The sequence below is a fragment of the Loxodonta africana genome, chromosome 4, assembly GCF_030014295.1.
Source record: "Loxodonta africana isolate mLoxAfr1 chromosome 4, mLoxAfr1.hap2, whole genome shotgun sequence".
Taxonomy (NCBI): domain Eukaryota; kingdom Metazoa; phylum Chordata; class Mammalia; order Proboscidea; family Elephantidae; genus Loxodonta; species Loxodonta africana.
The window spans coordinates 182142940-182287118 of NC_087345.1; positions in this window are offsets into that span (position 1 = coordinate 182142940).

Consider the following 144179-nt stretch of genomic DNA (forward strand, 5'->3'; position numbering starts at 1 on the left):
AAAGAGCTAAAATATAGTACTTCTGAGATTTTTATATATGACTTAAAGTTATGAGTGTTTTTGCCTAAAATAACACAGAATCTGGGGGTAGTTACTTTCAACCATATACCTCAACACTTCACCTCAGCTCCTTCTCGCTTGCCTGCCTCTACCATGTTGTTGTTAGTTGCCATCGAGTCAATTCTGACTTATTGCGACCCCAGGTATGCAGAGTAGAGCTGATCCATAGGGCTTTCAAGGCTGTGACCTTCAGAAACAGATCATCAGGGCTGTCTTCTGAGATGCTTCAAACCACCAACCTTCCAGCTAGTTACTGAGCACTTAACCATTTGCACCACCCAGGGACTCCTGCCTGTAGCATAGAGGCTGAGAAAGTTAACGCTCCTCTTCCCAGCCCTCCTTACATCTAGAGGTGACCATAAGACACATTTCTTGCCAATGAGACATAAGTGAAAGTCATTTGGTGGGTTCTAGGAAACTGCATTTTCTGATGAACTTTAGAGTGACTTGCACTCGCTTTCTGGCTTGAACACTGATGGGAAGCCTGGAGAAAGACACAGCAGTGATATGAACCACAGACCTAGCATGGAGAGCAATAGAAAGAGAAGGGGCAGTGAAGGCTGAGGGAGGCACCCATGTGAGGTAAAGTTGGAAAGGGTTAAAACCAAAAAAACCAAACCCAGTGCTGTCGAGTTGATTCTGACTCATAACGACCCTATGGGACAGAGTAGAACTGCCTCATGGAGTTTCCAAGGAGCGCCTGGTGGATTTGAACTTCCAGCCGTTAGGTTAACAGCCGTAGCACTTAACCACTACGCCACCAGGGTTTCCCTGAATTAGGAACAGCAAAAAACAGGAAAGCCTCCCTCTAGGGCTTCAATTACATTCCCAGTAGGTATAAGTCCATGGTAATGAACTGAGTGTGTAAACATTCTGAGCCACAGAAGGACAAAATGGCACGCATATATATGCTATAGCTGCAAAACAAAAGGTCAGCAGTTTGAATCCACCAGGTGCTCCTTAGAAACCCTGTGAGGCAGTTCTAGTCTGTCCTATAGTGTCTCTGAGTTAGAATCGACTCGAAGGCAACAGGTTTCAATGGGTATATATGCTAGCTCTTTAGTGCCTTCATGGAAGCTGCCTGTGAACCGTGGACCTTTGCAAGAGAAAACACTACTCTTATTGAGAAACAGAGTAGAAAGGAGAGTGAAACTGAGCCACTTACTTAGATCCCCTTATACCACAAAGATGCAGTTACTAATAATAAATTCCCGATGAAAAATTTTAAAACAGGTGAAACGAAAGTTTACCAAAAATGTGTATCAGCAGCATATCTCTATATTATTTTTTGTTGTTACCTTTTAACTTATAAAAATATCACATGCTTTAGTCTAATCGATATTGATTAAAAAAAAGGAAAGCTTAAACCCCAGAGATGAAATACATACTGACATTAGTAATTGCATAAAAAAATATGCATGTCATAATTTCTTAACAGAAAGATATTTGCAAGGAAAAATGTTAATAATTTTAGAAGAAAAATGATTATATTTTAATAAGATCCCAGAATGTGATGTATAAATTATAAAATTCCAAGCCATAAGACCCAGTTTAATAAACTGAATTTTCTAATTTATGGGTATTTTTTTAAACAAAGAAACAAAATATTAACTCTCTTTCCCTTTCCTATGGGTTAGAAGGTAAACTACTGAGAGGCCAGGAAGCCTGGAGGTATCCTTAGCCATTCTAGAAGGAAAGGTGCAAAAGGTGAAGAGGCTGAGGGTCCAAAACATAAGTGAACATCGTTTAATATTGTTGCGGCTGTCAATATAACTGGGGCTTGTTTATAGGGATTTGCCTGTGTGGAGTAACTATTCCTGTTTAAAATGCAGGAAATAATAATCAGGCTTATAATCACATATTCAGTCTTCCATTCCTATATGTACACCATCACTCACTTACATATAGTCATTATCTTACTGATTTCACAGAGAGAATGCAACTTCATTCACCCGGAAGTCAATTGATTTGGCTCATTTTCGAGCTACACTGAGTTTCACCTGTCTTAGCAAGACCTTTGTTATACATGTAGTCTAAATGCATGGTGAAATTTCATCAAGGTAATGTTTTTAAATACTTTTAGAGAAAAAGTTTTTCAAGTCTCTTCTTGTATCATAGAGGAATTGATTCCTACAGATACCTTTGATATCTTTGTAAAAAATAGTCTTCTCAACTTATCAAAACAGATCCCTCAAACTCCTTCATTGCTGAACCACAAAGTGTAAACTTCCTTTCAGTTGTGACATGCATTTGAAAATAATAAACTTAGTAAAAAAATAGACTCTACTAACTCAGACTAGTCTTCTCTCACATTACTTCACAGTAGAAAATCCTGCTGTGCAAGGTTTTTTAAGAAGAAGGTCCTCTTTATTCCTTCAATATTAACTATTATTAGGAAACCCTAGTGGCGTAGTGGTTATGTGCTACTGCTCCTAACCAAAAGGTAGGCGTTCAAACCCACCAGGCACTCCTTGGAAACTCTATGGGGCAGTTCTACTCTGTCCTATAGGGTCCCTATGAGTTGGAATTGACTCAACAGCAGTGGGTTTGGTTTTGGTATTAACTATTATTGGATGCCTATGTACAGCATAGGAGCCCTGGCTGCACAGTGGTTAAAGCACTTGGCTGCTTATCAAAAGTACGGTCCCAGGTTCAAACCTACCAGCCCCTCCTCAGGAGATAAATGTGGCAATCTGCTTCCATAAAGATTAGAGCTTTGGCAAGGTCATGGAAGCTCCATAGACACATCCAAACTCACTGAGGGACTGAATTACTGGGATGAGGGCAGTGGGCACCATGACCTCTGAGGAACATCTGGCTCAATTGGCATAACATAGTTTATAAAGAAAATGTTCTACATTCGACTTTGATGAGTAGCGTCTGGGGTCTTAAAAGCTCGTGAGTGGCCATCTAAGATACTCCACTGGTCTCACCCCATTGGGAGCAAGGGAGGATGAAGAAAACCAAAGACACGGGGAAGCATTAGTCCAAAGGACTAATGGAACACAACTACCACAGCCTCCACCAGATGTAGTCCAGCACAATTAGATGGTGTCTGACTACCACCACTGACTGCTCTGGCAGAGATCCCAATACGGGTCCCCAGACATAGCTGGAGAAAAACGTAGAACAAAATTCTAACTCAAAAAAAGACGAGACTTACTGTCCTGACAGACTAGAGAAACCCCGAGAGTATGGCCGCTGGATACCCTTTTAGCTCAGTAATAAAGCCACTCCTGAGGTTCATTCTTCAGCCAAAGATTAGACAGGCCCATAAAACAAAATGAGACTAAAGGGGAACACCAGCCCTGGGACAACAACTAGAAGGCAGGAAGGGAAAGGAAAGCTGGTAATAGGGAACCCAAGGTTGAGAAAGAAGAGTGCTGGCCTCGTAGGGTTGGTAACCAATGTCACAAAACAATATGTGTGCTAATTGTTTAATGAGAAGCTAGTTTGCTCTGTAAACCTTCATCCAAAGTACAATTAAAAAAAAAGAATACGGGCAAGAAAAACCTATGGACCAGTTCTACTCTAACACATGGTGTCGTCATGAGTTGGAACTGACTCGATGGGCAATAAGTTTGGTTGTTTTTCGTGTTGTTTTATTTTTTAATGTTGCTCTTGATATGCAGCCCTATTCACTGAAGCTCAGAGAAAACAACTCATATATGAGTTTGGCAAAAAATAACACTAAAAAAAAAGTTAACAGCCTTGGAAACCCTATGGTGCAATTCTACCCTGTCCTGTAGGATCACTATGAGTCAGAATCGACTGATTGCAATGGGTTTTTTGTTGTTGTTGTTGTTGTTTTTTATGTACAACATTTTGGAAAGAACAGAGGAACCGGTATTTCAAAATAAAAATTAAACACCACTCTGTTGGGTAAATGACTATTTCCTTATCAGTACAAAGAGAATAATAATGACAATAGATGCCTACCTGTCTAATTAGGAGCTCTGGTCATGCAGAGCTCTTGGCTCTTGGCTGCTAACTGAAAGTTCATAGGTTCAAACGCACCAGCCACTCAGAAGGAGAAAGATGTGGCAGTCTGCCTCCTTAAAGATTACAGCCTTGGAAACTCAATGTGGCAGTTCTACTCTGTCCTATAGGATCACTATGGATTGGAATTGACTCAACAGCAAGGGGTTTTTTATGGAACCTACCTAATTAATTGTTTTGAAGGATCAAAGGTGATAATAAATATTAAACTATAACAGATGATACAAAGGCTAGTTGTTATTAATGGAAAATGTTATACTGTATCTTTGTATATTTCTGCCTCACACAAGCAGGATAATCTTTCAAGACACCAGTCTAGGAAGAGCACTTCAGAAAACAGACAAGAATTCTCGAGATCACTCCATTTCCTGTGTTCCCTCACCAGGCCATCTTTCATTTCTATAAATAAATAAAGCAAAGTTGAATTTTCTTGAAAAGGTGGAAAAGAACCAAGGAATCTAACTGCTGATGTTCTGAGGCCAAAGCACTCTTTCCAGAAAAAAAATCAAGCTCAAGGGTAGAAATACCGTGCTGCTGTCCCCCTTGTTGCCTGCCTCTATGAACACTCTCCTTTCAGTGTTTATTGGTGGGTCAGTCTATTCAGTCACTGCCCATTTGTGTGTTAGGAGGTCCCAACATAACTAGTGAACATGGCTAAGGAACCCACCTACTGGTTAAGATCACATGTTGGAGACAATGTCACCAAAGTATAAAATTGGGTACTACATTTAATAGCTCTGTGGCCTCGGTGGCTAACTTAGCTATTCAGAGCCTCTGTTCCATTCCTGACTCTCCAGCCTCTTCTCACATGCCTCTTCCTCTCATTCTCTGGGCTCTTTCAATTTCCTAATGTCATACTCTCTCCAGTAGAGTTGTCATTTCTTTTAACAAATGTCCATTTAGTATTCACTATTTGCTTCGTTCTGGGGATAAACTGGAGTCTCTGGGTGGTGCAAAAGGTTAACACACTCTGCTGTTAACAGAAAGTTTTGAAGTTCAAGTCTACCCAGAGGCAACTCAGAAGAATGGTCTGGAGATCTACTTAAGAAAGATCAGCTATTGAAAACCATATGGAGCACAGCTCTACTCAGAGACACATGGGGTCTCCACGAGTCCCATGAGCCAGAACTGACTCTACAGCAACTGGTGGAGAGATCAAATAGTGAGCAAAACGGGCATATTTCCTACCCTCGTGTTGCTTTATTATCTTTACACATGCTAGGTCTTCTGCCAGGTAATTAAAACCCACCCTTCGGCTCTTAGTTCAACCATGTCCTCAAGGAAGCCTTTCATGGCTGCCCTGCTACTGCAGCTTCCCCTATGATTTATTTCCAGGGCATTTTTGTACCTTTTCTTCTTATTGCTTCTTTCCACTTCTGGTTGGTCGTTCATTTGATTAATTGATTTACGTCTGCTCCATGATGGTAAGAACCATGAAGGCAGGGTCACTGTTACATTTTTTTTTTTTTTTTTTTGTCTAAAAGAGTATTTGAAGGTAGTACGGGGCATGGTAAATATTTGCAGAATTACTGAAGCTGAATTTTTGTGATTTCTTAAGGTCCATATTCTTTTTTTTTTTTTTTTGCAAGTTTTTGTTTATTCATTATATTTAATTTCTCCTGTTTCTCTTATTTATTTATTTTATTGTACCTTAGATGTAGGTTTACAGGACAAACTAGGTTCTCATTAAACAATTAGTACACATATTGTTTTGTGACATTAGTTGTCAACCCCACGACCAGTCAGCACTGTCCCTTCTCAAACTTGGGTTCCCTATTACCAGCTTTCCTGTCCCCTCCTGCCTTCTAGTCCTTGCCTTGGGGCTGGTGTGCCCCTTTAGTCTCATTTTGTTTTATGGCCCTGTCTAATCTTTGGCTAAAGGGTGAACCTCAGGAGTGACTTCATTACTGAGCTCAAACGGTATCCCGGGACCATACTCTCAGGGTTTCTCCAGTCTCTATCAGGCCAGTAGAAACCCTGGTGGCATAGTGGTTAAGTGCTACAGCTTTTAACAAGGAGGTCAGCAGTTCAAATCCACCAGGTGCTCCTTGGAAACTCTATGGGGCAGTTCTATTCTGTCCTATAGGGTCACTATGAGTCAGAATCGACTCGACTGCAATGGATTTGGTTTTTTGTTTTTTGTTTTTTTGTCAGACCAGTAAGTCTAGTATTTTTTTTGTGTGTGTGTGAGTTAGAATTTTGTTCCTCCAGCTCTGTTTGGGACCCTCTATTGTGATTCCTGTCAGAGCAGTAAGTGGACTCAGTCTGGTGGAGGCCATGGTGGTTGTGGTCCATTAGTCTTTGGACTAACCTTTCCCTGTATCTTTGGTTTCCTTCATTTTCTTTTGCTCCTGAAGGGGTGAGATCAGTGGAGTATCTTAGATGGCTGCTCACAAGCTTTTAAGACCCAGACACTACTCACCAAAGTACAAAGTAGAACATTTTCTTTATATTATGTTATAGCTAGATGTCCCCCAAGCCATGGTCCCCACAGCCCTCATCCCAGTATTTTGGTCCCTCAGGGAATTTGGATGTGTCTATGGAACTTCTATGACCTTGCCTTGGACAAGCTGTGCTGGATTCCCCAGTACTGTGTACTGCCTTACCCTTCACCAATGTTACCCCTTACCTATGTCTCTTCAGTGTTTTTCCATCCCCACCTCTTCCAGCCCTCGTAACCATCAAAGATTGTTTCTTTTTGTGTGTAAACCTTTTCATGACTTTTTATAATAGAGGTCTCATACAATATTTGTCCTTTTGTGATTGACTTATTTCACTCAGCATAATGCCCTTCAGATTCATCCATGTTGTGAGATGCTTCGCAGGCTCATCATTGCTCTTTATTGTTAAGTAGTATTACCCAAGGTACATGTTCTACCTCTGAAATAGGTGACATATTAATCTTTTTCTAGTACATAAAAATAAGAATATATATATTTGCATCAAATAACCTTAGCTAATGTTATGAGTTTCTTGATGTCATTGAGAAAGACTTTTGTGCACAGCCAAACAATTTGCTTTTCCTTTGTGTTAATTTTCTTATTAATTTTCAGCCATCAAAACACCAACTATAAAAGCACTTTTCCTTAAATCTTTAGATTTATGCATTTTATTATATATAAAAAAAAAATTTTTTTTTTTTTTTTATACATATAGTAAGAATTAGCAGTCATTACTATGGAGACTTTCAGAACTCAATTAACAAAATACTCAAATATTTTAAACTGTATTTATGAATTTAATTCATTTTGTTTTCCTTATATTCACTTCACTGGTCTCAGTTATAAACAAAAACTCCCCACATATTTTACCGTGGAGTCAGTTCCAACCGTAGGGACCCTATGTATAACAGAATGAAATACTGCCTGGTCCTATGGCATCCTCACAATCATTGTCATGTTTAAGCCCATTGTTGCAGCCATTGTGTCAATCCATCTCGTTGAGGGTCTTCCTCTTTTTCACTGACCCTCTACTTTACCAAGCATGATGCCTTTCCAGGGAATGGTCCCTCCTGATAACATGTCCAAAGTACATGACACAAAGTCTTACCATTTTCGATTCCCAGGAGCACTCTGGCTGTACTTCCAAGACAGACTTGTTCATTTTTCTGGCATTCCATGGTATATTCAATATTCTTCACCAACACCATAATTCAAAGGCATCAATTCTTCTTCAGTATTCCTTATTCATTGTCCAGCTTTTGTAAACATATGAGATGACTGAAAATACCATGTTTGGGTCAGATGCACCTTAGTCTTCAAAGTGACATCTTTGTTTTTCAAAACTTTAAAGAGGTCTTTTGTAGCAGATTTGTTTGATGCAGTATGTCTTTTGATTTCTTGACTGCGTCTTTCATGGGTGTTGATTGCGGATCCAAGTAAAATGAAATCCTTGATAATTTTAATATTTTCTTCGTTAATCACATTAATCATGATGTTGCTTATTGGTCCAGTTACAAGGATTTTTTTTTTCTTTATCTTGAGGTGCAATCCATACTGAAGGCTCTGGTCTTTGATCTTCATCTGTAAGTGCTTCAAGTCTTCTTCACTTTCAGCAAGTAAGGTTGTGTCATCTGCATATCACAGGTTCTTAATGAGTCATCCACCAATACTGATGCCTCATTCTTCTTCATATAGTCCAGCTTCTCAGATTATTTGCTCAGCATACAGATTGAATAAGTATGGTGGAAGGATACAACTCTACACATACCTCTTCTGACTTTAAACCACGCAGTATCCACTTGTTCTGATTGAATGACAGGTTCCTCATAAGCACAATTAAGTGTTCTGGAATTCCCATTCTTCGCAATGTTATCCATAACTTGTTATGATCCACACAGTCAAATGCCTTTGAATAGTCAATAAAACACAGATAAACATCCTTCTGGTATTCTCTGCTTTCATCCAGAATCCATCTGACATCAGCAATGATATCCCTGGTTCCATGTCCTCTTCTGAATCCAGCCTAAATTTCTAGTAGACCCCTGTCAATGTACTGCTGCAACCACTTTTGAATGATCTTCAGCAAAATTTTACTTGTGTGTGATATTAATGATATTGTTCAGTTATTTCCACTGTCTGTTGGATCACCTTTCTTTGCAATGGGCACAAATATGGATCTCATCTAGTCAGTTGGCATAGATGAGTGAGCACCTTCAGTACCTTAAGTGCTGCATCAGTTCATTGAAACATCTCACTTTGTATTATCAGTTGTTATTAACAACTTTAGGTAATGTAATAAACTAAATTTATAAATATTCTGATACTCAAGTTCTCTCAAACATTCCAGTCCTTTGTACAAGTGTTACTAAATTAGCATATGCCTTTCAGTTTAAAAATAACAAGTCTAAATTTAACTATGAAATTGCACAATTTAATTTGGATTCATGAGTCTAATCTCTTAGTCTACGTGTCATATTCTTCTAAATGTTACAATTGCTTAAAAACACTAATATAAACATAGTTTACAAATATGAACTAAAAAATGTGGATATTATGGGTTTATTTATTGTATGCTGTCTATCCTTAATTCCAGAAACCCTGGTAGTATAGTGGTTTTGTTTTGTTTTGTTTTTTGTTCTTAATTCCAACCTGCCCGAAGCTAAAGACAATTAAACCAGTTGCCATCAAGTTAACCTTGACTTATGACCAGCCCATATGTGTCAGAGTAAAACTGTGTTCTGTAGGGTTTTCAATGACTGATTTTTCTGAAATATATAGCCAGGCCTTTCTTCCAAGTTATCTTCGTGTACTCAAGCCTCCATCCTTTCAGTTAGCAGCCACGGGTGTTAACTGTTTGTGCCAACCACAGACTTCATGCTCTCTAATAAAGAAATTCGACCAGCCCAAACAAACCAAGTCACCTACTCAGCCAGCTGAAGCCTCTTCTCAGCTGGAGATTTAGGGCAGAAACATGAGACCTGGCATATGAGATCACTGGAGAATTTTCTTGTAACCCTATCACAGTGAGCCTTTTTAAAAAATAGTTGCTATGTCAAAGGAACTCTCAGACTTAGTTCCTCAAATTGGTTGATTTTGCAACCCTTTCGCTCTTGATCCAGTTGCTTCTGGACTAATTCTTTTCAAACTGCTTGCAACATTATTGCCTGATTCTGTGTCTGAAATTCTGAGCTTTCGCGCAGGTAGGGTCAGTAATGCACTAGATTCAGCTCAGCTATTTTTAGTCTAATTTTAAAGACTCTGCCCATAAGTCACAGCTTCTTAGGTCATTTTAACGATGTTTTGATTAGTTTTATTTTTCTTTCAGGTCAACGCACTTGATACCAAAATTCAAATTGTGCAGCTAACTTCGCCGTCACCTGCCTCTTCCTGATAATTCCCAGAACGCAGAAGAAAGATGGGCATTTCTCCCTCTCATTCCCAAATGATTTCGTCACTTGGAATTAATTAGTTTCAGAAAAAGAAAATATTCTTTCTTCATCTACAAAAGAATTCACTGCAGCGAAGCACTGAATAACCTCTTCAAATAATCTCCACAGACTCTCAGTACTTAGTGACTTTCAGAATTTCCTGGTATGGCCTTTTTTTTAAGTGTTATCAACAGATAGTGCTCAAAGTACTTAGACTTAACTCTAAAATTTATAACACTGATATTTCATAAATGTCCCAGGATGAGTACCTTATAGTTTTCTCTTTCTTAGTCCTAAAGGAATAATCCTTGTTTTGAGTAAAACCCAAACCCAAACCCGTTGCCGTTGAGTCGATCCTGACACATAGCATTCTGAGTAGTGAGGAAAAAATTAAAATGGAATTTGAGGTCTGAGGCCCCAAATTTAAAGTTTGGTTCTACTACACCTAGCTGAGTGACACTGAATACAGCACTAAATCTCTCTGGGCCTCAGTTTTCTCACCTGTAAATAAACCAGAACCAAACCTGTTGTTGCCAAGTCAATTCCGACTCATAGCAAGGCTGCAATCCTTGTGGACGCAGACTGCCATATCTTTCTCCCACAGAGTAGCTGGTGGGTTCGAACCACCGACCAAAGGTTAGCAGCAGAGCACTTAACCAGTGTGCCACCAAAGTCTCTTCCAATTCTAAAATACCACAAGCCAACGGGTTGGCCAGAAAAGGAAAGAGCACCTAGTACCAATTATTTTTATCATGACCGTTGTAAGTGGAAAGTCAACAAGGTTAGAATTTTCTCTTCCAAATCATTTACTCTAGCAAATGTTTTCATAATCTGACCTGAACTTCCTGAGATAAGAAAAAATATGAACTTTCAGATGGCCAAAATGGAATACTGCAAGGGAAATATGCTGTAAAAATTATGCTGAGATTGTTATCCTGATGGAAATTTGGTAAAGTTCTCCTTATCCCAGGCAAACCATTTAAGGTCAGACAATAACAAATAGTTGAGAATATTTTTTAAAGGATGCAGCACTGCATTTCCTAAGCTTGCTTATACAATCAAAGGTTTAAAAGTAAATCACCGTGGTAGCCTGCTACTACAATGGATATTCAAATAAGACCTATTTCTCACTGGACTCTTAAGGGAAAGAAAAGTTGAGTTAGTCAGTAACAATTGAAAACACATGTCTAGGGCTACTGTGCTCTAAATACTGTTCTAAATATATCACAGATACTAAATCATAAAATTAGTTTGAAGGAGGTATTATTTTTATTCATATTTTAAAAATGAGGAAACAGCCCAGAGATGTTAACTAACTTTCCCAGAGTCAGCAAGCTAGTAACTGGTAAATTCAAGCTTTGGCCTAAGATTTCAGAGCCTGTCTTCTTAAACAATATACTCTACTGCTATTGGAGCATTCCTCAAAAGCCCTGATCAATCGAATTTTCTTCCCTATCACAAAATGCAAGTGATTTTTTGGAGGTCGATGCTATTTAATATTGTGAAAACAGTTTAATCCTAGCAAGCAGTCTACATTTCTGTTACAAAGTTTTGTTTCAATCTGGGCTAAGGGGTTATTGGGAGGAAAATACTTCAAATTCTTTGACAGGCCATCTAGGCCAAAAGAGTAGCGAGGAAACATGGAAAGAAAGTTCACAGAATGGAAATCCTCGCCGTTGAGTCTATTCCAACACATAGCGACTCTACAGGACAGACTAGAACTGCCTCCATAGTGTTTCCAAGACTTTATGGAAGCAGATTGCCAGGTCTTTTCTTTTGCAGAGTAGCTGGTGAGTTTGAACCGCTGACCTTTCGGTAACAGGCAGGCACTTAACCACTGTGCCACCAAGACTCCTTAAATAAAGAAATAGCTTCTAACAAATTATCCAGCAATACATAAACTGGGAGAAAATAAGTAAATAAAATTAATATTTCAAGCATAATTAAGGCAGAGCCCTTTGATGTGTTTCTACCACTGGAGACTATACAGGGAGGCCTTTGCCCAAATTTCCTAGACTAGATACTTGCCAAACCTACATAGCTCTCCCTTACTGTTGATAGCAGGAAGGCTGTATTTTGAAGGAAAATAATTGTGATGACACATAAATTAAAGGAAGAGAAGAGGTGTCACCATAACACACCCCCACAGTGGCCCGTCTGAAATCACCCTCGAAAGACAAGTTGGAGTGTGGTAGGCGGACACATGGCCTTCAGGTCTGTGTTTAGGAGCTCTGTGAAGAGTGAAAATCTCTTGCAGCTGTCAGCGAATTAAGCTGTTCTTTGTTTTGGTTTATAATACAAGATTCTGATCTTATGTTATTTAGAAGAAAACAGGTAAGAGCAAAACAACTCTAAAATTTAAAATTTAAAGTGATTGATCAACACAGTGCTTTTCCTCCATAAATTCTGAGTATTTTCTGCGTTTCCCAGGAGAGAGCTACCTATTTCTTCAGATTGGAGGGAAAGCACTTACATAATGCAAATAGCCTCCATTCTGCAAATCTAGCTTCCTAAAAATTTACATAACCGTATTATATACTACCCAAGGCCATGGGGAAATGGTAAAAAAAATAAAAATAAAATTTGTTTTTTTTTTTAGAGGGTGCTAATTCATCTCTAATTGCCTCAGATAGTCTTGCCTTTGGTTGTGTTGCTCCCTACTTACAGATCGCCCCCCATCCTGCTCATCTTCATATCCTGCTACATCCACACACGTTGATTCCCCCAACCATGTATTGGTGTGAGAATTGGGAACACACATTTTATCTCTTAATCAGGTCACAAGAATTGTGTGAAAAAGACTAGCAACAGTACGGGAAGCACTGGATCATGAGACACCTGGAGGCCAGGCTCATGGTTACCACATTGTGCCTGTTACCACTATAAACACATAATAAAAAAAAAAAAAAAAATTTTTTTTTTTTCCCACTTAAATTTTAACTCTTATTCTACCCCGGGTTGTTGTTGTTGTTGATGTTAGGTGTCGACAAGTTGGTTCATAGTAACCCTATGTCCTTCGCCACCCCCTCAGTATGTTTGTTGCTATGTTTGAATCCATTGTTGCAGCCACTGTGTCAGTCCATCTCCTTGAGGGTCTTCCTCTTTTTCATTGACCATCTACTTCACCAAGTATCTTAGTCATCTAGTGCTGTCATAACAGATATACCACAAGTATATGGCTTTAACAAAAGAAATTTATTTCCTCACAGTAAAGTAGGCTAAAAGTACAAGTTCAGGGCATCGCCTTTCTCTCTGTCTCCTCTGGAGGAAGGTCCTTGTCCTCAATCTTCCCCTGGTCGAGGAGCTTCTCAGGTACAGGGGCCCTGGGTCCCAAAGATGCGCTTTGCTCCTAGTGCCCCTGTCTCTCTGCTCGTTTCTTTCTTTTATATCTCAAGAGATTACCTCAAGACACAATCCAACCTTGTAGGTTGAGTCCTGCCTCAAAAATACAATTGCTGCCCATCCTGCCTCATTAACATCATAGAGGCAGGATTTACAACACACAGGAAAATCACACAATACCAGGAATCATGGCCCAGCCAAATTGATACACACATTTTTGAGGGAACATAATTCAATCCATGACACCAGGCATAATGTTCTTCCTCAGGGACTGGTCTCTCCCGATAACATGTCCAAAGTACGTGAGATGAAGTCTCACCATACTCCATTCTAGGGGGATTCTGGCTGTACTTCTTCCGAGACAGATTTGTTCACTCTTCAGGCAGTCCATAGTATATTCAATATTCTTCACCAATGCCATAATAAAAAGGCATCAATTCTTTTTCTCTGGTCTTCCTAATTCATTGCCCAATTTTTTAGAGTATATAAGGCAATTGAAAAGACCATGGCTTGGGTCTGGTGAACCTTAGTCCTCAAAGTGACTTCTTTATTTTTTAACACTTTAAAGAGGTCTTTTGCAGCAGATTTGCCCAATGCAATGTGCCATTTGATTTTTTGACTGTTGCCTCCATGAGCATTGATTGTGGATCCAAGTAATTTGAAATCTTTGACACCTTCAATATTTTCTCCATTTATCATCATGCTGCTTATTGGTCCAGTTGTGAGGATTTTTGTTTTCTTTATGTTGAGGTGTAACCCATATTGAAGGCTGTAGTCTTTGATCTTCATCAGTAAGTGCTTCAAGTCTTTACTCTCTGCAGGCAAGGTTGTGTCATCTGCATATTACAGGTTGTTAATGACTCTTCCACCAATCCTGATGCCTTGTTCTTCTTCATATAGTCCAGCTTCTCGGATTATTTGCTCAGCATACATATTGAATAAGTGTATGGTGAAGATACAACCCTGACCCACTTCTTTCCTGACTTGAACCCACGCAGTATCCTCTGGTTCTTTTCAAAGGACTGTCTCTTGGTTTGTGTACAGGTTCCTCATGAGCACAATTAAATGTTCTGGAATACCCATTCTTTGCAATGTTATCTATTATTTGTTTTGATCCACGTGGTCAAATGCCTTTGCATAGTCGGTAAAATATAAGTGAACATCTTTCTAGTGTTCTCTGCTTTCAGCCAAGATCTACCTGACATCAGCTCTATATCTCTCATTCCACATCCTGTTCTGAATCTAGCTTCAATTTCTGGCAGTTCCCTGTCAATGTACTGCTGCAATTGCTTTTGAATTATCTTCAGCAAAATTTTACTTGTGTATGATATTAATGATATTGTTCAATAATTTCTGCATTTTGTTGGATCACCTTTCTTTGGAATGGGCACAAATATGGATCTCTCCCAGTCTGTTGACCAGGAGCTGTCCTCCAAACTTCTTGGCAAGATGCATGAGCACTTCCAGCGCTGCATTGTTTGTTGAAACATCTCAGATGACCTTGTTTTTTTCTCCAGAGCCTTCAGTGCAGCTTGGAATTCTTCCTTCAATACCATTGGTTCTTGACCATATGCTACCTCCCATAATGATTAAAAGTCAACATATTCTCTTCGGTACAGTGACTCTGTATATTCCTTCCATCTTCTTTTGATGTTTCCTACGTCATTAATTATTTTGCCCATAGAATTCTTCAGTATTGCAATTCGAGGCTTGAATTTTTTTCTTCAGTTCTTTCAGCTTGAGAAATGCCAAGCATATTGGTTTTCTAACTCCAGCTCACTGCACATTTCATTATAATACTCTGTCTTTCTTGTGCTGCCCTTTGGAAGTTTCTTTTAGCTCATTTAGTTCATCATTTCTTCCATTTGCTTTAGCTACACTATGTTCAAGACTCTCCTCTGACACCCATTTTAGTCTTTTCTTTCTTTCCTGTCTTTTTAATGACCTTTTGCTTTCTTCATGTATAATGTCCTTGATGACATCCCACAACTCGTCTGGTCTTCGGTTATTAGTGTTCGATGTGTGAGTTCTATTCTCGAGATGGTCTCTAGGTGGGGTATACTCAAGGTTGCACTTTAGCTCTTGTGGACTTGTTTTAATTTTCTTTAGCTTCAACTTGAACTTGCATATGAGCAATCGATGGTGTGTTCTCCAGTCAGCCCCTGGACTTGTTCTGACTGATGATATTGAGCTTCTCTGTGGTCTCCTTCCACAGATGGAGTCGATGATTCCTGTGTATTCCATCCAGTGAGGTTCACTTGTATAGTTGCTGTTTATGTTATTGAAAAAGGTATTTGCAATGAAGAAGTCATTGGTCTTACAAAATTCCATCAGGTGATCTGTGATGTCATTTCTATCACCAAGGCCATATTTTCCATCTACAGATCCTTCCTCTTTGTTTCCAACTTTTGCATTCTAATCACCAGTAATTACCAATGAATCCTGATTGCATGTTTGATTTATTTCAGATTGCAGAAGTTGGTAAAATCTTCGATTTTATCATCTTTCACATTAGTGGTTGGTGAGTAATTTTGAATATAAGTCATATTAACTTTTCTTCCTTGTAGGCGTATGAGTATTATCCTATCTTTGACAGTGTTGTACTTCAGGATAGATCTTGAGATATTCCTTTTGATGATGAATGTGATACTATCACTCTTCAATTTGTCATTCCCGTCATAGTAGACTTCATGATTGTTCTATTCAAAATGGCCTATACCAGTCCATTTCAGTTCACTAATGCCTAGGATATCAATCTTTGTGTGTTCCATTTTATTTTTGAGGACTTCCACCAAAAATGATTCTGGATTCATACTTTATACATTCCGTGTTCCAATTACTAATGGATGTTTGCATCTTGTTTCTTTTCTTTTTGAGTCATACCACATCAGCAAATGAAGGTCACCAAAGCTTTACTCCATCCACATCATTAAGGTTTACTCTACTTTAAGGAGACAGCTGTTCTCCAGTCATATTTTGAATGCTTTCCAACCTGAGAGGCTCATCTGACACAATATAAGACAATATTCTTGCTGCTATCCATAAAGTTTTCACTGGCCAATCTTTTCAGTAGTAGACCACCAGGTCCTTCTTCCTAGTATGTCTTAGCCTGAAAGTTCTGCTGAAGCCTGTTCACTATGGGTGATCCTGCTATTATTTGAAATAGCAGTGGCATAGCTTCCAGCATCACAGCAATACGCAAGCCACCACAGTACAATGAACTGACAGATGAGTGGTGGCAGTTCTGGGTAAGAATCACGTTTCTCAAAAGGAACTCGTTGTGGCATTATTTGAGAACTACTCAGGACGTTCTTATAGTTTTACCTAAGCTATCAGTATCCAAAGCATTACAATGTACTATAGGAAAAAAAAAAAAAAAAAAAAACTCTTCTTTCTGTGCTTCAACAGTGCTGAAGAAGAGAGAAAGAAATACTCTTAGGGGAAAATTTATCTTTGCTTTACAACAAAACCATTAAGTAAAACTGTCCCACTCTCATGGGAACACCACTCTAGAATAAGGGCTATCAATATATCAAGTAGAATGTCTTCCAAAAAGAGATGATACGTAAAATTATGTGTATAGATGAGCTTCTCCAGCGAATATGAGTAGTGTTGAATAAAATAAAGAGAAGTGCTCTAATCTTGAGAACGGAGGGAATGGGTGATACCAGCAAAGTAAAAACAGACGCTACAAGCATGATCCTGGGCAAACAGGAAGAAATGATGGGATTTCCCCCCACATGCTGTAAGAATATTTGAACTGGATCCTGGTTGCTTCCACACAGTTTCTGTGTAGTCATCACTGGGATGCCCATGGGATAATGAACTTGATAATAAGAATGATATTAAGGTCTAAAAAAAAAAAAAATTAAGGTCTAGCCTTATTTTAATCTTCACCTGCAGTAGCGTAGAATGAGCCAAAACCAACTGTCATCAAGTCGATTTCAACTCATAGGAATGCTGTAGGACAAAGTAGAACTGCCCCATAGGGTTTCTAAGGCTGTAAATCTTCACAGAAGCAGACTGCCACATCTTTCTTCTGTAGAGCTAGTTGGTGGGTTTGAACCACCCACCTTTTAGTTAGCAGCTGAGCACTTTAACCACTGTGATACCAGGGCTTGTGTTTTCAAAACTAAATGCACATCAATATCTCCTAAGAAACTTAAGTGTGTATGTGTGTGTGTGTTGTGTGTCTCCAAAACTTACCATATACCCATTAAAACTGAACTCCAAGGTAATACCTGGTCATCGCTATTCATAAAGCTCCATAGGCAATTCTAATGCATAGTTAGGATCAAGAACCAATGCCACATACTGCCTTGGAGATCTAGGTATACACATGGTAGGGTTTAAAGATATCCAACACTCTGAAGGAGCAAGAGTACAATTATCCAGAGGAGGAAACTCACAGGTAATACAGAGAAGATAAAGGGCAAGTGTGGCATAAAACGAGAAGCAAGAGCAAGTGGCAGGCACTAGTCTGCAGGCAGAGCCCATTTGCTCCTGAGTGGGAACCCTCAGGACAAACCCCTCTTCTGCCCCGTAGGCGACCACTTGCTTCTGAGTTTCCCACTGACCATGTGTGGCATTACTCAGGGCTGAATCGCTGTCCAAACAAGAAACCCTAAGCTCTGTCGGCTCCCTATTGACTTCTGAGTCTTGCATTGCATCAACAACCACAACAACAGCAGCACTCTCCTAGACAACTGCCGGTCAGTTTACCTGTATCAAAGCACACATGGGATGTTTTTCTTTAAGAGGGGAAAATTTTAGGTAATAATGAGCCTTACCTGGTAATTATGAAAGAAAAATAGTAGCCTGAAGCTAAAATGTTTTTCCGCCAAGGTTTTAGGACTACTTACTTTAGAAGCTGAGGCTTTGGTTCTTGACTATGCTCTGTGCACCCTCTTCTGGAAGTAGTAAGTATCACCTAAGGAAATTTTCAGAAAAGAGGCAGGTTCCGGCTGCACAGCTGAGGGGACCGGCTTTCCATTCCTGATTGGCTTCGTCCTAACACCAGGGCTGTTTTGGAACAGGAAGGGAGCCTAGGCCTGCCTAAAGAGTTGGGAAACGTACACAGCAGAACAAAGAACCATCTGCTTAAAAAAGCTGTTCTCAATTAGGCAATTTTGCAGGAAAATTGAGCAAATTATCAATTTGACATTGCAATTACCAAAAATAACTAAATTCTGTCTTCTCTTATCCCTAAGTCAAATCATTCTGATTTATGAGGAAAAGGAAAGGGAACATTAGCAACTTTTAATTATCAAAACTGCTGATTTGTTTGTTCAATGAGAAACTGAAACATTAAAACTCAAGATACAGCACGGGTCAAAATTATAGCATCTCAAGTGGTTTCCTTGAGAGTGTCTCAGATGAACTTTAATCATCTGAACTCCCACCATTTAAATGCATAGCTAGTGGGAATGGATCAGCCCCCACTTATTACTTCTCCTTCTTAAGAGAGGTACTACCACCACCAAGTGCCATCACATCAACCCATGTGTGTCACAATAGAACTGTACTCCACAGGGCTTGCAGTGGCTGATTTTTCAGAAGTAGGTTGCCAAATCTTCCCTCTGACGTGCCTCTGGATAAACTCAAATGTCCAGTCTCTCAGTAAGCAGTCAAACACTTCACTGTTTTTACCACCTACCCAGTCAATACTTAGGAATTCAGACTCTAACCAGCACCCAGGGATCTCAGGTAACGGAAAGGGTTTTTCTTTAAAACAAGTGTCACGGTTGCTGTTTGTTTTATATTTCAGAAATTCTACTAGCTGAAGCAAGCAAGCTTGGCCACAAAATCTCACTGGTTCCTTTCAAGCTGTCTGATCTTCTGACATCCTAAAGAATGAAATCATACTTATTTAATAACCCAGGATGTGGAAGGTGCCATGGCTCCCAAAGAATTGGTTTCAAAAACTCCCTTGTAGAATGCTTGAAGTATTTGTGGAAGACCTGGGCCCTGCTAGACAAATAATCTCTTAAAACAATTATCATACCCTCAATATGATACAGTCAGTGTGCTAAGCTTTTAATAAAAAAATATAGATAGATAATTAGATAGATAGGTGATAGGTAGTGATGATAGATAGATAGATGATAGATAGATGATAGATAGGTAGATAGATGATAGATAGATAGACAGACAGACAGATAGATAATGATGATGATGATGATGATGATGGACGGATGGATGGATGGATGGATGGATGGATGGATGGATGGATGGTTGGATGGATGGATGATGGACGGACGGACGGAGGGACAGGGTGACAGATCGACAGATAGGTAGGTAGATAGGTGGATAGATGATAGATAGATAGACAGACAGACAGATAGATAGATGATAGCCATCAAGTTGACTCTGACTTATGGCAATCTTAGGTACAACAGAAGGAAACTTTGCCAGTCTTTGTCATCCTCACAATCACTGGCGTGTTCAAGTTCACTATTGCAGCTACAGTGCCAGTCCATCTCACTGAGGGTCTCCCTAATCCTTGATGGTGCTCTACTTCATGAAACATAATGTTTTCCTCCAGTGATTGATCCCTCCCAATGATGTGCCCAAAGCAAACGAGTCAGAAAATATTTTGTAGTGATCCATAGGGTTTTTATTGCCTAATTTTTGAAAGTAGATCACCAGGCCTGTCTTCTTAGTCTGTCTTAGTCTGGGCACTCTGCTGAAAGTTGTCTCATGGGTGTCCCTTTTGGTATCTGAAACACTGGTGGCTTTTAATATTATCACAGATCATCTCCACCACAATATAAGGTTATTTCCTATAATCTCTATTTTATAGTTGAATATATAGAGCTATTGATGAACTTATGTCTGTCTTAATCCACATCCTAAAGTTTTCTAGGTTAGTAATCTGTCTTTTATAACTCTTTCAAAGTCATAACACTAGGAAGTAGATCTGCCTGACTCAAATATCCATACCTCTAGCCAGTACATTTTTTTGTTTTGCACTAGACCATCCTACAAAATTGTTACATGTTTTACCTAATGGTTGCCATCTGTATGTTATCCAAGTTTCCAATAAAAGTGAATCTGAGAAAGGAACATCACATGAAGTCCCAAACTTTGCTGGTGATATTTCAAACATAAATAAATGTGTATCTATCCAGCTTCCCAAGTTGTTAAACCATATAGTTCATTGAATGGGAGATAGTTGGTCCAACTAACTTGATTTTTTTCTAAAGTGAGGAAGTACAGTTGAAACGCTTGTGAGGCTGCTACTTAGGTGTTCTATATGAGCTGATTAAATGCACTGTTTTGCTTGGAAGTGAAACTGAATCCCTAAACATTCCTAGGAGCCCTGGTGGTGGTTAAGGGCTCAGCTGCTAACCAAAGGGTTGACAGTTCAAATCCACCAGCAGCTTTTTGGAAACCCTATGGGGCAGTTCTACTCTGTCCTGTAGGGTCGCTATGAGTCAGAACCAACTCGATGGCACCTAACAACAACAACAACACAACAAGCATTCCTAACAGAGAGCCTTTCTCCAATTCCTCTTTTTGCAACTATAGCACTACGTGGCACTCTGGCTTACAGCCTTGATGAAATGGAGGACGTTCAGAGGAAAGACCTCAATTCTCTCTTGTGCTATTCTGTTCCTGTAGTAATTTGCACTGTCTGTGTTTAAAAGCTTTTCTAATTGAACAGGTGCAAGAAACAAAAGTAGTTGGTAGCTATATTTGCACTAACTGTCACAGCACAGTCATTATTTATAAACAATTGTTGAATTATATTTATTCCATTTAATACTGTGGCATGACGTGGACTGTATGTGTACATGTGTGTCTGTAAGTGATTAATATCCAAGGTGATCATTATCACATCACAATTATGGTGTGTCTGAGTAGGAACAGGAGTGTGCTGGGTGACAAAACACTTAGGACAATCATTCTCTAATTGAAGCCACTCTTAGTATTTGTATAACTCCATCAGTTTTAAGACTAAGACCAAGTTACTATTTGTGCTTCTGAAAAATATAAATCAGTTTTGAGAAATTCTTGAGGTTTCCTATCAGAAACTTATTGGTGCAATTCTCTTTTGTAAATGGCAGCTTCTGACACAGCTACACATTGGGGGAAATATAATTTAGGAGTACTGAGACTTCCTAAACAGAAAGCTTTCCATAAAGACTGTCAGCCAAAATCGCCAGCAGCAAGTACAAAGGATACTTAAGTGGCTAATAACAAGGAGTTGATGTCTTCTCTTTGAATATTTTCTGCTGGTAGGTTTTACACTTTTAAAACTGAAAGAAGCTAAAAAAAAAATCTTTATTTTACAAAAAAAGTTTTTGATATTCAACAACCAAAGTAAAAAAAAAATTGTCATAGAGTTGATTCCAACTCATGGTGACCACCCCCATGTATTATAGAGCACAGCTGTCCATAGGGTTTTCTTGGTCGTAATCTTTATGGAAGCAGTTCACCCGGACTTTCTTCCATGGAGCAGCTAGATGCATCTGAACCACCAACCTTTAGTTTGGCAGCCAACCATAAACCACTTGTGCCACCCAGGCTCCTTTACCAACGTCATACAGAGCTAATGTCAGGGCTAGAAGCCATGTCTCCTGGCTCATTATCCTAGCTCATAAAAACAAAGAATCTCTCTCTGCTGCAAGGAGTCTTAGAAGTTAATAGTGCATTTTATAAATGAGAAACCCGAAGCTACAGTCCAGAAAGGCTAAATAACTTGTCAAAATTTACTCAACTTGCTTTTAATAATACCTAAAATAAGAAACACATCCCCCAAATCCCAAACCAGTGTTTTTCTCCTCGACTACATTAGCACTAGAACACTAGCTTTAGGCAGCAACATTTATATCCAACAAAATAGTCTGCTACTAATCCATACAGGTCCACCTCCTAGCTCTTGGCAATGGAAAGATCTTCTTGAAGATGTGTAGTTCAAACCTCTGAGTACTAGATGTAAAGTGGATAAACAGTTTATACATCAAGGTAAATAGTAATAATAATGAACTTTAAAAATGTTGAAAGTCCATGCTACTTTAGTGCCCTTTTAAGAAGATATGGCATGTTCAGGGTTCTGAGTCCCCTCTCTGCTGCTTACCATCCGGTAGACCTGAGTCATCGCTTCAAAAGTTCAGATTCCTTATTTGTAGATGGCAAATTATAACTCAATAAAGTTGTGTAATTGAATGTGGAGACATAATTAAAAGTAATTTACACTGGATCTGCTAATCCAGAAGTTCACTGCTTCTAGTATAGGATCAACGGTTATGCTCTTTAGCCTTTTCAGTTTCACCCGAACTCCAAGGTGGATTCATAAACAACCGCAATGAGTTTCCCTCTGGGAGAAACCAAAGGAAAATAACCTTGAACTAATCCTCTATGTTCATCGAGAACTTCATGAGAAGTCAAGATGTGCAAGTGAGGAAGGAACCAAGAGAATGAGAATCTTGTCCTGGCTCTGCCACTAACTCCCTGGACGAATGTATCGCAGATTATCGGAGCCTCAGTTTCCTTGTCTGCACCGGGCTTTGAACTGGTTCTTTTTTGTTTGAGCCCTCTGCTAAGAATTTGCATTTCTGCGCCCTGAAGAGATGAGTCTAGATGATCTGTAATCCGCTTCAGTGCTACGGAGTTGTGTTCTCTTGAATGGAGGGGGAAATCTACGTGATTCTATTGATAGTTTGCCTCCCTGGAGCCCTGGGATCACTGAAGCAGAACCTGAACTGGGGCATACCTTCCATATTTCACAATACTTTTGGATATCGAACCCATTTTCATCAAGTCGATTCTGACTCATAGAGACCCTACAGGACAGAGTAGAGCTGCCCCACAGGGTTTCCAAGGAGCAGCTGGTGGATTCCAACTGCTGAACTTTTGGTTAGCAGCCAAGCTATTAACCACTGCACCACCAGGTAACTGAAATAAACATGCTTCTATTCCAGTCTACAGGTACCACATAACCTAAGAGTCATAAAAAAAAAAAAAAAGAGTCATAGCCACATAAAATTGTTTCTCAGGGTGCCCTCCAGATTGGGAGTGCCCTGCCACAGTTTAAACTTGAGTGTGTTTGTTCTTCTGTGCCTTAGAAACAAAGTGACAACGATTTCACTGTTTTATCCTCAATGGAAAGATCACCTTAGAATCAGCACAGTGGGGAATGTAAAGAATTGATAGAGATAGATAATCAGTAATGCTGAATGAATTTGCTCGTGTATGCAAAACTGTTTACTATCCTATGTTGTTGTTAGCTACTGTCAAGTCGGCCCCAGCTCATGACGACCCCAGATTCATGACGATCCTATGTGCAATGGAATGAAACGTGCCTGGTCCTGCACCATTCTCATGATATGTTGCTGATTGAACTGCTGTGATCCATAGGGTTTTCATTGGCTGATTTTTGGAAGTAAATCCCCAGGCCTTTCTTTCTAGTCTGTCTTAGCCTGGAAGCTCCAAAGAAACGTGTTCAGTACCATGTTGTTGTTGTATGCCTTATAGAGACCCCATGGCAGAGTACAATTGCCCCCCACAGTTTCCTACGCTATAATCTTTATGGGAGGAGATGGACCAGCAGAACTGCAATTGGAACCATCAACTTTTCATTTAGCAGCCAAGAGCTGAACCATTGAGGCAACATGCAATTCTTCACTGACAGTCAGATGGTGGCTTCACATGAGGTACCTTGGCCAGAGATCAAAACTGGCTCTCTCACATGAAGGGTGAGATTTGTACCACTGAACCACCATTGTCTTCTAATATCCTATAAAACCTGTTGCCACTGAGTTGATTCCAACTCATAGCGACCCTATAGGACAGAGTAGAACTGGGTTTCTCAGGTTCAGCTGGTGGGTTACCAACTGCCGAGCTTTGGATTAGCAGCCACGCTCTTAACCACTGCACCACCAAGGCTCCCTAATATCCTATAAAAAAAACTTATAGGTCAATAAAAAGTAATATTTATGGTTATTGTTTCTGTCAAAGGAGATCAATTGTATCTATAAGAGACAAAATTTATTTGTATTGCTATAGACAAAAATCATTTGCATTACCGTCAGTTTTCTGTAAATTAACTTTAGTCCCTACGGAGTTGTTAAACAGCCTAGTCAATAGCCAGTCAGTCAAAAGAGCCCAACACTACTGGATCAGATAAATCCCTGCCGAGATCCATCAGACCACACCCAGTACGCCACTGAAAGGCCACCCAGTAAACTCTTTCACTCATTACTAAATCTTAGGCAGTATTTCCCGACAGGAGTAGTTCATAGTAGTCACAAGCAAAAAATCTAAATGACTAAATACTGGAGTCCAGCTGTCAAGTGAGAGACATGTGGTCACCTGGAGTTTGTGACTGGTATTGGCACGCAAACTTGAATTTGTAAATTGAAGTTATGAAATTCTTGAGAACCAAAATCCTTGGAAGAAAGCACCACACAGTAGGGAAATAAAAGAGAATTTGGCAGTGGCTTGGGTGATGTGGGAGGGTGGGAAGGCTATTGCATAAAGTAAAGAAATTGCACAATAAGAAGGAAAATAAGGGTGCATTCTTTTGGGGGGGTAAGAAGAAACGGGGAGGGACAGGTAGCACCTTCAGCTAAGTAGGCTCCAAGGGGGCAATACAAGCAGTAACATCTAAGCCGCCAAAATTCACATCTCATCAGAACTGATGACCACTGAATAAGTCTAAAAGCCCTTCCAAGTTGTGAAGTTCTGAAAGGAGGCAAAACAGAAATTTTATTCAATCATCACTTAGGCATTTATTTCAGATTTGAATCAGCCACCTCAGAATTCACATGTAGAAACATTAAATCGAAACAAAATATTTCTTCCCTATGTAACCGAACATGGGTTCTTGTCCTGCCTTATGGTTGTTGTTAGATGCCGTCGAGTCGGTTCCAACTCGTAGCGCCCCTGTGCACAACAGAATGAAACACTGCCCGGTCCTGTGCCATCCTTTTCAATCATTGTTAATGCTTGAGCCCATTGTTGCAATCATTCATTGAGGGTCTTCCTCTTTTTCGCTGACCCTGTACTTTACCAAGCATGATGTGCTTCTCCAGGGACTGATCCCTCCTGACAACATGTCCAAAGTATGTAAGATGCAGTCTCGCCATCCTTGCTTCTAAGGAGCATTCTGGTTGTACTTCCTCCAAGATAGATTTGTTTGTTCTTTTGGCAGTCCATGGTATATTCAATATTCTTCGCCAACACCACAATTATTCATTGTCCAGCTTTCATATGCATATGATGTGATTGTAAATACAATGGCTTGGGTCCGGCACACCTTAGTCTTCAAGGTGACATCTTTGCTTTTCAACACTTTAAAGAGGTCCTTTCAAGCAGATTTGCCCGGTGCAGTGAGTCTTTTGATTTCTTGACTGTTGCTTCCATTCCTGTTGATTGCGGATCCAGGTAAAATGAAATCCTTGACAACTTCAATCTTTTCTCTGTTTATCATGATGTTGTTTATTGCTCCAGTTGTGAGGATTTTTGTTTTCTTTATGTTGAGGTGCAATCCATACTGAAGGCTCTGGTCTTTGATCTTCATTAGTAAGTGCTTCAAGTCCTCTTTACTTTCAGCAAGGAAGGTTATGTCATCTGCATAATGCAGGTTGTTAACGAGTCTCCCTCCAATCTTGATGCCTCCTTCTTCATATAGTCCAGCTTCTCGTATTATTTGTTCAGCATACACATTAAATAGGTATGGTGAAAGAATACAACCCTGAAGCACACCTTTCCTGACTTTAAACCACGGAGTATCCCCTTGCTCTGTCCAAACAACTGCCTCTTGATCTATGTACAGGTTCTTCATGAGCACAATTAAGTATTCTGGAATTCCCATTCTTCACAATGCTATTCATAATTTGTTATGATCCATGCAGTTGAATGCCTTTGCATAATTCAATAAAACACAAGTAAACATCTTTCTGGTATTCTCTGCTTTCAGCCAGGATCCATCTGACATCAGCAAGGATATTCCTGGTTCCATGTTCTCTTCTGAATTGGCCTGAATTTCTGGCAGTTCCTTGTCAATATACTGCTCCAGCCACTTTTGAATGATCTTCAGTGAAATTTTGCTTGGGTGTGATATTAATGATATTGTTCTATAATTTCCACATTCGGTTGGATCACCTTTCTTGAGAATAGGCATAAATATGGATCTCTTCCAGTCAGTTGGCTAGGAAGCTGTCTTTCATATTTCTTGGCATAGAAGAGTGAACACTTCCAGCGCTGTGTCTGTTTGTTGAAAAATCTCAATTGATATTCCATCAATTCCTGGAGCCTTGTTTTTTGCCAATGCCCTCAGTGCAGCTTGGGCTTCTTCCTTCAGCACCATTGGTTCCCAATCATATGCTACCTCTTGAAATGGTTGAACATTGACCAATTCTTTTTAGTATAATGAATTTGTGTATTCCTTCCATCTTCTTTTGATGCTTCCTACATCATTTAATATTTTCCCCGTAGAATCCTTCACTATTACAACTCGAGGCTTGAATTTTTTCTTCATTCTTTCAGCTTGAGAAACACCGTGTGTTCTTCTCTTTTGGTCTTCTATCTCCAGCCCTTTGTGCATGTCATTATAATATTTTACTTTGTCTCCTGGAGCTGCCCTTTGAAATTTTCTGTTCAGTTCTTTTACTTCATCGTTTCTTCCTTGTGCTTTAGCTGTCCAATTTTTGAGAGCAAGTTTCAGGGCCTCCTCTGACATCCATCTTGGTCTTTTCTGTTTTTTCAATGACCTCTTGCTTTCTTCATGGATGATGCCCTCAATGTCATCCCACAACTCGTCTGGTCTTCAGTCACTAGTGTTCAATGCATCAAATCTATTTTTGCAATGGTCTCTAAATTCAAGTGGGATATACTCAAGGTCATACTTTGGCTCTCGTGGACTTGCTCTGATTTTCTTCAGTTTCAGCTTGAACTTGCATATGAGCAATTGATGGTCTGTTCCACAGTGGGCCCCTGGCCTTGTTCTGACTGATGATATTGAGCTTTTCCATCATCTCTTTCCACCACAGATGTAGTCAATTTGATTTCTGTGTGTTCCATCTGGTGAGGTCCATGTGCATAGTCACTGTTTATGTTGGTGAAAAAAGGTATTTGCATGAAGAAATCGTTGGTCTTGCAAAATTCTATCATTCAATCTCTGGCATTGTTTCTATCACCAAGGCCATATTTTCCAACTACTGATCCTTCTTCTTTGTCTCTGACTTTCGCATTCCAATTGCCAGTAATTATCAATGCATCCTGATTGCATGTTTGATCAATTTCAGACTGCAGAAGCTGATAAAACCTCCAATGTCTTCATCGTTGGCCTTAGTTTTCGGTGTGTAAATTCGAATAATATTCGTATTAACCGGTCTTCCTTGTAGGCATATGGATATTATCGTATCACTGACAGCATTTTACTTCAGGATAGATCTTGAAATGTTCTTTTTGATGATGAATGCAGCACCAATCCTTTTCAAGTTGTCGTTCCCTGCATAGTACACTATATGATTGTCCAATTCAAAATGGCCAATGCCAGTCCATTTCAGCTGACTAATGCCTAAGATATCGATGTTATGCCTTCCATTTCATTTTTGACAATTTCCAATTTTCCTAGGTTCACACTTTGTATATCCCAGGTGTCAATTATTAATGGGTGTTTGCAGCTGTTTCTTCTCATATCAAGTCAAGCCACATCAGCAATGAAGGTCCTGAAAGCTTGACTCCATCCATGTCATTAAGGTCGACTCTACTTTGAAGGAGGCAGCTCTTCCCCAGCCTGAGTGCCTTCCAACCTGGGGGACTCATCTTCCAGCACTATATCAGACAATATTCCGGAATAGTGTTCATAAGGTTTTCACTGGCTAATTCTTTTCAGAAGTAGACCACTGGGTCCTTCTTCCTAGTCTTAGTCTGGAATCTCAGCTGAAAACTGTCCTCCATGGGTGACCCTGCTGGTACCTGAATACCAGTGACATAGCTTCCAGCATCACAGCAACACGCAAGCCCCCACAGTAGGACAAACTGACAGACATGTGGGAGCCTGTCTTATTAGCTGATAGAAAGGGAGAGAGAAAATTGAAATTTATTGTTTGCACAAACAAGGAGCAATGTGGGGCCTCATGTCCAAATGACCACAGGCTCCTGGCCCTAAGGGAGCTGGGAGCTTTTATGTCCTCGAGTCATCAGGGGACAGGGATTGGGGCTCAAAATCCGAAAACCCGAGCCCCCCCCCATACCCATATCTGGAGATCCAGGTGCTGAGTCATGTTACAAAGGAAGGGACATTTTGCTTTGTAAATGGGTTCAGGCATCATGTTGTGCTGGCAAATATCTTCCTCTCCAGGGATGCTCAGGTCCAGGGTCAGGTTGAGGACACAGCTCTTAAGGTCCTGTGCACGTGAGGAAATCCTGGTTGGTGCATGCATGGAATTCTGGGGCCAAATTCAAACTGCGGTTAGGGCCGCAGGGTGGTCAGGCAAAAGGGCAGTTAGAAACCAGGGCTTCATGGGCTTTGACGCGGAGGAAACCTTAGCACAGTGGAAGAAACCTCGGCAGAGGCTTCACCTGGACTTGGCTAAATTCATATGCCCCAGACTGACTCCCTGGTGGCGCAGTCCTTAAGAGCTTGGCTGCTAAGCAAAATGTCAGCAGTTCGAATCTACCAGCCACTTCTTGGAAACCATTTGGGGCAGTTCTCTTCTGTCCTATAGGGTCACTATGAGTCAGAATCAACTCAGGCAACGGTTTTGGTTAGACTGGGGACTCAGCCATGGATTTCCGGAAGTCTTGCTTCTCAGGGCAAGAGTTTTCCTTAGATATCCTTAGATGAAAAAGATGTTCTAGGAAAGCAACTAGCATCTAGCTCTGTGAAAAATACTTTTTAAGACAACTATCTGCACTTCTCTTTTTGTTCAATTTTTGTTTGGCTTTGATTAGAAAATAAGTATGTTCTTTGCAAAAGAAAAAAGGAGGGAAGGAAGGAGAGACGAAGGGAGGGAGAGAAGAAGAAACATTTTAAATCTCCTGGAATCCAGATTTTTAGGGTCCATGGAGTTGGGGAAAAGCCTTTGAGATATTTTGAACCTTAAGCCTTGAGAAAACTTCTTTCCTAAAGTCACCTTTAAGTCAAACAATAGATTTAAGCCGCTTAGTGGAGACCCTTTTGCCCTAGGCTGGGCTTTTTTGAAAAATTATCTATGTGCAGTCAGTTTCGAGAGAATTCTGGGGTTGGACTAGAAGCTGTGCTTCCGGTAATTGTTATTATGTAAACACTATATTCTCAGACCTTCTCCATGACAATGCTGATAAGATGGGGCATAAGAATCTTTAGAGGATCACTCATTTTGGGAAGGATTTTTGGCTCTTTAGTTGAAATGTTACCCCGATTTTCAAATCATACACAGATAGTCCCCGACGTACAATGGGGTTCCATTCCATTGTAAGTCAGTTCTGATATAAGTAGAATACCTCCTTTTTTTTTTTTAGTTTTCAGTATCTTCATAAATCCGATCTTTGAACAGCTGTGAGTGAATATCTAAGAATGATAACATCAGCAAATTACACACTGCAACATTATTTGTAGTACATGTTACTAACAATAAGATGTATGAACAAAAAGAAACAGTCATAAATGCAATTTGTTGACTATGTCATAAGTCAGGGACTACCTGTATTAAATAAATGTTAATCAATTTCTAATATTGGCTTACTATGATTTTTGTTTTCACAGAAGGAAGAAAGGAAGGACAGATGTGAATTTTAAATTAATAATTCTTTTTTTTTTTTTACTGTGGTAACAAAACATTTGGCATTTTTACAACCTTCACATGTATAATTCAAGGACATTAATTATGTTCAACCATCACCATTAACCGTTCCCTAATGATTTCACAGTCTTGTTAGAGAAACCATTAATAGTTTGGTCTAGGCACTTGTTTGATTCAGTTTTGCAGAAAAAAAAAAAAAAAAGAAAAATGGTGTTCCAAATTAGTAATGTTCATTACACCTGAATAAACACTGAAATTTCTATCAAATTAAATTCATTGTGCAAGACCGTAATTGTTTCTTCACTGTCTACAGTTCAAAAATTGAGGCATTACGGTGAATAAGATCAGGACATAAAATCGGCCACTTACATAACCCTGCCATTCTCTCAACTGGGGGGTGGTGGGGGGTGGGAATAATCACAAGGAAATTTGATTTCAAAAATCTTCTTCAGGTTGGCTATTATTAACTATTTATTGTTCATGTAGGCCAGTTTAATGTGTTGTGTGATTTTTAGGACAGGCGAGAGAAGAGCAGAGTGAGGGGGCTGAGGTAGGGAGGAGAGGAGAAACAACACAGACCAGCCTAAGGCATATACCAGACAAATATGTTTCCTCCTTTTGGAAGTACGGAATTAAATATGATTCACAAGCCTGATGTCCTTTCCAAGTGGCTTTAAAATGGGATTAGCCTAAAGCAATTATGTTAGAGAGACTAACCAGAAATTTTGAAATGCACCCCACCTGCCCACTTAATGGAACTGTTTGCCAGAGAAAAGTCATTCAGATCCATTTCAATAACATTGAACAATGGCTTAATTACATGTGTAGATGTGCAATGTCCATTTGAAAGGTAGGCAGTGTTCTCAGAGGCAGTAGTCAGCAGTTTAGGGATCTAAGTTGGTATTTACCTGCAGAAATTTCCAAGTGCACCATGCTTTCATTGACACTACTTTCTTTTTCCGTCCAGAGAGCTCAATGACTGAAAACTATCCTCTTGTGTTTCACATCTTTGAAGTACAAACTATTTTATATAGCATCCAATTTTAAGGGGCTCCAACCAAAGGGTCAGCAGTTCGAATCCACCAGGCACTCCTTGGAAACTCTGTGGGGCAGTTCTGCTCTGTCCTATAGGGTCGACTGGGTTTTTGGGTTATTGAACATAAGCGTGTTGGTAGATTTTATGTATATTTTGTATACAAAACTTATCTGCCCACATAAATATAGAAACATATATGTATATCACAAATGCAAAATCCATCAATAGAAATGCACATTTTTAAATGCATTAAAGGGATACTAGATAAAGGAGAAACTTCTCAAAATTGGTATGCTGCTGAAAAGAATCTTGAATAGATGGGATAAAATGCCTTCCCGTCAAGCATAAATGGAGATATCACAAATTATCCAGTGAAAATCATCCCTGCTCTGTGTGAGACCTAATTTGGAGCACGAGCTCCGTTTAAGGCTACCTGATTATACAAGAGGCTGTAGACATGAGAAAGCACCATCTGAACAAGGATGGGGCTCAGGCAGAGTCAGTGCTTTCAAACTCAGAAAAAGATGTTAACTCCTCACACTTCTGTGGAATAATGGAAATTACATTATCTTACCCCCCCCAAAAAATCTGGGGAAAAAAAAAAGGAAGGGCTCAATTATTTTAAATAAATACCTTTAAAAAAGAGGTTAATGTGCATTGGACAAAATATAGTAGCTATATGACATACTGAGCATAACAAGGGTATCTACGGAATCATCTATTGTGGAGAATCTTGTCACTGACTATTATTACTTAGTTGTCCCATTCCAGGACATGTTTTGAGGATATCAACTAGTTTCCTCTTGTATTCAGTAATTTGAAATGAACTGGTATTGACATTAATTGAAACACAAAGGAAGAAAACTCTAGAATTATATGTTGATTCATCATTATTGCAGGCACTACCTACCAATGTGTGTTTCTGACACACATGTGAATATACAGAACAATTTTGAAAAATATTTCAAAAAAGAAAAGACAGAAGTAAAGAATAGAAGGAAAGGAGAGATAAAAGCAAAAAAGAATGCAAGGAAGAATTTCTAAATATAGAAAAATAGTGCCTATATTTAAAGAGTGTGTATTATATATCTTCATCAAGGCTACATTATTTTACCTACTTAAATTATGTGGGTTTATAGATGGCTAAAAATTAATTCTTTCAACTATCTAGCCAGATAGTGCAGTAAAATTCCCCCTATTTTTCTATCTAAATTTCCTTTCATTATCATGATATTTGCAATGATCAAAATTCAATGAATAGCGTTCTCTCCAATGTATTTGTATGTTTCCACTTTATTAACGTACAAATTCTCTGGTTTGTGCTTCTGTATTTTTACACTGATACTAAAAACTGGGTAAGAACATGGGTAATGTTTATATTGAATGCTTAATAAATACTACCTGAGAAGCAAATATCCAAATCCATATTGGCCTGTATCCCCAACATCTGATTATTTCACTCAGCCTCTCAACTAGAAATGTTCAAAGATCTTCATCTAGAACTGATCATTTTTCCACAAACCTGGCCCCACCTGCTGTCTTGAGTCTTTGTTTCAGTAGTGGACATTGTCTTTTTCACAATCCCCTACACCTGGAAACCACGAGAGTGAGGCAGCCAGCCTCCCAGGTGTCCCCAAGTGATCGCTGACCCCTGGTATTCACACCCTTGTTCTGTCCCCTCCCACAGTGTACCATTGCTGGCCTCTGTGATCAGTGTCATGGAACAGACAGGATGGTGTGTCACTTCCAATATTAGGTTATTAAAGACTTCTTTCTTTCTTGGGCATTCTCTCTGTCTCTCTATATCTCTCTCTCTCATCATTCATTCTGGGAGAAGCCATGCTTTGGGCAGTCCTATGGAGAGGTCCGCATGATAAGGAACAGAAGTCTACTGCCCACAGACAGGAGAGTGAGCTTGAATCTTTGAGTCCCAGTCAAGGCTTCAGACACTGCTGCCCCAGCTGAAAGCTTGAGTGCAATCTCATGCTGAACCAGAACCACACAGCTTAAGTCACTTGTACCTCTTGCTAACCCTCAGAAATTTTGTGAGGCATCTAAGAGTAAGAACACTCACCACCGCTAAAGTGAAAGCAAAGAGATTTATTAAGGGTAATAAAATTTGCAAATTTCAGAAACGCAGGGCAATGAGGAACCTACCAAGTTCTCCCCCTTCTGAGGGAAAGATAAGATGGGGAGGGCAAACACATGACAGCACAACACATGACTAATAGTAAAATGGGGGGAGCAGCGAGAGACCACCAACATCATAAACTCTCTTATGATCAGTAAACCAGAGAGGGGCAGCTAGAGATCATAAATATCGTCATCAACAAATTTCCCAGAACAGCCACGTCTCAACCCTGCCCTTATTTCCTAAGAGCAGTTAAAGTTTAGGGAAGTCAGAGGCTACATCCTCAAGAGAGAAGATGCAGAGGCTTTGGGCAAACTGAAGTCTGATTCAAAATGGAGTCTAGTGAACAATATGGAGTTTGATTCAAACCAGGGTTAGCTATCATGTTCCAGCCAGGCATCTCAATTTGGAGTATTCCTACACATCTCTCCCCTCCCCTCCTCCGCCCGTTATAATCATGAATCTCTGTAGAGATTCCTTGATCATTATATTAAAAGTGCTTTCTTCTGTGTAGACTTCCCATTGCAAACTTTGAATGGCTGTTCACTGAGCTTTTAAAATCCCAGACACTGCTCATCCTTATAAGTGGCAGCCAGGCACCATCTGGTTAAGTGGATTTCTTCACTATGCCATAGCTTAGACACTCTGCTTCTGTAATCTGTTGACAGGGGTTCGTGTGGGAAAAAGGCTACATTGAGAGGAGCAACTTGGCAAGGACAAGGAGAGCCTAGGGCGTGAAAATACATAATTCTCTGCAGAGCAAGAGAGCTTTCACGAATATAGATCATAAAAGATAAAGGCTACCAAAAATTAAATCTAAGTTGGTAGAATAAGGCTATTTCAGCTGTAATAAGTTTTTTTAAGTATTATACGAGGTACAATGATTTTACCAAGTAATAAGACCAGCTTTGTGAAGAGCGGCTGACAACATAAGAATAGTTATAATGATAAAGCAAAGTCTAAAAATTTCAACAGCTTGCGTGGAGTCTTGTTCTGTGATCTTGGGATTAGCTGTCCACTTCCTAAGTCATGTGCTTCTGGCCACACTGGGGCATTTCACCTTCCATTTTAAGTCTCCAGATGATTGGCAATTCCAAACAAATACTTTAGCTCTTTTAAGCTGTGACAAACGTATCTAAGGTTTAACACCTTCCAATTTGGCTGCACAGGGATTGGTGAGGAGGGCAAGGTTCAGTCCCTTCCAGCGGGGCTCTAATAAGTCTTTAACTGATGTCTCTTCCAATAACAGGCCTGGAGAGTTTAGTTTTAACTCATCAAAGATCTCCCTCATCTGTGAAAAATACCCTTTAGAATATTGACAATACTTATTGGTACAGTAGTAAGGATGTCGAAGACCATTCAGTTTGAAGAACTACTTCTCTCATCATAGTCATTTCAGTATTCACTTCATCATTTAAAATACTCTGCTGATTTCACTCCTATGTAGCTAATTTTGTTTCCATGTAATTCTGGATTAGCAACAGTCTAAAAACCCTATCAGCTTCTACATAAAAGTTCTGGAAACCTTGACTTAGTCCAATGGTAATCAGTAAAGTGAAGCTTATCTGCAGGTGACAAACTTAAAAAATGGTTATTGTTAGCTTAGAACTCTTTAAAGTAAAAGAGATTCTGGGAATTAGTTACCAAAGTAATGCAAAGCCAAATAAAAGTTTTAGACAAAAATATCTCTAAACACAATGATTAACCTTATTTTCAGATATAACACATAATCTTCAGACACAGTACCATATAGTCAAGGTGTATCAAGGATATACTAAGATTATTAAGTCTTTAAACATCTGAATAGTAAAAAAGCTCTATGGGTAAATAATGTGAATTCCCTAGTTGTCTCAGAGTTATCAGGAGTTTATCATAGGTCACCGAGAAACAATAATTGAGTTATTTTACCAAATATCTTAAAGGTAAAAAAAGTAGGGTTTTTGTTTTGTTTTGTTCATTTTTTTCCAAAGCCATGTGGCTTGATTTTTGACTCAGGAACCTTATTCTAATGAAAGGTCAAACCCTTGTTTTCAATGCAGATTACACAAAGAATAAATTAACTTTTTAACCCAGTAATAAAAGAAAATTTATGTTAACAGTGAGAAAACCAATTCTTTGCTTGATAGGTTATTTGATATGAAAAGTTCTTTAAAATCTCATAAATTAACCCGTCAAACTTTAGCCAAAACCAAACCAAACCCAATGTTGTAAAGTCAGTTCCGCCTTATAGCAAACATATAGGACGAGTAGAACTGCCCCATAGGGTTTCCAAGGCTGTAAATCTTCATGGAAACAGACTGCCATATCTTTCTCCTGCAGAACAGCTAGTGGGTTTGAACTGCCAACCTTTTGGTTAGCAGGCAAAAAACTCTGAACATATCAAATAAATTCCTTGTTAATAAACCTTTTAAACATTGTCTCTGTTGCATATCTCTTATAAAGCCCTTTTAAGTGCCAAAAATGAACACACTCATTAGCAGACCCAAATATATATATATATATATATATATATATATATATATATATATATATACATATACATATACATATATGCCCTTTCTTTGTGGCATAAAAATCAAAATGAATATCTATTAGCTCAATTTGATATCCTAAAGGTCTTGGAAATTATTTTAAGCTAATATACCATAAAATATAATTACTGTTGAAATAAAGTTTGTTTTCATTCAAACTTTTGTTCCCTAATCTAACTTTAGCCCTTTAAGATTTTATCAACTGTTTTGGAAATCACACTCTCTGCTTATTCTGGCCAATTCATTAATATGGATATAACCTTAAGTCTCTGGCTATGGATGGAACATTTCACCAGGCATTTCAATTGTGTCTCACTGTGATTTTATCTTTGGGCTTCTTAGAATTCCTCAACTGAGAGGACATTTTATATGGGTTCGCCCAATTTCTGATAACTATAGTAAGAAAACATTTTTCTTATTTCCTTTTGTCTTAAAAGGTCTTTATCTAGTTGGGAGGGGTCCCTGAAATGCTTCCTTGGATCATCATGGCCTCAGAGGCTGGAAACAAGGAGATCTAATCCTGCCACATCCTCCCTATTTTATAGCTCAAGTTCAAAGACAAGAATTAGTCATCCCAATTCATTTACATATGTTTAAGTTTGCCTAGGTATTTGAAAGATAAAAGATAGCCAAATTCTTTCCCTTTTACTATTCTGTTTATAAGCAGTTTCGCCTTCTCTTTATCACGATTTTTTATCTATCTAGTAAATACCAAAGCTCTTTAGCAGTTTTGTAAACGAATCCACCAATTCTTGGCTAGCCATTTTTTTTCTAGGCTCATCCTGTGCTTTTCTTTAAATAAAAACACTTTTCATATAATATCTAGCTTAAGTTACTTAAAAATGTTTTCTTTTAAGACTGACATTACAGAATATAAAAATCTTTGTCAGAATTAATTCACTTCATTAATTCCTGGAAATATTCAGACTATTAAAGTTGTAAAAGTGTCCTTAAACCAATTCTAATTTAATAATATCATCTGGAGAAAGAAAATTATTAAATCTTCATAACCCTACTCTTGCATGTTTTATAGGATCATTTAGAGAAGGAATTTAAAATGATTAATCTTTTTGAGGCCTCATTATATACCAATCATAGCAAACAATCCATCCTTTTTGTTTTGTTTTCAGTGCACTTTTCATGAAATAATTTGTATCAAAGTTTCTCAGAATAGTTACTGAAAGCCCAGGCACAAGAAGCAGTTTTTCCTGGAAGAGAAAAGAACTGAGATTTTAGACAGCCCTAAGAAAAGTACCAGCTATGGCCTTCAACCTGATATAAACAGAAACTCAGACACTATTCTCTATACCAGAGGCAAAATGTCAGAACAAAATGAGACAGAAAACCACATAAATTCACTGATCTATGTGGCCAGCTCAAAGACTAGGCTTTCTCAATGCCACATAACATAAATAACCCAGTTCTTAAAATATATACAATTTTTTGTAAGATCAATTCAATTCAACAGAACACAGGTTCTAAATAAAACATTAATTTCCCAGTGTCTCAAGTGGAGTGGAGGGATATCAGACCCTCTCACTACCCTGAGCACCAAACAAAAGTCCCACAAAGAGGAAAGAAAAGACAACACAAATGAGAGCTCATTTTCCCAAAGTAGAAAGAAAAAGACAAGAGTATATGAGAGCTCATTTTCCCAAAGTGATCATTGAAATTCCAAATTATTTCACCTTATATTGTTTTTGAACATGAACCCCAAACCAGCATCCTTGTAGGGGGGAAATCCAGGCTTATTTATCAAGGGTGTTTAGAAGAGATTGAAACTTTGGTCTCTCCGAGTCAAACAAAATTCCTAGCAGGATTGGGAACAGTTTCCCAGTCCAGTCTGTGGTGTTCGACTTAACTCAGATAATTGACGGTGAAATTCTTTTAGGAATATGGAGTTGAAACCTATTTCAGCTCCAGGCTTTGTTTGCTCAAGTGGTCCCTATAATTACAAATGTTTTCATCTGTCTCTAGCTTATTGCCTTGAACTTTTGCTCAGTCTATTTTCCTGGGGAAAACTTTTGGAATAGAGTTTTTGAGTAATTTAATGATGGTTTTGTTTTGGTCTAATAGTTCTATACCCCAGCAACATTAGGTTTTATACTTAAATATATTTCTAGATTTTTCCAATCGGCCTCCTACACCCTTGAGCTTCCCTTGGTTCTACCAACATATTTAGTAACTGATATGGATTGTATGGGCCATGTTCATAAGTTTCTACTAAAATTCTAAATTCCTGGGTGAATTTTTGGGGATCATCATGAAGATTAGGAAAGTCCTTCACAATTAGACAAAGTTCTGCTTTTGTCCAAGGGGCAAAGGTAAACTGGGGAGGTTTATTTGCTCTTTCTGAATATCTTATCTCAAAAGACATCTCAGGGGCTGTAACAGAAACTGGATTTTCTAATGGTTCTTTAGTAGGTTCCACAGAATAGAAAGGAAGTTAAGAGAAGGTATTAGGGGAATAAGAATACAGAGAGGGATACAAAGAGGAAATAGCCAGTGGAGGAGCAGAAGGAATGAGGGCAGGTGCCTGACATTGCATTTCTTTTTGTTGCCTAGTTATTTTAGAAATACTGTCTTGCATGGAAGCTATTTTGCTTTCCTGACATCTTTTGGAGGCTTCCAAGTACTAATTGAAGTAGGTGTATCACTGTAATTGCTGAATTCAGGAGCCTTTCTTTTCTAATTTACTGTACAGAAAAACTAGCTTATCTAGCTCAAAGAACCCCATCGTAGTCACTGATTTTCTAAACTGTCTATAGGAAAAGCATGGTAGCAATCTAAAAAGCAAGTAAAAGGAATAGGTGGCTGGGGCACCTGAAGGCAGCCCTGCCAAGTCCCTGGATTTTCATTACCCATTTTACCAAAACAGTGAACAGCATGTGCTATGAGACTTAATGTGCACCCAAAACCTAATGGTGCACTGAAGCCTAAATAACCCGTTGCTGTTCAGTTGATTCTGACTCACAGCAACCCTATAGGACAGAGTAGAACTGCACTATAGAGCTTTCAAGGAGCTCCTGATGGATTCAAACTGCCAACCTTTTGGTTAGCAGCCGTACTTCTTAACCACCAAGCCACCAGGGTTTCTGAAACCTGAATGCACACCTTAAAAAAAAAGAGTTCAAACTTAATGGGCTGAAGCCTCAGTTCTCCCACAGTTACCTAAAATCGTACCAAAGGTTCTTGCTGCAGAATTGGGACTGGGTTTTACTTAAACCATGTGTCCTTTCTGTTGTGCAAGAAATTGATTGTGGCTGTAGGGCAGCCTAGAGCGATGAACCATCTTGCAACCCTGCTTATCCTGTCATGGGAGACTTTAACTGCCCCACAACAAAACAACTCAGTGCAGGTGACTGCCCTATTGGCTTTTTCAGCTTATTAGACCTGGGAAAGCCACAGTGACAGCTTCACCAAACTTAACTTGGCAATGAACTCATCAAAACATCTAGAACATAAACTGAAATCAAAAGTAAAGAAGAAGACCAACAATAAATCTCAAAGAGCATCATGCAAAGAGAGCAGAGCTTGGATTCAAGAGACTATTTACCTGGCATGACTCCCAGGAATCCAGGGAGGTGGCGAGCCCAAGCAGCTCTGCTGGTACAAGAAGCCTGCGTCCTCGATGCCCTGGGGGCCACCGAAAACTATGCATCTTTGAAATTCCATGTATCTGACACCAAGAAATGTCCTAGAATAAGAATAATTATTTCTGTTAAAGTAAAAACAAAGACATTTATTGAGCATGATAAAATTCACAAATTGGGGAAACATAAGGCAGAAAGGAATTTACCAAGTGTCCTCCCTTCCAAGGGAGAGGTGAGCCTTTTTTATATGGTAAGATGGGGAGGGTAAACTCATGACAGCACGTGACTAATAGTAAAATGGGATGGAGTAGCAAGAGACTATCAACACCATAATCTTCTCTTAACATGAGCAAACCAAGGATGAGCAGCGGGAGACCACCAACAACCAAATCAACTAACAACCACATTCTCACCCCTATCCTTATTTACTAAGAGCGGTTGAAGTTTAGGAAAATCCCAAGCTACATTCTCAGGAATGCAGAAGCAAAGGCTTTGGTCAAGCTAAAGTCTAATTCAAAATGGAGTCTAGCTAACAATATAGAGTTTCATACAAACTGGAATAGCTATCCTGTTCCAGCCAGGCATCTCATTTTGGAGTATTCCTACAGCGATAATAAATGGCTGCTGTTTGCACAGTCAATTAATGTAATTGCTGTCTATAAGTTGTACAATTGTGTAAAGCTGAATTATCAAAAATTGTGTAATAGATATATTTATGACAATGACACAAAAAGAAAAGAGTAGCTGCTAAGGTTCTAAGACTAACATGCAAATGCAAATACGAAGAACAATTTTCAAAAATACTTAAAAAAGGACAGACAGAAGAAAGAAAAAAGAGAGAGAGAAAGAAAGAAAGAAAAAACAAAGGGATGGAAGAAAGAAAGAAATGGAAGAAAAGAAGGACAGACATAAGGGACAAAAGAAGAATGGAAAAAAGAGAATTTCTAAAAACAGAAGAATGATGCTTCATTGGATTTGGTTCCATGGTTTGGAGATCAGGCTTTTATGGGATAACCCAGTTAATTGGCCCAATAATGTGTTTAGCACTTCTGTTCTACCTCCTAGTTTGTTGTGTAGTGCCTGGAGTCTTAAAAGCTTACAAGAAGCGATCCAAGGTACAACAATTGGCTTCTGTTCACCTGGAGAAACAATGGAAGGAGAATCAGGAATACCAAACCCCAACAAAATCCACTGCCTCTGAGTCAAATCTGACTCATAGAGACTGTATAGTACAGAGTAGAACTGCCTCATAGGTTTTTCAAGGCTTTACAGAAGCAGACTGCCACATCTTTCTCCCATGAAGTGGCTGGTGGGTTAGAGCTACTCTGCCACTAGGGCTTCTAAATCATGAATAGGAGGAAGTGGAATGTGTGGCTAATTGCCTCCATGAACAACTGCCTTCTTTGCCATGAGACCAGAAGAACTGGATGGTGCCCTGCTGTCATTACCATTTTAGTTCAAAGATTCTATAGAAGAATCCTGATCAAAAAGGGAAAAATGCAGAACAGAATTTCAAATTCTTACGGACTCCATACTTTCAGACCATGAAGGCAGAATGAACCCCTGACATTAATGCCCTGAGATAATCTTTAAACCTTAAACCTTAGAGCAAAAATATCCCTTGAATTCTTCTTACAACCAAATAATAGTTTAGCTTAACTAGTAAAAAATGCCTGCATTCAGCATTGTGCCCCTTTAAGATCTATCTACATGGGATCGAACTGACGACAGAAACTTGAAAGATTCAACAGAAAACTTAGGAGGGACAGCAAGTTTAAGTTAATGGAGGAGGAACAACTCAGAAAGTAGGATTGAATGGTTGCACAACTTGAAGAATGCAATTAATTTCACTGCATTGTGCATGTAGAATTTGTTGAATTGGTATATGTTTTGTTGGTGTATTCTCAACAACAATAAAAATAAGATAAACTATAAAAAAATGCCTGTTGTGTTGAACCTCTAAAACTGAGGGTAATTTGTTACATAGTAATAGAGAACTTGGACATTTGTGTATTCAAACCCTCACATTTTTTTCACATTGAGTGTTTCATGTATTCTCCTTTCTTAACCATAAACACCATCCTTGTTCTGGTCTTTTTTCATCACTTCACCAGCTTTCTAAGCAGCCTCCTGTATTCCATCTCTTTCTCTTTCAGTTTAACCCTGTAGACTTGAGCTAGATTAAGAACTTTTACACAGATTTTCAAATTTTTTATTTTTTCTCAAAAATCTTCCTTTTTCTCAATAAATTAAATCTAAGTCTATCTTCCAGCTTTTTTATACCAAATGACTTTCCCACTGGCCCTATAAAACAAAGATATGGTTATTGGTTAATAATTATTGTTAATAATAATGACTTTTAAAATAATAACAAGTATTTATATGTATCATTCAGAAAACAAATGCATTGATTCTATTTGCTCTTTAACTCAACCCAGGATCAAAGCTGTTCCAAAAATGTCAAAGGTCATCAACTGGAGCCTGATTTTTAGATAAAACTATTTCAGTCGTAAATGACACAAATACAGCTCAAACTAGCTTAAAAAAGCAGAGAATATATTTGTGTATTTGTGTTCCTCTCTCTCTTCATTTCTTTGCCCCTAGCCCTATATAAATTGATTTAATTGCCAAATAGGCTATCTCTAAAAGATGGGGAAGAGGCAATGAAGAACCGATCATGAGGCTCCAATGACTATTATAAAGAACCCTGGACCTTGGAGCCTCCTTGGAGCCTTGGGATTAATGATGCATGTGAGAGAACCAAGTGTCCCTGGGGACATAAAACTCCTGTGAGGAGACCTCACCCTTTTTGTGCTTGTACCCGTTTCCTTCTGAATTAAAGACAATGCTTTTCATTTGTGAGTCATTGTAACAACTTATCAGACCTAAGGGAATAATGGAAACCCTGGTGGCATAGTGGTTAAGAGTTTGGCTGCTAACCAAAAAATCAGTGGTTCAAATCCACCAGGTGCTCCTTGAAAACCCTATGGGGCAGTTCTACTCTTTCCTATAGGGTCGCTATGAGTCAGAATCAACTCAAAAGTAATGAGTTTTAATTGGTCTTAAGGGAGTAACGGATTGAAGTAGAGAGAGTCATGTGGACTCCTTTGCTTGCAGCCAGCACCTGCTGACCTAGCCCTGGGCGAGAAAAAGGGCTGGGTGGAGCAGATGGGGTCTGGACTAACCAGGGAAGGAAAGCTGAGATATCCCTGGACTGCTTTGATAGAACAAATTGATGTCAGTATAAATGAGATCCAATGCAATCACTCCTGACGGAGGGAAGCATGAGATTTGGGAGTAGAAAGAATAAATGGGTGAGATATTCTGGAAGTTTACTTTAGTGTTAGATCTCTGGATGAATATTTTGGTCGACGTTATCTGTAAAAGAAAAGTAAGCTGCCTTCTATAAGTAGTAAACAGCTTTCCGTATTACCAACATGTGTGTCTCATGTGTTCAGCTCGATCAGACCAGATAGATGTAGCACCCATGAAGGAATTACTGCTATTGGTTGGGGTTCTCACCCCAGTACTCTTATGACTGCTTGAGATCTTAGGGCCACTTTTTAGGCAATGTGTGTGCAGCACACTATGCAATGTTTGGTATTAGATCATCAATACAACATCTTAGTGTACATTTAAAATTCATTGAAAAAAATTCATTAACTTAGAAGTGTTGAATTCTAGTGTCTACCTCTAAATCAGAGATATAGAACTAGCATCAACAATTTTCCCAATAGTATTATTGCAAGTATTTATGTGTTTAAGTTTTATTCTAAGTTATAAACACTATAACAGCCCAACTCTTAAATGTCCACATTTTCTTTCCAGAAAATCATTATTTTATTTTTGTTTCTGTTTCGTTTTTTCTTCTTTTTTTGCTACAGTATTTGATAAGCTTAAAGATGAATATTTATATAATAATTTTCTAGATGAATTTTTTCTTTCTATTTTTATGCAAAAAGAAAGTATACAACTATTGTCCAATGGTGTTGCACAAACTGGGCTAAGTACAATAAGACAGAGACAGCAAGGAGGCCAAAACAAAGGATTTAGCCAAGCTCATTTTACCCTCGGACTTGTTTTGAAATCTTTTACCCTTAACCAACACAGACCATTCCTGGCTAATTCCTTATCCTGCTTAGCTTTGGCCTTAGGGCCCAGCATAACTCACTTCATTCCATATTAGCAGTTGCCCTATATAAGCAAGCAGGTCAAACCTCTAACATAAGCATGTAGACCCTCCTGAATGCTAAAGAACTTGCCTGTCCATAGCAACCAGCCCTTCCCAGACCCTCTCTCCATCAGCATAGACCTTGTTTTCATTGGAAATTCCTTCCAATGGGCAATCAGATACCCAGCAATCTTGTGGTCACAGTAGGATGCTTAACATAGAGTTAAAAGGACAAGCAGATAAAAGTTACCCAGTAACATACATGAATAAGAAAATAAGTAACAGCATCAGTCTCTGAGTCTATGAAGACATATATGAAAAATTTTAACAGAATATTTTTGGCAAAGAGGTTTAAAGTAAACTAAAAAAAATTAGTCTGAATCGCATTTATATATTGAGCACAAAAATGTAAAAGGATACGAAAGGAAAGAAAAAAAAAAGCGATAATGCAAAATTTATTATTACCTAAAATATATGGGAATTTCCCAACAGTTAAAGAGAGGAAATGTTGTTAGAACTTTGAAATGCAGAACTAAACCTAAATAATAATAATAATAAAAGTAAAGGGACAAGTCGTCTCATATCCATGCAGAGAAAGAAAGTGGACCCCCTCCAAAAAGTGAAAGTGTTGAGTTGTTTTTCAAAGCATAATTGATCAAAAAAAATGCAAGTTTTGGGAGGAGGCAGGGCCAAGATGCAGAGTAGTCAGTTGCTTCTGGTGGTCCCTCTTACAACAAAGACCAAAAAAAATGAGTGAAATGATGATATTTATGACAAACTAGGAGCCCCGAACATCAAAGGCAAAGTTAAAAAATGGACTGAGCGGCAGAGGGAGGCAGAGATGGTTCAGAAGTGGAGAGGAGTTGCTGGACCTGAATTGCCGAGAACCCTCAGGCACCAATTCTGGGAATGACTGTGGCAGGCTGGTGGTAGCATTTGGCTGCAGTTTCCTCAGGGAGAAACAGCCAGCCGCACAGCCTACTCAAAGCTCCAGAACCAGAAAAGAACGACACTCTTGGTAAAAGCTAAATACTTGCAAATATTTTACCACGTCCCCAGCCCCCAAGCCAGCTTCAGTGGCTGTCTATTTCCCTGGGCCTGACATAAGTTCTGGTGAGCCTTTTGAGCCATTCTCCAGGTCTTGGGGAAGAACTAAATTCACAATTGGGGGAAAAGATAATCTGTCAGCTCCACTAACCTAGGGAGCTAAGGACAGAAGCAGCTCCTGTCCAGGCATAAATAGTCCATGGACTTTGAATACCTTTCCCCACTGCATGGACCTGTGTGGGACTATTTCAGGAGAATAGGCCTTGTTGGAAGACTACAACAGTTTCAACTGTGTGGTGGAGAGATGGACGTTTGATATTTGACATCAGGTTGCCTATTAAACAGAGTCCTCACCTACCCACATCAGGGGCCTAAGGAATGGTGACTCTACTCTCATCACCCAGCTACCTGTGACCAGGGTCCAAAGATAACTGGTACCTCCCAGTCCTTACAACCAAAAGCATTGGGTGTCCATGGTCTGTCTGCAGAACCCACCCACATGTGCGCTCCAGGGAACAGGGACACGTTTTCCTCACAGACACTCAGGGGATGGTTGTCAGCCCTGTGCCTTGTTCAGAGTGGGACCCCCTGCTGCAACCAGATACCTCTACCTACACCAATCACCACTACCCCTCTAATACTGTAGGACAGAGCCTGTACCACACACTTGATGACCGTCTACGTGGACATCTGAGCTGAATCTGTACAAGAAAATTGAATGGACTCTTAGGCTGATTATACCTGAAAAAAGCTCTAGGATTCTGGTGACAAGACATTAGAGCTTCAAAGGTGAAAATAATCAAGCTAGCTCACTCAAGCAACCTATTTGGGCATATCAAAACAAAACAAAGCAAGAAGCTAGGATACGGTAATCAAATATAAAATAAACTAATAGAATAACTTATAGATGGCTCGGAGACAAGAGTCAATATCAAATCACATAAAGTAGCAGACCATGATTACTTCAACAAGTTATCAAACAAAGCATCAAGGGATCTTCTGGATGAAGGTGCATTCCTAGAATTACCAGATGCAGAATATACAAGATTAATATACAGAACTTTTCAAGACATCAGGAAAGAGATCAGACAATATGCAGCACAATCCAAAGAACACACTTCATAAGCTGCAAGAATCCATAGAGAGACAGCAATTGGAAATTCAGAAGATTAACAATAATATTACAGAATTAGATAACCCAATAGGAAGTCAGAGGGGCAGAACTGAGCACGTAGAAGGCAGAATTGGTGAGACTGAAGATAAAGCAATTGGCACCAATATATCTGAAGAAAAACCAGATAAAAGAATTAAAAATAAATAAAGAAAGAAACCCTAAGAGTCATGTGGAACTCTAACAAGAGAAATAACCTACAAGTGATTGGAGCACCAGAGCAGGGAAGGATAACAGAAAATACAGAGAGAATTGTTGAGGATTTGTTGGCAGAAAACTTCCCTGAAATCGTGAAAGATGAGAAGATATTTATGCAAGATCTTCATCCAGCTCCACATAAGGTAGATCTTAAAATAAAGCCACCGAGACATATTATAATCAAACTTTCCAAAACCAAAGATAAAGAGGGAATTTTAAGAGCAGCTGGGAATAAACGAAAAGTCACCTAAAAAGAAGAGTCAATACACATAAACTCGGACTACTCAGCAGAAAACATGCAGGCAAGAAGGCAGTGGGATGACTTATATAAAGCATTGAAGAAAAAAAATTGCCAGCCAAAACTGTCTCTTAAATATGAAGGTGAAATTAGGACATTTCCAGATAAACAGAAGTTTAGGGTATTCATAAAAAAAAAAAAAATCAAAAATACAAGAAATACTAAAAGGAGTTCTTTGTTTAGAAAATCAATAACATATCAACCCAAGACTAAAACACGGGAGACAGTAACCAGATGTCAACCCAGATAGGGAAATCACAGAAATAAATCAAGATAAAAAAACACCCAAAACAGGGAAACAGCAATGTCATTATGTAAAACAAGACAACATTAAAATAATAAAGAGGGACTAAGAAATGTAGTCACAGATGTTTCACATGGAGAGGAAGATATGGTCATATGAATAAAAGTTAGGTTTAAACTTAGAAAAATAGGCATAAATATTAAGGAAATCACAAAGGGGACTAACAATCCTATTCATCAAACTAAAATATGCGAAAAAAGTACTCAGCAGAAACAAAATGAACAGCAACAAATAAGAGGAAAAGACAATATATAAAGATTAACTACTCAGCACAAAAAATTAAGTGGGAAAAAGAAACTGTCAACAACACACAAAAAAAGACATCAAAATGACAGCAATAAACTCATACCTATCTTTTTTTTTTTTATCCATAATTAGGTTGAATGTAAATGGATTCATGCACCAATAAAGAGACAGAGAGTGGCAGAAAGTATAAAAAAAATGACCCATCAATATGCTGCCTACAGGAGACACACCTTAGACTTAGAGACACAAACGAAAACTCAAAAGATGGGAAAAATGTATCAAGCAAACAACAATCAAAAAAGAACAGGAGTGGCAACATTAATTTCTGACAAAATAGACTTTAAAGTTAAATCCACCACAAAGGATAAGGAAGGACACTATATAATGATTAAAGGGACAATATACCAGGAGGATATAACCATATTAAATATTTATGCACCCCGTGACAGAGCTCCAAGATACATTAAAAAATCTCTAACAGCATTGAAATGTGAGATGGACAGCTCCACAATCATAGTAGGAGACTTCAACACACCACTTTCCGTGAAGGACAAGACATCCAGGAAGAAGCTCAATAAATACAGGGAAGATCTAAATGCCACAATCAACCAACTTGACCTCATAGACATATACAGAACACTCCATCCAATAGCAACCAAGTATACTTTCTTTTCTAGTGCACATGGAACATTCTCAAGAGTAGACCACATATTAGGTCATAAAGCAAGCCTTAGCAGAATCCAAACGCTGAAATATTATAAAGCACCTTCTCTGACCATAAGGCCATAAAAGTGGAAATCAATAACAGAAAAAGCAGGGAAAAGAAATCAAACACTTGGAAACTGAACAATACTCTGTTCAAAAAGACTGGGTTATAGAAGACATTAAGGATGGAATAAAGAAATTCATAGAATCCAGTGAAAATGAAAACACTTCCTATCAGAACCTTTGGAACACAGCGAAAGCAGTGCTCAGAGGTCAATTTATATCAATAAATGCACACATCCAAAAAGAAGAAAGGGCCAAAATCAAAAAACTGTACCTATACCGTGAAAAAATACAAAGAGAGCAATAAAAGAAACACTTGGACACCAGAAGAGAGCAAAAAATAAAAATTAGAGAAGAATTAAATGAAATAAAGAACAGAAAAACAACTGAAAGAATTAACAAGACCAAAAGCTAATTCTTTGAAAAAATTAACAAAATTGATAAACCATTGGCCAAACTGACAAAAGAAACACAGGAGAGGAAGCAAATAACCCAAATAAGAATTGAGATGGGTGGTATTACAACAGACCCAACTGAAATTAAAAGAATCATATCAGATTACTACAAAACATTGTACTCTAACAAATTTGAAAACCTAGAAGAAATGGATGAATTTCTGGAAAAAAACACTACCTACCTAAACTAACACAAACAGGTAGAACAAGGAAATAAACCCATAACAAAAAAAGGGATTGAAACAGTAATTTAAAAACTCCCAACAACAACAAAAAGCCCTGGCCTGGGCCCCTTCACTACAGAGTTCTACCAAACTTTCAGAGAAGAGTTAAAACCACTATTACTAAAGGTATTTCAGAGCATAGAAAAGGATGGAATACTCCCATACTCATTCTATGAAGCCAGCATATCCCTGATACCAAAAACAGGTAAAGACACCACAAAAAAAGAACATTACAGATCAATATCCCTCAGGAACTTAGATGCAAAAATCCTCAACAAAATTCTAGCCAATACAGTTCAACAACATATCAAAAAATAATAATAATAATTCACCATGACCAGGTGGGATTCATGCCAGGTATGCAGGGATGGTTCAGCACTAGAAAAATAATTAATGCACTCCATCATATAAATAAAAGACAAGAAACACATGATCAATTGATGCAGAAAAGGTATTCGACAAAGTTCAACACCTATGCATGATAAAAACTCTCAGCAAAATAGGAATAGAAGGAAAATTCCTCAGCATAATAAAGGCCATTTATACAAAGCCAATAGCCAATACCATCGTAAATGGAGAGAGTCTGAAAGCATCACCCTTGAGGTCGGGAACCAGACAAGGATGCCCTTTATCACCGCTCTTATTCACCATTGTGCTGAAGGTCCTAGCCAGAGCAAATAGGCTAGATAAATAAAGTGCATTCAGGTTGGTAAGGAAGAAGTAAAAGTATCTCTATTTGCAGATGACATGACCTTATACACAGGAAACCCTAAAGAATCCTCAAGAAAACTACTGAAACTAATAGAAGAGTTCAGCAGAGTATCAGGATAGAAGACAAACCTACAAAAATCATTTGGATTCCTCTACACCAACAAAAAAGAACATTGAAGAGGAAATCACCAAATCAATACCATCTACAGTATCCCCCAAAAAGATAAAATAATTAGGAATAACTCTTACCAGAGACATAAAAGACCTATACAAAGAAAACTACAAGGCACTACTGCAAAAAACCAAAAAAGGTCTACATAAGTGGAAAAACATACCTCGCTCATGGATAGGAAGACTTAATATTGTAAAAATGTCTATTCTACCAAAAGCCATCTATAGCTACAATGCAATTCCGATCCAAATTCCAACAACATTTTTTAATGTGGTGGAGAAACAAATCACCAACTTTATATGAAAGGGAATGAGGCCCCAGGTAAGTAAAGCATTACTGAAAAAGAAGAACAAAGTGGGAGGCCTCACTCCACCTGATTTTAGCACTTATTATACTGCCACAGTAGTCAAAATAGCCTGGTACTTGTACAACAACAGAGACATAGATCAACGGAAGCGAATTGAGAATCCGGACATAAATCCATGCACATATGAGCAGCTGATATTTTACAAAGGCCCAAAGTCAGTTGAACAGGTAAAAGACACTCTGCTTAACAACTGGTGCTGGCATAACTGGATATTCATCTGCAAAAAAATGAAACAAGACCAATACCTCATAAAAAAAAAAAAATACCTCATACCATGTGCAAAAACTTACTCGAAATGAAGCAAAGACCTAAATATAAAATCTAAAATGATAAAGATCTTGGAAGAAAAATAGGGACAATGCTAGGAGCCCTAATACATGGCATAAACAGTATACAAAACATTACTGACAATACCCAAGCACCAGAAGATAAACTAGATAACTAAAAACTGGGAGCTCCTAAAAATCAAACACCTATGCTCATCCAAAGACATCACCAAAAGGGTAAAAAGATTACCTACAGGCTGGGAAAAAGTTTTTAGCTATGACATTTCCGATCAACATCTGATCTCTAAAATCTATATGATGCTGAAAAAATTCAACTATGAAAGATGAATAAACCAATTAAAAAATGGGCAAAGGATATGACCAGGCACTTCCTCAAAGAAGACATTCGGATGGCTAACATACATAAGGAAATGCTCACAATCATTAGCCATCCCCTACCCCAAAAACCCCAGTTCCGTCGAGTCAATTCCGGCTCATTAGCCATTAGAGAAATGCAAATCAAACTACAATGAGATTCCATCTCACTCCAACAAGTCTGGCCTTGATCCAAAAAACAGAAAATAATAAATGTTGGAGAGGTTGTGGAGAGACTGGAACAATTATACACTGCTGGTGGGAGTGTAAAATGGTACAACCACTTTGGAAATTGATTTGGTGCTTCCTTAAAAAGCTAGAAATAGAACTACCATTGGATCCAGGAATCCCACTCTTGGAATATATCCTAGAGAAATAAGAGCCTTTACACAAACAGATATATGCACACCCATGTTTATTGCAGCACTGTTTACAATAGCAAAAAGACGGAAGCAACCAAGGTACCCATCAGTGGGTGAATGGATAAATAAATTTTGGTATATTCACACAACAGAATACTATGCATTGATAAAGAACAGTGATGAATCCGTGAAACATTTCATAACATGGAGGAATCTGGAAGGCACTATGCTGAGTGAAATTAGCCAACTGCAAAAGGAAAAATATTGTATGCTGTTATAAGAACTCAAGAAATAGTTTAAACAAAGAAGAAAGTATTATTTGATGGTTACGAGAGTGGGGAGGGAGGGAGGCGTAGAGGTATTCAATAATTAGTAGACAAGAACTATTTTAGGTGAAGGGAAAGACAACACACAATACAGGAGAGGTCAGCACAACTGGTCTAAACCAAAAGCAATTAAGTTTCCTGAATAAACTGAACGCTTCAAAGGCCAGCGTAGCAGGGGTGGGGGTTTGGGGACCATGGTTTCAGGGGACATCTAAGTCAATTGGCATAATAAAATCCATTAAGAAAACATTTTGCATCCCACCTGGGGAGAGGTGTCTGAGGTCTTAAAAGCTAGCAAGCGGCCATCTAAGATGCATCAATTGGTCTCAACCCCCCTGGATCAAAGGAGAATGAAGAACACCAAGGACACAAGGTAATTATAAGCCCAAGTGACAGAAAGGGCCACATGAACCAGAGACTACATCATCCTGAGACCAGAAGAGCTAGACGGTGCCCAGCTACAACCGATGACTGCCCTGACAGGGAGCACAACAGAGAACCCCTGACGGAGCAGGAGAGCAGTGGGATGCAGACCCCAAATTCTCATAAAAAGGCCAGACTTAATGGTCTGACTGAGACTTAAAGGGCCCCAGTGGTCATGGCCCCCAGAACTTCTGTTGGCCCAGCACAAGAACCATTTCCAAAGCCAACTCTTCAGACAGGGAATGGACTGGACAATGGGTTGGAGAGGGATGCTAGTGAGGAGTGAGCTTCTTGGATCAGGTGGACACTTGAGACTCTGTTGGCATCTCCTCCCTGAAGGGGCGATAAGAAGGAAGAGGGGGTTAGAAGCTGGTGAAATGGACACGAAAAGAGAGTGGAGGGAGGGAGTGGACTGTCTCATTAGGGGGAGAGCAACTGGGAGTATGTAGCAAGGTGTATATAAGTTTTTGCGTGAGAGACTGACTTAATGTGTAAACTTTCACTTAAAGCACAATAAAAATTTTAAAAAAAAAGTACAACCAGAATGTTCCTTAGAAGCAAGGATGGCAAGACTACATCTCATACACTTTGGACATGTTATCAGGAGGAATCTGTCCCTGGAGAAGGACATCATGCTTGGTTAAGTAGAGGATCAATGAAGAAGAGGAAGACCCTAAACAAGATGGATTGACACAGTGGCTGCAACAGTGGGCTGAAGTATAAGAATTGTGAAGATGGCAAAAGACTAAGCAGTGTTTCGTTCTGTTGTACGTACGGTTGCTATGATTCAGAACTGACTTGACTGCGCCTTACAACAACAACAACCACAGCCTGTACCAGACTGATCCCAGCACAACTAGGTGGTGCCCAGCCACCACCATTGACTGCTCTGACAGGGATCATAATAGAAGGTCCCGGACAGAGCTGGAGAAAAATGTAGAATGAAATTCTAACTCACACAAAAAGACCAGATTTACTGGCCTGACAGAAACTAGAGAAACCCCAAGAGTACTAAAGTCACTTCTGAGGCTCATCCTTGAGCCAAAGATCAGATAGTCCCATAAAACAAAACAAGACTAAGGGAGCACACCAGCCCATAGGCAAGGACTAGAAGGCAGGAGGAGACAGGAAAGCTGGTAATAGGGATCCCAGGGTCAAGAAGGAGAGAGTGTTGACATGTCGTGTGGTTGGTAACCAAAGTCACAAAACAATATGTGTACTAATTGTTCAATGAGAAGCTAGTTTGTTCCATAAACCTTCATCTAAAGTACAATTAAAAGAAACTGTCTATTACCAAAAAAAATAAAACATTCTGCATCCAACTTTGGAGAATTGCATCTGGGGTCGTAAATGTTAGCAAGCAGCCATCTAAGATGCATCAATTGGTCTCAACCCACCTGGAGCAAAGAAGAATAAAGAATACCAAAGGCACAAGGTAATTTTGAGCCCAAGAGAAGGAAAAGGGTCACATAAACCAGAGACTACATCAGCCTGAGATCAGAAGAACTAGGTGGTGCTCAGCTTCAATGGATGACTGCCCTGACAGAGAACACAACAGAGAACCCCTGAGGGAACAGGAGAGCAGTGGGATGCAGACCCCAAATTCTCATAAAAAGGCCAGACTTAATGGTCTGACTGAGACTAGAAGGACCATGGAGGTCATGGTCCCCAGACCTTCTGTTAGTCCAAGACAGGAACCATTCCCAAAGCCAACTCTTCAGACAGGGATTGGACTGGACTATGGGAGAGAAAATGATACTGGTGAGGAGTGAGCTTCTTGGATCAAGTAGACCCATGAGGCCATGTTGGCATGTCCTGTCTGGAGGGCAGATGAGAGGGCAGAGGGGGTCAGAATCTGGCTGAACGGACATGAAAATAGAGAGTGGAGGGAAGGGGTGTGCTGTCTCATTAAGGAGAAAGCAACTAGGAGTATATAGCAAGGTATACATAAATTTTTGTATGAGTCTGACTTGATTTGTAAACTTTCACTTAAAGCACAATAAAAATTTAAAAGAAAAAAATGCAAGTTTTGGGTGCAACAGACACTCTTACAGAAATAGAAAATAGGTGAAACTCTTAAAGAAAAACATTCCTGAAATAGACAGGTGTACCCAAGTATTTTATAAAGAACTTTTAGGCTCTTAGAGACGTGTGCAAGCCTTCTTCTTAGGTTGGGAAAACAAGAAATAAAAATGATCACAATTCCATGATCACTAACCACTTACTTAAGAAAAGATGGACATCAAAAAGTTTCCTTGATGCTATTAAATTTAGTTTATAGGCTACTTAAACGATTTTATTTAAGAGACTAATGGGAATAAGTGACGAAATGACATACTTGTCTGAAAACCTGCAGCAAAAGCAGAAAAGCATGGCAGACTACTTATTCATTCCAAGAGAAATACTTTCACGTGTTGTAAGGGGTACAATGGAATAGCCCTGTTCCTACCTGGAGCATTAAAAACAATGACTAATGTTAATATAGAAATTTAAGGTTTAACAACAAGAAATATTTTTTAACAATATTTTCATACTTAGAAGAAAATGCCACATATAACTGCCCAATTGAATTTATGCTCCTGAAAGTTTTTTATAAGGAGACTGTTATGGATTGAATTGTGAGTGTGCGTATGAGGTGCCTTCAGGTCGGCTCTTACTCATAGCGACCCTACACAGAGCAGAACGATGCCCAGTCCTGTGCCATCCTCACAATCGTTGCTATGTTTGAGCCCATGCTTGTAGCCAATGTGCCAGTCCATCTCGTTGAGGGACTTCCTCTTTTTCACTGAACCTATACTTTACCAAGCATGATCTACTTCTCCCGGGACTGATCCCTCCTGACAACATGTCTAAAGTAAGTGAGATGAAGTCTCGCTTCCCTTGCTTCTAAAGAGCTGTTACGGATTGAATTGTGTCCCTCCCCCCCACCAAAAAAAAAAAAATGTATGTCAACTTGGCTAGGCCAAGTTTTCCGGTATTGTGTGATTTTCCACAATTTTGTCATTGGTTATGGTTTTCCTATGTGTTGTAAATCACATCTCTATGATGTTAATGAGGTAGGATTAGCAGCAGTTAGGTTAATGAGAAAGGACCCAATCTATAAGATTAAATTGTGTCTTAAGTCAATCTCTTTCGAGATATAAAAGAGAGAAGCAAGCAGAGGGACATGGGGGTCTCACACCACCAAGAAAGCAGCGCGTGGAGCAGAGTGCACCATTGGACCCAGGGTCCCTGGCCAAAGAAGCACCTAGACCAAGGGAAGATTGATGACAAGGACCTTACTCCAGAGCTGACAGACACAGAAAGCCTTCCCCTGGAGCTGGCACCCTGAATTCGCACTTCTAGCCTACGAGACTGTGATAGAATACTTTTCTCTTTGTTAAAGCCACCCACTTGTGGTATTTCTGTTACAGCAGCACTAGATAACTAAGACAGAAACCTTGGTGGCATAGTGGTTAAGAGCCATGGCTGCTAACCAAAAGGTGGGCTGTTTGAATCCATCAAGCACTCCTTGGAAACCCTATGGGGCAGTTCTACTCTGTCCTATAGGGTCACTATGAGTCAGAAGTGACTCGATAGCAACAGGGTTTAGAAAACGAAGACAGGAGAATTCCGGCTGTACTTCTGCTAGAAGAAGATTTGTTCATTCTTCTAGCATCCCTGATATAAATATTGAATAATATTCTTTACCAACATCATAATTTGAAGGTATCAATTCTTCTTCAATCTTCCTTATTCATTATCCAGCTTTCGCATGCAAAAAGATGATTGAAAACACCACCGCTCAGTGTCAGGCTCACCTTAGTCCTTGATATGACATCTTAGCTTTTTTTTTTTTTTTTAATACTTTAAAGAGGTCTTTTGCAGCAGATTTGCCCAAAGCAATGCATCGTTTGATTTCTTGACTACTGCTTCCATGGGCATTGATTGTGGATTCAAGTAAAATGGAATCCTTGACAACTTCAGTCTTTTCTCTATTTATCATGATGTTGTTTATTGGTCCAGTTGGGAGGATTCTTGTCTTCTTAATTTTTTTTTTTTTATGTTGAGGTGTAATCCATACTGAAGGGTATCGTCTTTGATCTTCATCAGTAAGTGCTTCAAGTCCTCCTCACTTTCGGCAAGCAAGGTTGTGTCATCCGTATAACACAGGTTGTTAATGAGTCTTCCTCCAATCCTGATGCCCCATTCTTCTTTATATAGTCCATCTTCTTGGATTATTTGCTCAGCATACAGATTGAATATGGTGAAAGGATACAACCCTTATGCACATCTTTCTTGACTTTAAACTCTGCAGTATGCCCTTGTTTTGTTCAAATGACTGCCTCTTGGTCTAGGTACAGGTTCCTCATGAGCATAATTAAATGTTCTGGAATTCTCATTCTCCCCAAAGTTATCCATAATTTGTTATGATCCACACAGTTAAATGCCTTTGCATAATCAATAAAACACAGGTCAACATCTTTCTGGTATTCTCTGCTTTCAGCCAAGAGTCATCTGACATCAGCAATGATGTCCCTTCTTTTTGAATGTCCCTTCTTTTTGAATGTCCCTTCTTTCTGAATGTTCCTTTTGTGAATGCAGCTTGAAATTCTGGCAGTTCCCTGTCCATGTACTGCTGCAACCACTTTTGAATGATCTTCAGCAAAATTTTACTTGCCTGTGATATTAATAATATTTTTTGATAATTTCCTCATTCTGTTGGATCACCTTTCTTTGGAATGGGTACAAATATGGATCTCTTCCAGTCACTTGGCTAGGTAGCTGTCTTCCAAATTTCTTGGCATAGACAAGTAAGCACCTCCAGTGCTTTATTCATTTGTTGAAACATCTCATTTGGTATCCCATCAATTGCTGGAGTCTTGTTTTTCACCAATGCCTTCAGTGCAGATTGAACTTCTTCCTTCAATACTGTCGGTTCTTGATCATATACTACTTCCTGAAATGGTCGAATGTCAACCAATTCTTTTTGTTACAGTGATTCTGTATTCCTGCCATCTTCTTTCGATGCTTCTTGTGTCGTTTAATATTTTCCCTGTAGAATCCTTTAATATTGCAACTTGAGGCTTGAATTTTTTCTTCATGTATTTAGCTTGAGAAATGCCAAGCATGTTCTTCCCTTTTCATTTTCTGACTCCAGGTCTTTGTACATTTCATTAAAATAACTTTATTTTTTTCTTCTCCAGCTGCCCTTTGAATTCTTCTCTTAAGCTCTTTTACTTTATCTTTTCTTCCTTTTTTTTTTTTAGGTATTCTATTTCAAGAGTAAGTTTTATAGAGTCTCTTCTGACACTCATTTTGGTCTTTTCTTTCTTTTGTGTCCTTTTAACGACCTTTCTTCATGGATAATGTCTTTGATATCATCCCACAACTCATCTTGTCTTCGGTCATTAGTGTTAAATGTGTCAAATCTATTCTTGAGATGGCCTCTAAATTAAGGTGGCATACGCTCAAGTCATACTTTGGCACTTGTGGACTTGTTCTAATTTTCTTCAACTTCAACTTGAGCTTGCATATGAGCAATTGATCATCTGTTCCACAGTCGGTCCCCGGCCTTGTTCTTACTGATGATATTGAGCTTTTCATTGTCTTTTTCCACAGGTGTAGTTGATTTGATTCCTATATATTCCATCTGGCAAGGTCCACAAGTATAGTAACCATTTATGTTGTTGAAAAAAGGTATCTGCAATGAAGAAGTCATTGGTCTTGCAAAAGTCTATCATATGATTATTGGCATCATTTCTATCACCAAGGACATATTATCCAACTGCCAGTACTTCTTTGTTTCCAACTTTCAAATTCCAATTACCAATAGTAATCAATCTATCTTGATTGCATGTTTGATCAATTTCAAACTGCTGAAGTTGGTAAAAATCAATTTCATCTTTGGCCTTAGTGGCTGGATAGATAAATTTGAATAAAAGTCATATTAACTGGTCTTCCTTGTAAGGGTATGGATATCACCCTGTCGCTGATGTCCCACGCATACTGTGGCAGCTTGCATGTTGCTGTGATGCTGGAAGCTATGCCACTAGCAATTGAAATACCAGCGGGGTCACCCATGGTGGACAGGTTTCAGCTGACCTTCCAGACTAAGACAGGCTAGGAAGGAGGATCTGGTGGTCTACTTCTGGAAAAAATGGCCAGTGAAAACCTTATGAATAGCAATGGAACATTGTCTGATATAGCGTCGGGAGATGAGGCTAGATGGCACTCAAAACATGACTGGGGAAGAGCTGCCCCCTCAAAGCAGAGTTCACCTTAATGATGTTGATGGAGTCAAGCTTTTGGGGCCTTCATTTGCTGATGTGGCACTACTTAAAATGAGAAAAAACAGTTGCAAACATCCATTAATAATCGGAACATGGAATGTATGAAATATGAATCTACAAAAACTGGAAGTCATCAAAAATGAAATGAGCCACATAAAGATCAATATCCTAGGCATTAGTGAGGTCAAACGGACTGGTATTGGCCATTTTGAATCTGGAAATCATATGGCCTACTATGCAGGGAATGACAAATTGAAAAGGAATGACATTTCCTTCATTGTCAAAAAGAGCATGGATTGGATTGTGTCCCCCAAAAAGATATGTTGAAGTCCTAACCCTTATGCCTGTGAATGTGACCCTGTTTGGAAATAGGCTTTTCTTTTTGTTATGTTAATAAAGCTGTATCTGAGTAGATTGGTTCCTAAATCTAATCCCTTCTGCTTGGCATCTTAAAAAAGAAAAAATAGACACAGAGACTCGCAAGGGGAAGACACCTCGCATCTACAGGCCCAGGAACACCAAGGATTGCCAGCAGCTACTAGATGCTGAAAGAGACGAAGAAAGACCTTCCTCTAGAGCCAAACCCCTGAACTCAGACTTTTAACCTCCAGAACTGTGAGAAAAAAAACTTCTGCTCTTTAAAGCCACCTACTTGTGCTATTTTTCTTATAGCAGGACCAGGAAACTAAGACAAAGGCATGTTGTTGTTGTAGTGGCCTTTGAATCAATTGTTTGGTGTGGCAAATAGTTAAGTGCTCAACTACTAGCCGAAAGATTGGTGGCTGAAATTCACCAGAGGTGTCTTGGAAGACAGGCCTAGAGATCTGCTTCTAAAAGGTCACAGTCTTGAAAACCCTATGGAACAGTTCTGCTCTCACACACATCTGGTGTTCATAAGACAGAAAAATAGAAGCAAAGGAACCATGCACTTCACGAGTCAAGCATCTTACCCCAAAAGCTGTCCCCTACCTTAATGCCAATCAGATGGAAATGGCACCATTACAGATGCATATTTTTGAGTTCCTGTCTTTTCTCTACGTTTTTGAATGAAAATATCCCTGCGAGAAATAACAATGTTGTCTTTTGCAAAGTCCCTTGTGACTTTAAGATCATAGTCCCCTGTGACTTAAGGCCAACAGGCTGAAGAAAATATAGAGAAAGAAAAACTCAAAAATGGAGTTGAGATTAAAATGGAAAAAAACCTTTTCTCATTCCAAGGTCTTCCTAGGTCTTTATACTTTCACAAATTGAAAGAATTAGAGAGTGCTATACCACCACCCATGTGACTTTATGTTCTACTGTGGTGGCTTGCATGTTGCTGTGATGCAGGAAGATAGTTCAAATACCAGCAGGGTCATCCATGGTAGATGGGTTTCAGCAGAGCTTCCAGAATAAAAGAGACTAGAAAGAAAGGCCTGGTGATCTACTTCCAAAAATTAGCTAGCGAAAACCTTATGGATCACAACAGAACATTGTCTCACTCACTTGCTTTGGACACGTTATCAGGAAAGGTCAATCACTAGAGAAGGACATCATGTTTGATGATGTAGAGGGCCAGCAAAGGCAAGGGAGACACTTGGTGAAACGGACTGGCACAGTAGCCACAACAATGACCTCAAACATGCCAACAGTTATGGGATGAATCGGAAAGAAGCATTCCATTCTGTTGTACATAAAGTCACCATGAAACAGAGTTGACGTGACAACAGCTATCAATCTTTATCTGAAGTGCATATTATGGTAGACTTCAAGATGTGGACTTCTATACCACCTATCCTTACAGCCACAAAAATTGCTTTAACTTGTTTCTTCCCTGTAATAACTAGAGTTCTTTTCCCTGTCCCCTTCCCCCAGTCAATCCTGCATTCTATCACCAGGATAATGTTCTAATTTTGCAGCTAGAGGTCTTCAGATTGGCGAGGCAAAGTTGTATGGTCTTTCACTTAATTTCCTGCCCCCACCCCTACTCTTCTTCTCAGCAAAATAACTACAGTTTAGAGCATCAAAAGTCACAGAAACTGGTGTAGAGCATTAATATAGTTTATCAACCTATACTATGTTTCTTGTTGTTGTTAGGTATTGTTGAGATGGTTCTGACTCATAGTGACCCTGCGTACAACAGAACAAAACACTGTCCAGTCCTGTGCCATCCTCACAATTATTGTTATGATTGAGCCCATTGTTGCAGCCACTGTGTCAATCCAACTCGTTAAGGGTTTTCTTCTTTTTCACTGACTCTCTACTTTACCAAGCATGATAACCTTCTCCAGGGACTGGTCCCTCCTGATAACATGTCCAAAGTACATAAGACGAAGTCTCATCATCCCTGCTTCTAGAAAGCATTCTGACTGTACTTCTCCCAAGACAGATTTAGCCGTCATTCTGGCAGGCCATGGCATAGTCAATATTCTTCACCAATATCATAACTCAAAGGCGTTGATTCATCTCCCATCTTCTTTATTCATTGTCCAGCTTTTGCATACATATGACTGAAAATACCATGGCATAGGTCAGGTGTACCTTAGTCCTCAAAGTGACATCTTTGCTTGTTAACACTTTAAAGAGGTCTTTTGCAGCAGATTTGCTCAATGCAATGCACTGTTTGATTTCTTGACTGCTGCTTCCACAGATGTTGATCCTGGATCCAAGTGAAATGAAATCCTTGACATCATCAATCTTTTCTCCATTTATCATGATGTTGCTTATTGGTCCAGTTGTGAAGATTTTTGTTTTCTTTATGTTGAAGTGTAATCCATACTAGAGGCTGTAATCTTTGGTTTTCTTCAGTAAGTGCTTCATGTCCTCTTCACTTTCAACAAGCAAGGTTTTGTCGTCTGCATGTCGCAGGTTGTTAACCAGTCTTCCTCCAATCCTAATGCCCCGTTCTTCTTTATATAGTCCATCTTCTTGGATTATTTGCTCAGCATACCGATTGAAGAGGTATAGTGAAAGATACAATTCTGACGCACACCTTTCCTGACTTTAAACCACATAGTATCCCCCTTATTCTGTTCGAACTATCTCTTGGTCTAGGTACAGATTCCTCGTGAGCACAGTTAAGAGCTCTGGAATTCCTGTTCTTCCCAATGTTATCCATAATTTGTTATGATCCACACAGTCTAATGCCTTCCATAGTCAATAAAGCACAGGTAAATATCTTTCTGGTATTTTCTGCTTTCAGCCAAAATCTATCTGACATCAACAATGATATTCCTCATTCCACATCCTCTTTTGAATCCGGCTTCAATTTCTGGCACTTTCTTGTCAATGTACTGCTACAACTACTTTTGAATGATCTTCAGCAAAATTTTACTTGTGTGTGATATTAATGATATTTTTCGATAATTTCAGCATCCTGTTGGATCACCTTTCTTTGGAATGGGCACATATATGTCTCTCTTCCAATCAGTTGGCCAGGTAGCTGTCTTCCAAATTTCTTAGTGTGGACAACCAAAAACCTCCAGCACTGCATCCGTTTGTTGAAACATCTCATGAATTCTACCCCCACATTCTCAGTGACATCTTACGTGCACCCTTGCTGCTCCTCCACTCTACGCACAGTCCCACTATCCAACTTTTGATATGACAATACCATACCTGTAGTGCCTTTGAACCAGAGTGTAGTTAAGAGTATGAAGATTCAGGTATAATGTTGATAAAAGTGTAAAAGAAGGCAGCATCTTTGAAGGGCAATTGACTAGTAACTATTAAAATTTTAAAGGCACATTTGTTTTTCATAATCCTTCTACTTTTAGGAGTGCATCCCAAGAGAAGGGCAAAAGATGTGACAAAAACATTTGAAAAAATATGTGCTTTTCAGTAATTACAAAGTAGGAAGGGAAAGAAGGGGAAATGAGGTAGGGATTAGAGGGAAGAGAAGGGAGGCGGACAGAGTTAGCAGAGGAGAGGGATGGATGAAAAAAGGTAGAAAAGAGAGTAAAAGAGAGAAAGAAAAAGAGAGAGATCCTAGCTTCTTCTCAAATTTTCCTCCTGGAAGATTCTAGCAGGATGGTAAAATCTCCAAAAATGGTGGTACTGGGACATATAAATTTTAAGGATAATTGTCCTAAAGTAAATTGTAAGGTTAAATAAGTAATAGATGTTTTTTTCCTGATTCCTTTTTGCAGCAGTCAGCACAATGGAAAATATTGTTGAATTCACCCAACAAATTCATAGTGCACAGCTACTCTGTGCCAGGCACTGTTCTAGGCACAGGGGCTACAGTGATGAACCAGGGAGATGAGCCCTCACTGAGCTTACATTCTAGTGGGGGCCAGCATCTAACCCTACCTTGACATGCTTCATTACAGACAGACATTAGTCTGAAAAAATGAAAAACATTGACCTCTGCCCAAAGGCCTACTTCTGAGTTGCAGCTTTGTCATCAGCTCAGATATCTTTTGCAAGCCCCTCACTGCTCATCTACTAATCTAGAGTCAAACCTTTGTCCTCTGAGCTCCATCACAGTCAATGTCTCTGCCAAACTTTGGCCAACTAAATTTCAAGAAAGAGCATGTTGCGCCACTGCTCAGCCACTGCTACGACATTCAAAATAGGAATTGTGGTGATAAATCTTTCGATAACAAAGCCCCAGAAAGTCAGCATAATTCTCTTATAAAGCAGGCAGAGGGAAAGTCCAACCAAGCATAGCCATCGGTCTGCGGAGAAAGCACTAGATGCAGAGCTTGCTCTGGGGTTCAGAACTGTGACACTGTCTGGCACCAGCTGATTAGGGACCCAGCGTTAGGCTGTGACTGAGGTCTTTTCAAGGAAAAGTAATAAGGAGTGACTTGAGGTTCACTCAAGTCCAACTGCTTAGAAACCTCAGTCAATCACTCTCTGCCATTACCTGGATTCACTGTTAGAAATACTGTGTCCTTCCGCTGAATGGAGAGTTGGCAGGAAAGTGGGGCCAAACCCACAAATCATAAATACAAAATGTGCTGGCTTTTGACTGTGTTCTCTGGGTCATACACATGTGCGGTAATAAAATTAGAGTCCTAATGAAGCTGAAGGGAGCCCTGGTGGCACAGTAGTTAAGTGCTCAGCTGCTAACCAGAAGATCAGCGGTTGGAACCCACCAGCTCTCCCTGGGAGAAAGATGTTGCCGTCAGCTTCCATAAATATTACAGCTTTGGGAACCCTGTGGGGCTGCTCTACTTTGTCCTATAGAGTCACTATGAGTCAGGATCTACTTGACAGCAATGGGACCCTAAATTTACCTCTTCATTTAGAAAATCACTGGTTTTCCATCTCCAAGTGTCATCTTCTTTTTCTGATAAATTCTAATTCTAGTGACTGGCAAATTATCCTTCCTGAAGCACCTCTCTGTTCATGTAACATTCACACTCACAAAATTTTTTTTGATTGATCCATGTGGCGTGCAGATTAAAATCTAACAACTTTAAACTCATCATCCCAATATTATTCTCTACTACTCTCTGGTTCAAACTGTTCAATCGAATTCATCCTTATACAGTGTCCATTTTTCTTTTTTTTTTTCCTGCTTCCATTCATTTGCTTCTATTGCTTTTTCTATTTGAAGGGCCCTTTTTTTTATATAAGCACCCTTATATCAAAATCTTCTCTGATCATCCCTCCCATCAATCTCCACTCACACCCCAAATTGCAAAATAATGCAAGAATGAGAGTTGAGAGAATTATTTATCTGTATCTCTCTCGTAATGATTTATGAATATCTTGCATTACTGCTTCTTGAATACAATTCTTAAAAACCAGATTTCTCTGATATAACTTTGCATTCCCTATAAGATTTGACACAGACCTGTATACACAGTAAATACTCAAAAACTGTGTGCTGATTGAAAGAATCCTTGTTTTCCCAGGATGTGTAGACACATTCCTAATTTCCAACGTAAGCTAATGCTTTGGGTCCTTGAATTTTTTTTTTTTAGAAAAAAGGATTCCTGTGGGTGACATTATCAAAGTATTTTTTATGTTTATTGTAACCATAATATTATGTTTTCTAGTCAGTCAAAATGTACTTGCCATAAATATGAAGCTACGTTTATTAATATTCTATATTGGCAGACAAACATCAGATTCCTTAGGATCAGAAATTTGAAACCTGATCAACTAGTATTATACTGGTTGTGTAATCTTAAGGATTTATTGTTAATGGGCAATTACTCTACAAAAATAGAAACAGTCTGAAGGATTTTGGAAAGTGTGGACTCAGCTGCAATCCTCCCTCCCAAGGCCATTGGTCAACAACAAATGCAACCATGTGGAAAGAAAGAATCAGTAAAGAAAATGTCAAACAAGTATTCAAGATATTTATACATTTCTCCCAGGAATGCTAAATACTTTGCATGATTCAGCTAATAATTCATTAAAATGGATTGTTCTGAGCATTTTATAATCTATTTCACTGCTCTCCTGTCTGTCTAAATCCACTCCTTTGTGATAACCAAATTTTTTACACTTTGGTCATTTTATAAAATTGTGTTCGGTGCTTTACTCCCTAAGTAAAGAATAAAAGTGAGTATTAACATTAATTTGGTTGATACAGGTGACACTGAATCTATGCCCCATGAATATTTACTTTTGATAGTGGGGTTTAAAGTCTTTTACTTTCTTTCACCTCAAGTCAACGAAACAGTCAGCATTACTTTGAGCAATGCGTGCTGACTGGTGGTGGAGGATACGAAAATGAAGGAGATAATGTTCTTGTCTGCAGAGAGACTCCAATTCAGTAAGCAATATGACAACACATCAAGGAAGTCAGCTAAGTATACAGCTTTTAAAACAGGTTTGAATCCTTGCTCTGTCATTTAGTAATTATGACACCTTCAGCAAATAATTTCCATAAACAGCAGGTTTTGGGTTTTTTTTTTTTTTTTTTTTTGTACTTTAGGTGAAGTTTTACAGAACAAACTAGCTGCTCATTAAACAGTTAGTACATGTATTATTTTATGACATTGTTTTATGACATTGTTTAGCAGCCCCAAAACATGTCAACACTCTCCCTTCTCAACCTTGGGTTCCTTATTACCAGCTTTCCTGTCCCCTCCTGCCTTCTAGTCCTTGCACCTGAGCTGGTGTGCCCCTTTAGTCTCATTTTGTTTTATAGGCCTGTCCAATCTTTGGCTGAAGGGTGAACCTCAGGAGTGACTTCATTACTGAGCTGAAAGTGTGTCTGGGGGTCATACTGTCAGGGATTCTCTAGTCTCTGTCAGCCCAGCAAGTCTGGTCTTTCTTTTTGAGTTAAAACTTTGTTCTACATTTTCTCCAGCTCTGTCCGGGACTCCCTATTTTGATCCCTGTCAGAGCAGTCAGTGGTGGTAGCTAGGCACCATCTAGTTGTACTGGGCTCAGTCTGAGGGAGGCTGTGGTAGTTGTGGTCCGTTAGTCCCTTGGGCTAATCTTTCCCTTTTATCTTTAGTTTTCTTCATTCTTCCTTGCTCCCAAAGGGGCGAGACAGTGGTTTATCCTAGATGGCTGCTCACAAGCTTTTAAGACCCCAGAAACTACTTAGCAAAGTAGAATGCAGAACATTTTTTTTAAAAACTAAGTTATGCCAATTGAGCTAGATGTTCCCCGAGACCATGGTCCCCACAGCCCTCAGCTCATCAAGTTGGTCCCTCAGGGAGTTTGGATGTGTCTATGGAGCTTTCATGACCTTGCCTTGTACAAGCTGTGCTGGATCCCCCAGTATTGTGTATTGTCTTACCCGTCATCAAAGTTACCACTTTATTGTCTATTTAGTGTTTTTCCATCCGCACGCTTCCCCTCCTGGTAACCATCAAAAATTGTTTCTTTCCTGTGTAAACCTTTTGAGTTTTTACAGTAGTGGTCTCATACAATATTTGTCCTTTTGTGATTGACTTTTTCACTCAGATAAGGCTCTCCAGATTCATCCATGTTATGAGAAAACATCAGGATTTTTATCTATGAGTTGGACATAAAAATATCGACCTTGGCAGAATTGCTATGGCTAGTGACAGTATGTGTAAATGACCTTTAAATTACTCCCAAGGGCCACCAAAAAGGGAAACATTATAATTTATCTCATTTGAGAGCTGGAGGTCACCCTGTTCTTGAGATTTGAATAAAATGCTGGAAAACCCCATCCCATCTCATAATGTCTTTTGGAAATTGAATTTCGTTTGAGTGTAGGATTCTTCCAAGATCTTGTTTTCACAGATTTCTCTTCCCATTTATGCTTGGGATTGTTTCCCTTCTTTGAATCCACATTAACCAAATGTGGAATTCAGTTTTGTTTCCTAGATTTCCCCTAAAAACTACTGCTACCAGGCTTGAGCATAGAAGATTGGCGGGGGTGGCGGGGGCCCTGGTGATTAAGTCACATTAAAGCATCACAGAGGAAGAAACTAGAGATCACTATTTCTTTTTTTTAATTGTTCTTTAAATGAAAGTTTACAATTCAAGTCAGTTTCTCATATAAAAACCTAAACATATATTGTTATGTGACCCTAGTTGCTCTCCCTATTTTGTGACAGCACACTCCTCCTCTCCACCCCGTATTTCCCATGCCCATTCAACCAGCTCCTGTCCACCTCTACCTTCTCATCTCGCCTCCGAACAGGAGCTGCCGTTTTAGTCTCATGTATCTACTTGAGCTAAGAAGCACGTTCCTCGCCAGTATCATTTTATGTCTTATGTTCCGGTCTAATCTTTGTCTGAGAAGTTGGGTTCGGGAATGGTTTTAGTTCTGGGTCAACGGAGAGTCCCAGGGCCAAGTCTTCTGGGGTCCCTCCAGTGTCAGTCAGACAACCAGGTCTGGTCTTTTTACTAGAATTTGAGTTCTGCATCCCACTTTTCCCCTGCTCCATCAGGGACTTTCTGCTGTATTCCCTGTTAGGGTGGTCATCGGTAGTAGCCAGGCACCATCTAGTTCTTCCAGTCTCAGGCTGATGGAGTCTCTGGTTTATGTGGCCTTTTTATCTCCTGGGCTCATATTTTCCTTGTGTCTTTGGTGTTCTTCATTTTCCTTTGCTTCAGGTGGTTTGGAACAAACTGATGCATCTTAGGTGGTCACTTGCCAGCCCCTAGGACCCCAGACGCCACTCACCAAAGTGGGACCCAGAACATTTTCTTAATAAACTTTGTTAGCCAATTGACCTAGATTGCCCCTTAAATCATGGTCCCCAGAACTCCGCCCCTGCTACATTGTTTCTCAGAGTTTTTGGTTGTATTCAGGAAACTTCTTAGCTTTTGGTTTATTCCAGTTGTGCTGACTTCCCCTGTATTATGTGTTGTCCTTCCCTTCACCTAAAATAATTCTTGTCTACTATTTTTATTACTATCTAGTTAGTGAATACCCCCTCTCCCTCCCTGCCCACCCTTGTAACCATCAAAGAATGTTTTCTTCTGTGATTAAACCTTTTCTTGAATTCTTACAGTAGCCTCATACAGTATTTGTCCTTTTGCAACTGACTAATTCCACTCAGCATAATGTCTTCCAGATTCCTCCATGTTATGTTTCATGAATTCATCATCGTTCTTTATCATTTTACATAGTATTCCGTTGTGTGAATATGCCATAATTTGTTTATCCATTTATCCATTGATGGGCTTCTAGGTTGTTTCCATATTTTTGCTATTGTAAATAGTGCTGCAAAGAACACAGGTGTGCATATATCTATTCATGAGAAATCACTATTTTTAAAATTGTCTCAGGCCTTCCCACCTTGGAGAAGTAACAAATCACCTCTACTCAAATTCTACCTTATTGTTCTGCTGTTACTTTTTGTCTCTGACCTTCATCCTCCAGTCTTCTCCCTAGAGGACTCATCTCTCAACCACCTAAGTGACTGTACATTCATATGCAATGCAATTTAAATTTTCTTCTTTTCCTTCCCAACCATGCCCTAAGAGTTCTACTTCAACCAAAATGGACATGTTATCATGAGGGTGCAGTCCCTGGGGAAGGACTTCAGGCTTGGTAAAGTAGAGGGTCAGCAAAAAAGAAGACTCTCAGTGAGATGGATTGACACAGTGGCTGCAGGATGGGCTTAAGCATAACAATGAATGTGAGGATGGCACAGGACCAGTCAGTGTTCTGTTCTGTTGTACGCAGGGCTGTTATGAGTTGGAACCAACTTGATGGCAACTAACAACACAACATTTTGTATATATAGAGCAGAATGTATATATATATATATATATATATATATATATATACTGTTCTTTTAGTTTTTTCTAATGCAAAGATAAATGTAATCCTTGTTCCTCAACTTTGGCTAGAAGTGCCCTCACCTTAACCCCATTTTAGAGGTTTCAGCAGCATCTCATGGCTATTAGGATAAAGAATAAAATACCTAATATAGCCTTCCAGCCCCTGCCTATCTTCCATCTATTTCTCATTTAGAACTCAATTGAATCATCTTTTCCAAAAAGCATTTTTTTCTGACCCTTTACCACAGGATAGATCAGGTTCTCTTATAACATGAAATTATAGGATTTATGTTTCCTTTATTTGATGTGCTTTTCTCAGTTTGTAATTATAAATCCATTAGGGTGATTATTTGATTACTACCTGTTTTTCTCATCAGACCACAAGCATATGAATGTAGGGACTGTGTTCATTTTGGCTAACCACAGTATTCTCAATTGCTATCAAGGTGATAAGGAAAATATTTGTTGAATGAATTAAGGGGTCTTCAGTATAGGGTTGATATGAGTCAGAATCGACTCAACGGCACTGGGTTTGGTTTTTTTGGTGTTTTTAGTTCCAACCAAAGCTACATACATGAATTTCAAAACTACTTTTGTCATTGGGAGAATGAATGTTAGATATCATTTCTAAATCCAACCGTGTAATATGAGAAAAAGAAGGAAAAAAGAAAGGAGAGGGTGCTGAAGGCTAAATATTGACGCAGTGATTCCAGAAACATGGGATTTTCAAATACTTTTCATTTACTTCCAGAGAATTGTTTTTACCTTTGGTTATGCTTTATTTCTATCTCTGTGTAAGTGTAATATTTTCTGGTTCTTCTGTGTTGCCACATTTCTATATATTGACAAAACCAGAGGCAGTGCATTTTAACATGTTATTAACCAATAATATTCTCTTGGACATGCAAGAAAGTGCAGAGGAAATAAACTAGAAATAAATATCTTAGTAGGAAAAATAATCCAAAGAAAAAGAATACATGTGGGAATAACATCAATGTTCAAATACTTTTCCCATGAGTTTGTGTTTTTGTGTGGAAAAAAAAAGCTATGATCCAAAAGTTTATCAGGATTCTCCATACCATATTATATTGTTGTATTATATACTATATTATATATAGTATATCATATCACATTGTATAACATATATTGTTATATTGCTGTGTGTGGTGGGTGTGTGTGTTCAACGGGTACCCACAAAACAGAACTTTATGTTAGAACGGTGGAGTTCTTACTCAGGTATTTCTAAAAACATATCAGTTATAGCACCAGCTTTACTTGTAGAACTAGAATCAAATGTACGATTCAGCCACGTGGAGCCTCTGAGCCACAGGACAGAAATGTGTGCCTGTGAGTCAATGCAGATGACTGAGCAGTTGACATTTTAAGAGGCTCCCTTCTGCTGATCAGCAAGTGAGCTCTATTTCTTTACACAGATTTGCCTGCATCTCTTTTGTGAAAGAAGATAGCCTTTTAGCTAAAATGTGAACTTCATAGTGCACAAAAAGCAACATCTGGAGTCTTAGCTGGAAGCAACACAGGCCTAGGCAGTTCGGTGGTGTCCAGTGGGGATCGACCAAAGAGATCTGGCAAGTGGTCCTGCGTGCCACCACCAACAACATATGCTTACATGGTAATGAATGTTAGGCTCATTTAGAATAAATCTGCATCCATCAGCGTCAAACAGATAGCAGAATACATTTGGTGTGTAAATGACCCTCGGGATAACAGAGAAACTTGAATTACATTTCTCATCCAACTTACAAAGCATTATAATAGAGGGGAAAATATGAACAATACAAAAAAGGCTGAGCTGAAAATCATTCTGTTCTTATGGGTGCCTAAAGTAGCCATGTGATTTATCCAAAAACTCACTACAAGGGTGATATTGAAGGGTGGGGGGAAGCCAAGAGAGGTAGGAGGATGTGGAATAGTGAGGGAAGGATCTTCCTTCTAAGGAAGGGTAGGACGTGCTCTAGTACAAACCTGGATTTAGTCTCTGCATTTCCACCAGTTACATGGAGTGAGGCACTTCACTTCTGTAACCTCGGTGTCCTCAGCTGTAAATTATTGGGTTCCATTAGGTGAGTTTTAAGCCACCTGCAACTATGAAGTTTGATGTTTGAGCATAGAAATGACTCGTGCACATACTGTCAATGGAAATTAACTATTTCATTTATATAAATTGCACAGATAACCAGGCTTATCCCTTGTATTAGTGAAGGACCTCCAGAAAACATTGTCACGCTCAAAGGGGTAGTTAAAAGGAGTCAGAAAAGGGATTCTTTAGAGAGAGGCAGGCAAGGTTATAGGAAACTGATAAGGCTGTGAGATATCTCCTCTCACCATCACTAGTAACAGAAGGCAGGAAGGAGCTGGGGAGAGAGCATCCACTAACAAACAAACATGTGAGTAGGAAAAAGAGATGGAGGTGGTGGGGGAAAGCTTAACCTCTCCCTTCTCTGCCCTCTTCAATGTCAAATTTTCCATGAAACTTGTGGCCCTGGCAAACAGTGAAGGATAAGAAATCCCCTCATCCTTTGTGTCCAGAAAATGATTTGCTGCAAATAACCACCCTTCCCCACTTGACTTAGGTAAGACTGATGGATGCTCTGTGTTTACCTATGACAAGAACAGACAGAGACCCTCCAATATCCTGTTCTTTGCTTCCTGAATGATTACTTGAAGTACATATCCCCACTGATCAATCAGGAAAAAAATGTCTGCCAAACAAACATTGGTTAAGCTTCTCTTCTATTCCCATTTTCTTTAACTTTGGCTACCCTCTCCGCCTGAACCAGCATACAGCCCCTCATTAAGCATCCCTCCTGAAAATTGGCTGTCCTCAGCATAAAAATCTTTGATTAACTATTTGGGCATGCCACCCCTTCACCCCACTTTCCCACATGTGGTTCTTTCTAGCCTTATTTACTCTCATCTCTAAATGGAAAACCATTTCTGCCTAACTCTTGAGATGCTTGCCAATATTATGGTCAGAGTGTTTTTCCTGTTGCAATAGTATTCCTCCTCCTATTGCAGTAGTCCCTTCCCATCCTTGAAATAATCCTCTCTGAATAAGGCCCCTTCCTATCTATGTCTGGTGTCCCTGGGTGGTACAAATGGTTAACACGTCTGGCTGCTAACAGAAAGGTTGAAGGTTCAAGTCCACACAGAGGCAACTCCGAAGAAAGGCTTGGTGATCTACTTCTGAAAAACAAGCCATTGAAACATTATGGGACAAAGTTCTACTCTGATACACATGGGGTCACCATGAGTTGAAGATGACTCAACGGCAACTGGTATCTAAGTCAGGATTAAAAAAAAAAAACTCAGCCTCCTCTTCTGATAGATCTAACCACTAGCCATAGGACAAGACATCACAGGAGATGCCTCCAGTAGAGATCAGCCACAACCAGAGCGTAGAGGCTGTTGTAATTGTTGTTAGGTGTTGTCAAGTCAGTGCCAACTCATAGCTACCCTATGTACCACAGAATGAAACACTGTCCAGTCCACCATCACATTCAAAATCATTGTTATGCTTGGGCCTATTGTTCCAGCACTGTGTCAATCCACCTCATCAAGGGTCTTCCTCTTTTCCACTGACCGTGTACTTTACCAAGCATAATGTCCTTCTCCAGGGACTCATTTCTGCTGACAACATGTCCAAAGTGTGTAAGATGCAGTCTTACCATCCTTGCTTCTAAGGAGCGTTCTGGTTGTATTTCTTCCAAGAAAGATTTGTTCATTCTTTTGCAGTCTGTGGTATATTCAATATTCTTAACCAACACCACAATTCAAAGGCATCAATTATTCTTTGGTCTTCCTCATTGATTGTCCAGCTTTTTCATGCGTATGATGTGATTGAAAATACCATGGCTTGGGTCAGGCACATCTTAGTCTTCAAGATGACGTTTTTGTTTTTCAACCTTTAAAGAAGTCCTTTGCAGAAGATTTGCCCAATGCAATATGTCTATTGATTTCTTGACTGCTGTTTCCACGGATGTTGATTTTGGATTCAAGTAAAACGAAATCCTTCACCCTCTCATTCAATTCTTAAAGTAAAATATGTATTAGAGCTGAAAGGGTGACATACTTCTTCTTTTGTTCTACTCTGTCCTATAGGTTCACTATGAGATGAAATAGGCTTGAAGGCAACAGTTTTTTTTAATACTCCACCAGCCTCTGTGTTACCCTTAATATCACACTCAAGCAAAATTTTGCTGAAGATCGTTCAAAAGTGGCTGCAGCAGTAGAGCAATGAAAACTGCCAGAAATTCAAACTGGACTCAGAAGAGAACATGGAACCAGGAAAATCACTGCAGATGCCACATGGACCCTGGTCGAAAGCAGAGAATACCAGAAAGATGTTTGCCTATGTTATTGACTATGCAAAGGCATCCAACTGTGTGGATCATAACAAATTATGAATAACATTGGGAAGAATGGGAACTCCAGAACACTTAATTGTGCTCATAAGGAACGTGTACATAGATCAAGAGGCGTTTGTTCAAACAGAACAAGGGTATACTGCGTGGTTTAAAGTCAGGAAAGCTGTGTCAGGGTTGTATACTTTCACCATAACTATTCAGTCTGTATGTTGAGCAAATAATCAGAGAAGTTGGACTATATGAAGCAGAACTTGGCATCAGGATTGGAGGAAACTCATTAACAACCTGCATTATGCAGATAACACAACCTTGCTTGCTGAAAGTGAACAGGACTTGAAGCAGTTACTGATAAAGATCAAAGACCACAGCCTTTAGTATGGATTGCACCTTAACCAAAACCAAAATCCTCACAACTGGACCAATAAGCAACATCATGATAAATGGAGAGAGATTGAAGTTGTCACGGATTTCATTTTACTTGAATCCACAACCAACACCCATAGAAACAGCAGTCAAGAAATCAAAAGGCAGGTTGCACTGAGCGAAGCTTCTGCAAAGGACTCCTTTAAAATGTTGAAAAGAAGAGGTGTCACCTTGACGACTAAGATGTGCCTGACCCAAGCCATGGTATTTTCAATCCATCGCATGTGTGTGAAAGCTGGACAATCAATAAGGAAGATTGAGGAAGAATTGACGCCTTTGAATTGTGATGTTGGCGAAGAATATTGAATATACCATGGACTGCCAAAAGAATGAACAAATCTGTCAAGGAAGAAGTGCAGCCAGAATGCTTCTTAGAAGCAAGGATGGGCAGACTGCGTTTTACATATTTTGGACATGTTGTCAGGAGAGATGAGTCCCTGGAGAAGGACATCATGTTTGGCAAAGTACAAGGTCGGGGGAAAAGATGAAGACCCTCAGTGAGACAGGTTGACACAGTGGCTGCAACAATGGGCTCAAGCATAACAAGGATTGTGAGCATGGTATAGGATCAGGCAGTGTTTCATTCTGTGGTTAATAGGGTAGCTATGAGTTGGAACCGCCTCGACAGCACCTAACAACAACAACAACAACACCGTCAGCTAAAACCCCCCATGCATATATATCAAACTTCAGAAGGCAAATACCCAAAGTCCTGAATGCCCACTGGAAAGAAAAAAAAAAAGCCTAAGGATAACAGTGCCCTCTAGGGTTCTTTGGAGAATATAGCAGAACTAAATCAAGTATAACTAGAAAATTTTCCCATAAAAATCAGACAACAGAGTTTAAACCAATTTTTAAAAAAGATATCAAAATGGCCCAAGTTCAATGGAAAATAGTATAACTCAACAGAATCATAAAAGAAGAAAGACCATTCAAAATGAAAACATGAAAAAGAGGAAATCTCTTCTATGGAGACCAGATTAATGCAAAAAATAGAAAATATTCAGACAATTGTGCTAAATATGTTTAAAGAAAACCAAAGTACATAGAAAACAAAGCAACTAAGGTCAGGAAACGAATGGAGGAACAAAATGAAAGACTGAGAAGGAAATTGCAAACACCAAAACATTAAAAAAAAAAAAAAAACCCAAAGAGAACTACTGGAACTGAAGAATAAAGCAATTAATTAGAAATATCAAGTCAAACACTCAACAAGAGTCGAGCAGACAGAAGATAAATTAAGTGAACTAGAAGGCAGAATAACTGAATTTATCACGTCTCAAGAAAAACAATGGAAATTAACAAAGAAAAGTGAAAAAAAGGCAAATGAAAATATAGGATTGAATTAAGAAGTCTAACATTAGAATTCTTGGAATTCCAGAGCACCATGAAATTTTCCTAGATCTGGACAGAGAACCATGCCTAGAAATACAGGAAGCTACATGAACCTCAATTAGAAGAAACAGAAAAATCAACTCCCTGCTTCATCCTAACCAAAGATAAAGAGAGAACTCTGAAAGCAGTGAGAGAAAAACACAATATAACATACCAAGTGTCTTTCATAAGAATCAGTGCAGATTTCTCCCCCAGAAACTCTAGAGGCCTGAGGACAATGGAGCAACATATATAAAATATTGAATAAAAACAACTGTTAACCAAAAATTCTTTACCCAGCAAAGTTGTTCAAAAATGAGGGGGAAATCAAGACATTCTGAAATAAACAGAAGCTCTGGAAGTTTTCCACCACCTGATAAGCTCTGCAATTATTACTCAAAGGAGTTCCTCAAATGGAAAGGCAAGAACATTAAACAAATATTTGAATCCATACACAGAGGGAAAAAAAGAGTGAGACAGAGACAGGAAAGATATCCAAAAAAAATGCAACAACACGAGCAATCATATGGATATTATCAGGGAATAAACTCAATAATATAATGCTGTGAACAATACAATATCAAGATTGTAAGAAATACAATCTTGATGTACAGTGATGTTAATGGAGACTCACCAACAGAATTGGTGGAGGGAGAAGCATATCAGGAATAGATTTAATATGTTAAGGTCTCATGTTATCTGTTGTTCATATGTTAAACACTGTTTCAATTGTAAGTCATATAATGTAATATGTGTGATAAACAGTAAATCACTGAGAAAAAGTATACAGAAGAAAGGAGAAAGCAAAATGGCTCAACACAAGAAAGCAGCCAAATACAAACAAAAACATAAAATGAGAATTAAAAAAAACAACATGAATAAAGCACACACTTCATTTAACATTAAATGTAATAACATTACAGTTAATGTTATTACATTTAATAACAGTTTAGACCATTTATATTTAAGGTAATAACATTAAATGTAAATGGTCTAAATTCCACATGCAAAAGGCAGAGAGTGGAATAATGTATATTAAAAAAAAAAGAAAACGATCTATCCTTTTGCTTTCTGTAAGAAACACACCTTGGACATAAGGACACAAACAGAGTGAAAATAAAAGGATGGGGAAAAAAAATATTTCATGTAACCAGGAAACAAGAAAGCACAGTGGCAAGACTAACATTAGATAAAATAGAATTCAAAACAAAATCTATTACAAGAGACAAAGAAGGACAATACATAATAATAAAAGGGTCAATTCATAACAGTAAGAAACTGAAAATCTATAACAGAAAAAAAAATACATGGAAACTAAATAATACACAACTACAAAACTTTTAGGTCCTAGATGAAATTAAAAACTCTTAGAATCAAATGAAAATAGAAACACAACATATCAAAATATTTAGGACACGGCAAAAGTTGTAATTGCAGGGAAATTCATAGCAATAAATGCCTACATTAAAAAAGAAGAAAGATCCAAAATCAATAACTTAAACCAACAACTTGAACAAATAGAAAAGGAAGAGCAAAAGAAGCCAAAAGCTACCTGAAAAAGGAATACTAAAGATCAGGGCAGAAATAAACAAAATAGAAAAACAGCAGAAAGGATCAACAAAACCAGAAGTTGCTTCTTTGAAAGGACAAATTAAATAGACAAACCACTGGCTAGAAAAAAGAAAGAAACCAGAAGAGGCAAATAACCAAATTAAGAAATGAAACTAGAGACATCATAACCCATCTAACTGTGATAAAGAGGATCATAACAGATAACTATGAAAAATTGTACTCCAACAAATTTGAAAGCCCAGATGAAATGTACAAATTGTTAGAAACACACTACATACCTAAAATAACACAAACAGAGGTAGAAAGTCTAAACAGATGTAGCACAAAAGAAGAAATTGAAGATGTCATCAAACAATTACTAACAACAACAACAAAAAAGCCCAGGACCAGATGGCTACACTGAGGAATTCTACGAAACATTCAGACCAGATGGCAACACTGGGGAATTCTACCAAACATTCTGAGAACAGTTGACACCAAGTCTACTCAATCTCTTCAAAAACATAGAAGAGGAAGAAATACTGCCTCTTTCTATGAAGCCAACATAACGCTGACACTTAAACCAAGAAAAGACATCACAAAAAAGAAAGAAAGAAAGAAAATTACAGACCCATATCCCTCATGAACATAGATGCAAATTCTTTTTCAGCAAAATTCTAGCCAACAGAATTGGGCAACATATCAAATATATCAGACACTATGATCAAATGCCCCCACACGTCTGTCAGTTTGTTGTACTGTGGGGGCTTGTGTGTTGCTGTGATGCTGAAAGCTATGCGACCAGTATTCAGATACCAGCAGGGTTGCCCATGGAGGATAGGTTTCAGCTGAGCTTCCAGACTGAGACAGACTAGGAAGAAGGACCCAGCAGTCTACTTCTGAAAAGCATTAGCCAGTGAAAAACTTATGAATAGCAGCAGAACATTGTCTGATATAGTGCTGGAAGTGCAGGTTGGAAGGCACTCAAAAGATGACTGGGGAAGAGCTGCCTCCTCAAAGTATAGTCGACCTTAATGACCTGGGTGTAGTAAAGCTTTCTGGACCTTCATTTCCCAATGTGGCAAGACTCAAAATGAGAAGTAACAGCTGCAAACATCGATTAATAATCGGAACCTGGAATGTATGAAGTACGAATATAGGAAAATTGGAAATTGTCAAAAATGAAATGGAACGCATAAACATCGATACCCTAGGCATTAGTGAGCTGGAATGGACTGGTACTGGCCGTTCTGAATCGGACAATCATATAGTCTACTATGCTGGGAATGACAATTCAAAGAGGAATGGTGTTGCATTCATCGTCAAAAAGAATGTTTCAAGATCTATCCTGAAGTACAATGCTGTCAGTGATAGGATAATCTCCATACACCTACAAGGAACACCAGTTAATATGACTATAATTCAAATTTACCCACCAACCACTAGGGCCAAAGATGATGAAACAGAAGATTTTTATCAGCTGCAGCAGTCTGAAATTGATTGAACATGCAATCAAGATGCATTGATAATTACTGGCGATTGGAATGTGAAAGTCAGAAAGAAGAAGGATCAGTAGTTGGAAAATATGGCCTTGGTGATAGAAACAATGCCAGAGATCGAATGACAGAATTTTGTAACGCCGACTTCTTCATTGCAAATACATTCTTTCACCAACATAAATGGCGACTATACACATGGACCTTGCCAGATGGAATACACAGAATCAAACTGACTACATCTGTGGAAAGAGACGATGGAAAAGCTCAATATCATCAGTCAGAACAAGGCCAGGGGCCGACCGTGGAACAGACCATCAATTGCTCATACGCAAGTTCAAGCTGAAACTGAAGAAAATCAAAGCAAGTCCACGAGAGCCAAAATATGACCTGAGTATATCCCATCTGAATTTAGAGACCATCTCAAGAATAGATTTGATACATTGAACGCTAGTGACTGAAGACCAGATGAGTTGTGGAATGATATCAAGGACATCATCCATGAAGAAAGCAAAAGGTCACTGAAAAGAAAGGAAAGAAAGAAAAGACCAAGATGCATGTCAGAGGAGACTCTGAAACTTGCTCTTGAGCATCGAGCAGCTAAAGCAAAAGGAAAAATTGAGGAAGTAAAAGAACTGAACAGAAGATTTCCAAGGGCCTCTCGAGAAGACAAAGTATTATAATGACAAGTGCAAAGAGCTGGAGATGGAAAACCAAAAGGGAAGAACATGCTCGGCGTTTCTCAAGCTGAAATAACTGAAGAAAAAAGTTGCAATAGTGAAGGATTCCATGGGGAAAATAGTAAACAACACAGGAAGCATCAAAAGAAGATCGAAGGAATATACAGAGTCATTATACCAAAAAGAATTAGTTGATATATTCAACCATTTCAAGAGGTGGCATATGATCAGGAACTGATGGTACTGAAGGAAGAAGTCCAAGCTGCTCTGAAGCCATTGTTGAAAAACAAGGCTCCAGGAATTGACAGAATACCAATTGAGGTGTTTCAACATACAGATGCAGCACTGGAGGTGCTTACTCGCCTATGCCAAGAAATATGGAAGACAGCTTCCTGGCCAACTGACTGGAAGAGATCCATATTTATGCCTAATCCCAAGAAAGGTGATCCAACCGAATGTGGAAATTATACAACAATAACACTAAAATCACACGCAAGCCAAATTTTGCTGAAGATCATTCAAAAATGGCTGCAGCAGTATATAGACAGGGAACTGCCAGAAATTCAGGCCAGATTCAGAAGAGGATGTGGAACCAGGGATATCATTGCTGATGTCAGATGATACCTGGCTGAAAGCAGAGAATACCAGAAAGATGTTTACCTGTGTTTTATTGACTATGCAAAGGCATTCGACTCTGTGGATCATAACAAACTATGGATAACACTGCGAAGAATGGGAATTCCAGAACACTTAACTGTGCTCGTGAGGAACCTTTACATAGATCAGGAGCCAGTTGTTCAGATAGAGCAAGAGGATACTGATTGTTTTAAAGTCAGGAAAGATGTGTGTCAGGGTTGTATTCTTTCACCATACCTATTTAATCTGTATGCTGAACAAATAATACAAGAAGGTGGACTCTATGAAGAAGAATGGGGTATCAGGATTGGAGGAAGACTCACTAACAACCTGCATTATGCAGATGATACTACCTTGCTTGCTGAAAGTTAAGAGGACTTGAAGCACTTACTAATGAAGATCAAACATCACAGCCTTCAGTATGGATTGCACCTTAACATAAAGAAAACAAAAATCCTCACAACTGGACCAATGAGCAATATCATGATAAACAGAAAAGATTGAAGTTGTCAAGAATTTCATTTTACTTGGATCCACAACCAACAGCCATGGAAGCAGCAGTCAAGAAATCAAAAGACGCATTGCATTGGGTAAATCTGCTGCAAAGGACCTCTCCAAAGTGTTGAAGAGCAAAGATGTCACCCTGAAGACTAAGGTGCGCCTGACCCAAACCATGGTATTTTCAATCACATCATATCCATGTGAAACCTGGACAATGAATAAGGAAGACCGAAGAAGAGTTGATGCTTTTGAATTGTGGTGTTGGCAAAGAATATTGAATATACCATGGACTGCCAAAAGAACGAACAAATCTGTCTTGGAATAAGTGCGGCCAGAATGCCCCTTAGAGGCAAGGATGGCGAGACTGCGTCTTGCATACTTTAGACATGTTGTCAGGAGAGATCAGTCCCTGGAGAAGGACATCATGCTTGGCAGAGTACAGGGTCAGCAGAAAGAGGAAGACCGTCAAAGAGGTGGATTGACACAGTGGCTGCAACAATGAGCTCAAGCATAACAACAATTGTGAGGATGGTGCAGGACCGGGCAGTGTTTCGTTCTGTTGTGCGTGGGGTCGCTCTGAGTTGGAACTGACTCGACGACACCTAACGACAACAACAACATGCTCAAATGGGATTCCTTCCAGTATTACACAGGTGGGTCAACATTAAAAAATCAATCTAGGTAATCCACCACATAAATAAAACAAAGGGTAAAGAACCATATGATAGTAACAACTGATACAGGAAAAGCATTCGATAAAATTCAACACCTTTTCCTGATAAAAATCCTCAGCAAAATAGGAATTGATGAAAAATTCCTCAACATAATTGAGGGCATATATGCAAGATGAACAGCAAACACTATATTCCAAGGAGAAGACTGAGAGCCTTTCCTCTGAGAATGGGAACAAGGCAAGGATGACCATTATCACCATTCTTATTCAATACAGTACTGGAATTCCTAGCTACAGCAACAAAGCAAGAAAGAGAAATAAAAGGTATCCAAATTGGAAAGGAAAAAGTAAAATTATTTGTATTTGCAGATGACATGATCCTATACATAGAACCCTAAAGAGTCCACAAAAAAGCTACTAAAAAAAAAGCTACTAGGATAGAAGAATTCAGCTACTTGGCAGGTACAAGATCAACACATAAAAATCAGTTGGATTCCTTTACACTAATAAAGAGTATTCCTAAAAAGAAATCAGGAAAACAATACCATTTGCCAAACCAGAACAAACCCATTGCTGTCAAGTTGATTTTGACTCATAATGAGACCATTTGCAATAGCCCCCAAATCAATAAAATCCCCAGGAAATAACCTAACCAGTGACGTTAACAGGGACGTAAACGACTTATATAATGAAAATAATTAAACACTGCTACATGAGACTAAGATACTTACAAAAATGGAAAGACATTCCGTGCTTATGGTTTGGAAGATTTAATACAATGAAGATATCAATTCTACCTAAATGTATCTACAGATACACTCCAATCTCAATACAAATCCCAACAACATTCTTACTGAAATGGAAAAACTAATGACCAACTTCATATGGAAAGGAAAAAGAACATATAGCCAAAGCAATGTCTGAAAAAAAGAACAAGGCAGGAGGCCTCACACACCCCGATGCCAAAATACATATCCACTGTGATCAAAACAGCCTGATATTGGTTCAATGATAGACACATAGGCCAGTGGAAAAGAACTGAGAATTAAACTCAGCCATCTACAGACAACTGATTTTCCACAAATCTCCCATTCCATGGGAGAAAAACACTCTTTAATAAGTGATGCTGGCAAAACTGGACATCAACTTGCAAAAAAATGAAACAGGACCCAAACTTCACACCATACACAAAAAGTAGCTCAAAATGGATCAAAGACCTAAATGTTAAACCTTATCGTTGTTACTATTGTTAGGTGCCATCAAGTTGTTTCTGATTCATAGTGGCCCTGTGTACAACAGAACAAAACACTGCCAGGTCCTGCACCACCCTCACAATTGTTGCTATGTTTAAGTGCATTGTTGCAGCCACTGTGTCAATCCATCTCATTGGGGATCTTTCTCTTTTTCCCTGATCCTAAAACTATAAAATTCCTGGGAGAAAACTGTGGAACCTAATCTTCTGTTAAAAATAGAATAACAAACCAACAAATACATGAATAGGAGAAAACAAAATACATAAATGCGGCCTTGTAAAAATTATAAACTTATGCTTATCAAAAGAGTAAAAAGAGAACCTACAGACTGGGAAAACATCTTCATTAATGGCATATCAGACAAGGGTCTAATCTCCCAAATATATAGAAAACTTCAACAGCTCAACAACAAAAAGACAAATAACCCAGTTATAAAATAGACAAAGGACATGAACAGAATTTTCTCCAAAAAAGACATCTAAGCAGCCATCAAGCACAAGAAAAGATGCTTATAATCATTAGCCATTAGGGAGGTGCAAACCAAAACTACATAAGACACCATCTCACCCCAGCTAAAATGGCACTGATGAAAAATAACAGTAAGTGTTGATGAGTATGTGAGAAAATTGGAACCCTTATCCATTGCTGGTGGGAATGTAAAATGGTACAACCACTACGGAAAATGGTACAGCACTTCCTCAAATATTAGAAATAGAACTAGGCTTTCCAAAAGGCTCCTGGTGGATTTGAACCACCAACCTTTTGGACAGTAGCCATAGCACTTAACCACTATGCCACCAGGGTTTCTCAGGATATACTCCAGAAAAATAAAAATAAGTGACACGAACAGGTATATGCACTCCCATGTTCATTTTAGCTTTATTCACAATAGCAAAAAAAATGGAAACAACTGAAATGATCATCAGCAGGTAAATAGATAAGCAAAATGTGGTATTTATATACAATGGAATACTACCCAATCATAAAGGACAATGATGAGTCCACAAAACATATCATGAATAAACCTGGAGAGCATAACACCAAGCAAAATAAGTCAAGCACATAAGGACAAATATTATATGATCCCTCTTTTCTAAGAAGACAAGAATAGACATATATAAAGAGACCAACGTACAATGGTGGTTATCAGAAGGGGAGGGGAGGAACCTTAAATACTTGTTATTTTTGGTGATGGGAAAAGTGGCACAAAATGTGGATACAGTGAGCACAGCATGACCAAAGTAAATGAAGCCACAGAGAAGGGCTCATAAGAAAAATATGTCTGTACCAAGCAATCTGATATATAAGAGGGTAACAAATCCAATTAAGAACAAAAAATGAGTCTAGGATCACAGAAGGAAGGTTATAGGCATATACATATACGGATAAGCATGAGACTCTACTTTGAGGAGGCAGCTCCTCTCCAGTCATACTTTCAGTGCCTTCCAACCTGAGGGGCTCATCTTCTACCACTATACCAGACAATGTTTCAATATTATTCATAAGGTTTTCATTGGCTAATATTTCAGAAGTAAACCACCAGGTTATTCTTCCTAGTCTGTCTTAGCCAGGAAGCTCAGCTGAAACCTGTCCACCATGGGTGGCCCTGCTGGTATTTGAAATATCACTGGCATAGCTTCCAGCATCAGAGCAACACGCAAACCACAGTATGACAAATGACAGACCTGTGGCTCATCTTCCGGCACTGTATCAGACACTGTTCATCAACTCAAAATGAAAAGAAACAGCTGTAAACATCCATTAATAATAGGAACATGGAATGTACTAAGTGTGAATCTAGGAAAATTAGATGTCATTAAAAAGGAAATGGAAAACATAAATATTGATATCTTAGGCATTTTTTAGCTGGACTGGTACTGGCCACTTTGAATTGGACAAACATATGGTATACTACGCTGGGAAAGAGAAATTGGAGAGGAATTGCATTGCATTTATCGTCAAAAATAAAATTTCAAGATCTTTCCTGAAGTACAATGCTGTCAATGATAGGATAATATCTATATGCCTACAAGAAAGGTCAGTTAATATGACTATCATTAAAATTCACCCACCAACGACTAATGCCAAAGATAATGAAGTTGAAGATATTTACCAACTTCTGCAGTCTGAAATTTACCAAACACAAAATCAAGAGGCATTGATAATTACTGTTTCTGCAATGCAAAAATTGGAAACAAAGTATTGGTAGTTGGAAAATATGGCTTTGGTGATAGAAAAGATGCTGGAGATGGCATGATAGAATTTTGCAAGACCAACGACTTCTTCATTGAAAATACCTTTGATCAGCAACATAAATGGCTACCATACATAAGGACCTCTCCAGATAGAATACACAGGAATCAAACTGTAGAAAGAGACAATGGAAAAGCTCAATATCATCAGTCAGAACAAGACCAGGGGCTGACTAGGGAACAGACCGTCAATTGCTCATATGCAAGTTCAAGTTGAAGCTGAAGAAAATTAGAACAAATCTACAAGAGTCAAAATATGACCTTGAGTATATTCCTTTTGAATATAGAGACCATCTCAACAATAGATTTGACTCATTAAACACTAATAACCAGATGAGTTGTGGAATGACATCAAGAGCATCATACGTGAAGAAAGCATGAGGTCATTAAAAAGACAGGATAGAAAGAAAAGACTTAAACGATGTCAGAAGAGACTCTGAAACTTGCACTTGAACTTAGAGTAGCTAAAGCAAAAGGAAGAAATGATGAAGTATAAGAGCTGAACAGACGATTTCAAAAGGTGACCCAAGAAGACAAAGTAAAGTATTACAATGGAACATGCAGGAGCATGCTCAGCATTTCTCTCTGAAAGAACTGAAGAAAATATTCAAGCGTCGGAGTTGCAATATTGAAGGATTCTACATAGAAAATATTAAAAGACAAAGGAAGTGTCAAAAGAAGATGGAAGGAATACATAAAGTCACTACACCAAAAAGAATTGATTGATGTTCAACCATTACAGGAGGTGGCATATCATCAAGAACTGATGGTACTGAAGGAAGAAGTCCAAGATGAACTGAAGGAAATGGCGAGAAACAAGGCTCCAGGAATTGATGGAATACCAACTGAGATGTTTCGACAAAGGAATGCAGCATCGGAAGTGCTCACCCGTCTATGCCGAGAAATTTGGAAGACAGCTACTTGGCCAACCAACTGAAAGAGATCCATATTTGCACCCATTCCAAAGAAAAGTGATCCAACAGAATGCAGAAATTATCGAACAATATCATTAATATCACACACAAGTAAAAATTTTTTTAAGATCATTCTAAAGAGGTTGCAGTAGTAAATCGACAGGGAATTGCCAGAAATTCAAGTTCAGAAGAGGACATGGAAAGAAGAATATCATTGCTGAGGTCATATGGATCTTAGCTGAAAGCAGAGAGTATCAGAAAGATGTTTATCTGTGTTTTAGTGACTACGCAAATGCATTCTAGATCATAACAAATTATGGATAACATTACTGAGAATGGGAATTCCAGAAGACTTGTGTTCATGTGGAACCTGTACATAGACCAAGAGGCAGTTGTTTGAAAATAACAATGGGATACTGCATGGTTTAAAATCAGGAAAGGTGTGTGTTAGGGTTGTATCCTTTTACTATAAGTATTCAATCTGTCTGCTAAGCAAATAATCTGAGAAACTGGACTATATGAAAAAGAACATGGCATCAGGATTGGAGGAAGACTCATCAGCAACCTTAGGTATGCCAATGACACAACCTTGCTTGCTGAAATTGAAGAGAACTTGAAGTACTTACTGACGAAGATACAAGAATACAACCTGCCGTGTAGATTACACATCAACAAAAAGAAAACAAAAATCCTCACAGCTGAACCAATAAACAAAATCATGACAAACAGAGAAAAGATTGAAGTCATCAAGAACGTCATTTTACTTGGATCCACAAATAACACCCATGGGAGCAACAGTCAAGAAATCAAAGGACATCTTGTATTAGGCAAATCTGCTGCTAAAGACCTTAAAGCGTTAAAAAGCAAAGATGCCACTTTAAGGACTAAAGAGCACCTGCCCCAAGCCATGGTATTTTCAATCACCTCATATGCATACAAAAGCTGGACAATGAATAAAGAAGACCAAAGAAGAATTGATGCCTTTGAATTATGGTGTTGGTGAAGAATATTGAATATACCATGGACTGCTAGAAGAACGAAAAAATCTGTCCTGGAAGAAGTGCAGCCAGAATGTTCCTTAGAACAAGGATGGCAAGACCTCATCTCACATACTTTTGACAGGTTGTCGGGAGGGACCAGTCCCTGGAGAAGAATGTCATGCTTGGTAAAGTCGAGGGTCGGTGAAAAGGAGGAAGACCCTCAACGAGATAGATTGACACAGTGGGTGCTACAGTGGGCTCAATCATCACAGCAACTGTGAGGATGGCTCAGGACAGGGGTAGTGTTTCTCGTTCTGTTGTACATAGGGTCGCTATGAGTTAAAACCGAGTTGATGGCACCTAACAACAAGAACATATGCAAACAGATGTGAGAACAGATAGATGTATCTATGCGTACGTGTAAATACAGATATGTGTAGGCAGGCACATATATTCATTGAAGACACCATGACAGATACTTTTCAGACATTATCAAACACTTTCTGAGATTGGTTTCCTGGGTTTGAAAACTTAGGACCATAGCATTATGGAACAACTCAGTCAATTGTCATAAAACTCACAAAGTTCATGTTCGTCCTTTCAAAATGAGTAGCATCTGGGGGTCTTAAAAGTTTGCAAGCTGCCATACAACATATAACTGGTGGTTTCTAATCATCAGGACCAAAAAAGTGATAAGGTAGCCAAAATCACATAGAAGACATAATTCTACAAGGCTGATAGCCTACAGGAGCCACGACCTCAACTACCTTGAAGCCAGAAGAACTAGATGGTGCCCAGCTACCACCACTGACTGATCTGACTGGGGCCACAAGAAATGATCCTGCTTAGATTGGGAGAAAAATGCCGAACAAAACTCAAATTCTTTTTTTTTTAATTTTTATTGTGCTTTAAGTGAAAGTTTACAGATCAAGTCAGTCTCTCACACAAAAACTTACATACACTTTGCTATATACTCCCAATTGCTCTCCCCCAATGAGACAATCTATTCCCTCCCTCCACTCTTGCTTTTCGTGTCTACTTCGTCAGCTTCTAACCCCCTCTACCCTCTCATCTCCCCTCCAGGCAGGAGATGCCAACATAGTCTCAAGCGTCCACCTGATCCAAGAAGTTCACTCCTCACCAGCATCCCTCTCCAGCCCATTGTCCAGTCCAATCCCTGTCTGAAGAGTTGGCTTTGGGAATGGTTCCTGTCCTGGGCCAACAGAAGGTCTAGGAGCCATGACAACCGGGGTCCTTCTAGTCTCAGTCAGACCATTAAGTATGGTCTTTTCACACAAACTTGGGGTCAGCTTCCCACTGCTCTCCTGCTCCCTAAGGGGTTCTCTGTTGTGTTCCCTGTCAGGGCAGTCATTGGTTGTAGCCAGGAACCATCTAGTTCTTGTGGTCTCAGGCCGATGTAGTCTCTGGTTTATGTGGCCCTTTCTGTCTCTTGAGCTCATAATTACATTGCGTCCTTGGTCTTCTTCATTCTCCTTTGATCCAGGTGGGTTGGGACCAATTGATGCATCTTAGATGGCTGCTTCCTAGTTTTAAGACCTCAGACACCTCTCCCCAAGGTGGGATGCAGAATGTTTTGTTAATAGATTTTATTATGCCAGTTGACTTAGATGTACCCTGAAACCATGGCCCCAAACCCCCGCCCTGCTACACTAGCATTCAGTTTATTCCAGAAACGTCTCTGCTTTTCATTTAGTCCAGTTGTGCTGACCTCCCCTGTATTGTGTGCTGTCTTTTTTGTCATCTAAAGGAATTCTTATCTACTATCTAATTAGTGAATATCCCTGTCCCACCCTCCCTCCCTCCCCCCTCTCGTAACCATGAAAGAATATTTTCTTCTCAGTTTAAACTATTTCTTAAGTTCTTATAATAGTGGTCTTATACTTGTCCTTTTGCAACTGACTAATTTCACTCAGCATAATGTCTTCCAGATTCCTCCACGTTATGAAATAATTCACAGATTCATCACTGTTCTTTATCGATGCGTAGTATTCCATTGTGCGAATATACCATAATTTATTTATCCATTCATCCTTTGATGGGCACCTTGGTTCCTTCCAACTTCTTGCTATTGTAAACAGTGCTGCAATGAACATGAGTGTGCATATATCTGTGCATGTAAAGGCTCTTATTTCTCTAGGATATATTGCAAGGAGTGAGATTGCTGGATCCTATGGTAGTTCTATTCCTAGCTTTTTAAGGAAGTGCCAAATCAATTTCCAAAGTAGCTGTACCATTTTACATTCCCAACAGCAGTGTATAAGCGTTCCAATCTCTCCACAGCCTCTCCAACATTTATTGTTTTGGGTTTTTTTGAATTAATGCCTGCCTTGTTGGAGTGAGATGGAATCTCATTTTAGTTTTGATTTGCATTTCTCTAATGGCTAATGATCGTGAACATTTCCTCATGTATCTGTTGGCTACTGGAATGTCTTCTTTAGTGAAGTGTCTGTTCATATCCTTTGCCCATTTTTTAATTGGGTTGTCTTTTTGCAGTTGAGTTTTTGCAGTATCATGTAGATTTTAGAGATCAGGCATTGATCGGAAATGTCATAGCTAAAAACTTTTTCCCTGTCTGTAGGTAGTCTTTTTACTCTTTTGATGAAGTCTTTGGATGAGCATAGGTGTTTGATTTTTAGGAGCTCCCAGCTATCTAGTTCTTCTTCTACATTAGTTATAATGTTTTGTATACTGTTTATGCCACATTTATGCCATGTATTAGGGCTCCTAATGTTGTCCCTATTTTTTCTTCCATGATCTTTATTGTTTTAGATTTTATATTTAGGTTTTTGATCCATTTTGAGCTCATTTTTGTGCATGGAGTGAGGTATGGGTCTTTTTTCACTTTTTTTTGCAGATGGATATCCAGTTATGCCAGCACCATTTGTTAAAAAGACTGTCTTTTCCCCATTTAACTGTTTTGGGGCCTTTGTCAAACATCAACTGCTCATATGTGGATGGATTTATGTCTGGATTCTCAATTCTGTTCCACTGGTCTATGTATCTGTTGTTGTACCAGTACCAGGCTGTTTTGACTACTGTGGCGGTATAATAATTTCTAAAATCAGGTAAAGTAAGGCCCCCCACTTTGTTCTTCTTTTTCAGTAATGCTTTACTTATCCGGGGCCTCTTTCCCTTCCATATGAAGTCAGTGATTTGTTTCTCCGTCTCATTAAAGAATGTCATTGGGATTTGGATCAGAATTGCATTAAATGTATAGATCACTTTTGGTAGAATAGATATTTTTGTAATGTTAAGTCTTCCTACCCATGAGCAAGGTATGTTTTTCCACTTATGTAGGTCTCTTTTGGTTTCTTACAGAAGTGTATTGTAGTTTTCTTTGTATAAGTCTTTTACGTCTCTGGTAAGATTTATTCCTAAGTATTTTATCTTCTTGGGGGCTACTATAAATGGTATTGATTTGGTGATTTCCTCTTTGATATTCTTTTTGTTGGTGTGGAGGAATCCAACTGATTTTTGTATGTTTGTCTTGTATCCCAATACTCTGCTGAACTCTTCAATTAGTTTCAGTAGTTTTCTTGAGGATTCCTTAGCGTTTTCTGTGTATAAGATCATCTGCAAATAGAGATAATTTTACTTCTTCCTTGCCAAAAAACTAAAATTCTTAAAAATGGCCACTGAGACCAGAGAACTCCATGACTATCACCCTGAAACACTCTTCTGACCTCGAACCAAATCTACTCCCTGAGGCCACCTTTTAACGGGAAAGCAGAGTGACGTACAAAATAAAGGATATTACCCATTAGATCAGTGCTCTACTAAAAATATATACATACATATGTAGGAGCCCAAATGGTCAACATTTAATCCAAAGCAAAGATGAGAAGATACACACACACACACATATATAAACCAAACTCATTGCCATCAAGTTGATTCCGACTCATAGTGACCTTATAGGACAGAGTAGAATTGCCTCATAGAGTTTCCAAGAAACGCCTGGTAGATTCGAACTGCAACCTTTTGATTAACAGCTGTAGCTCTTAACCACTATGCCACCAGGGCTTCCATATATATATATAGAGAGAGAGAGAGAACAGAGAGCAGGGAATCTATACTGGCAATGTGGAACAACTAGATCACAATGAGAATGTGGACACAATGTGAAAAACGTAACTGATGTCACTGGTCATTTTGTGCGGAAATTGTTAAAGGGGAACCTAACTTGCTGTGTAAACTTTCACCAAAAACACAATAAAATATTTAAAAAATAAGAATTTAATGAAAATATTTGTAAATGTATTCACCGCTTCCATATCTCCTCAAGCAGAATGTATTGCACGTAAGTTCAACTTTTTTTCTCGGTAGATGGCATTGTATAGACTTATTACATGGGGCTTTCCCACACAGATGCCAGCAGGCATTACTGCACGTGTGAGTCTACCTGTCCCTGTACTACCTTCTCAGACTGTTCAGCCTTTGGAGGTATTTAGGTTCTCTCCCTAGCAGCCGTTAGTGTTTTCTTCTCTCAAAGTGTTGTTGCCCTTTTCTTGATTACCACCCTTTACTCCTAAAATAACTCAAGTGGCTATTATAAACAGAGAAACTAGAAGACCAATTAGAATTGTGTGTACATTCAGAGAATGTCAATGAGCTTTAAGGGGAAGCCTGGGGGCTCTCCTGTGGAGAGATTCCACGAGCTTAAGTGATGTGGATTTTGCAGTTATCAGCTTTGGGTGCTCAGAAGTGTCTCTTCATTTTCTTGGTGGTCCTTTGGGTGATGTTTTGACGATTGAGATGTTACTTCGTGTTAGATATGATTGTTACACTTGAGGTGTTGATGGTCTAAAAGAGACACACCTGCATTTGAGAAGACACTTATGAGACTATGAGCAAGTAGAGGAAGAACCCTAAAACCTTGCATGGACAAACTACCATATTTTTACCTTATGAATACTATATCACTTTATGTTTTTCCTCAATTAATATTAGTGCAGGAAATATTTTTGGTCTGTGAATGTAATATATATATATATATATATATATACACACAGCATAAATAGACCCAGGTTATATGCCATTTCCAGGCACAGTGTGTGACTTCCCACATTTAGGCTTACCTTCCCACAATGCCTCACACATAAAAAAAAGGAGGGACCATGTCCAGCTTGTTCATCAATATACCCTGGCACCTAGCTCAATGCCTACTACATAGTAGACCTGCAATAATTATTTATTAAGTGAACAAATAAAAGCTATATTTAAAAATGAGTGGTTTTATATTCAAAATACCTAAGTTAAGCTATGAACTTGTTAATACTTCACCTAATTTACATAAAGAAAGCATCTGATGGGCTATAAATTTTATATGATTCTGCTTTATTTTACCAAGTCCATTTACCAGGCACTTTTCACCTTTCCTTAAGACAATCTTTGGTGTGGACTTCTGTTTCCATGTTGCAAAATGTCTGCCTTCTCTTCCTCCATTCCATGGTTCAGAGCTCAGACTTCATTTTCATATCCACAATTAGTAAGACTCATATTCTAGAAGAAAGCTAAATTGTTCATTTGTGTTAACTCAGCCCTTGGGACCAATAACCTCACTGAGAAAAAGCAAAGCTACATTTTGTCTTTTGAAAATGAGTCCTCAGTTGCTACCTACAGAATGATTTTAAACCCTCAGGGCCCCAGCCTCAGGATCTTGTTTAAAAACAAAGAATTTTTAGAAAAGTCATCTTTCCCAACCATATATTCAACAGCTAAACATACAGAAATATGATGCTATTTTAGTATTGAAATCTTGGGAGAAAAAATATATATATATACATAACTGTGTGTATAACTGAGCTTTCATTTGGTTCTAACACTCACATGTGTATTTTAACTATATATATCTCACCGAATCAAACTTCTACCATCTGACACAGGAGCTTTCTGTTTCCATGTGGTTGCTTTTATGTATCCAACAATTCAAGTATATGTAAAGATGCATGCATTAGTTATTTTTCATACTACCCATTTTGAGACCTTTGAGGTGCTATGTATGTAAAAGTTCAAGGGAAGTAAAAATTGTGTTCTCAAACATCAGATGATTCCAGCTGAGATTTTACTAAAAGCCTTCTGTGTCCACCCATGTTGCTTTCTCCTGATGCCTTTCCCACCTTTAACACTCCTTTCAATCTAGTAAACACGGTCCCTTCTGGGATTACCACTTTCACTATACAGTGATGAAAATAATTTTCTTTCCCTTACTACTAAACAAGTCAGTTTGTTGTTTCCTCTGAAGTGATAAAACTGAACTCCAATCTCTGAAATTAAGTCTATCAAGCTGTAACTCAAATTTAGAAAATAAAAAAGGAAGGAAACAGGAAAAAATACTGAAACATCCCGAAATGCAGTTGCTGGATCTATAGAAAATACAATTACCTCCCTTCAGTGCCTGCATGAGAATCTCATTAGACTGTCGGAATCTATAACTGATAGCTTGCCCTGTATATGGTTAACAGCAAGTTAGAAAGCCATTTGCGTAGCACTAGGGCAAGGCCTCTCTGGCTCCAAGGCACAGCAAGCCTCATCAGGCTCCCCACCAGCTCAGCCCAGCGGGAGGGGACATCAGGGCAATGAGGTCTGCGTGGCGGAAGGGAGGGCAGATGAGCTAAACAAAGGAGAGGAGCATCAGTGGTCACAGCCCCTCCTGTGAATGATCTGACCGTTAGAAGCAAGTATCAATCTACACATGTCCCACTGACATGGATTAGAATTGGCTAAAACCCTCCAATCAAATCAAGGTAGCAGACAGATGGGTATTCCACCCTGAAATCAGTGCACTGAGTAATTTAAATACAGTCACAACAGCAACAACACATACACACTCACACACATCTTGTCAGATTGCCCCTGATAACACAGTGAAAGGGCATTTGCCTAAAACTGATTATACCCAAACCACTGAGAATGAGGAATTTCGCAAGTGGTGGGACTGAAGGATTCGGCAATCACCGCCAAGAGTGATCGCATGTCGTTTTGCATCAATTGGCATGATGAGCCTTTTACATAATGTGAATCACTGTCTAATTGTGACTCTGATTGCACCTACCATCGTCAGCATGATCAAAGCACCCCAAGTCATTGGAGAAGCAAGGAAATGAGAAGAAAATTACAAAGAACCGAGCTATTGTACATCATGAAAGGAAAAGAAAAACTGCCAAGCATGAAATCAAAGTGGCCTCATGAATAAAGGTGGCAGAAAGCCCTGACAGTTTAGCAGACAGAGTAAGTCACTGACATCACAGACAGGAAAAAGCTACCAGAAAAAGTTTTATCCATCCATGGGTATATAATCTTCCTTAAAACTGCTACCTACTAAATGATATGGTATAATGGAAAAAGGCCCGTATTCACACTCAGCAGGCCTGGGTTCCAATCACAGCTCTGTCCCTTCCCATCTGTGTAGAGCTGAGCAGTTTTCTCAGTCTTGGCAGATTTTATACGTCTCATCTTTATATGAGTTAAACCGGTTGATTCCAATTCATGGAGACCACCTGCGTGTTAGAGTAGAAAAGTGCTCTATAGGGTTTTCAATGGTTGATTTTTCAGAAGTAGTGCATTATACCTTTCTTCTGAGCTGCCTCTGGGTGAACTTGAACCTCCAACTTTTCTGTTAGCAGTGAGAGCATTAACCGTTTGCAGCCTCTAGTATCTCCATATATTGAGGTAGTCAAGATTAAATGAGATTATATAAAGTATCTAGAAAAAAAACTGAATGGTTGATCCTTAGCAAATGCTAATTATAATCCTTTTTCTTTTTTAAAAATAAATCTATGTATGAAGAGACTATCCAGTGGATCAAAATATAGGTAAATCTGCTAAAAAGAACCTCCTTTTATGATTTTTTAGTGCTTTTAGACCTACCGAGGTTCTCAATGCATCTAGTAATTGACTGAGCAAACATTGTCTGCTTGACTTTCATTCCTCCCACCTCCTGTCCAGTTTAGAACACTTGGAACTTCAGTGTTTCTACCTCTACCAAGGTCAGCCACGTCAAGGGCAAAGGCGGTGACCACCTTTGGGGTCTGATTTGAAGTAGGAAAGGCTAGTCTGCAACAAAGCCTGTTTTCATTGTGGCCTGTTACAGAGTCAGTCACTTTCTGGCACTATGGCTTTTCTAGGGTTAGTCATTATCTTCAAGAGACCACTAAAATGCAAAAAGTTTCCTGAGAGGGAAAGCAATTTAACAAATTACTTGCCAGTACCTCTGTCTTAGTTATCTACTGCTGTCTTAACAGAAATACCATAAGTGGATGGCTTTAACAAAGAGAAATTTATTTTCTCACAGTCTAGTAGGTTACAAGTCCAAATTCAGGGTGTCGGCTCCAGGAAAAGGCTTTCTCGGTTGGCTCTAGAGGAAGGTCCTTGTCCTCAATCTTCCCTTGGTTGAGGAGCTTCTCAGGCATAGGGACCCCGTGTCCAAAGGACACGCTCTGTTCCTGGTGCTGCTTTCTTGGTGGTATGAGGAACCCAGCTCTCTGCTAGCTTCCCTTTCCTTTTAACTCTTGAGAGATAAAATGTGATGCAGGTCACACCTCAGGAAAACCCCCTTTACCTTGGATCAGGGAGGTGACCTGAGTAAGGATGGTGTTACAATCCCACCCTAATCCTCTCAACATAAAATTACAATCACGAAATCGAGGACAACCACACAATACTGGGAATCATGGCCTAACCAAGTTGACGCATATTTTGGTGGACACAATTCAATCATGACATTCCACACTTTTGCCCCCCAAAAATCACATCTTTGTAACATGCAAAACATATTCACCCCATCATATCATAGCAAAAGGCTTAACTCCCAGTCCAAAATCCAAAAATTCTTCTTCATCTGTGAAATCTAGAATACAAGTTATCTGCTTCCAATGGTACAATCGCAGAACAAGCACAAGCTAGACTTTTCCATTACAAGCAGGAGAAAATGAAAGGAAAGAAGGCATAACAGGTACCAAGCAAGTCAGCAGAACATGTTACATTAGCCCTCAAAGCTTTGAAAATAATCCTCTGTTCTCTGAGACAATTTACGCGATGACCCTGCCCTCTAGCCTCTAGGTATTGGCTACACTGTCCGGATTTTGAGTGGAGACTCCTCGGCCCTGGGCTTCAGCTCCACCTTCCACGTCCACTGGGACAGCAACTCTGCTCCTTTGGCTTTAGGCGGGCAATTCTCCTAGTCCATCTGAGTGGCAACTTCACCCTTAGAAACACCAGAGGCCATGGCTCCATCCTCTAAAACCCCTGAGGTCATGGCCATACCTTTTGAGACTGAGGCAGCTCAGCTTCTTGTGTTCTTCGTCTCTTCAGCTTCTGTTCCCTGGTTTCAGGGCCTCTCTGCTCCTTGGGCCTCATGCCTGCATCTGCCCTGCTGAGGTAAGTGTTCCAAAGCTCAGTAGCTCCACCAATAAATGCCTGGAGATATCCCCACTCCACCAGGAAGCTTCCTGAGCACAAGCACTCAGCTCTTTGGTTCCGTCGGTTGGCTCCAGCACCATCTCACACTGGTCTCCTGGTTCTGCTGTTGCCATTTCTCTGCTGCTGCAGGTTCTCTGCTGCGCTGGTCCTCTGCTGTTGCCACAATTCTATCCATTCACAGTTTCAAAACTGCTTCCACATTTTAGGTGTCTGTTAGAGTGGCATCCCACTCTCTCGGTACCAATTGTCTTAGGCTGTGTTCTCTAGAGAAGCAAAACTAGTAATGTGTATAAATATATACAGAGAGATTTATATTAAGGAAACAGGTCACATGATTGTATGGGTTGGAACTTCCCAAGTCCTTAGATCAGGATAGAGTCCTTTCCCAATTCACAGAGCTGCAGAAGCTGGTGAGCCCAAGATGAGCAGGTTGAAGAGCAGGGATCCTGGTCACAGGTTGTGACGGTCGAGGAATCCCCGAGGTCGACAGGCAAGACTGCAAGGTTTCTCCTGAGTCACTTAGCTGCAGGGGCTGGTGAACCCAAGACAGGCAGGTCAGGGAGCAGGACTCTTGGTCACAGGCTGTGAAGACTGGCGAATCCCAAGATGGACAGGTAAGCTGCTGGCTCAAGTCCCAAGAACCAGAGGTCAGACAACAGACAGCTGCTGGATCCAGAACAAACCAACAACATCTGCAAGGCGAGCAGAAAGGAAGTAGGTGGCGGAGGGCAGAGAGATGAAGGCTGACGGGGTGGTAAGCCACCACAGGCCCCACTCCTGCCTATACCACTCAGCAGATTCCATCGTGTGGGTGATCACATACCAAATTTCAACAGGGAAGTGATCACAACATTATACAACTGCCAAAACACTGAGAATCATGGCCCAGCCAAGATGGCACACAACTTTAACCATCACAACCTCTTATCAAAGGAGCCCTGGTGGCACAGTGGTTAAAGCGCTTGGCTGCTAACTGGAAGGTCAGTGGTTTGAACCCACCAGCTGCTCCGTAGGAGAAAGCTGTGGCAGTCTGCTTCCGTAAAGATTTACAGCCTTGGAAACCCTATGGGGCAGTTCCAGCCTGTCCTATAGGGTCTCTGTGAGTTGGAATCGACTTGACAGCAGTGGGTTTTTGGGTTTACGTCTTATCACATTAGTTTGTCTTATAAGAGGTTGGGTCCTGGGTTGGGAGGACCATGGAGGAAGGTAAGTAGCTTGACCTAAACGGTTCCAATTGTGTCCTGCACCTTAGGACCACCTGCCCCAGGTGGGTTGCTGTCTTAGGTGATATGAGACCACTGGGTGCCTAGACAGGTGGTACCACTTGCCAATGTGGTAAGATGTGGGGATGATCTACCCAGGTCACCTTTCAAGGAAAGACCTTGCTGCCCTGCAGCTGAAAGTGGAATCAGCAAGCAGTCTGTCTATGAGCTCTTTCGGGGGCTCAGTTGGCTGCAGGGGGCCACCTCAGAGCAGCCCTCATCAGGCATCTGACCACTACAGGGACACTGACAACTGTCCCTCCCTCCAGGGCTCCCCGCGGTTGGCTGAGCCTTTTCCAAGCCTGTATCACCATTCAAATTCTCCTAAAGCCACCTTCCTTTCACATAGTTTCCAAACTGACTCAGCATCTGCTTCAGGAAAAACCAACCTGTGTCAGTCAATGATAAACATTGCTTTGCAGTTTTGACTCTTCCTGTACAGAGGCCAATTGAGAAATTATAAAATCAATCAGACCTTATGTCCATGATAATCAGGAAGCGTGCTGTTAGACATTGAATTGGGTTCCCTGAAAAATTAGGTGGAAGTCCTAACCTCCATACCTGTGAATGTGAATTTATTTGCAAATAGTGTCTTTTAGGTCACCTAGCATGTGGTACTTTGTTAAGGCAACCCTAAGAAATTAACACACGTGCTAATTAAAATGCAGATCTAAGTTTATATCTAATTGGAGAAAATGTCCCACCATTCTGACACTTCATATTCCATTCCACACGGCTCACGGCCAACGGTCTGTCAGTGTGAGCAACGCAGACTAGAAAATAACAGGAGCTTTATGACTTTAAATCTCAGCAACTGCTGGGTTTGAAGGAAAGCATTTAGAACCACCCTCTTACCTACATCTAACAATGCTATGCCAGCTGAAAAAAGCCCACAAGAGGTGAGCATGATAGCAGCAATTTTCTTAGAAAGGAGTAACAAAAAAAAAAAAAAAAAAAATTCTGTCAAGAAAATTCTGACTCATAGTGACCCTACAGGGCAGGGTAGAACTGTCCCACAGGGTTTCCAAGGAGGGGCTGGTGGATTCGAACTGCTGATCCTTTGGTTAGCAGCCAAGCTCTTAACCACTGCACCACTAGGATGCCATAAAGGAGTAAGGCCCGTCATCAACAGGCCAGCGTGCGTGCACAGCACGTGAATGGTGCTGGAGGAAGGCAGCCCCACATGTGGATAGCCCCTTGATCCTGCCCACCCTGCCCTTGTGATAATGTGGACTAGACATTTAAACAACATTCCCAGGATTCCTTGTCAGTTAAAAATTTGTCAAAATACTTACGACATTGATATTTTTACTTCTGCTGGGGCACGCATTTTTTCAAACACTTTGGAGCCCTGTTGGCGCTGTACTTCAGAGCTTGGCTGCTAACATGAGGTCAGCAGCTCAAATCCACCAGCTGCTCCTTGGAAATGCTGTGGGGCAGCTCTACTCCATCCTATAGGGTCACTATGGGTCAGAATCAACTCAGCAGCGACAGGTTTGGTTTTGGGTTTTGTACTTCCTAAATTAATCTTTTTTTTTTTTTTTGCTTAATTGTTGGGAAAAAGGAGCTAAAATATGAGGTAGCCACATCTGGTCTAAGCTTTGTGCTTGCCATTAGAGACTTAAATTAGCAAAGTTCTTCCTCTTTCTTATCTCTGGTTAAGAAGTATTTGAGCACTCTGTTGGACTTTTAATTCCTTAATACCACAGAATGGAATCAATAGAAGATTTGGATTTTTTAAAGTCTGCTAGCATGTGGAGATTTTTTTTTTTAATCTAAAATACTCAGTGAGAATAGTCATCTTCATTCAGACACAGAAAGGACACTCTTGTACAGCTTTTTCTTCTTTCAGATCCATATGAACTTTATATTTTTCACAGGAAGGAGGACAGACAAAGCAAGCATTGAATCAGTGGACAATGCCTTTGTGGTTAGAATTGGAACAACCAGGTAATAGTCATCTCACCATCCTTATCGAATACCAAGTCTCTCTGACCTGGTCACCTGCTCACACAGCCGAAGTAGCTACATTTTACACACTAGCCCCAGCCCTTTCCTATAACCCAAAGAATATGCCAAATACAAAGGGAAAACCCACAACCACAAATGTATTCAAACTACTCCAAGTTTTACTTTTCCTTATCCCTTTCATGATTAAGTATTATGACAAGCACTGGGTAGTAGTGTTGGTGGTGGTATAGGAGTAGCAATAGTACCAGTCCTGATGAGTAATGCTTACTGTGTACTTACTGCATGCCAGTCAACGTGCCAAGCATTAAATACTCACAATAACCCTATGCATTAGCTACTGTTATTATTATTAATAATTACATAGATGAGGTATGAAGAAGCATCACCACCTGTCAGTTTGTCATGCTGTGGTAGCCTGTGTGCTGCTATGATGCTGAAAGCTATACCACCAGAATCCCAAATACCAGTAGGGTCACCCATGGTGGACAGGTTTCAGCAGAGCTTCCAGACTAAGCCAGGCTAGGAATAAAGGCCTGGTGATCTACTTATGAAAACTAGCCACTGAAAACCTTATGATGACGACAGACTGTTTTCCCATACAGTGCTGGGAGATGAGCCACCTAGGTTGAAAGGCAGTGGGCAATTGCAGCCAGAATGGATTCAAACATACCAATGATCATGAAAATGGCACAGGACTCGTTCTGTTACACATAAGGTTGCCCCGCGTCAGAGAAATCTTGACAACAGCTAACAAAAACAACATGAAGAAGTAACTTACCCAAGGCCACATATTTAGCAAGTAGTGAAATCATCACTCAAACTTAAACCTGACTTTAGAGACAGGCTCTCAAACACCAAGCCTTACTGCTCCTTCTAGAATCTTTAAAATAGATAGCCAGAAAACAAACCAAACCCACTGCCACCAAGTCGATTCCAACTTATCATGACACTGTAGGACAGAGTAGAACTGCCCCATACTGTTTTCAAAGCTGCAATCTTTATGGAAGCAGACTGTCACATCTTTCTCCTGAGAAGCAGCTGGTGGGTTAGAACTGCTGATCTTTTGGTTAGCAGCGGAACACTTTAACCACTGCGCCACCAGGGATCCTTGGTAGCTATAGAATTATATAGATATCTAATTAATTATTGGATAGGATTTCACAGCTGTTGAGATCAAGTATATTTCATTTGTCTATGTTTTCAAAGAAACATAATTTAAAAAGCAGTACGGTGCTTGGTGATACAGATTGGATTAGGAGCTAGCATATTGGCTAGCTTAGCATACTAGCTATGAAATCATGGTCAGGTCATTTAACACCTCTTGGCATTCGTCAAAGGTATCCTTTACCTGCTTCATAGAATTTCTATGAAAATCAAATGAAATATATATATGAAGATGCCTTGCAAACTGTTAGAAACTATACAAACATCTGCTGAATAGGAAGGAAAGAATTAGGTAGATATACAATGCAAAGAAAGCAAATCACATTGGACAATAATTACTTATTAGAATTTTTCTGCATGTTTCCAGTAGAAGAAAAAAGTAAATGATTATATCAAAGAAATCATACCTCAGCATTTTAATTGTTTAAAAAATCCCGGGGTACAGCATTAGTTGTCCGTGATCAATTCCCCACATTTTCTACCAGGCACTGAGAAGTGGAGGTCAGACTCTCATTAAAATATAGCAGCAACGACAGGTTCACTAGGCTTGGAGCAGACTGAAACATTTTAAAAAGAATTTCACAACGAAGACTGAGATCAAAGGGAGCCTCCGTCTAATGAGGAAATACAGCAAATTCCATATCTCAAGCCTTAACCGTTCTGCTGAGATTTGCTATATACTTCACATATTTGCGTTCGGTGGGCACCGTCCTAAAGAAAAAATCACTGGGAAGTACTTTTGAAGACAGTCAATGCAAATAAACATAAGCTTTTATTTTTTAACACTGGGTGTTTCTCTAGCTTTTCCCTACCCACTCAAAGAATTCCTTCCATCGTCATTTTTATTTCTGCATTTAGAAAATTTCTGGCATTCCTCCTTATGAATCTTATGAGTCGTGAGAGTGCATGTCCCCCTCTGCAGAAAATAGTTGATGGATCTCACGAGACCAAAGGAGACTATCATCCTAACCTACATTCCACAACCTTGGGATAAAAGTAGCTTTCAGTAAATTCAATAAAGAGGACTAAATGGTGTAAAGGCAGGCAGAACTCTCATGCTGAATGTATGGAGTGCTGCCTTAAGTTTAGGCAAACCGCCAATGTCACATTTATCCTCCTCCAGGCAAACTTAAAGAATCTGTGTTACTGTGCTTGTTTTCGTTATATAGTTATCTTGTCGTTTAACTAATACAGAACACTGGTATTCCTTAAGAGAACATTATTGAACCAAATTCCTGCAAATATTTATATTTCCTATTCTTATTCATATTTTTAAATTTAATATTATTCACTAGAAAGCTAAATTATTTATAAATTATGTTGCTGTTGTTTTTAGGTGCCATTGAGTCAGTTCCGGTTCACAGTGACCCTATGTACAAGGGAACGAAACACTGCCTGGTCCTGCACCATTCTCACAATGGTTGCTATGTTTGAGCCCATTGTTGCAGCCACTGGGTCAACTATGTTACTATCCTCCTATTTATGGTAATTTAATTGTTAATAAATAATCCAAACCCCCCATGGAAGCTACAAACTCCACACAGAATGCATTGGATTTAATGTTTGCACAACATATTCTAGATTCCCATCATCTTAAACTGTGTGAACCCAAGAAAACCAAACCCACTGCCATAGAGCCAACCTCGACTCACAGCAACCCTATAGGACAGAGTAGAACTTCGAAAGCCCTCAATTTTACTCAGGGATCTCAGCTCAGGTGAGAACGAGACAACTCCACACAAGCAAATGTCAGTCAGGTCTTTGGAAAATAGAGAGTCCTGCAGGATCAGGACAGCCTCCTTGAGGCTAAAACCTTAACATTTATAGCATATTCATCACTCGAACCTTCATGTCAGTTATGAAGGTGAATAAGAAATCCAAGGAGTCATGAGCTACCTTCTTCCCTATGCTGGTTTAACACTTTTCACCTCTCAGCCATCACGCAGAATTCTCTCTTGGCTTTTTTGACAGAGTTTATAATAAATATGTTAACTTTAAAAAATCGAGAAAGATTTTTGGCATTTACTTGGCCCCCTTTTTCACTTCCCTCTCAGGAAATTCCCACATTCTTGGAATGAGAGTTAGCACGATGTTACCCTTACCACACCAATTTTTTGCTGTCCAAGGAGATGTTATCTTGTGAGTGTATCTTAATACTTATTTCTGGGTGTGCAGTCTTAGGAAGCTCCTTAGAAAGTTCTGAGACAGGTATTTGTAAAAGGTACTCATCAGACATCCTACAATGTTACCAGCGGGACTTTCAGCCTGTTACTTCACATCGTCGAAGCTATTTCAGGAAAAAGTAATAAAAAGAAGAACAGAGAGAAAATTCATGCTAATTTCATTTCAGCTGGACAATTTCATCATTTCTCAAACTGTTTGAAATTTGCAAAGCCCAATATTTTCCAAAATGAATATCTTCATTGATCAAGTTAAGATTTTTACCCCTCTCAGACTATTTTCATGTTAGATTTTGCTACTCTCAAGCTATATCTTTGAGGCTTCAGCTTCTTACATGAACGTGTTGAAGACACAGCTCCACAAAAAAGTATGTTCTACATTGATGGCAGCCTGATAACAAAGGACCAAACCAAAATCAAACTAGCTGCTGGGGAGCCCATCCCAACTCATGCGCGAACCCATGGGTGCCTGAGTAGAACCGTGCTCCTTAGCATTTTCTTTCAGTGGTTAATTTTTCTGAAGTCAATCACCAAGACTTTCTCCTGAAATGCTTCCGGGTGAACTCCCACCACCAACCATCCAGTAAGCAGCCATTTGCGCCGCCCCGGGAAGTTGTATAATAGAGGACAGGGAATGTTAAAACCTCACTTCCAGATTGCAGTAATTAGACGAGATTAGGGTGAAGCCAGTGAGGTACTCAGCAGGGTGCAAAATTTAAGGGGATGCCAAAAACTCAGTAATCAGGATAAATCAAATTTTCATGTAATAATCTTTAAAAAAGAAAAACAAAATTAATGTAAAAACCTCCACGATGAACAGAATATCAAAATATTAAATAAAGGTAGGATTCGACAGTGCTCTTCCACGCTGAATCACAGCCTCACGCAAAAAGAATTTTCCCTTGTATGGATTTTTTTAATAAATTTTTTAATGCTTAATTTTTCCCAGAACATTAAAGAGGTTGAAAAATATTGAAAAATTAAAAACTATTAAAATTCACATTATTTTAAGTTTAAATATTTGATTTATATTAAAATTTTACCTTCTGGATTTTAATGGAAGCAAATTCATCAAGGATATTTTCAAAATTTAATTTTTTGCTTATCTAATTTTCAGTTGAAAGAATTGACGTTTGACAATTTCTCTTGATACAGTGACAATATTAACATTTATATAATTAACTCTAGTTTATTGAAACTTCTTTCACAGGATGCCACTGTGACTTATATTGTTTAAACAACTCTCAAGGTCAGCTCCAAATATGCACTAACCAAAAGGCACGGGTGAATTTAGAAGGTCCAGACACTGTATGATTTTATTTTACAAATTATTGATATTACACACTGCTTAAAACAAATCATTTCAGATGAAATCTGTACAGGACTTAAGTCATCAGGATATTCAAGAGCTAGTGCAGAAGCTGTTTTTGTAAATCAGATGTATTGATGGAAAATAATTTTTTCTTTGGTTAAAAATTCAAAATCTGAAGACGTTTTGCTTAATTTTTTATTTCCCCATTTTGAAATGTGAAATTAAGAAATTTATAATCTCCTTAGTTTCTGTTTGATATCCACTTTCCCTATCATAATTGATACTCTGATGATTTATACATTTCCAATGTCTTTACTTTTTGTTTTAATTTATTTCCCATTTCAAGAAGCATGTTCATATCTCTTGCTACAGTTTTAAGTTCATCAGATGTATTTTCAAGGTTCCTTTCTCTCATTTGACTTAATTCACAACTCCCAACTGAAAATGAGATAAGCAGAGAAATGGATTTAAACATATGTATATATTATTGATGAGCTTGCTTCTATCAAGGCCAGGAAAGTATAATTTAATAAATTCAGTTTTGGGTATAAATAAATGTTTTTAATTCAAAATATGTTGTGAGTTTCAATATTCCCACTTTTTTATTATGATAAATACAGTGAATGTAACAAAACACTTGCCATTTCAACATTTTCACGTGTACAGTTCAGTGACAGTAATTGTGCTCATCAATTGTGCAACCATCACCATTATCCGATATCCATTTCCAGATTTTTCCATCACCCTTAGCAGAAGTTCAGTGTCCCCAAAGCAATGAACCTTGAAAACATTAGACTAAGTGAAGTCAGTCAGTCACAAAAGTACGAATATTGTGTGATTTCATTTACATGAAACATCTAGAACAGCTGAGCATATACAGACCTAAGGTTGTTAGTGGGCCTCATTACTCCCACTTTTTAATTTTCAACATTTTCAACTACTTTGAGGTTCTGAAAGAGAAATGAACTATTAAAAAAACACATAAGCATGCATGTCAGAGCTCCCGTCTTCCTTTGGCCTCGGGTTCCAATGCGGCTCTGCATGGCACTGACAGCAGCATTTAGTGATGCACAGAGGCCCTCAGTCTGGTTCGTGGAGCTCCTGTGTCCCTGCGGACAATAGAATTTTTCAGTGCACAAACCAATACCCTATTATTTTTGCAGTAGCCCACTGAGTGACTGCAGCTATTAAGTCTGATCAACTTTCCCTTCTTCTTTTATCTTTCTTAGTCTCTCCTTCTTCCCTGCCAGCCTTCAAATCTCAAAGCAATGAAGGGAGAGTTATGAGATTAGGATTTTCTGAAGGAAAGTGAATACATAAACCATTTCCTTTTCTGCCCATCTTAAATTCTAAGAGAAGTCCTTGGGTGGTACAAAGGGTTAACACACTCACTAACTGAAGGGCTGGAGATTCAAGCCCATCCAGAGGCACATAAGAAGAAAAGCCTGGCTACTTCTGAAAAATCAACCGCTGAAAACCCTGTAGAGCACAGTTCTACTCTGACAAACATGAGGTCCCTATGAGTCAGAATCGACGTAACAGCAAGTGGTTATACTCTAAGAGGAGCAAAGTGGTTCAGACTAGAGACTTTGGAGTCTGGCTTCTGGGGTTCATATACCAACCCTGCCACTTATTATCTCTGTGATCACAGGCAAGTTGTTGAACACCCTGTGCCTTAGTTTTCACATCGTTAAAATAATAAAATTTCTGCCTTATAAAACCAAAAAACCAAACCCAGTGCCGTCAAGTTGATTCCAACTCATAGAGACCCTATAGGACAGAGTAGAACTGCCCCATAGAGTTTCCAAGGAGCACCTGGTGGATTTGAACTGCCCACCCTTTGGTTAGCAGCTGTAGCTCTTAGCCACTATGCCACCAGGGTTTCCTTCTGCCTTATAGTACACAGAAATACTACATAAATGTTATCTACTACTATAAATCTCGATAAAAATATTTATAGGAAGATTTTCTCTGATTTAACCATCCTGTCAGCCCTGGTGAAATACATTTGTCAGGGCTGAGATATGTTTTTACCCTTCTTACAAGCTAATAAGTAAGCCTGTTGCCGCTTCATGGACATTGCCAGAAGACATGAGACTCTTGGACAGAGACAGAGTTTATTACTAATAGCACAGCAAGCAGCATACATCAGTATATTTGTATAAGTTCCTCTTGCCCCCTAATCTCCATGGAGGTGACACAGAACATACAGAAGGCTACACACACAGTGGGTTTACATTGACGTTGAGGAACACCGAGCTTAGGGAACTAAGCAGTAAATAAGTCTGCTCTTTTCTGCAGGGAAGAAGGACCCATTACCTCATCTCTCAAGTTACCATTTGCATAAACAGCCCTGAGAAATGGCCTAGTTAAAAGAGTGGTCAGAGCCTTGAAGTCTTGGCATACCCAGAAACACATGTACATGGGAGAGGCCCAAAGAGGATTTTTTTTCCCTAGCAATGTTGTTGTTCTTGCTAGGTGCCATCAACTTGGTTCTGACTAACAACTATCCTATGTACCACAGAACGAAACACTGCCCGGTCCTGCACCATTCTCACAATTGCTGTTATGCTTGAGTCGATTGTTACAGCGACTGTGTCAATCCATATCATTGAGGGTCTTCCTCTCTTTCACTGACCCTCTACCAAGAATGACATCCTTCTCCAGAGACTGATCCTTCCTGACACCATGTCCAAAGTATGTAAGACGAAGTCTCGCTATCCTTGCTTCTGATTTTACTTCTTCCAAGACAGATTTGTTCATCTTTTTGGCAGTCTGTGGTATTCTTCTTTGGTCTTCCTTATTTATTGTTCAGCTTTCGTATGCGTACGATGCCATTGAAAATGCCATGGCTTAGGTCGGGCACACCTTTGTCTTCAAGGTGACATCTTTGCTTTTCAACACTTTAAAGAGGTATTTTGCAGCAGATTTACCCAATGGACTATGCCGTTTGACTTCTTCACTGCTGCTTCCGTGGGTGTTGATTGTGGATCCAAGCGAAATGAAACTCTTAACAATGTCAGTGTTTTCCCCCTTCATCATGATGTTGCTTATTGGCCCAGTTGTGAGGATTTTTGTCTTTATGTTGAGGTGTAATCCATACTGAAGGCTGTGGTCTTTGATCTTTATCAGTAAGTGCTTTAAGTTCTCTTCACTTTCAGGAAGCAAGGTTGTGTCGTCTGCATAACGTAGGTTGTTAATAAATCTTCCTCTAATCCTAATGCCCTGTTCTTTATATACTCTAGCTTCTCAGATTATTTGCTCAGCATAGAGATTGAGTAGTATGGTGAAAGGATACAACCCTGACACACTCCTTTCCTGACTTTAAACCTTGTTCTGTTCAAACAACTGCCTCTTGATCTACGTACAGGTTCCTCATGAGCACAATTAAGTGTTCTGGAATTCCCATTCATCACAACGTTATCCATAATTTATTATGATCCACACAGTCAAATGCCTTTGTATAGTCAATAAAACACAGGTAAACATCCTTCTGGTATTCTCTGCTTTCAACCAGGATCCATCTGACATCAGCAATGATATCCCTGGTTCCGTGTCCTCTTCTGAATCCAGCCTGAATTTCTGGCAGTTCCCTGTCAGTGTACTGCTGTAGCCACTTTTGAATGATCTTCAGCAAAATCTTACTTTTGTGTAATATTAATGATATTGTTTGATAATTTCTGCATTCTGTTGGATTACCTTCCTCGGGAATAGGCATAAATATGGATCTCTTCCAGTCAGTTGGCCAGGTAGCTGTCTTCCAAATTTCTTGGCATAGGTGAGTGAGCACTCCCAGTGTAGCATCAGTTTTTTGAAACATCTCAACTGGTATTCTGTCAATTTCTGGAGCCTTGTTTTTCACCAATGCCTTTAGTGCAGCTTGGACTTCTTCCTTCAGTATCATTGGTTCCAGATCATATGCTACCTCTTGAAATGCTTGAATGTTGACCAATTCTTTTTGGTATAATGACTCTGTGTATTCCTTCTATCTTGTTTTGATGCTTCTTGAGTCATTTAATACTATCGTCACAGAATCCTTCATTACTGCAACTTGAGGCTTGAATTTTTTCTTCAGTTCTTTCAGCTTGAGAAATGCCGAGCATGTTCTTCCCTTTTGGTTTTCTTTTTTTAATTAAGTTTTATTGTGCTTTAAGTGAAAGTTTACAAATCAAGTCAGTCTCTCATACAAAAATTTATATACACTTTGCTATATACTCTCAATCGCTCTCCCCCTAATAAGACAGCACACTCCTTTCCTCCACTCTCTCTCTCCTTGTGTCCATTTGGCCAGCTTCTGGCCCCCTCTGCCCTCTCACCTCCCCTCCAGACAGGAGATGCCAACATAGTCTCATGTGTCTACTTGATCCAAGAATCTCATTCTTCACCAGTATCATTTTCCATCCCATAGTCCAGTCCAATTCCTGTCTGAAGAGTTGGCTTTGGGAATGGTTCCTGTCTTGGGCTAACAGAAGGTCTGGGGACCATGACCTCTGGGGTCCTTCTAGTCTCAGTCTGACCATTAAGTCTGGTCTTTCTACGAGAATTTGAGGTCTGCATCCCACTGCTCTCCTGCTCCCTCAGGGGTTCTCTGTTGTGTTTCCTGTCAGAGCAGTCATTGGTTGTGGCCAGGCACCATCTAGTTCTTCTGGTCTCAGGCTGATGAAGTCTCTGGTTTATGTGGTCTTTTCTGTCTCCTGGGCTTATAATTACCTTGTGTCTTTGGTGTTCTCCATTCTTCCTTGCTCCAGGTGGGTTGAGACCAATTGATGCATCTTAGATGGCTTGCCTTCTTCCGCTGAAGCTGTAGTGTCGTAGGAAACTACCATCAGCCCCGCCGCATTCATGCCAAAGAACGGCACCAAGAAATTGGAGCTGAGGTGCTGCATGGATTCTGCAACTCATCTCTGCTTCTGCACCGTCTCTTGCTCCCCCATCACCCAGGTGGAGTCCTCAAATCTGCATTTGATTCTCAGGAGTTCGTAGATTGTCATATATGTAACCAATTCACCTGATTTTTGGGGTCTTTGTTGCAAAAGCGTTCAGCAGAAGCTCCTGACTAGTTAGCCATCTTGGCCTCACCTCCCTTTTGGTTTTCTATCTCCAGGTCTTTGCACATTTCGTTATAATACTTTGTCTTCTCAAGCCATCCTTTGAAATCTTCTGGTCAGTTCTTTTACTTCATCATTTCTTCTTTTGATTTAACTGCTCGATGCTCAAGAACAAGTTTCAGTCTCTTCGAACATCCCTTTTGGTCTTTTCTTTCTTTTCAATGACCCCTTGCTTTCTTCATGGATGTTGTCCTGGATATCATTCCACAACTTGTCTGGTCATTGGTAATTGGTGTTCAACACATCAAATCTATTCTTGAGATGGTCTCTAAATTCAGGTGGGATATACTCAAGGTCATACTTTGGCTCTTATGGACTTGTTCTAATTTTCTTCAGTTTCAGCTTGCACTTGCATATGAGCAATTGATGGTTGGTTCCACAGTCAGTCCCTGGCCTTATACTGACTGATGATATTGAGCTTTTCCATCGTTTCTTTTCACAGATGCAGTCGATTTGATTCCTGTGTATTCCATCTGGCAAGGTCCATGTGTATAGTTGCCATTTATGTTGGTGAAAAAATGTATTTGCAATAAAGAAGTCGTTGCTCTTGCAAAATTCTATCATGCGATCTCCGGCATCATTTCTATCACCAAGGCCATATTTTCCAGCTACTGATACTTCTTTGTTTCCAACTTTTTCATTCCAATCACCAGTAATTATCAATGCCTCTTGATTGCATATTCGATCAATTTTGAACTGCAGAAGCCGGTAAAAAACTTCAATTTCTTCATCTTTGGCCTTAGTGGTTAGTGCATAAATTTGAATAATAGCTGTATTAACTGGTCTTCCTTGTAGGAATATGGATATTATCCTATCACTGACAGCGTTATACTTCAGGATAGGTCTTGAAATGTTCTTTTTGATGATAAATGCAACTCCATTCCTTTTCAACTTGTGACTCTCAGCACAGTAGACCATATGATTTTCTGATTCAAAATGGCCAGTACCAGTCCTTTTCAACTCACTAATGCCTAGGATATCAATGTTTATGCACTCCATTTCATTTTTTATTACTTCCAATTTTCCTAGATTTATAATTCACACATTCCATGTTCCGATTCTTAATGGATGCTTACAGCTGTTTCTTCTCATTTTGAGTCATGCCACATCAGCAAATGAAGGTCCCAAAAGCTTGACTCCATCCGCTTCACTAAGGCGAACTCTACTTTGAGAAGGCAGCTCTTCTCTAGTCATCTTCTGAGTGCCTTCCAATGTGGGGGGCTCATCTTCCAGCACTATATCAGACAACGTTGTGCTGCTATTCATAAGGTTTTCACTGGCTAATTCCTTTCAGAAGTAGACTGCCGGGTCCTTTTTCCTAGTCTGTCCTAGCAGTTGTCACTCTTTTTTCCACCCTGGTGTGGATTGAATTATGTTCCTCAGAAATATGTGCTAGGATCCTAACCCCTATACCTGTGGATGTAATCCCTTTTGGAACAGGATTGTCTTTGTTAAGTTAATGAGACAGTGTAGGACATGTCTTAAACCTAACCACTTTCAAGATATAAAAAGAGCAGATTAGGCCCAGAGAGTAGAAAGCACAAACGGGAAAAAGACAGATACCATATGGAGATTACCAAGGTATTGAGGAATGGCAGGCTAGAGAAACTGAAACAAGGATTTTCCAACGATCAGACAGAAAGAGAACATTCCCCTAGAGCCAGTGCCCTGGATTCTGACTTCTAGCCTCCTAAATGGTGAGAAGATAAAATTCTGTTCATTAAAGCCACTCACTTGTAGTATTTCTGTTGCAGCAGCACTAAGAATCTAAGACATACTCCAACTGATTTCTGGTGATGCCAAACACCACGTGCTTTCACATATGTAAGATTCTTTTATTGATGAATAAAGCAAATAAATACCCTTAGAATATTGAGCACTTAATGTATTATTCCTCTGGGATAAAAACAGTGTTGTTTTTTTTTTTTTTAATCCTAACAAAAGAATCTCCATAGTGTAACTTCATATCCCATGACCCAGGAGTGAAAGAATATTTCTGAGATGTTTCTCATCTAATACTTAATTCTATGTTAAGGAAGCGAAAAGGCACAGTATGATCTAGAGAGTCTTTGGTGTGGGTAAGGACTAGGAGGAAGCATTAGTTTAAGCTGCTGTATTGGTTTCTAGGGATGCCATAACACATTACCACAAAGTAGGTAGCTAAAAACAAAGGAAATTTATTCTCTCCTATTTCTTGAAGCCAGAAGCCCCAAATCAAGATGTTGGCAGGGTTGATTTGTTCTGAATGCTCTGAGAGAGCATCCATTTAATGCTTCTCTCCTAGCTTCTGGTGCCTGCCAGCAGTCCTTGGCATCCCTTGTATTATAGATATCACTATCTCTGCCTCCATCTTCACATGTCTTTCTCCCCTGTGTCTTGGTATGTTTTCCCCTTTTCTGTCTCTTACAAGAATGCCTATCTTTGGATTTAAGACTCACCCTAATTCAGGATAATCTCATCTCAGGGTTCTTACCTTAATTATATCTGCAAAGAACTTTATTCCAAATAAGGTCACGTTCTGAGGTTGTAGGTAGGTATATACTTTGGGAGGGCACCCGTCAATCCACTAGAGCTGCCGACTAAAGTTGGTGGCCTGGGTGATGTGCGCCAAGCCCTGGGGTGACTCAGCAAATTGTGAAGAGGCTTCACAACTTGAAGCAAAATGGTCAGCCATCAACATGAACCCACCTGTGACCCATGATTAAAATGAGGACTAGCCCAGCTTGGGGCACTTCTTTGATGACAAACTACCAGAGAAAGAGAAACCAGCATCGATACATATTCACTGCTCTCTTCTCTCAACTTTCCCCCAGGAAGAACCAGTAACCCCGCAGGTCTCTGGACAGAAAGACCTACTTACTCCCCAGGGTTACCCTAAATAACATGCAGACATATAAAGGAAGAGACAATGATGTAGGTATTTAATAAATACCCATTTTAAGCACTATTACGTAGGGTCAGTGTGTGAAGATTTTGTAAGTTGGTTAAATCAGTTGCTGGCCAGTTGATTGTGACTCAAGGTGACCCCACGTGTGTCAGAGTAGAACTGTGCTCCATTTGATTTTCAGTAGCTGACTTTTCAGAGGTAGATTGCCAGGTCTTTCTTCCGAGGTACATCTGGGTCAACTCAAACCTTTCACCTTTTGGTTAGCAGCTGAGCACTTTAACCATTTGTACCACCCAGGGACTCCAATAAAGTAAATACCCAGAATAAATACTCAGTTCATTTTAGGTGATGCAATTATTTATTCTGGTGCTGTGGCTTATAAAGGGACACTAGTTGTTCTTACAGAATGGTTACGAGGCAACTTGTTCTCTCCACAAGTCCTATGTCTTCTGCTGCTTACTCTTCAAATGTGCTGTTAAGTGCAAGGGCAGAAAATTGGGCAGCCATTTTCTTCTTCTTTTTTTTTTTTTTGGTCTGGTTGTAGGCTTTCTCCCCCTAGGCATAGACTTGGTGATTATCAGCTGCAGTGAGTCAGACATTCAAGTACATAACCAAAGGCTAGGTCTTTCTAGTCACAAATTAAACAATAGCAAGTCTCCCATTAGGATATTTAAAGTGTCCAGTTAGCAGCTAATGATGGTATCCGTCACATGGCCTCTGTCCTGACGTCTCCACCCTCCTAACCCTGAGCTGTTGCTCTAGTTTATTTGCTTCAGCAAGGTTTTGTCGAGTCATATACTTTCTATCTCAATATAACAGCCTGGTTCTAAATCTCAGGTATGCACTGAAGAAAGAATTTACACCACTTAGTAAGTAATTATGCCTGCAGCAAAGGAGAATGACCGGGTGAAAAAGAATAGTTACACTGCTAGTTAGCCATTCATCGACAAATACGGTGTAAGACAGCAAGACTCAGACAGCCCTCAGGAAATATCGGCATCGGAAGAATTTTAAGTTATAATTAAAAATCTTGAATACGTAATATTACCATTAATAGGCTCCTGTCCAGGAGGAGAAGTAAATAGAAATGTCCACGCTAGTCAAAATGAAGTATGTTAATTTTGACAGTGCTGTTGCCTTGTTCTGGGTGGATTTAGCACAGTCCATTTTTTTATGTATAATTCTAAATTATCCACCAAGTATAGAAATTAAGCTGGTTTGACAAGTCCATGAATTCTTAAGGACAATTTGCATAGAAAATGATCAAAGCATGTGATTGTGTCTGTCTGGATTATAAAGAGAAAGTGTCTGTCACTGTTACCTTCACCCTCATGCTACAAGCTTTGGGACATAAGGTACAAACCGTTAATGTGCTTGTCTGCTAACTGAAAGGTGGGAGTTTCTAGTCCACTCAGAAGCACCTTGGAAAAAACACCTGGAGATCTACTTTGAAAAATCAGCCACTGAAAACCCTTTTTGGAGCACAGTTCTACTCTGACATGCAGGGGGCTGCCGAGAAAAGAGCTGACTTGTTGGCACCTGTGAATGACAACAAAGGGCCAAAACAAGTGCTCACCAGTTACCACTCTGAGATCAGTAAACGTTCAGTGAGCAGCTGTGCAGGGTACTACAGTAAGTAACAAGAAGCGTTGAGTGTATGACCCAGCCCTGGTGGTGCAGTGGTTAAAGTGCTCAGCTGCTAACTGAAAGGCTGGTAGTTAGAACCCAACAGCTGCTCCTCAGGAGAAAGACGTAGCAGCCTGCTTCTGTAAAGACTGCAGCTTTGGAAACCCTATGGGACAGTTCTACTCTGCCTTACAGGGTCACTATGAGTTGAAATTGACTTGGCAGCAATGTTCTTTTTTTTTTATTGGGCATTTTAGTTGGACAATAGTCATGGACAGAAAAAGCCTAATAATTGCAAGGTAACATATGCAAGACCTAAATTAATGGCAGAGATAATACATTTGATAGTACAGAGAGAATACAGACTGCGACTAGTTCTGAGTCCACCGCTTAGCCCCTGTGCAACCACGGGCAAGTTCCATGTATCCGCGCCTTGATTTCCTCATCTGTGAAATGGAGATGCTAATGGCGGAACTGACTTAACAGAGGCGTCATTAAGAGGAAATACGTTAGCATATTTATAAGTGCTTAGAGTATTGAGTACTGAAGGCAGTAGTGAGCACTATGCAAATATTTGTTTGGGGGCAGCGGTTGTTCAATGGCAGAATTGTCACCTTCCACGTGAGAGACTGGGGCTCAATTCCCAGCCATTGCACCTAATACACAGCCGCCTTCATCTATCAATGGAGGCTTGACTGTTACATTAAAATAATTCCATAAAAAGAAAGAAAGAAAAAAGGATAAGTGAATCAAATGTAGCAAAATTTTAATAATTGTTGAAATTTGGTTGTGGCTATCTGAGGGTGGGAATGTACAATTCTCTCTCCTTTCCTTTGGGATGTATTTGAAAATTTATAGAACAAATTTTAAAAAGCCAATTAATAAGAAGTGACCTTTGGACATTGTGTGGACACTCTGTAGTGGCTAGGTGATGCCATACTGAGAAAATATTTGCTAAACTATCATTTTATGAACATTTTCATGTGTTCCCTCAGTGTTCTTTTTTCTTCATAAATTCATGACCAAAAATAGCAAAACTGCTTTCTAACACCACATAAAAGCAATGAGATCTGAAATTATGTTAATAGAGTTTACCCAAGATCTAGAGAGAACATTTGCAAGTCCCCACTGTGAGAGTATCTCCAAATATTCGTAAAACATTAGGTGGCAACAAAATGCAGGTTGAGGGTTTTGAAAAGTGTGCTAATGGCAGGGTTGTGCACAACTTGCTAGTTTGGTTTAAGGATGTTCCAGGGATATTTTTACCTTAATTTTTAGTCTTATTTGGAACTCAAAGAATGATGACAGTATCACGTAAATCCCAGAACACTTCATACTTTCCCGGAATGTCCCATTATTTTGGCACGATTCTACAATTTCACGTGGTGCTGTGACCGTAGCAAATGTCTAGTGGCAGAATGTGCGTGAAATTTATTTTAATGTTTCTAAATAGCATGTGCACAAATAAGGTTTGCACTAGCGGATACACACATTTTTTCTTAAATGCCTGTTCTGTTTAAACACATTTCTTAATTTTTCTTTTTAATGGCTCTAAAAGAAAAAACAGAGATTTTTCTGTACTTAAAATTAAAGGATTTTTTTTTCAGTAATAATTTTTTACTTTATAACTCAGTAGGGTTTCTCTTGAAAAGAAATGAAATGGTTTGTTTTTTATCTGAAAGGATTCCCCATGTTGTCTGAAAGTAATAATTACAGCAGTAAGAGCTCCAGAGTTGGGGGGGAGGGCAAATCATTGTGTTCAACAGAAAGCCAAATTTCACAAGTTAGGTTGTTATCTAAGACGTAGTTTTTGTGGCCAAATGCCTAGGTGCTACCTGAATTTGGAAGAAAAATGAAAACTCTAGTCTAAGCCTGTCCAAGCCAGGTTGTGAAAAATATTATTATAACTGACTTTGTGAGGCTGACAAGACCACTGTGAGAGGGAGATTTCTTTTGTCCCATACTGCTTTCACTGAAGGGTTTTTATCTATAGCGACATCTGATCCTGCAGAAGTTTCCTTTGTATGCATGTATAAGTGGGATACAAATACATATATACGTACACATATATGTACCTGTATATACACATGTAGGTATGTATATATATACCCACACATCTATCTTGTTGAAATCTAGTTGATTCCAACTCCTAGTGACCCTATCAGTTAGAGTAGAACTGCCCCATAGGCTTTCCAAAGCTGCAACCTTTACAGAAGCAGACTGCTACATCATTCTCCCAAGGAGCTGCTAGTGGGTTCAAACCACAGACCTTTCAGTTTGCAGCTGAGCCCTTAACCACTGTGCCACCAGGGTTCTCTCTTTCTGTGTATGCAGGTATGTATGCGTGTGTGTGTGTGTGTGTGTGTGTGTATATATATATATATACATATAAAGTAAACCAGTTACCATTGAGTTGATTTCAACTCATAGCAACCCTATAGAACAGATCAGAACTGCCTGTTAGAGTTTCCAAGAAGTGGTTGATGGATTCAAACTGCTGGCCTTTTGGTTCACAAACTCTTAACCTCTGTACCATAAGGGCTCTGTATATATACAAATACAAATATATATATATATATATATATATATGTATAGTTGTTGTTATTGTTAGGTGCTGTCAAGTCAGTTCGGACTCATAGCGATCCTATGTACAACAGAATGAAACACTGCCCTGTCCTGTGCCATCCTCACAATCTTTGCTATGTTTGAGCCCATTGTTGCAGCCACTGCATCAATCCATCTCCTTGAGGGTCTTCCTCTCTTTCATTGAGCCTCTACTTTAACAAGCATGATGTTCTTCTCCAGGGATTAGTCCCTCATGATAACATGTCCAGAGTACACAGGGCAAACTCTCACCATTCTTACTTCTAAAGAGCATTTTGGCTTTAGTTCTTCTAAGACAGATTTGATAGCTATTCTGGCCGACCGTGGTATATTCAATATCTTTAACTAGCACCATAATTCAAAGTTATCAATTCTTCTTCATTTTTCCTTATTGACACGTTCCAGCTTTTGCACACGTATGAGATGATTGAAAATACCATGGCTTCGGTCAGGTGCACCTTAGCCCTCAAAGTGACATCTTTGCTTTTTAACACTTTAAAGAGGTGTTTTGCAGTAGATTTACCCAATGGAATACGCCGTTTGACTTCTTCACTGCTGCTTCCATGGGTGTTAATTGTGGATCCAAATAAAATTAAATCCTTGACAACATCGATCTTTTCTCCATTTGTTATGATATTGCTTATTGGTCCAGATGCAAGGACTTTTCTTTTCTTTATGTTGAGGTGCAATTCATACCGAAAGCTGTAGTCTTTGAGCTTCTTCAGCGAGCACTTCAAGTCCTCTTCACTTTCAGCAAGCAAGGTTGGGTCATCTGATATTACAGGTTGTTAATGAGCCTTCCTCCAATCCTGCAGCCACATTCTTCTTCATATAGTCCAGCTTCTTGGATTATCTGCTCAGCATACAGATTGAATAGGTATGGTGAAAGGTTACAACCCTGATGCATGCCTTTTCTGACTTTAAACCACGCAGTCCCCTTGTTCTGCTCAAACTACTGCCTCATGGCCTGTGTACAGGTTCTTCATGAGCACAATTCAGTGTTCTGGAATTCCCATTTTTGCAATGTTATCCATAATTCATTATGATCCACATAGTCGAATGCCATCGCATAGTCAATGAAACACAGGTAAACATCCTTCTGGTAATCTCTGCTTCCAGCCAGGATCCATCTGACATCAGAAATGATATCGCTGGTTCCACATCCTCTTCTGAATCTGGCTTGAACATCTGGCAGTTCCCTGTCCATGCACTGGTGCAATGCCTTTGGAATGATCTTCAGCAAAATTTTGCTTGCATGTGATATTAATGACATTATTCAACAATTTCCACATTCTGTTGGATCACCTTTCTTTGAAAGGGTAAATATGAATCTTCTGCAGTTAGTTGGCCAAGAAATAGTCTTTCAAATTTCCTGGCATAGACGAGTGAGTACGTACGTACAGCACTGCATTTGTTTGTTGAAACTTCAATTGGTATTCCGTCAATTCCTGGACCCTTGTTTTTGCTATTCCCTTCAGTGTAGCTTGGCCTCCTTCCTACAGTACCATCACTTCTTGGTCATATGCTACCCCTGAAATGGTTGAACATCAACCAATTTTTTTTGGTACAGTGATTCTCTGTATGCCTTCCATCTTCTTTTGAGGCTTCCCTGGTTGTTCAGTATTTTCTTGATAGAATCCTCCAATACTGCAACTTGAGGCTTGAATTTTTTCTTCCTTTCTTTCTGCTTGAGAAATGCCAAGCATGGTCTTCCCTTTTGCTTTTCTAATTCCAGATCTTTGCACATTTCATTTTAATACTTTGTCTTCTCGAGCCTCCCTTTGAAATCTTCTGTTCAGCTCTTTTACTTCATCATTTCTTCCTTTCGCTTTATCTACTCTATGTGCAAAAGCAAGTTTCAGAGTCTCTTCTGACATCATTTTTTTGTCTTTTCTGTCTTTTAAATGACTTTTTGCATTCTTCATGTACAATGTGCTTGATGTCATCCCACAACTCGTCTGGTCCTCAGTTGTTAGTGTTCAATGCATCAAATCTATTCTGAGATGGTCTCCAAATTCAGGTGGAATATACTCAAGGTCATACTATGGCTCTTAGGGTCCTGTCTTAATTTTCTTCAGCATAAACTTGAACTTGCACGTGAGCAATTGATGGTCTATTCTGAAGTGTGTCCCTGCCCTTGTTCTGGGTGATGATATTGAGCTTCTCCATTGTCTCTTTCCACAGATGTAGTGGATTTGATTCCTGATTTCCATTCAGCAAGGTCTACATGTATAGTCTCCATTTATATCGTTGAAAAAAGATATTTGCAAGGAAGAAATATTAGGTCTTGCAAAACACTATCATTCAATCTCTGGCATCACTTCTATCACCAAGGCCATATTTTCCAACCACCAGTCCTTCTTTGTTTCCAACTTTTACATTCCAATCACCAGTAATTATTAATGCCTCTTGATTGCATGTTTGATCAATTTCAGACTGCAAACATCAGTAAAAACCTTCAATTTCTTCATTTGGCATTAGTTTTTGGTGCATAAATTTGAATAATAGTCATATTAACTGATCTTTTGATAATTTTTCATCAGGATAACAGCCTTCAATGTGCAGATGACATAACCTCGTTTGTTGAAAATGAAGAAGATTTGAAGCACTTACTGAGGAAGATGAAAGACTCCAGCCTTCAGTATGGATTATATCTCAATATAAAGAAAGCAAAAATCCTTACAACTGAGCCACTAAGCAACACTATGATAAATGGAGAAAAGATTGAAGTTGTCAAGGATTTCATTTTACTTGGATCCACAGTCAGTGCCCATGGAAGCAGCAGTCAAGAAGTCAAACGACATATTCCATTGGGCAAATCTACTGCAAAAGACCTCTTTAAATTGTTAAAAAGCAAAGATGTCGCTTTGAGGACTAAGGGACACTTGACTGAAGCCATGGTGTTTTCAATTGCCTCATATTCATGCAAAAGCTGGACACTGAATAAGGAAGACAGAAGTAGAATTGACACCTTTGAATTATAGTGTTGGTGAGGAATATTGAATATACTATGCACTGCCAGAAGAATGAACAAATCTGTCTTGGAAGAAGTACAGCTAGAATGTTCCTTAGAAGCGACGGTGGCGAGACTTTGTCTCACATACTTTGGACATGTTATCAGGAAGGAGCAGTCCCTGGAGAAGGACATTATGCTTGGTAAAGTAGATCATCCGTGAAAAAGAACGAGACACTCAACAAGATGGAGTGGCACAGTGGCTGCAACGGCAGGGTCAAACATAGCAAAGATTGTGAGGGTGGCTCAGGACCCGGCAGTGTTTGGTTCTGTTGTACTTAGAGTCTGAACCCACTTGACAGCACCTAACAACAACAGTAACAAATTTCAAATCAGGCAAAATATATTTAATGTCCAACTGCAAATGTTGTTGAATTATCAGAGAACATTTATATATAATTCGTAGCTTCTGGCAGTAAACAAAACACACTTCACTTTCTTTAAAATTGTGAAAGGATACAGTAATCCAAATGTGCTTTACAATGATAGCTGTTCTTAAGGAGCTTTGGTGGCTTCGCGGTGCCTAAGAGCTTAACTGCTAACCTAAAGACCAGCAGCTCAACCCACGAGCTGCTTCAAGGGAGAAAGATGAAGCTGATGGCTTCAGGAAAGATTTACAGCCTTAGAAACCCTGTAGGGCAGTTCTACTCTGTCCTATAGGATTGCCGTGAGTCCGGGTCGACTCCACCGCAACGGGTTTGGTTTTGGTTTGGTCCTTACAACCAGCAGTGTCACTAGGGGGGTGCGGGGGTGCACATTGCTCCCCTATACACTGTTAGAGGGGCTGACACCAAATGACCCCAGGGTCCGCGGGGTGACAGCAGCGGTAAGGTGGTTGGGGCCGCTGGCCAGTCAGGGTGCCTGGCGGCCAGGCCGCGCCAGCCTTTGGGCAGAGAGGAGGGTCTCAGCCTTCGCCAATAGGAGAGGGGAGGAGCAGGGGGACACGCAGGGAGCTGGGCCAGGAGGGGAGGAGCTGTGCTGGACCACGCCGCTCACGTGGGTTCGCCCACCCTGGGGGCGGGGGCAGGTGGAGGGCTGGGGGGAGGTGGGAGAATGGGGGGATGACACCATCAGTTACCACACTGGGTGACCCCAACCCTAGTGATGCCACTGCTTATCACACAGAAAATGGAAAGAACTCTCTTATTGGTTTAAGAGTCAGATCCCTGTTGAGAAAAAGCCAGTCCATCCCAGCAGACTCATCAGGGCAAGCAGCATTAAATTAAACGGTAAGGTGGAAAGTAGCATGGTTTTGGAAACAAACACATGATTGTACTGATCACTTTCCTGAGATGCATGCATGTCAAACAACGAGTTACCCTTTTAGAAATACCACAATGCTATACACAGGTCATTCAACCCTGATTTAGATATTAAAATAAAACATGAATCATTGGGCATGTTAAATGAATTGCACATTAGAATCATCTAACTTGAAATAAGGCATTCCTTTAGCTGACCTAGGTGGATCGTATAAAGAGTTATTAAATATAATGACAATACACATTAGAAATAAAAGCCATTGGAACACGTTTTGGTTTGCAGTCATGGAGACATGACAGAAAGCTGTCCACTTCTCGAAGTGTGTTCTGGTTCTTTCTGTCAGTTAGGGTCTGTCGATATGGAATCTGAGTATATTAGAACCCTAGACAGGACAGGACGCAGAAATGGGCTGAGGGCTATGAATCTCAGAGTGGCCTGGGTTCCTTTTCTATCAACTTCTAGTAAATAAAAATAAAATTTAAAGTCATACTCGCACTTTTATGTACTCTTAAGAGCCTTCTTTTTTATGGCTTTGCTTCCATCACGGTGTGTGTGCGAGAAAGAGAGCGAGAGACTGAAGTGTGTGAAGACAAAGATTAATAGCTCGCTGGAAGATCAAGGCCTTCTTATTAGCTAGCCTTTTGTAGGCTTTCACCACATCACTCATCTAAAACACCTTATAATAGTCTGATTGAATGGGAGGGTGATTTTTATGATGTGAGTTAAATGGAAATTAGGGTGATTTTTGAAACTCTAACATATGGCCCTACTGATTACTTTTCCCAACAAATTTTTCATGTGGTCATAATCTAAATTTAAATAACAGTCTACAGGGTAAAAATGCTGGGCTATGAACACCCTATGCCCTCAGGAGGACAATAAAAATCAAATTTCCTAAAGTCAAAGGAAAATTTGAGGCAAGTGGAAAATTAATGGTTACAAAAAAACACCTCGAGAAAAAATTCACTGCAAGTGTCGTTCCTAACAATGGTTTTAAACCAGAATTGAAAAAGAAACCAAAGATTTAGGATAAGGCTGGAACTAGTTTGCTGAATGGTTTCCTTAAAGAAGGTCTGTAAGACAATCAGTAAAAACATCGTCATAAAAAGAATTTTAATTGAGGCCGCAGCACCTTCCAGAACATCCCTACTGATAGAGCACATGCGGTGAAACTTCATTTAATAATCTATGTAATAGTCTTTAACTTAAAAACATATTTTCATTCTAATAGAAAGACATGCTCACCGCAGAAAATTTTGAAAATGCACAAAAGTATTAAAAAAGATAAGAATCATCCAAAATCCCCTGACCCAGTGATAATAGTTGTTAAATAGCTATTGCCATTTTGGTATTTTCTAGTCCTTTTTAAAAAATACGTATTTATATTCTAACATATTTGAGATTGTGCTACTTATAAATTTAGGATCCTCCTTTTTATGTAATTCATATGATCCATATTTTCCAATGCCATTACAGACTTGTGAATATGGGAATATCCACGGTCTATCATGAGTTCTTTTGCAGCAGATTTGCCCAACGCTGCAAAAGACCTCTTTAAAGTGTTAAAAACAAATATGCCACTTTGAAGAATAAGCTGCACCTGATCCAAGTCATGGTATTTTTTAATCACCTAATTTCCATGCAAACGCTGCACAGTGAATGAGGAAAACCAAAGAATTGATGCCTTGGAATAATGGTGTTGACAAAGAATACTGAATATCCATGGACTGCCAGAGAATGAAAAAGTCTGTCATGGAAGAAGTACAGCCAGAATTCTCCTTAGAAGTGAGGATGGTGAGACTTTGGCTAACACACTTTGGGCTTATTATCAGGAGGAACAGTCCCTGGAGAAAGACATCACGCTTGGTAAAGTAGAGGGTGGGCGAAAGAGAGAAAGACTCTCCAGGAGACGGACCAACAGACTGGCTGCAATGACGGGCTCAAGCATGTCAAAGATTGTGAGAATGGTGCAGGGTCAGACAGTGTTTCATTGTGTTGTACATAGGGTCGCTACAAGTGGGAAACCACTTGAGGGCACCTAGCAATAACAACATTTCCCTTCACAGCCAAGTGCCTAACTGTTCTTCTACCAGGTCTCCTTTTATAATAATATAGCTATTAATAATATATTATAATGTATAGTAAACACTGATGGAATAGTGGTTAAGAACTATGGCTGCTAACCAAAAGGTAGGCAGTTCGAATCTACCAGGTGCTCCATGGAAACTACAGGGGCAGTTCTACTCTGTCCTATAGTGTTGCTATGAGTCGGAATCGATCAATAATATATATAATTAAGGTCACTAGGTGGTGCAAACAGTTTATGCTCAACTGTTAACCTAAAGGTTGACGGTTCGAACCCACTCAGAGGTATCTCAGAAGAAAAAGCCTGGCAATCTGCTTTGTTAAGATTAACCAAAACAAAGACATTACCATCAAGTCAATTAGGACTCTTTAGTTACCCCACAGGACAGAGTATAACTTCCCCATAGGGTTTGTTTCCAAGGCTATAATCTTTATGAAAATGGATTGCCACATCTTTTTCCCACGGAGCAGCTTGTAGGTTTGAACTGCTGACCTTCCAATAAGCAGGCGAGTGCTTAACCACTGCTGAACCAAAAAAAAACCAAAATCCTATGGAGCAATTCTAGTCTGTAACACATGGGGTCACCATGAGTCAGAATTGAGTCAATGGCAACCAACAACAACGTGTAACTGGTATCAGCAGTTTTTTTTTTTTTTTTTGGTGAATGATATTGTACGAGAAATAAAATGGGGGAATCTCTATCCCTCAAAGCATTTGCATTTAGAAGATTTTATTTTCATTAAAATATTTACATATGCATGTATATATGTGTGTGCATGTGTCTATTTACATCCATATATACATATATATGTGTTTCTATGTGTGTATACGTATATAGGGAGACCGGGTGGCACGGTGGTTAAGAGCTCTGCTGCTAACCAAAAGGTTGACAGTTCAAATCCATCAGCGGCTCCTTGGAAACCCTATGGAGAAGTTCCACTCTGTCCTATAGGGTCACTATGAGTTGGAACCAATTCAACGGCAATTTTTTTTATACATATATAGGTATATATATAACATATATATGTATTTATTTGTGTGTCCTATAGAAATATATACATTCATATATATATATATATATATATATATATATATATATATATATATATATATATAAAAGTTGCCATGGAGTCAACTCCCACTCATAGTGATCCTATAGTACAGGGTAGAACTGTCCCATAAGTAGGGTTTCCAAGGAGTGGCTGGTGGATTCAAACTGCCTACCTCTTGATTAGCAAATATATATGCAAATATATATTTTTATACACACACATATATGTGTGTATATGTATGCATATATATGAAGAAATATATATATACATATATATTTCTTTAGGAGAAATTTAGTTTTGAAAGAATATAGGAATATTTCTTAGCTCAAGAGCAGGAGATGATTTAGGAAAAGCAATTATGGGCTTCATTTTAACATTGACCATAACTACTCTGCACACATGTGGTCACCGAGAGTCACAGTCGACTCAGTGGCAACTAATGACAACGAAGTAAGTTGACTGTGTGTCAATGGTGGGACACAAGTGCAGGAAAACTTCTCGTACAGCTCAGTGAAATGGTTTTCATCCTAAACGGTAGGAGAATCAAAGACTACAAATGACATTTTAGACTAAGGTACTAATTAGGAAGGGAAGAACACTGGGGAAGAATCAGATGAAAACCAATTTATTGGCAGATACCCAACCAGAACATGAGCTTTGGAATCAAGTAAACCTGGTCTGGAATAAAGGCTTCTCCTCTAAAGGCTTTTTCTGTCAGCACCTTCCTTCATCTGACCCCTACTTCTTGGTCTCTAGGAGGAAGCTAATGTTATCTTCTTCCACGTGTTCTCGTGAAACTTTATTTACTCAGCTACAGAACCACTGTGAGGCCTGGTACAGAACGGGGATTCCACACGTGTTCATTATTACCTGAAATCAATTGCATACATTAGAGAGGAATTTACATGAGGAGTAAATAAAGTCAAAGTAAGAAGTTAAAAAAGTGATTTTATTTTTTTAAAAAAATGTTATGTGTAACCAAGCCAGTGCCGTCGAGTCGATTTCGACTCATAGCGACCCCTATAGGATGGAGTAGAACTGCCCCACAAGGTTTCCAAGGAGCGCCTGGTGGATTTGAACTCCCGAGCCTTTGGTTAGCAGCCATAGCACTAAACCACTAGGCCACCAGGGTTTCCATGTGTAAGGAGTTGGGTAAGTAATACATATTTTAGCAACTGGGGGGAACTACAATTTCACAACGTGGACCAGGGACTTGTTCGCGGGAAAGAAGCAATCTCGTTCCATTATCTTTAAGTGAACTTTAAAGACTCCTGTGGAGGAAAAATAAAACGCTGCTTTCACTAGTACTTTATAATAAATCTAAATGCTTTGCTAATTGCCTGTCACCACCACAAATAGTATTTGCTTTTTCTGAGAGTTTTTTTAAGTCCCTGGAAATAAATCAGAACTTTTAATTCATTTGAAGACAGAAGAAAAAGGGGTGGGGGGGGGAGGGTAGAGCTCGTATAATAAAATAATCTTGAATATTATCTAATGGCTGTTATTGCGAATTGTAAAAAAAAAAAAAAGAACATAATCAGAAGTCAGCTAGAAACAATTTCCCATACACTAAAAATGCTAATTGTTTATATAACATTTTTTTTCAGACCTAAAGTCAAGGCGAAGCCGCAGTGATTAAAACAGCACTTTGAAAGTATTACTGAGTGTAAATCCTGACAACCAATTCCCAGCAGGATTGGGGCATTTAGACCCTCAGCTTCCTTGGCAGGGCTGTTAGATCATCTGCAGCGATTTTACACAGCCAACTTCTTGAGTAACTCTAAATGCCATGGGTAGCTTGGTGACATTTTTTATTATTTTGAGAGAGCAGAATTTAATACAATAACAAATTGTATCATAGTACTGTTAGACATTACTTCTTAAATTCCATCAACCAGCTAACAGCAATCCCATATTAAAACTGGAAAAGTTTTATTAGAATGTACTTGCTAGGCAAAGCATTGTTAGCATCTTCAAAGGATGACTGGGTTCAAAGACAACTTGAGAAACGTTAAGGGCAGAGCCTTAGTTCATTTGCGTATTACCATAATGAAGTCACTTCAACTGGATTACCTTAGGGTTTGAACAAGAAAAATGTCAAACAGATGTAAAATTAAGGATAAAAATTCATAGCTAATTATTAATTGGTGCTATTAAAGTTCTTTCGAAAACATCCTGAGATGTTATTTCTCAATATGACTGTGACTTCCTTTAAGCTGACAAGTCTTGCATTTCTTTCTCTTTTTTTTAATTGGGCTTTAGATGAAAGTTTACAAAGCAAATTAGTTTCTCATTCAACAATTTATACACAAATTGTTTTGTGACATTGGCTGCGATCCCCGTGATGTGTCAACACTCTCTCCTTTCCCACCTTAGGTTCCCGTTTCCATCCATCCATTTCCCCTGTCCTTCCTGCCTTATCGTCATTGCTTTTGGCCAGGTGTTGCCCATTTGGTCTTGTATACATGACTGAACTAAGAAGCACCTTCTTCACATGTGTTATTGTTTGTTTTATACACCTGTCTAGTCTTTGGCTGAAGGGTGAACATTGGGAGTGGCTTCAATTCTGAGTTAAAAAGGTGTCAGGGCTTTTGTAGCTAATCCCTACTGGGCAGGAACTCAGTATAGCCCCTTTGCTGGGCAGAATAGGGCGGGAGAAAACAGTGGGATGTTGAGCCTATACTTCCCTCAACTTCGAACATACTTTACATTAAAAGGCACACTTCTCACTAAAAAAAAAAAGGTGTCAGTGGGCTCTAGTCTCAGGGGGTTCCACCAGTCTCTGTCGGGATAATAAACCTGGTCTTTCTTTTGTGAATTTGAATTTTGTTCTACATTTTTCTCCCATTCTGTCCAGGAACCTCTATTGTGATCCCTGTCAGAGCAGCCTGTGGTGGTGCTGAGCACCATCTGGTTGTTCTGGGATCAGGCTGGTGGAGACTGGTAGTTATGGTCCATTAGTCTTTGAACTAACATTTCCCTCGTGTCTTTGGTTTTCATCATTCTCCTTTGCTCCGAACAGAATGGCACCAGAAGGCTTTTAAGATCCAAGATGCTACTCACCAAATTGGATATAGAACTTTTTTTTTTATAATAAGCTTTGTCATGCCAGTTGACCTAGATGTCTCCTGAGACCATGGACCCCAACCCTCAGCCCAGCATTTCAGTCCCTTAGGGAGTTGGATGTGTCTATGAAGCTTCTATGACTTTGCCTTGGTCAAGGTATGCTGACTTCCCCTGTATTGTGTGTTGTCTTCCAGTCACCAAAGTTAATAATCATCTACTTTTTTTTTTTTTTTTTTTTTTTTATCTAATTAGTGTTTTCTCTCCCCACGCCTTCCCTCCTTCAGGTACATCGTTTAATTATCTGGGTCTATCTTCTCAGCTAATCCATGAGAAGGTTGTATTAAATGACCTAATGTCTGTAGCCATGCTAATATGCCTATTTGAATAAAAATTGAAAGACATAATACTTTGCATATTTCAAAGCACTAATCTCCACCCCAAAACCATGACGACTGAGACAGAGGAGTCTGGGTTACTTCCTCAAGTCTGCCCTTCTGTTAGTGCCAGACCAGTAATCAGAATTCAGGCCTCACCACACCTTCCAAAACTTGTCCTCATTCGACCAGACTCCCTCTATCCCAGTCTTTTTTTTTTTTTTTTTTTAACTCTTTCCAAACTATCTCTTGAGTAAATTTACATAAGATAAAATTCTTTGACAGATAAAAGAACCCTTTGGAGTAAATGAACCACATCAGTATTTGTTCTCTGGTCCTGAAAATTTTTAGTAGTTTGTTTTATTATTATTATTTTATTGTTGTTGAAAATATACACAGCAAAACATACACCAATTCAACAATTTCTACATGTACAACTCAGTGACACTGATTACATTTTTCAAGTTGTACAACCATTCTCATTCACCTTTTCCTAATCGTTCCTCCCCTGTTAATATAAACTCACTGTCGCCTACACTTATTATCTGAACTTTTAAGTTGCTAATGTCAAGTTGATTCCATAAAGATAGTTCTTTAAAAGAGCACAATGCTCAAGGCAAACATTCTTTACAAATTAAGCTAACCTATTGCTTTTTTTATTATTATTATTATTGCTTGGTTTAAAGAAGACTTCAGGGGATATTTTTGCTTCAATATTTAAGGTTTAAATATTATCTCAAGGCAATACTTTTGGGGTTTCATCCAGCCTCTATGGTTCCAGAAATTCTAGAGTCCATGAAAATTTAAAATTCAGTAGTAATTATAAAATTGGTCAGACATGACCTCATAGAAAAAAAGGAGGTAGAGATTCTGGGAATGTTTATATATCCATGCATTTCCAACGACTCATTTTCATTCATTTCCTCATTAGCAATGTAGATGTTTCCCACATAGAGCATTACGGAATGGTGATGAGGGTTCAAGATCTTAATTATTTTTAAAACAATATAAAAATAAAAGTAAGTTAATATTTCATACCACTACATCATTTGCAAAATGTTTTTATCCAATATCATTCTATGAAATTCTCGTAAACATCTATTCCATTAATATCATTATTACTGTTATTAGCTGCCATCGAGTCAGCCCCCGACTCACGATGACCCCAAGTACAATGAGATCAGACCATTGTAATCCACAGGGTTTTCATTGTCTGATTTTTCTTAGGCTGGCAGCTCCCCTGAAACCTGTTTACCATCATAGCAACATGCAAGCCTCCACTGACAGCTGGGTGGTGGCTACCCGTGAAGCACACTGGCTGGGAATTGATCCTGGGTCTCCAGCATTGAAGGCGAGAATTATACCACTGAACCATCACTGCCCTCAGAGTATTGCTCATCCATATACGAGGAAACAGAGGCTCAAGAAAAACTGAGTAGCATGGTCAAGGTCACATGGCTAGTAGGTGGGTGTCCTTTGATTCAAATCCCAGAATTTTCCCAGTACTTCACCCAGCACCCCTGGATTAGTCTTTTTTTACTCTAGAGGAAATCAGCCCAATTGTTTAAAATTAAGAATTATTCTGTTTTAAATCCAAACTGTGTTCCACCACTGAAAAATCTGTAAGGTGGCATGATCACTTAGTTATTTTGGTCATCTTCATAGTCAATTTGGATCCAATCAGCAATGTAATAACCAGCACTTAATAGACACCCAAGATTAATTGACCATGTTACAGCCAGTGTAATAGGGATCCAGCCTGAGAATGTGTTTGCAGGCAGACAGTTATACATATACCCACAGCAAAAAGAAATTATTTTATTATTTATTATGGAAATATTGGAGTCATGCAAAAAACCATAAGAATACGAGATGAGACAGGGAATTTGTTTAAATAGAATTGAGGATTCACTGCATGCATGGAAATAAAAGCCTTCAAGTAAAATGATTTATAAATAAAAGACAAGCAACTACCATGTATTATAAATGATACCTTTCCTGCCCTGTGTATTGTAAAATGCTTTCTAGAATCTTACAAAATATAGCATGGCAGAAAAGTAATGAAGAAGAGAATTGCAAGATTAGAATCAAAGTGAGATGGTGGGGGGCATGCCAAGCCACTGAAAAGTGACAGGGCTCCTGGGTTTATAGTAGTCTGTGGTCTTTAATAAATTGAAAACAACAGGGCTATAAACCTAATTAAAATGCAATTCACGTAGGAGAAAAAATTACTATAATATCATATATCACCACTGATTTCATCATGCTGAGATTGGGGATGGGGGAGGGCTTCTGACATGTGTATGAATTTTTATAAACCATGCATATTTCCTGACATTTTTAGGGGAGAAAAAAAAAATGTGCCGTGGTCTTCTTCAGCCTGCAATGCAATGTATTTATTTAAGGAGTAAATGGCTGAATTTTTCAGCAAGACGGATCTCAATGAGCTCACATTGAAACAAGTGGGCCATAAATGTGAAGAGCAGCTGGATGTCCTTAATCGGAGCACCCATCACACACTGACGTGAACTATGCAAGGAAGCCAGAACGGAGGGGATCTGGCACATAGAAGCTGGCACTCTCCTTTGTCCAGGTTTGATGGATTTACTGATAACTCACATTAAGACTTAGCCTTTCCAAGAAAGCAGAGAAAAGAGAAAAGGCTTCACTTGTCACATTTCAGTAGACAAATTCTTCAGAGGTCACGAAACTGACAGGAATAGCAAGTGGGAAAAGATGTTCAAAGAACTGCTGAATAGACCTCTTTTAAAAATCTCTTATGTGAATACGTCCCCAATATATTACCTTCCATAACTCTGTTGTACTTTTAAAAAACAATGTAAGTAACGCTTCAAATTTTCTGATGCTACAAAATTAATTAGCAGAATGTTGTCTGATAAAAATGCAATGCATGTCACATCTGCAATTTTAAATTTTCTAAAATAGCACACTAAAAATAGTTAAAAGAAACAGATGACATTGATTTTGATAAGACATTTTATTTAACACAATAGAGCTATCTAAAACATTATCATTTCAACATGTAATTGATACAAATTACCATATTAAGGATATATTTACACCATCTGTCATACTAAATCTTTAAAACCTGGTGTGTATTTTGCACTAACCCAGCCAGTGCCGTCGAGTGGATTCCGACTCATAGCGACCCTATAGAACAGAGTAGAACTGCACCATAGGGTTTCCAAGGAACGCCTGGTGGGCAAAAAAAAAAAAAAAAATTTTATTTATTTTTTTTTGCACGTTTCAATTCAGATTGGCTGCACTTGAAGTTATCAGTGGCCACTGCATAGTGATTCCTGTATCGGACAGTAGAATACCCTGTCTCACCAGGTTTCAAAATTCTGGTGCACTACATTACAGTTTTACTATAAAATATATCCTTTGCTACAGCACTATTAATTAAGAAGGTGAAAATACAGGCATTTTGGGAGCAGAGAGATGATTTTTAGTTAAGTACATTAAAAAGGCATCTCTCATTCCTAAATACCTTGATTAGGTGGCATCATATCTGTTGAACAAGAACCATCATGTTGGAACTTATATGATCTAAGAGAGAGTTAAAATATTTTGTCATTATTAGTGCACTTATTCTAGCTTGTTTTTGTTGAGTAGAGATAAAAAAATAATTGAACTTAATAATAATAATGGTGATAACAATAGACACTGAGCAGTCCCTTGGTGGCACACTGGTTAAAGCAATCAACTGCTAACCAAAAGTTTGGCGGTTCGAAACCACCAGTGGGTCAGCGGGAGAAAGGTGTGGCAGTCTGCTTCGGGGGAAAAATCTATGGAGTCCCTAAGGGGTCGCTATGAGCTGGAGTCAACTTGAGGGTAGTAGTTTTATATTTTAATATGACAGCACCATCTGATATAATCCTCAAAAAACTGTGAAATTCAACCAGTATTAACTCTATTTTAAAGATAAGAAAACTGAGAGAGAAAGAAGTATCTTGCTTAAGGTCACACAGCTAGGAATTGGTGAAGTCAGAATTCAGACCCAGAGAACCTCCCTTTCCATCTTAAATTGGTGTCTCTTCATAAGCACCTTGACTGTGATTGAAGGAGATGGTTAGTGATATCCAGACTTCTTACGGCCAAGGTAATTTACATAAATGTTGTTGAAGAGAAGTTACATTTCAGCAATGTAATGTCAGAAAGGCTCATTCGGAAGGTCATTCGTGCATTTTGGGTAGAATGTGATTTCAGGTAGGTTTGTGCTTTTTAACTACTTCAGAAGGAAATATTTTATGAAAAATAAACAAGTGGAAAGGAAACATAATCCCTAAGGATTACTTCCAACTAACTTAAACATTTTTTAATAGTGTTCAAGAACAAAAACCATGCACTGTCATTTTAAAACTATAATTTGTATCCACTATAAGAACATTTTTATAAGAACAGAACAAGCCTCATAATCTTTTTGTTCTCTGGGTACATAAAATATGATTTTGCTTTAGAACTATTAAGAGAAAGAAGCATGAGAGGGAGCAAGGAAAAAAGGAGGGGAAGAAAAGAAAAAGAAGATAAAGGGGGTAGGGGGAGGACAGCCAACACAGGACATCATTACAGAGACGAATTTAAGTTTTCTTTTCTATTTCCCTTAGATTTGAAGAATCTTAGCTCAGTCAAACGCTCCCCTCTAGTGTCTGAAATGCTCAGTACAGATTTCTTTCTCTGAAAAAAAATTAACGAAGCCTTGTAAGTTCAGTTCCACTGTAGCTCCAGAATCTATACAACTTTGGAATTATTTTAATTAAAAGAGAAAGAAAAATCCTCACAGGACTATAATTACCCAGACGGGATTGCATGCTTATAAATTATGGATTATCCTAGTTGTTTTCCAAAGCTATGCAAAGAAATGAAATCCTCACAACATGAACCAATTCAGCCAGCATGTAGTGCAATGATATCTTTCTGTAATATTTCTGAGAAGTATCAACATAAAGGCATGGCTCTGTTATTGATTTGGTTGGTTGGTTGGTTGGTAGTTTTGGTTTGATTTGGGTTTAGTTTTACAATTTTAATTGTAAATTTTACTTCTTGTCTTGAACCACGACTGATAAACTTTAATTGTTACTGTTTATTGAGTAATTAAAATTAAAGGTTCAACTTGAAAGCAGTATGATCAAGTACATATCTATATTTCAATATGGAAGTTGTTTTTGTTTCAAAACTATCCATGTTATTGAACAAAGCCTATAAAATCAGTAACTGTTGTAAATATCATGTATGCCAAGAAACAGAAAATAAACATTTTAGCATCGTCGAATAAAACTGAAACACAGTAGGATCAAAAAGGGATTCAAGCTGCATCAACGAAGAAGCTGTAGCTACCAAGAAGAAACTGGATTGTATGGACTCGTTCAGTGTCTACAATGAGCTCTTTTTAATACTATTTCCTTCTTAACTGAAGATGCCTCTCTGAGCCACCATCTGACCCTGGACATTGCAGGACGCCTTCAACAGGCAAAGGCAATGATGTTTCAGCGGTAAGATTCTCACCTTCCATGCTAGAGATTCGTGTTCGATTCCTGGCCAATGCACCCCGTGCACAGCCACCAACCGTCTGTTAGTGGAGGCTTCCTTGTTGTTATGCTGTCGAACAGGTTTCAACAGAATTTTTAAACTAAAATGGACTAGGAAGAAAGGCCTGGCAGTCTACTTCCAAAAATCAGCCAGTGGAAACCTTACCGATCACAACAGTCAGATCTCTAGCTCCCCGTGGGAATGGGGCAGGACTGGGCACTGATTTGTTCCTTTGCTGCGTGGGGGCAAACCTGACAACAGCTAACAACGACAACAATCTTTAAGTCAGTGGCAAAAGCAGAGAACAACTCTACGCAAAATATCCATATTTTGCAGACATTTTACATCATTTTTTCCTGGTATTGAAGACACTGAAAATTATATTGATTTCACATGTTGCCTGGGGTTGTGAAAAGACCGACGCTAGAAAAAGAGAACTGGCCGTATATCAAGGCTCATCTTTTACCTTCAAAGAGAAAACCAAAATAATAATTCTTAACACCTGAGTTCTTAAAAAACTAAATGTTGTTTTAACTTCATCACATATTCCCCTTTATTGAATCTTCACAACAAACTATGGGGTAGGTACTCAGTGTCCCCATTGTACATATAGGAAAAAGAGAGGCACACAGAGGTAAAAGAATTTGCCCAAATTTACATAGTCAGTGAGTAGCAGAGAGTTGATTCTTAGGTGAAATAAAATTTATTTGTACAAATGCAAATAGCTACGTGCAGGGAAACTTTTCTATTTTCAGTATTTTTTTTACATGAAGTGTTATTATTCTTATTTAAAGATGTGCCCACCACCACCAATAAATTGAACTCCTATATTAATGGGGCAGCCTTTGTGAGCCACAGTGACCCTACCGTTTAAATCTAAGCAGTCACTTTGGCGCTCCCAAATCCTGCAGTAAAATGTATCTGTTGGAATAATAAATACATTTCTTTCTTCAGATTAGAGCTGACAGCAGACAAAATAAATAAATAAAGTGTGCATATAATTTAAAAGATCTTGCTAAATAGTTTGCAGACATAGAGAAAACGATTCAGATACTTTCATCCAATCAAACTAAGAAATACAATTGAATCCTGACTAGCTATCCATTGTCTATTAAGTCCCTTAAAGTGAAACCAAAAAACCAAACCAGTTGCGTCGAGATAACTCCAATTTAAGGCGACCCCATGTAGGTAAGAGTAGAGCTGTTCGCCATAAGGTTTTCAAGGGCTGATTTTTCAGTAGATTGTCAGGACTTTCTTCTAAGGCACCTCCTGGTGGGTTCAAATCTCCGACCTTTGGGTTAGTAATTGAACGCTAAACTGCGTTAAAGTGAGACCTGTGCGTGATAAATGAGTCAGTTTTCTGATTCTCACCCAGACATGGGCACCAAGGAGCACGAATGGAAAACACCACAAAAAACAATCAACTCTGGATGCATACGATTTTCTCACAAGGTCTTACAATCTGACAAGGTCTGTGTAGTCAATCTCAAATAAGCTTGGGGGCTTCCATACACCCCAAAAAAGCTAGAGGTCAGCAGACCCCATGTAGCCCAACACCTTGTCATCATTACTGCTCATTAGTACTGTCTCCTTTGACAAGTTGCAGCCATGTGCACAGCAGAGGACAGAAGATGGCCAAGTCATGTCCTTTGGTTCTTCCACAGAGCTCTGTTACTCCCATTAAGATATTCGTATTATAATGCTATAGGAATTGACCTTGACTCTGACCCTGCAGTACATTTCTTGTCCCTTTTTGAGGGATTGATTCATGATTTACCTCACAAAGCTGTCTTAAGCAACACACATTGTGTTAATAGGAGGTTAGTTAAATTTAAAAGTTGGTTAAGACTTTAAAGGCAAGAATCAAAACAAAACAATGCTGACAAATATTTTATTTTAATCTCATGCATATTAATGTGAGTCATTCCTCAATCTTTTCCTGCAGGTCCAAGGCCTTTCCTTTGAACTTGTGTCATTTGATAGCCATTCTGCTTTGGCATTCTTCCTTAAGCCACATGCATTGAGTAAGTAAGAATTCATTTGCTTCTTAAAACAGATCAAGAACTTAATTTATCTTTAGAAACATTTGAGTGCAGAAAATGTCTTCATTTTTTGAGACATCTAATTCAACAGTGTTTTTAGTTAGCCATTTTTATTCTGTCCTTCAAAAGTGTTCAATTATTTTCATAGAAATAATGTATCTCATCCATTCCTTTTGATCCCCTATTTCATTGGTTTATCTAATATGTAGTCAAATTGTGAAGTTATACTAATAAATACAGAAGGCCCAGATTTGGGAACACACTGTCATTCAGTAATCATATAATTAACTGGTCAAGACTAACCAACCACCAGCCATGGGTGGTCAGTGTGTCATGGATATTGGTCTAAGATCACACATTAGTTAAAGATATACTAAGACAGGGTCACCTGTAGTCTGTTTCTGCATGCCTTATCCCTCCTATTCATTCCAAGGATCCTTTAAGCACAATAGGAAGCTGGATATCACTATTTCCCATGACTTTACACATCAGTGTTCAAGAAATATTGTTGAATGAATAAGCAATGCCAGTAACTCTGAATACCCCTACTACTTAAAGAGCTAAGCATCAGCCAGAGTTTCCCTTTGTGGGGCTGGAAAGAGGCTGAATGTTCGAATTTTTTAAAAAAATGTTGCCTTGTGTCAATTCTGACACATGGCGACCTCATGTGTTTCAGAGTAGAACTGTGCTCCATAAAGATTTCAATGACTGTGAACTTTTGGAAGTAGATCACCAGGACTTTTTCCTAAGGCACCTCTGGGTGGATTTGAACCACCAACCTTTCAGTTAGTAGCTAAGTGCTTAACCATTTGCACCACTCAGGGACTCTGGGTTTGGATACAAGGCTGCTATTTAAGATCTAAAAATTGATGGTTCTTGTGTCCACTGAATTTGTCAGAGTATGAAGAGAATTTACAAAATAATAGAGTTGAACTACCACTAAAAAAAAGGAAAAGTTAGTACTTTGAATTCTCCATGTTAGTACTTAGAAACCGTATGAAAAAGCAAGTTTTCTTTGCTCTAGATAGAACTGCTTTTTATGTTGGCATTTGCCCACCATCCATACCAATTATTCACTGGTACATGATGACAAGAGTTACTGGTTACCAGGAAGTCAGAACTGAGGCACTATCTTCCATTTTGAAAGCAATGCTTTTGGCCTAAAATGTACACCCTATATCTAAATATTTTAATAATAGAGACCATTTTTAAATATATAAAAACCCAGACTTCAGCCATTTGGATGTACCCAACCCACATCAGAGATTGGTAAATAGGAAGTAGGAGAAAGCAGCTTCACAAAGTTCCTAACAGGAGACAAAGTGCCCAGTAACCACTGAGAAAAAACTTTCCTAACCCCTACCCTTCTTACCGCCCCCCACCCTTGTTCTCCTTTGCTTGGCCCAGAGACAACTGCTTTGGCCCCAGGATGAACCACTTTCCTTGCTTTTTGCAGGCACACTGGTGGGGCCACTGGGGGATTTTCTTTTCTTTCTTTTATTTGTTTTTCTTCCTTTTGTTTTTTTCTTCCAGATTTTTATCTAGTTATTTTTTTTCTTTTTCCCTTTTTTTTTTTGTTTGTTTATCTCCATTTCTCCATCACTTATCTGTCCACTACAATGGCAAGCTCCCTTAGCACTCTTTTTTTGTTTGTTTTTGGCTCCTGTTTCTCTCTCATCTCTCTCTTCTTTCCCATACCCATATTAGTTTCACACATCACAACCTACCCCCTCCTTCCTGCAGAACTGCACAGAGCCTGCCCAGCACTGATTCCCAGCCCACCCTACTGACCACAGTATAGACCACAAACAACCCATTCCAGCCCCTCGCCTTCAGCTGGACCTCCCCTGCTGCATCATAGTTGAGTGACTGTCCCTGCCCATTGGACAAGTGGTGAGGGGTATCGTGACCACAGATGAGTAAACCACAAAGAATACACAGCCCCCCTGCTCAGACATAGCCAAATAAAACAAAAAATGCAGGGTGAAACAAACAGATTACAATCAATAAATGAAGAGATTAACTACTCAATGACCTGAAGACAGCAGACAATATCAAAACATAAAAAAAAAAAAAAAAAGGACATGAAGGTTCTAGTAGGTGTCCAAAATAAAACACCAGATGGCTTTCCAGTAGGAAAAAAAGGCGCTAAAACTACCTGATAGGGAATTCAAAACTCTAATATACAGAGCTATCCAGAAGTTGAAGCAAAAAGCAGGCAAAAATGAGGAAAAAGTAGAAAAATTCATGGAAAAGGCAGACAAATTCATGGAAAATACAGACAAAAAATGGGAGAATTCAGGAAAATAAAATGTCAAAATAAATTCACAACTAGAAATCATAAAAAAAAAAAAAAATAGAAATCCCTAAGATAAACAACAAGATTTTAGAAATGGACCATGTCATAGAAGGGCTAAGGAGCAGGTTTGAAATGACAGAATACAGCATCAGAAAAATTAAAGGCAAACACTTGGATACAACTCTGTTTGAGGAAAAGTCAGAAAAAAGAAAGAAGAAACCCTGAGAATGATGTGGGATAAAATCAAAAGCAAAAATGTGCGAGTGATTGGAGTTCAAGAACGGGGGAGAAAACAGAATACACAGAGAGGATTATTGAAGAACTGCTGACAGAAAACTTCCCTAACATCACAAAAGATGAAAAGCTGACCATCCAAGAAGCTCAAAGAACCCCATAGAGGATAGACACCCAAAAGAAGATTACCAAGGCATATCACACTTGTTAAAACCAGAGACAAAGAAAACATCCTGCAAGCAGCTCTAGAAAAACAAAAAGTCACATACAGAGGAGAAACAATAAGACGAAGCTCTGATTATTTGGCAGAAACCATGCAGGAAAGAAGACAATGGGATGGCATATATAAAACCTTGAAAGAAAAAAATTGCCAACCAAGAATAATATATGCTGCAAAACTCTCATTCAAATATGATGGTGAAATTAGGACATTTCCAAATAAACAGAAATTAAGGAAATATGTAAAAGCCAAGCTTCCAAAAATCATTAAAAGGAGTCCTTTGGTCTGAGAACAAACAACATCTGACCACAGCCTGAATCTAGGATGCAAGGTTGTACCAGCCACATACTAGCTTAGGAAATGAACTCTCAAGGACTATCCAAAACCAAAACAATTGCAACGGGGAACCAGAGAGGTTAATCTGTAAATGACAACAATGTCAGAACAATAAAAGAGGGAATAAACAGTGTAGGTATAGAAATTTCTAATGGAGAGGAAGGCAAGGCGATATCAAGTAACTATAGACTGGTTCAAACCTAGGAAGATAAGCGTAAATTTCAGTGTAACCACAAAGGAAGTTAACAAATCTCATCAAAATAAAGACAAAAAGCCTAAAGTCTCAATAAAAATGAAAGAAGCTCAGCACAGGAGAGTAAGAGGAACAAAGAACATGTCAACACCACAAAAAAAAAAAAAAACACTACAAAATGACAGCAATAAACTCACATCTATCAGTAATTACGCTGAATGTAAATGGCCTAAATGCATCCATAAAGAGATAGAGAGTGACAGAGTGAATAAAAAAAAACAAGATCCATCAATATGCTGTCTATAAGAGACACACCTTAGACACAAAGACATAAATTTATTAAAAATAAAAGGATGGAAAAAATATATCAAGCAAATAACTACCAAAAAAAGAGCAGGAGTGGCAATACTAATCTCAAATAAGATAGACTTTAAAACAAACTCCACAATAAAAGACAAAAAGGGCACTATATAATGACTAAAAGGACAATCCATCCTGAAGACTTAACCATAATAAACATTTACACACCCAATGAAAGGGCTCCAAAATACATAAAAGAAACTCTAATAGCACTGTAAAGAGAAATTGACAGTTCCATAATAACAGAAGGAGACTTCAACACACCACTCTCGGTAAAGAATAGAACATCTAGAAAGAAACTCAACAAAGATACAGAAGATCTAAAGGGCACAATCAGCCAACCTGACCTCATAGACGTATATAGAACACTCCGCCCAACAGCTCCGAAGTACATATTCTTTTCCCACGCACATGGAACATTCTCCAGAATAGACCACATCTTAGGCCACAGAGCAACCCTCCACAAAATCCAAAGTATCTTCTCTGACCACAAGGCCATCAAGGTAGAAATTAACAACAGGAAGAGCAAGGAAAAAAAAAAATCAGTTACATGGAAACTGAGTAACACCCTGCTTAAAAACCACTGGGTAACAGAAGAAATCAGAGCTGGAATCAAAAAATTCCTAGAATCAAATAAGAATGAAAACACATCATACCAAAACCTTTGGGACACAGCAAAGATAGTCCTCAGAGGTCAATTTATAGCAATAGATGTACACATCAAAAAAGAAGAAAGGAACAAAATCAAAACATTAGCTACATAACTTGAACAAATAAAAAGAGAACAGCAAAAGAAGTCCACAGCCACCAGAAGAAAGGAAATAATAAAGACCAGAGCAGAAATAAATGAAATAGTGAATAGAAAAACAATAGAAAGAATCAACAAAATCAAAAATTGATTCTTTGAAAGGATCAACAAACCACTGGCCAAACTGACAAAAGAAAAACAGGAGAGGATGCAAATATCCCAAATAAGAAATGAAATAGGGGCCATCACAACAGACCCAGCTGAAATAAAAAGGATCATAACAGAATATTAAGAAAAACTACTAACAAATTTGAAAACCTAGAGAAAATGGACAGATTTCTAGAAACACACTGCCCACCCAAACTAACCCAAAATCATGTTGAAAGTCTGAACAGACCCATAACAAGAGATTGAAAAGATAAAAAAAAAAAAAAAAAAAAAGACTCCCAACAGAAAAATCCCTGGCCCAGATGGCTTCACTGGGGAATTCTACAAACATTCAGAGCTTATGCCAATACTACTCAAACTATTTCAGAACATAGAAAGGGAAGCGATACTGCCAAATTCATTCTATGAAGCCGCCATAACCCTGATACCAAAACGAGGTAAAGACACCACAAAAAAGAAAATTACAGACCAATATCTCTCGTGAATATAGATGCAAAAATTCTCAACAAAATTCTAGCCAATAGAATTAAACATCATATCAAAAAAAAGAAATACACCATGACCAAGTAGGATTCATACCAGGTATACAAGGATGGTTCGACATTAGAAAATCAATCAATGTAATCTACCACATAAATAAAAGGGAAGAAAAGAATCACATGATTATCTCAATCGATGCAGAAAAGGCATTTGACAAAGTCCAACAGCCATTCCTAATAAAAACTCTCAATAAAATAGGTATAGAAGTGAAATTCCTCAACATAATAAAGGGGATCTATACAAAATCAATAGCCAACATCATTTTTTAATGGAGAGAGGCTGAAAACATTCCCTTTGAGAACAGGAACAAGACAAGGATATCCTTTATCACCGCTCCTATTTAACATTGTGGTGGAAGTCTTAGCTAGAGCAATAAGGCAAGAAAAAGAAATAAAGGGCATCCAAATTGGTAATGAAGAAGTTAAGCTGTCCCTATTTGCAGATGATATGATACTATACATAGAAAACCCAAAAGACTCCACGAGAAAATTACTGGAACTGATAGAAAGATTCAGCAGACTAGCAAGATACAAGATAAACATACAAAAATCAGATGGATTCCTATACGTTCAATAAAGAGAACAATAAAAACGGAATCAGGAAAACAATACCATTTATAATAGCCCATAAAAAACAAAATATTTAGGAATAAATCTAACCAGGGATCTAAAGAACCTATAGAAAGAAAACTACAAAACGCTACTGCAAGAAACCAAAAGAGGTCTACATAAATGGAAAAACATACCACACTCATGCATAGGTAGACTCAACATTGTGAAAATAACAATTCTACCCAAAGTGATATACAAACACAACGCAGTTCCGATACAAATACCAACAATATTCTTTAAAGAGATGGAAAAACTTATCATTAACCTTGATAATAAGAAGCCTTGGATAAGTAAAGCACTATTGAAGAAGAAGAATAAAGTAGGAGGACTCGTACTACCTGATCTCAGAACCTACTATACAGCTATAGCAGTCAAAACAGTCTGGTACTGGTACAATGACAGGCACATTGACCAATGGAACAGAATTGAGAACGCAAATGTAAATCCATTCACCTATGGTCACCTGATCTTCTACAATGGCCCAAAGTCCATCGAATGGGGAAAAGAAAGTCTTTTTAACAAATGGTGCTGGCAAAACTGCATGTCCATCTGCAAAACAAAAATGAAACAGAACCCATACCTCAAAGACCTAAATATAAAGCCAAAAATTATGAAGTTCATAGAAGAAAAAATAGGATCGATGCTAGAGGCCCTAATACATGGCATTAACAAGATACAAACCACAACCAACAACACATAAATTCCAGAAGATAAACTAGATAACTGGGATCTTCTAAAAATTAAACACTTATGCTCATCAAAAGACTTCACCAAAAGAGTAAAAAGAGAACATACAGACTGGGAAAAAATTTTTGGTTATTACAAATCAGTCAAAGCTCTAATCTCTAAAATCTACAAGAAGATCCAACACCTCTACAACAAAAAGACAAATAATCCAATTAAAAAATGGGCAAAGCAAGAGACAGAAAGGGCCACATGAACCAGAGACTTACATCATCCTGAGACCAGAAGAACTAGATGGTGCCTGGCCACAATCGATGACTGCCCTGACAGGGAGCACAACAGAGAACCCCTGAGAGAGCAGGGGAACAGTGGGATGCAGACCCCAAATTCTCATAAAAAGACCAGACTTAATGGTCTGACTGAGACTAGAAGAATCCCGGCAGTCATGGTCCCCAAACCTTTTGTTGGCCCAGGACAGGAACCATTCCCGAAGACAGCTCATCAGACATGGAAGGGACTGGACAATAGGTTGGAGAGAGATGCTGATGAAGAGTGAGCTACTTGTATCAGGTGGACACTTGAGACTGTGTTGGCATCTCCAGTCTGGAGGGGAGATAGGAGGGTAGAGAGGGTTAGAAACTGGCAAAATCGTCACAAAAGGAGAGACTGGAAGGAGGGAACGGACTGACTCATTAGGGGGAGAGTAAGTGGGAGTAGGGAGTAAGGTGTGTATAAGTTTATATGTGACAGACTGACTTGATTTGTAAACTTTCACTTAAAAAAAAGCACGATAAAAATTATATAAAAAAAGACCTGAACTAAAAAAAAAAAAAAATGGGCAAAGGAAATGAACAGACACTTCACCAAAGAAGACTTTCAAGTTGCCAACAGACACATGAGGAAATGCTTGTGATCGCTAGCCATTCAAGGCAAATCAAAACCCCAGTGAGATACCATCTCACCCCAGCATTACTGTTACGAATCAAAAAAAACAGGAAATAGCAAATGTTGGAGAGGCTGTGGGGAGATGGGAACTCTTATGCACTAATGGTAGGAATGAAAAATGATACAACCATTTTGGAAAAACAACATGGTGCTTTCTTAGAAATCTAGAAATAGAAATACCATATGATCCAGCAATCCCACTCCTGGAAGTATATCCTAGAGAAATAAGAGCTATCACATGAATAGGCATGTGCACACCCATGCTCACTGCAGCATTGTTCACAATAACAAAAATATGGAAACAACCTAAATGCCCATTAACAGATGAATGGGTAAACAAACTGTGGTATATACATACAGTGGAGTATTATGCAACAGTAAAGATCAACGATGACTCTGTGAAGCATCTCATAACATGGGTCCATCTGGAGGACATTATGCTGAGTGAAATAAGTCAATCACAAAAGGGCAAATATTGTATGAGACCATTATTGTAAAAACTCATGAAAAGGTTTACACACAAAAAGAAACAATCTTTGATGGTTATGATGGAGGAGAGGGGCTGGGATGGAAAAATAGACAATAGACAAGTGGTAACTTTGGTGAAGGGTAAAACAGTACATATTGCTGAGGAAGCCAACACAACTTGTACAAGGCAAGATCACGGAAGCTCCACAGACATATCCAAACTCCCCGAGGGACCGAATTGCTGGGCCGAGGGCTGTGGTGACCACGGTCTCAGGGAACATCTAGCTCAATTGGCATAACAGAGTTTATAAACAAAACGTTCTACATCCTACTTTGGTAAGTTGCATCTGAGATCTTAAAAGCCTGTGAACAGCCATCTAGTATATTCCACTGGTCTCAACTCTTCGGAAGCAAGGAAGAATGAAGAAAACTAAAGCCAAGGGAAAGATTTGTCCAAAGGACTAATGGACCACATCTACCACAACCTCCACCAGACTGAGTTCAGTACAACTGGATGGTGCCTGGCTACCACCACTGAGTGCTCTGACAGGGATAGCAGCAGAGGGTCCCGGACAGAGCTGGAGAAAAATGTAAAACAAAATTCTAATTCAAAAAAGAAAGACCAGGGTCTGGAGAAACCCTGAGAGCATGGCTCCCAGACACCCTTTCAGCTCAGCACTGAAGTCATTCCTGAGGCTCAGCCTCCAGCCAAAGATTGAACAGGCCTATAAAACAAAAAGAGACTAAAGGGGCACAGCAGGCCAGGGGAAAGGATTAGATGACAGAGGGAACAGGAAAGCTGGTAAACGGGAACCCAAGTTTGAGAAGGTGGAGTGTTGACATGTCAATCTCATAAAACAATATGTGTATTAACTGTTTAATGAGAAACTAGTTTGTTCTGTAAACCTTCATGGAAAGTAAATGAAAAAAAATTTAATGCAAGAATGAGGGACAAATGAAGTATTTTTTTTAACTATTCAAACAAACCTGTTTTTGATATCCATAAAGAAAAATATTTAAAAATTCAGCTGAAAACCAAATTAAAGACTCAGAGACATTTAATGAACTTTAAGTTTTGCCCATCATTATATAAGTAATAACTCCTAGTTATTTTAAAAATGAATTTGGGAATAAGGAGTCATTTTCTATCAGAGTTTTTAATCCTAGGACTTTATCATTTATTGCTGTGAAATTTCATGGCTTCTTCTAATATCAGAATGCAAGCCCCAAGATAATGCTTGTATTACGGTACTTACATATAAAATGAAGGGATTTATTTTAATTGATTGCTCTTTAATCAGAAAGCTGCATGTGAAATGAAGAATTGTCAGCGGACAATCAGACCAATCCCACCCTCTGGAGGAAGGGGTCACAGATTGCTAAACATTTGGCAGTGGCCTGAGAAGCTGCTCCAGCCAGATGAGAATTTCTTTTGTTTCCACATAGGTGAGTGGAATCCCTGTAGTGTTTTTAGCAGTAGAGTCTCGGCACTGGAGGAAAGTGACTTGGGCACATTCCTCATACCTCTTCTACCAGGTCTTCTGTTATGCAATAGAAGCTCCACAAAAGGTTCCAGGTTTCTGGAGCAGGTTCTGGAAAGAGGAGGTTGTGTAGAGCAAACATTTTATGTCCTGCCATTTTTCAGTACATAGGGTGAGATGGACTGAGGAAAGGAATGTTTGAATTTTTTTAAATAAGAAGTAGTTGTTTTTGATGTTAGTTGCCTTCAAGTCAGCTCTGACTCAAGGTGACCCACTGTATAACAGAAGGAAATGGTGCCCAGTCCTGTGCCATCTTCACGATCATGGGTATGTTCGAGTCCATTGTTGTAACCACTGTGTACTTTGAGTGCCTTCCAACATAGGGGATTCATATTCCAGCACTATATCAGACGACATTCTGTTATAATCCTTAAGATTTTCATTGGCTGATTTTCAGAAATAGATCACCAGGCCTTTTTTCCTAGTCTGTCTTACTCTGGAATCTCCACTGAAACCTGTCTACCGTGGGTGACCCTACTTGCATTTGAAGTACGTGTAGCATAACTTTCAACATCATAGCAACATGCAAGTCACCACAGTATGACAAATTGACAGGTGGGGAATGGAGTGAGAAATAAGTTATGCAAAATCAGCCTATTTTTCTAAATGAAAATTAAGAGTTTCCCAAGAAATTACCATAAACCATGGCCACTAGAAGGGCCAAAGGACACACTTCAGTAGGAGGTAGCTCCAGAAGCCACAAGCAATTTGGTCAAAATTTTGTCCACACATTCAAGTCAGAGTCTGCTCTATGAAATCTAGGACTCTTATAACTTTGCTGTCCCAGCTTGACACATTTCCCCTTTCAGCCCATCAGCCTGGCCAATAATGCAATAATTAAACAATAATAATAAAAATAATTGAGACGCCACTATCAACTGAGCTCATTTCATGTGCATTTTATACACTATTTCATTTACTCTTTCCAAAAACTCTGTGAAGGAAGAGAATTTAAATAACTAGCTCTTAAGCATGGAGCCAGACTAAATTAATCCAGACTCAGTCAATTTTGTCTCACTTTCACCAGAAGATTTATGCTTAATCGCAGTATTTATCGTATTAGGCAAGCATCTTCCATTCTCAATCACGTTGTGCTCATTCATATGTTTGCCTGTTGTCTTCATAATGCCCTGAGTTACAGAGCTTGTCTTCTAACCGTCTTCATCATTACTGCACCTACCATGCATTGGGAACTTACTATGTGCCAGGCATCGTGACATTTTCTGTAAATAGTTCATTTAATCCTTTCATTAATACTGTGATTTAAGCCCTATCATTCCTACTTTACAGACAAGAAGATGGAAGTTTAGGCAAATTAAGTAAACTGCTCAAGATAAGGAAACCCTGGCGGTGTAGTGGTTAAGAACTATGGCTACTAACCAAAAGGTTGGCAGTTCAAATCTACCAGGTGCTCCTTGGAAACTCTATGGGGTAGTTTTATTCTGTCCTATAGGGTTGCTATGAGTCGGAACCGACTCGATGGTAATGGATTTGGGTTTTCGTTTGGACTCAAGATAACACTTTTTTTTTTTTTTAATATTTTTTATGCACACAAGAGAGACAGTATATTTGTTAACAGCATGGACTCCAGAGCCAGATGGCCAAAAATAAAACTCTGGTTTTACCACCTACTAAATGTATAATTTTGAGCAAATTACCTAACTACTCTACCTCAATTTTCTGATATTTAATATGGGTAGAATAATAGTTGCTGTTGTTGTTAGCTGCCTGGAGTTGACCCCTGACTCATGGTGATCCCATGCTCAATGAAACGAATCAATGCTTGCTTCTACATCATCCCCATTACTGGTTGCTGATCAGACCATTGCAATCCATAGGGTTTTTACTGACTGATTTTTTGGAAGTAGATTGCCAGGTGTTTCTTCCTGTTCTTAGTCTGTCAGGTCTGCTGAAACCTTTTCAGAGTCATAGCAACACTCAAATCACCATTAACAAATGAGTGGTGGCTATGCATGAGGTCCATTGGCTGGAATCAAACCTGGGTCTTCCAAATGGAAGGAAAGAATTCTACTACTGACCACTACTGCCCTCAGAATAATAATACCTACCTCATAAGGTTGTAAGGATTAAAGAAACTC